Genomic DNA, 142,092 nt, shown 5'->3' on the forward strand with positions numbered 1-142,092 from the left:
AGCTTGTCTGTAAGAAACTTGAGAGGGGACAGTGCAGTGCCTTGCGGAATAATGAGCTGCTATCTATGAAATTTTCAGACAGGAGGGATGTGTACATGCTATCGACCATCCATGATGAGAGTACTTCCCCTGTGGCTGTTTGGGGTCAGGTTGCGGAAGTGCGCAAACCTGCATGCATTTTGGACTACAATAGGCACATGGGTGGTGTTGATAGAGTAGATCAGAGGTTGGAACCTTACACTGCTCTTCGTAAGTCTTATGTGTGGTATAAAAAATTGGCCCTACATTTATTTCATTTGGCAACTTTTAATGCCTTTATTGTATACAAGGAATGTTCACCTGAGTCAAGGATGACATTTGTAAAATTTCCGGAGTCCATGATAGAAATCCTTATTGTGGTGGAACCGGCAAGAGTTCCTAGAGTAGAAGTGGTGGAGGATGTGGCTAGATTGAAAGATCGGCACTTTCCAGATCACATTCCTCCCACTCCCAAAAAAGACTTGCCCACAAAGAAATGTAGAGTATGTGCCCGGAGAGTAATCCGGAGGGAGAGCCGGATGTACTGCCTCGAATGCCCTTCAAAGCCTGGGCTGTGTGTGCCCAGCTGTTATAGAAGTTACCATATCCAAAAAAACTTCTGGGAAATACTGTGAGCGTAAGCTGTCTGTTTTCTATTTTCATATGTTTCACGGTTGGCATCTCTGTCATGTATTTAGTTAGAGCTTTTGTGTTTGTAGTTTTGTGCTTCTTTTATAAATAGTAGTTTCTTTGTTGTTTATAAACAAAAAAAAGTGATGGCTGTGTGCATGGGGTGGCGCTTGGCTGGCAGTGTGCGTGGGGTGGCGCTTGGCTGGCGGTGTGCATGGGGTGGCGCTTGGCTGGCGGTGTGCGGGGGTGGCGCTTGGAAGGCGGTGTGCGTGGGGTGGCTCTTGGAAGGCGGTGTGCGTGGGGCTTGGAAGGTGGTGTGCGTGGGGTGGGGCTTGGCTGGTGTTGTGCTTGGGGTGGCGCTTGGAAGGCGGTGTGCGTGGGGTGGGGCTTGGCTGGCGGTGTGCTTGGGGTGGCGCTTGGCTGGCGGTGCCAGCCAAACGCCAGTCCACACTCCCATCAGCTGGTGTGATTCTTGTATCAGGCATGTGGGCGTATGTAAGTGATGGGCCCTTGAGTGGCGCGGTCTGTCGATGCGAGTGTTGTAATGTGCTGGGCCCGTGGCTGGCGGTGTGAATGGTCTTGTGCGTGTCATGTATGAAAGGTGTGTGAATGTACTGTAAAGCGGTTGGTGCCTTGTCGCGGCTTTACAGCTCACGAGCTGTGAGTCATTGGTTCAGTTTTTTGCCTTTCAGTTATTAACAGTGCATTTCATTTTTGTGAAATCTCTTGTTAATAAAATTTGATCCACTGAACCATCACTCACCCTTGTGCCAAATCCAACCAGTATGTGTGGTAAAAATGACAAAACCTGCTCCGCTATAATCAGGCGTCGCAGCACACCTGTGACACGCTAGGTGCCTCGGTGGGACCCCGATGATGAAGCATGCCACCAACTTGGTTGGTGGGTGAGGGGTCTTTTTCACATAACCTAAGTGTGTTTCTTTTCACAATTTTAGTGTTTGGCACATCACGGACGTATGTGCACACATCAAAATTATATATTACAAAAATACCTGTGTTTGGGGGGGGAGGGCCCACTTATGTTTTTGGTCCTGGGTGCGGCCTTCATCTAGGGAAACCTACAAAACCCAGACATTTTTTAAAACTAGACACCCCAAGGAGTCCAGGGAGGTCTGGCTTGCGTGGCTCCCCCAACATTTTCTTACCCAGACTCCTCTGTAAACCTCAAAATTTGCATAAAAAAGCATATTTTCCTGACTTTTCTTAGTAGGATCAACACTCCAGCACAAAACTCCTACTACCCAGTTTTCCCCTCAGTCTCCCAAGTAAAATGACACCTCACTTATGTGGGTCCCCAAAGCAGAGTCCGTCTAAAGATGTATAAAAGAATATGTCCTTATAAACTCGCTGTGCTATCCCCTCTGTCTCTACAAGTTTTGGGCCTTATTCTGTTGCAGGCACGTGGGCCACCCACACAAGTGAGGTATCATTTTTATCGGGAGACTTGGGGGAACGCTGGGTGGAAGGAAATGTGTGGCTCCTCTCAGATTCGAGAACTTTCTGTCACCGAAATGAAAGGAAAAGGTGTTTTTTTAGCCAAATTTTGAGGTTTGCAAAGGATTCTGGGTAACAGAACCTGGTCAGAGCCCCACAAGTCACCCCATCTTAGATTCCCCTAGGTCTCTAGTTTTCACAAAGGCACAGGTTTGGTAGGTTTCCCTAGGTGCCGGCTGAGCTACAGGCCAAAATCCACATGTAGGCACTGTTTTCTTTCAAAAGATGGGATGTGTCCACGTTGCACTTTGGGGCATTTCCTGTCGCGGGCGCTAGGCCTACTCACACAAGTGAGGTATCATTTTTATCGGGAGACTTGGGGGAACGCTGGGTGGAAGGAAATTTGTGGCTCCTCTCAGATTCCAGAACTTTCTGCCACAGAATTGTGAGGAAAATGTGTTTTTATAGCCAAATAATGAGGTTTGCAAAGGATTCTGGGTAACAGAACCTGGTCAGAGCCCCACAAGTCACCCCATCTTGGATTCCCCTAGGTCTCTAGTTTTCAGAAATGCACAGGTTTGGTAGGTTTCCCTAGGTGCCGGCTGAGCTAGAGGCCAAAGGCCAAAATCTACAGGTAGGCACTTTGCAAAAAACACCTCTGTTTTCTTTAAAAAAATTGGATGTGTCCACGTTGCGCTTTGGGGCATTTCCTGTCGCGGGCGCTAGGCCTACCCACACAAGTGAGGTATCATTTTTATCGGGAGACTTGGGGGAACACTGGGTAGAAGGGAATTTGTGGCTCCTCTCAGATTCCAGAACTTTCTGCCACAGAAATGTGAGGAACATGTGTTTTTTTAAGCCAAATTTTGAGGTTTGCAAAGGATTCTGGGTAACAGAACCTGGTCAGTGCCCCACAAGTCACCCCATCTTGGATTCCCCTAGGTCTCTAGGTTTCAAAAATGCACAGGTTTGGTAGGTTTCCCTAGGTGCCGGCTGAGCTAGAGGACAAAATCTACAGGTAGGCACTTTGCAAAAAACACATCTGTTTTCTTTCAAAAAATTGGATGTGTCCACGTTGCGCTTTGGGGCATTTCCTGTCGCGGGCGCTAGGCCTACCCACACAAGTGAGGTATCATTTTTATCGGTAGACTTGGGGGAACGCTGGGTGGAAGGAAATTTGTGGCTCCTCTCAGATTCCAGAACTTTCTGCCACAGAAATGTGAGGAACATGTGTTATTTTAGCCACATTTTGAGATCTGCAAAGGATTCTGGGTAACAGAACCTGGTCAGAGCCCCACAAGTCACCCCATCTTGGATTCCCATAGGTCTCTAGTTTTCAAAAATGCACAGGTTTTGTAGGTTTCCCTAGGTGCGGGCTGAGCTAGAGGCCAAAATCTACAGGCAGGCACTTTGCAAAAAACACCTCTGTTTTCTTTCAAAAAATTGGATGTGTCCACGTTGCGCTTTGGGGCATTTCCTGTCGCGGGCGCCAGGCCTACCCACACAAGTGAGGTATCATTTTTATCGGAAGACTTGGGGGAACGCTGGGTGGAAGGAAATTTGTGGCTCCTCTCAGATTCCAGAACTTTCTGCCACAGAAATGTGAGGAACATGTGTTTTTTTAGCCAAATTTTGAGGTTTGCAAAGGATTCTGGGTAACAGAACCTGGTCAGAGCCCCACAAGTCACCCCATCTTGGATTCCCCTAGGTCTCTAGTTTTCAAAAATGCACAGGTTTGGTAGGTTTCCTTAGGTGCCGGCTGAGCTAGAGGCCAAAATCTACAGGTAGGCACTTTGCAAAAAACACCTCTGTTTTCTTTCAAAAAATTGGATGTGTCCACGTTGCGCTTTGGGGCATTTCCTGTCGCGGGCGCCAGGCCTACCCACACAAGTGAGGTATCATTTTTATCGGAAGACTTGGGGGAACGCTGGGTGGAAGGAAATTTGTGGCTCCTCTCAGATTCCAGAACTTTCTGCCACAGAAATGTGAGGAACATGTGTTTTTTTAGCCAAATTTTGAGGTTTGCAAAGGATTCTGGGTAACAGAACCTGGTCAGAGCCCCACAAGTCACCCCATCTTGGATTCCCATAGGTCTCTAGTTTTCAAAAATGCACAGGTTTGGTAGGTTTCCTTAGGTGCCGGCTGAGCTAGAGGCCAAAATCTACAGGTAGGCACTTTGCAAAAAACACCTCTGTTTTCTTTCAAAAAATTGGATGTGTCCACGTTGCGCTTTGAGGCATTTCCTGTCGCGGGCGTTAGGCTTACCCACACAAGTGAGGTATCATTTTTATCGGGAGACTTGGGGGAACGCTGGGTGGAAGGAAATTTGTGGCTCCTCTCAGATTCCAGAACTTTCTGCCACAGAAATGTGAGGAACATGTGTTTTTTTAGCCAAATTTTGAGGTTTGCAAAGGATTCTGGGTAACAGAACCTGGTCAGAGCCCCACAAGTCACCCATCTTGGTTTCCCCTAGGTCTCTAGGTTTAAAAAATGCACAGGTTTGGTAGGTTTCCCTAGGTGCCGGCTGAGCTACAGGCCAAAATCCACAGGTAGGCACTGTTTTCTTTCAAAAAATGGGATGTGTCCACGTTGCGCTTTGGGGCATTTCCTGTCGCGGGCGCTAGGCCTACTCACACAATTGAGGAATCATTTTTATCGGGAGACTTGGGGGAACGCTGGGTGGAAGGAAATTTGTGGCTCCTCTCAGATTCCAGAACTTTCTGCCACAGAAATGTGAGGAAAATGTGTTTTTTTAGCCAAATAATGAGGTTTGCAAAGGATTCTTGGTAACAGAACCTGGTCAGAGCCCCACAAGTCACCCCATCTTGGATTCCCCTAGGTCTCTAGTTTTCAAAAACTGCACAGGTTTGGTAGGTTTCCCTAGGTGCCGGCTGAGCTAGAGGCCAAAATCTACAGGTAGGCACTTTGCAAAAAACACCTCTGTTTTCTTTCAAAAAATTGGATGTGTCCACGTTGCGCTTTGGGGCATTTCCTGTCGCGGGCGCTAGGCCTACCCACACAAGTGAGGTATCATTTTTATCGGGAGACTTGGGGGAACGCTGGGTGGAAGGGAATTTGTGGCTTCTTTAAGATTCCAGAACTTTCTGCCACAGAAATGTGAGGAACATGTGTTTTTTTAAGCCAAATTTTGAGGTTTGCAAAGGATTCTGGGTAACAGAACCTGGTCAGAGCCCCACAAGTCACCCCATCTTGGATTCCCCTAGGTCTCTAGTTTTCAAAAATGCACAGGTTTGGTAGGTTTCCCTAGGTGCCGGCTGAGCTAGAGGCCAAAATCTACAGGCAGGCACTTTGCAAAAAACACCTCTGTTTTCTTTCAAAAAATTGGATGTGTCCACGTTGCGCTTTGGGGCATTTCCTGTCGCGGGCGCCAGGCCTACCCACACAAGTGAGGTATCATTTTTATCGGAAGACTTGGGGGAACGCTGGGTGGAAGGAAATTTGTGGCTCCTCTCAGATTCCAGAACTTTCTGCCACAGAAATGTGAGGAACATGTGTTTTTTTAGCCAAATTTTGAGGTTTGCAAAGGATTCTGGGTAACAGAACCTGGTCAGAGCCCCACAAGTCACCCCATCTTAGATTCCCCTAGGTCTCTAGTTTTCAAAAATGCACAGGTTTGGTAGGTTTCCTTAGGTGCCGGCTGAGCTAGAGGCCAAAATCTACAGGTAGGCACTTTGCAAAAAACACCTCTGTTTTCTTTCAAAAAATTGGATGTGTCCACGTTGCGCTTTGGGGCATTTCCTGTCGCGGGCGCCAGGCCTACCCACACAAGTGAGGTATCATTTTTATCGGAAGACTTGGGGGAACGCTGGGTGGAAGGAAATTTGTGGCTCCTCTCAGATTCCAGAACTTTCTGCCACAGAAATGTGAGGAACATGTGTTTTTTTAGCCAAATTTTGAGGTTTGCAAAGGATTCTGGGTAACAGAACCTGGTCAGAGCCCCACAAGTCACCCCATCTTGGATTCCCATAGGTCTCTAGTTTTCAAAAATGCACAGGTTTGGTAGGTTTCCTTAGGTGCCGGCTGAGCTAGAGGCCAAAATCTACAGGTAGGCACTTTGCAAAAAACACCTCTGTTTTCTTTCAAAAAATTGGATGTGTCCACGTTGCGCTTTGAGGCATTTCCTGTCGCGGGCGTTAGGCTTACCCACACAAGTGAGGTATCATTTTTATCGGGAGACTTGGGGGAACGCTGGGTGGAAGGAAATTTGTGGCTCCTCTCAGATTCCAGAACTTTCTGCCACAGAAATGTGAGGAACATGTGTTTTTTTAGCCAAATTTTGAGGTTTGCAAAGGATTCTGGGTAACAGAACCTGGTCAGAGCCCCACAAGTCACCCATCTTGGATTCCCCTAGGTCTCTAGGTTTAAAAAATGCACAGGTTTGGTAGGTTTCCCTAGGTGCCGGCTGAGCTACAGGCCAAAATCCACAGGTAGGCACTGTTTTCTTTCAAAAAATGGGATGTGTCCACGTTGCGCTTTGGGGCATTTCCTGTCGCGGGCGCTAGGCCTACTCACACAATTGAGGAATCATTTTTATCGGGAGACTTGGGGGAACGCTGGGTGGAAGGAAATTTGTGGCTCCTCTCAGATTCCAGAACTTTCTGCCACAGAAATGTGAGGAAAATGTGTTTTTTTAGCCAAATAATGAGGTTTGCAAAGGATTCTTGGTAACAGAACCTGGTCAGAGCCCCACAAGTCACCCCATCTTGGATTCCCCTAGGTCTCTAGTTTTCAAAAACTGCACAGGTTTGGTAGGTTTCCCTAGGTGCCGGCTGAGCTAGAGGCCAAAATCTACAGGTAGGCACTTTGCAAAAAACACCTCTGTTTTCTTTCAAAAAATTGGATGTGTCCACGTTGCGCTTTGGGGCATTTCCTGTCGCGGGCGCTAGGCCTACCCACACAAGTGAGGTATCATTTTTATCGGGAGACTTGGGGGAACGCTGGGTGGAAGGGAATTTGTGGCTTCTTTAAGATTCCAGAACTTTCTGCCACAGAAATGTGAGGAACATGTGTTTTTTTAAGCCAAATTTTGAGGTTTGCAAAGGATTCTGGGTAACAGAACCTGGTCAGAGCCCCACAAGTCACCCCATCTTGGATTCCCCTAGGTCTCTAGTTTTCAAAAATGCACAGGTTTGGTAGGTTTCCCTAGGTGCCGGCTGAGCTAGAGGCCAAAATCTACAGGTAGGCACTTTGCAAAAAACACCTCTGTTTTCTTTCAAAAAATTGGATGTGTCCACGTTGCGCTTTGAGGCATTTCCTGTCGCGGGCGTTAGGCTTACCCACACAAGTGAGGTATCATTTTTATCGGGAGACTTGGGGGAACGCTGGGTGGAAGGAAATTTGTGGCTCCTCTCAGATTCCAGAACTTTCTGCCACAGAAATGTGAGGAACATGTGTTTTTTTAGCCAAATTTTGAGGTTTGCAAAGGATTCTGGGTAACAGAACCTGGTCAGAGCCCCACAAGTCACCCATCTTGGATTCCCCTAGGTCTCTAGGTTTAAAAAATGCACAGGTTTGGTAGGTTTCCCTAGGTGCCGGCTGAGCTACAGGCCAAAATCCACAGGTAGGCACTGTTTTCTTTCAAAAAATGGGATGTGTCCACGTTGCGCTTTGTGGCATTTCCTGTCGCGGGCGCTAGGCCTACTCACACAATTGAGGAATCATTTTTATCGGGAGACTTGGGGGAACGCTGGGTGGAAGGAAATTTGTGGCTCCTCTCAGATTCCAGAACTTTCTGCCACAGAAATGTGAGGAAAATGTGTTTTTTTAGCCAAATAATGAGGTTTGCAAAGGATTCTTGGTAACAGAACCTGGTCAGAGCCCCACAAGTCACCCCATCTTGGATTCCCCTAGGTCTCTAGTTTTCAAAAACTGCACAGGTTTGGTAGGTTTCCCTAGGTGCCGGCTGAGCTAGAGGCCAAAATCTACAGGTAGGCACTTTGCAAAAAACACCTCTGTTTTCTTTAAAAAAATTGGATGTGTCCACGTTGCGCTTTGGGGCATTTCCTGTCGCGGGCGCTAGGCCTACCCACACAAGTGAGGTATCATTTTTATCGGGAGACTTGGGGGAACGCTGGGTGGAAGGGAATTTGTGGCTTCTTTAAGATTCCAGAACTTTCTGCCACAGAAATGTGAGGAACATGTGTTTTTTTAAGCCAAATTTTGAGGTTTGCAAAGGATTCTGGGTAACAGAACCTGGTCAGAGCCCCACAAGGCACCCCATCTTGGATTCCCCTAGGTCTCTAGTTTTAAAAAATGCACAGGTTTGGTAGGTTTCCCTAGGTGCCGGCTGAGCTAGAGGCCAAAATCTACAGGTAGGCACTTTGCAAAAAACACCTCTGTTTTCTTTAAAAAAATTGGATGTGTCCACGTTGCGCTTTGGGGCATTGCCTGTCGCGGGCGCTAGGCCTACCCACACAAGTGGGGTATCATTTTTATCGGAAGACTTGGGGGAACGCTGGGTGGAAGGAAATTTGTGGCTCCTCTCGGATTCCAGAACTTTCTGCCACAGAAATGTGAGGAACATGTGTTTTTTTAGCCAAATTTTGAGGTTTGCAAAGGATTCTGGGAAACAGAACCTGGTCAGAGCCCCACAACTCACCCCATCTTAGATTCCCCTATGTCTCTAGTTTTCAAAAATGCACAGGTTTGGTAGGTTTCCCTAGGTGCCGGCTGAGCTAGAGGCCAAAATCTACAGGTAGGCACTTTGCATAAAACACCTCTGTTTTCTTTCAAAAAATTCGATGTGTCCACGTTGCGCTTTGGGGCATTTCCTGTCGCGGGCGCTAGGCCTATCCACACAAGTGAGGTATCATTTTTATCGGGAGACTTGGGGGAACGCTGGGTGGAAGGGAATTTGTGGCTTCTCTCAGATTTCAGAACTTTCTGCCACAGAAATGTGAGGAACATGTGTTTTTTTAAGCCAAATTTTGAGGTTTGCAAAGGATTCTGGGTAACAGAACCTGGTCAGAGCCCCACAAGTCACCCCATCTTGGACTCCCCTAGGTCTCTAGTTTTCAAAAATGCACAGGTTTGGTAGGTTTCCCTAGGTGCCGGCTGAGCTAGAGGCCAAAATCTACAGGTAGGCACTTTGCAAAAAACACCTCTGTTTTCTTTCAAAAAATTGGATGTGTCCACGTTGCGCTTTGGGGCATTGCCTGTCGCGGGCGCTAGGCCTACCCACACAAGTGAGGTATCATTTTTATTGGAAGACTTGGGGGAACGCTGGGTGGAAGGAAATTTGTGGCTCCTCTCAGATTCAAGAAATTTCTGCCACAGAAATGTGAGGAACATGTGTTTTTTTACGCCAAAATTTGAGGTTTGCAAAGGATTCTGGGTAACAGAACCTGGTCAGAGCCCCACAAGTCACCCCATCTTGGATTCCCCTAGGTCTCTAGTTTTCAAAAATGCACAGGTTTGGTAGGTTTCCCTAGGTGCCGGCTGAGCTAGAGGCCAAAATCTACAGGTAGGCACTTTGCAAAAAACACCTCTGTTTTCTTTCAAAAAATTGGATGTATCCACGTTGCGCTTTGGGGCATTGCCTGTCGCGGGCGCTAGGCCTACCCACACAAGTGAGGTATCATTTTTATCGGAAGACTTGGGGGAACGCTGGGTGGAAGGAAATTTGTGGCTCCTCTCAGATTCCAGAACTTTCTGCCACGGAAATGTGAGGAAGATGTGTTTTTTTAGCCACATTTTGAGGTTTGCAAAGGATTCTGGGTAACAGAACCTGGTCAGAGCCCCACAAGTCACCCCATCTTGGATTCCCCTAGGTCTCTAGTTTTCAAAAATGCACAGGTTTGGTAGGTTTCCCTAGGTGCCGGCTGAGCTAGAGGCCAAAATCTACAGGTATGCACTTTGCAAAAAACACCTCTGTTTTCTTTCAAAAAATTGGATGTGTCCACGTTGCGTTTTGGGGCATCTCCTGTCGCGGGCGCTAGGCCTACCCACACAAGTGAGGTATCATTTTTATCGGAAGACTTGGGGGAAAGCAGGGTGGAAGGAAATTTGTGGCTCCTCTCAGATTCCAGAACTTTCTGCCACAGAAATGTGAGGAACATGTGTTTTTTTAGCCAAATTTTGAGGTTTGCAAAGGATTCTGGGTAACAGAACCTGGTCAGAGCCCCACAAGTCACCCCATCTTAGATTCCCCTAGGTCTCTAGTTTTCAAAAATGCACAGGTTTGGTAGGTTTCCCTAGGTGCCGGCTGAGCTAGAGGCCAAAATCTACAGGTAGGCACTTTGCAAAAAACACCTCTGTTTTCTTTCAAAAAATTAGATGTGTCCACGTTGCGCTTTGGGGCATTTCCTGTCGCGGGCGCTAGGCCTACCCACACAAGTGAGGTATCATTTTTATCGGGAGACTTGGGGGAACGCTGGGTGGAAGGGAATTTGTGGCTTCTCTCAGATTCCAGAACTTTCTGCCACAGAAATGTGAGGAACATGTGTTTTTTTAAGCCAAAATTTGAGGTTTGCAAAGGATTCTGGGTAACAGAACCTGGTCAGAGCCCCAAAAGTCCCCCCATCTTGGATTCCCCTAGGTCTCTAGTTTTCAAAAATGCACAGGTTTGGTAGGTTTCCCTAGGTGCCGGCTGAGCTAGAGGCCAAAATCTACAGGTAGGCACTTTGCAAAAAACACCTCTGTTTTCTTTCAAAAAATTGGATGTGTCCACGTTGCGCTTTGGGGCATTGCCTGTCGCGGGCGCTAGGCCTACCCACACAAGTGAGGTATCATTTTTATCGGGAGACTTGGGGGAACGCTGGGTGGAAGGAAATTTGTGGCTCCTCTCAGATTCCAGAACTTTCTGCCACAGAAATGTGAGGAACATGTGTTTTTTTAGCCAAATTTTGAGGTTTGCAAAGGATTCTGGGTAACAGAACCTGGTCAGAGCCCCACAAGTAACCCCATCTTGGATTCCCCTAGGTCTCTAGGTTTCAAAAATGCACAGGTATGGTAGGTTTCCCTAGGTGCCGGCTGAGCTATAGGCCAAAATCTACAGGTAGGCACTTTGCAAAAAACACCTCTGTTTTCTTTCAAAAAATTGGATGGGTCCACGTTGCGCTTTGGGGCATTTCCTGTCGCGGGCGCTAGGCCTACCCACACAAGTGAGGTATCATTTTTATCGGAAGACTTGGGGAACGCTGGGTGGAAGGAAATTTGTGGCTCCTCTCAGATTCCAGAGCTTCCTGCCACAGAAATTTGAGGAACATGTGTTTTTTTAGCCAAATTTTGAGGTTTGCAAAGGATTCTGGGTAACAGAACCTGGTCAGAGCCCCACAAGTCACCCCATCTTAGATTCCCCTAGGTCTCTAGTTTTCAAAAATGCACAGGTTTGGTAGGTTTCCCTAGGTGCCGGCTGAGCTACAGGCCAAAATCCACAGGTAGGCACTGTTTTCTTTCAAAAGATGGGATGTGTCCACGTTGCGCTTTGGGGCATTTCCTGTCGCAGGCGTTAGGCCTACCCACACAAGTGAGGTATCATTTTTATCGGGAGACTTGGGGGAATGCTGGGTGGAAGGAAATGTGTGGCTCCTCTCAGATTCCAGAACTTTCTGCCACAGGAATGTGAGGAACATGTGTTTTTTTAGCCACATTTTGAGGTTTGCAAAGGATTCTGGGTAACAGAACCTGGTCAGAGCCCCACAAGTCACCCCATCTTGGATTCCCCTAGGTCTCTAGTTTTCAAAAATGCACAGGTTTGGTAGGTTTCCCTAGGTGCCGGCTGAGCTAGAGGCCAAAATCTACAGGTAGGCACTTTGCAAAAAACACCTCTGTTTTCTTTCAAAAAATTGGATGTGTCCACGTTGCGCTTTGGGGCATCTCCTGTCGCGGGCGCTAGGCCTAACCACACAAGTGAGGTATCATTTTTATCGGAAGACTTGGGGGAAAGCAGGGTGGAAGGAAATTTGTGGCTCCTCTCAGATTCCAGAACTTTCTGCCACAGAAATGTGAGGAACATGTGTTATTTTAGCCACATTTTGAGATTTGCAAAGGATTCTGGGTAACAGAACCTGGTCAGAGCCCCACAAGTCACCCCATCTTGGATTCCCCTAGGTCTCTAGTTTTCAAAAATGCACAGGTTTGGTAGGTTTCCCTAGGTGCGGGCTGAGCTAGAGGCCAAAATCTACAGGTAGGCACTTTGCAAAAAACACCTCTGTTTTCTTTCAAAAAATTGGATGTGTCCACGTTGCGCTTTGGGGCATTTCCTGTCGCGGGCGCCAGGCCTACCCACACAAGTGAGGTATCATTTTTATCGGAAGACTTGGGGGAACGCTGGGTGGAAGGAAATTTGTGGCTCCTCTCAGATTCCAGAACTTTCTGCCACAGAAATGTGAGGAACATGTGTTTTTTTAGCCAAATTTTGAGGTTTGCAAAGGATTCTGGGTAACAGAACCTGGTCACAGCCCCACAAGTCACCCCATCTTTGATTCCCCTAGGTCTCTAGTTTTAAAAAATGCACAGGTTTGGTAGGTTTCCTTAGGTGCCGGCTGAGCTAGAGGCCAAAATCTACAGGTAGGCACTTTGCAAAAAACACCTCTGTTTTCTTTCAAAAAATTGGATGTGTCCACGTTGCGCTTTGAGGCATTTCCTGTCGCGGGCGTTAGGCTTACCCACACAAGTGAGGTATCATTTTTATCGGGAGACTTGAGGGAACGCTGGGTGGAAGGAAATTTGTGGCTCCTCTCAGATTCCAGAACTTTCTGCCACAGAAATGTGAGGAACATGTGTTTTTTTAGCCAAATTTTGAGGTTTGCAAAGGATTCTGGGTAACAGAACCTGGTCAGAGCCCCACAAGTCACCCATCTTGGATTCCCCTAGGTCTCTAGGTTTAAAAAATGCACAGGTTTGGTAGGTTTCCCTAGGTGCCGGCTGAGCTACAGGCCAAAATCCACAGGTAGGCACTGTTTTCTTTCAAAAAATGCGATGTGTCCACGTTGCGCTTTGGGGCATTTCCTGTCGCGGGCGCTAGGCCTACTCACACAATTGAGGAATCATTTTTATCGGGAGACTTGGGGGAACGCTGGGTGGAAGGAAATTTGTGGCTCCTCTCAGATTCCAGAACTTTCTGCCACAGAAATGTGAGGAAAATGTGTTTTTTTAGCCAAATAATGAGGTTTGCAAAGGATTCTGGGTAACAGAACCTGGTCAGAGCCCCACAAGTCACCCCATCTTGGATTCCCCTAGGTCTCTAGTTTTCAAAAACTGCACAGGTTTGGTAGGTTTCCCTAGGTGCCGGCTGAGCTAGAGGCCAAAATCTACAGGTAGGCACTTTGCAAAAAACACCTCTGTTTTCTTTCAAAAAATTGGATGTGTCCACGTTGCGCTTTGGGGCATTTCCTGTCGCGGGCGCTAGGCCTACCCACACAAGTGAGGTATCATTTTTATTGGGAGACTTGGGGGAACGCTGGGTGGAAGGGAATTTGTGGCTTCTTCAAGATTCCCGAACTTTCTGCCACAGAAATGTGAGGAACATGTGTTTTTTTAAGCCAAATTTTGAGGTTTGCAAAGGATTCTGGGTAACAGAACCTGATCAGAGCCCCACAAGTCACCCCATCTTGGATTCCCCTAGGTCTCTAGTTTTAAAAAATGCACAGGTTTGGTAGGTTTCCCTAGGTGCCGGCTGAGCTAGAGGCCAAAATCTACAGGTAGGCACTTTGCAAAAAACACCTCTGTTTTCTTTAAAAAAATTGGATGTGTCCACGTTGCGCTTTGGGGCATTGCCTGTCGCGGGCGCTAGGCCTACCCACACAAGTGGGGTGTCATTTTTATCGGAAGACTTGGGGGAACGCTGGGTGGAAGGAAATTTGTGGCTCCTCTCGGATTCCAGAACTTTCTGCCACAGAAATGTGAGGAACATGTGTTTTTTTACGCCAAAATTTGAGGTTTGCAAAGGATTCTGGGTAACAGAACCTGGTCAGAGCCCCACAAGTCACCCCATCTTGGATTCCCCTAGGTCTCTAGTTTTCAAAAATGCACAGGTTTGGTAGGTTTCCCTAGGTGCCGGCTGAGCTAGAGGCCAAAATCTACAGGTAGGCACTTTGCAAAAAACACCTCTGTTTTCTTTCAAAAAATTGGATGTATCCACGTTGCGCTTTGGGGCATTGCCTGTCGCGGGCGCTAGGCCTACCCACACAAGTGAGGTATCATTTTTATCGGAAGACTTGGGGGAACGCTGGGTGGAAGGAAATTTGTGGCTCCTCTCAGATTCCAGAACTTTCTGCCACGGAAATGTGAGGAAGATGTGTTTTTTTAGCCACATTTTGAGGTTTGCAAAGGATTCTGGGTAACAGAACCTGGTCAGAGCCCCACAAGTCACCCCATCTTGGATTCCCCTAGGTCTCTAGTTTTCAAAAATGCACAGGTTTGGTAGGTTTCCCTAGGTGCCGGCTGAGCTAGAGGCCAAAATCTACAGGTATGCACTTTGCAAAAAACACCTCTGTTTTCTTTCAAAAAATTGGATGTGTCCACGTTGCGTTTTGGGGCATCTCCTGTCGCGGGCGCTAGGCCTACCCACACAAGTGAGGTATCATTTTTATCGGAAGACTTGGGGGAAAGCAGGGTGGAAGGAAATTTGTGGCTCCTCTCAGATTCCAGAACTTTCTGCCACAGAAATGTGAGGAACATGTGTTTTTTTAGCCAAATTTTGAGGTTTGCAAAGGATTCTGGGTAACAGAACCTGGTCAGAGCCCCACAAGTCACCCCATCTTAGATTCCCCTAGGTCTCTAGTTTTCAAAAATGCACAGGTTTGGTAGGTTTCCCTAGGTGCCGGCTGAGCTAGAGGCCAAAATCTACAGGTAGGCACTTTGCAAAAAACACCTCTGTTTTCTTTCAAAAAATTAGATGTGTCCACGTTGCGCTTTGGGGCATTTCCTGTCGCGGGCGCTAGGCCTACCCACACAAGTGAGGTATCATTTTTATCGGGAGACTTGGGGGAACGCTGGGTGGAAGGGAATTTGTGGCTTCTCTCAGATTCCAGAACTTTCTGCCACAGAAATGTGAGGAACATGTGTTTTTTTAAGCCAAAATTTGAGGTTTGCAAAGGATTCTGGGTAACAGAACCTGGTCAGAGCCCCAAAAGTCCCCCCATCTTGGATTCCCCTAGGTCTCTAGTTTTCAAAAATGCACAGGTTTGGTAGGTTTCCCTAGGTGCCGGCTGAGCTAGAGGCCAAAATCTACAGGTAGGCACTTTGCAAAAAACACCTCTGTTTTCTTTAAAAAAATTGGATGTGTCCACGTTGCGCTTTGGGGCATTGCCTGTCGCGGGCGCTAGGCCTACCCACACAAGTGAGGTATCATTTTTATCGGGAGACTTGGGGGAACGCTGGGTGGAAGGAAATTTGTGGCTCCTCTCAGATTCCAGAACTTTCTGCCACAGAAATGTGAGGAACATGTGTTTTTTTAGCCAAATTTTGAGGTTTGCAAAGGATTCTGGGTAACAGAACCTGGTCAGAGCCCCACAAGTAACCCCATCTTGGATTCCCCTAGGTCTCTAGGTTTCAAAAATGCACAGGTATGGTAGGTTTCCCTAGGTGCCGGCTGAGCTATAGGCCAAAATCTACAGGTAGGCACTTTGCAAAAAACACCTCTGTTTTCTTTCAAAAAATTGGATGGGTCCACGTTGCGCTTTGGGGCATTTCCTGTCGCGGGCGCTAGGCCTACCCACACAAGTGAGGTATCATTTTTATCGGAAGACTTGGGGGAACGCTGGGTGGAAGGAAATTTGTGGCTCCTCTCAGATTCCAGAACTTTCTGCCACAGAAATGTGAGGAACATGTGTTTTTTTAGCCAAATTTTGAGGTTTGCAAAGGATTCTGGGTAACAGAACCTGGTCAGAGCCCCACAAGTCACCCATCTTGGATTCCCCTAGGTCTCTAGGTTTAAAAAATGCACAGGTTTGGTAGGTTTCCCTAGGTGCCGGCTGAGCTACAGGCCAAAATCCACAGGTAGGCACTGTTTTCTTTCAAAAAATGCGATGTGTCCACGTTGCGCTTTGGGGCATTTCCTGTCGCGGGCGCTAGGCCTACTCACACAATTGAGGAATCATTTTTATCGGGAGACTTGGGGGAACGCTGGGTGGAAGGAAATTTGTGGCTCCTCTCAGATTCCAGAACTTTCTGCCACAGAAATGTGAGGAAAATGTGTTTTTTTAGCCAAATAATGAGGTTTGCAAAGGATTCTGGGTAACAGAACCTGGTCAGAGCCCCACAAGTCACCCCATCTTGGATTCCCCTAGGTCTCTAGTTTTCAAAAACTGCACAGGTTTGGTAGGTTTCCCTAGGTGCCGGCTGAGCTAGAGGCCAAAATCTACAGGTAGGCACTTTGCAAAAAACACCTCTGTTTTCTTTCAAAAAATTGGATGTGTCCACGTTGCGCTTTGGGGCATTTCCTGTCGCGGGCGCTAGGCCTACCCACACAAGTGAGGTATCATTTTTATTGGGAGACTTGGGGGAACGCTGGGTGGAAGGGAATTTGTGGCTTCTTTAAGATTCCCGAACTTTCTGCCACAGAAATGTGAGGAACATGTGTTTTTTTAAGCCAAATTTTGAGGTTTGCAAAGGATTCTGGGTAACAGAACCTGATCAGAGCCCCACAAGTCACCCCATCTTGGATTCCCCTAGGTCTCTAGTTTTCAAAAATGCACAGGTTTGGTAGGTTTCCCTAGGTGCCGGCTGAGCTAGAGGCCAAAATCTACAGGTAGGCACTTTGCAAAAAACACCTCTGTTTTCTTTAAAAAAATTGGATGTGTCCACGTTGCGCTTTGGGGCATTGCCTGTCGCGGGCGCTAGGCCTACCCACACAAGTGGGGTGTCATTTTTATCGGAAGACTTGGGGGAACGCTGGGTGGAAGGAAATTTGTGGCTCCTCTCGGATTCCAGAACTTTCTGCCACAGAAATGTGAGGAACATGTGTTTTTTTAGCCAAATTTTGAGGTTTGCAAAGGATTCTGGGAAACAGAACCTGGTCAGAGCCCCACAACTCACCCCATCTTAGATTCCCCTAGGTCTCTAGTTTTCAAAAATGCACAGGTTTGGTAGGTTTCCCTAGGTGCCGGCTGAGCTAGAGGCCAAAATCTACAGGTAGGCACTTTGCATAAAACACCTCTGTTTTCTTTCAAAAAATTAGATGTGTCCACGTTGCGCTTTGGGGCATTTCCTGTCGCGGGCGCTAGGCCTACCCACACAAGTGAGGTATCATTTTTATCGGGAGACTTGGGGGAACGCTGGGTGGAAGGGAATTTGTGGCTTCTCTCAGATTTCAGAACTTTCTGCCACAGAAATGTGAGGAACATGTGTTTTTTTAAGCCAAATTTTGAGGTTTGCAAAGGATTCTGGGTAACAGAACCTGGTCAGAGCCCCACAAGTCACCCCATCTTGGACTCCCCTAGGTCTCTAGTTTTAAAAAATGCACAGGTTTGGTAGGTTTCCCTAGGTGCCGGCTGAGCTAGAGGCCAAAATCTACAGGTAGGCACTTTGCAAAAAACACCTCTGTTTTCTTTCAAAAAATTGGATGTGTCCACGTTGCGCTTTGGGGCATTGCCTGTCGCGGGCGCTAGGCCTACCCACACAAGTGAGGTATCATTTTTATCGGAAGACTTGGGGGAACGCTGGGTGGAAGGAAATTTGTGGCTCCTCTCAGATTCCAGAAGTTTCTGCCACAGAAATGTGAGGAACATGTGTTTTTTTACGCCAAAATTTGAGGTTTGCAAAGGATTCTGGGTAACAGAACCTGGTCAGAGCCCCACAAGTCACCCCATCTTGGATTCCCCTAGGTCTCTAGTTTTCAAAAATGCACAGGTTTGGTAGGTTTCCCTAGGTGCCGGCTGAGCTAGAGGCCAAAATCTACAGGTAGGCACTTTGCAAAAAACACCTCTGTTTTCTTTCAAAAAATTGGATGTGTCCACGTTGCGCTTTGGGGCATTGCCTGTCGCGGGCGCTAGGCCTACCCACACAAGTGAGGTATCATTTTTATCGGAAGACTTGGGGGAACGCTGGGTGGAAGGAAATTTGTGGCTCCTCTCAGATTCCAGAACTTTCTGCCACGGAAATGTGAGGAACATGTGTTTTTTTAGCCACATTTTGAGGTTTGCAAAGGATTCTGGGTAACAGAACCTGGTCAGAGCCCCACAAGTCACCCCATCTTGGATTCCCCTAGGTCTCTAGTTTTCAAAAATGCACAGGTTTGGTAGGTTTCCCTAGGTGCCGGCTGAGCTAGAGGCCAAAATCTACAGGTAGGCACTTTGCAAAAAACACCTCTGTTTTCTTTCAAAAAATTGGATGTGTCCACGTTGCGTTTTGGGGCATCTCCTGTCGCGGGCGCTAGGCCTACCCACACAAGTGAGGTATCATTTTTATCGGAAGACTTGGGGGAAAGCAGGGTGGAAGGAAATTTGTGGCTCCTCTCAGATTCCAGAACTTTCTGCCACAGAAATGTGAGGAACATGTGTTTTTTTAGCCAAATTTTGAGGTTTGCAAAGGATTCTGGGTAACAGAACCTGGTCAGAGCCCCACAAGTCACCCCATCTTAGATTCCCCTAGGTCTCTAGTTTTCAAAAATGCACAGGTTTGGTAGGTTTCCCTAGGTGCCGGCTGAGCTAGAGGCCAAAATCTACAGGTAGGCACTTTGCAAAAAACACCTCTGTTTTCTTTAAAAAAATTGGATGTGTCCACGTTGCGCTTTGGGGCATTTCCTGTCGCGGGCGCTAGGCCTACCCACACAAGTGAGGTATCATTTTTATCGGGAGACGTGGGGGAACGCTGGGTGGAAGGGAATTTGTGGCTTCTCTCAGATTCCAGAACTTTCTGCCACAGAAATGTGAGGAACATGTGTTTTTTTAAGCCAAAATTTGAGGTTTGCAAAGGATTCTGGGTAACAGAACCTGGTCAGAGCCCCAAAAGTCACCCCATCTTGGATTCCCCTAGGTCTCTAGTTTTCAAAAATGCACAGGTTTGGTAGGTTTCCCTAGGTGCCGGCTGAGCTAGAGGCCAAAATCTACAGGTAGGCACTTTGCAAAAAACACCTCTGTTTTCTTTCAAAAAATTGGATGTGTCCACGTTGCGCTTTGGGGCATTTCCTGTCGCGGGCGTTAGGCCTACCCACACAAGTGAGGTATCATTTTTATCGGAAGACTTGGGGGAACGCTGGGTGGAAGGAAATTTGTGGCTCCTCTCAGATTCCAGAACTTCCTGCCACAGAAATTTGAGGAACATGTGTTTTTTTAGCCAAATTTTGAGGTTTGCAAAGGATTCTGGGTAACAGAACCTGGTCAGAGCCCCACAAGTCACCCCATCTTAGATTCCCCTAGGTCTCTAGTTTTCAAAAATGCACAGGTTTGGTAGGTTTCCCTAGGTGCCGGCTGAGCTACAGGCCAATATCCACAGGTAGGCACTGTTTTCTTTCAAAAGATGGGATGTGTCCACGTTGCGCTTTGGGGCATTTCCTGTCGCAGGCTTTTGGCCTACCCACACAAGTGAGGTATCATTTTTATCGGGAGACTTGGGGGAACGCTGGGTGGAAGGAAATTTGTGGCTCCTCTCAGATTCCAGAACTTTCTGCCACAGAAATATGAGGAACATGTGTTTTTTTAGCCACATTTTGAGGTTTGCAAAGGATTCTGGGTAACAGAACCTGGTCCAAGCCCCACAAGTCACCCAATCTTGGATTCCCCTAGGTCTCTAGTTTTCAAAAATGCACAGGTTTGGTAGGTTTCCCTAGGTGCCGGCTGAGCTAGAGGCCAAAATCTACAGGTAGGCACTTTGCAAAAAACACCTCTGTTTTCTTTCAAAAAATTGGATGTGTCCACGTTGCGCTTTGGGGCATCTCCTGTCGCGGGCGCTAGGCCTAACCACACAAGTGAGGTATCATTTTTATCGGAAGACTTGGGGGAAAGCAGGGTGGAAGGAAATTTGTGGCTCCTCTCAGATTCCAGAACTTTCTGCCACAGAAATGTGAGGAACATGTGTTTTTTTAGCCAAATTTTGAGGTTTGCAAAGGATTCTGGGTAACAGAACCTGGTCAGAGCCCCACAAGTCACCCCATCTTAGATTCCCCTAGGTCTCTAGTTTTCAAAAATGCACAGGTTTGGTAGGTTTCCCTAGGTGCCGGCTGAGCTAAAGGCCAAAATCTACAGGTAGGCACTTTGCAAAAAACACCTCTGTTTTCTTTCAAAAAATTGGATGTGCCCACGTTGCGCTTTGGGGCATTTCCTGTCGCGGGCGCTAGGCCTACCCACACAAGTGAGGTATCATTTTTATCGGGAGACTTGGGGGAACGCTGGGTGGAAGGGAATTTGTGGCTTCTCTCAGATTCCAGAAGTTTCTGCCACAGAAATGTGAGGAACATGTGTTTTTTTAAGCCAAAATTTGAGGTTTGCAAAGGATTCTGGGTAACAGAACCTGGTCAGAGCCCCAAAAGTCACCCCATCTTGGATTCTCCTAGGTCTTTAGTTTTCAAAAATGCACAGGTTTGGTAGGTTTCCCTAGGTGCCGGCTGAGCTACAGGCCAAAATCCACAGGTAGGCACTGTTTTCTTTCAAAAGATGGGATGTGTCCACGTTGCGCTTTGGGGCATTTCCTGTCGCAGGCTTTAGGCCTACCCACACAAGTGAGGTATCATTTTTATCGGGAGACTTGGGGGAACGCTGGGTGGAAGGAAATTTGTGGCTCCTCTCAGATTCCAGAACTTTCTGCCACAGAAATATGAGGAACATGTGTTTTTTTAGCCACATTTTGAGGTTTGCAAAGGATTCTGGGTAACAGAACCTGGTCAGAGCCCCACAAGTCACCCCATCTTGGATTCCCCTAGGTCTCTAGTTTTAAAAAATGCACAGGTTTGGTAGGTTTCCCTAGGTGCCGGCTGAGCTAGAGGCCAAAATCTACAGGTAGGCACTTTGCAAAAAACACCCCTGTTTTCTTTCAAAAAATTGGATGTGTCCACGTTGCGCTTTGGGGCATCTCCTGTCGCGGGCGCTAGGCCTACCCACACAAGTGAGGTACCATTTTTATCGGAAGACGTGGGGGAAAGCTGGGTGGAAGGAAATTTGTGGCTCCTCTCAGATTCCAGAACTTTCTGCCACAGAAATGTGAGGAACATGTGTTTTTTTAGCCAAATTTTGAGGTTTGCAAAGGATTCTGGGTAACAGAACCTGGTCAGAGTCCCACAAGTCACCCCATCTTGGATTCCCCTAGGTCTCTAGTTTTCAAAAATGCACAGCTTTGGTAGATTTCCCTAGGTGCCGGTTGAGCTAGTGGCCAAAATCTACAGGTAAGCACTTTGCAAAAAACACTTCTGTTTTCTTTCAAAAAATTGGATGTGTCCACGTTGTGCTTTGGGGCATTTCCTGTCGCGGGCGCTAGGCCTACCCACACAAGTGAGGTATCATTTTTATCGGGAGACTTGGGGGAACGCTGGGTGGAAGGAAATTTGTGGCTTCTCTCAGATTCCAGAACTTTCTGCCACAGAAATGTGAGGAACATGTGTTTTTTTAAGCCAAATTTTGAGGTTTGCAAAGGATTCTGGGTAACAGAACCTGGTCAGAGCCCCACAAGTCACCCCATCTTGGATTCCCCTAGGGCTCTAGTTTTCAAAAATGCACAGGTTTGGTAGGTTTCCCCTGGTGCCGGCAGAGCTAGAGGCCAAAATCTACAGGTAGGCACATTGCAAAAAACACCTCTGTTTTCTTTAAAAAAAATTGGATGTGTCCACGTTGCGCTTTGGGGCATTGCCTGTCGCGGGCGCTAGGCCTACCCGCACAAGTGAGGTATCATTTTTATCGGAAGACTTGGGGGAACGCTGGGTGGAAGGAAATTTGTGTCTCCTCTCAGATTCCAGAACTTTCTGCCACAGAAATGTGTGGAACATGTGTTTTTTTAGCCACATTTTTAGGTTTGCAAAGGATTCTGGGTAACAGAACCTGGTCCAAGCCCCACAAGTCACCCCATCTTGGATTCCCCTAGGTCTCTAGTTTTAAAAAATGCACAGGTTTGGTAGGTTTCCCTAGGTGCCGGCTGAGCTAGAGGCCAAAATCTACAGGTAGGCACTTTGCAAAAAACACCTCTGTTTTCTTTCAAAAAATTGGATGTGTCCACGTTGCGCTTTGGGGCATTTCCTGTCGCGGGCGCTAGGCCTACCCACACAAGTGAGGTATCATTTTTATCGGGAGACTTGGGGGAACGCTGGGTGGAAGGAAATTTGTAGCTCCTCTCAGATTCCAGAACTTTCTGCCACAGAAATGTGAGGAACATGTGTTTTTTTAGCCAAATTTTGAGGTTTGCAAAGGATTCTGGGTAATAGAACCTGGTCAGAGCCCCACAAGTAACCCCATCTTGGATTCCCCTAGGTCTCTAGGTTTAAAAAATGCACAGGTTTGGTAGGTTTCCCTAGGTGCCGGCTGAGCTAGAGGCCAAAATCTACAGGTAGGCACTTTGCAAAAAACACCTCTGTTTTCTTTCAAAAAATTGGATGTGTCCACGTTGCGCTTTGGGGCATTTCCTGTCGCGGGCGGTTGGCCTACCCACACAAGTGAGGTATCATTTTTATCGGAAGACTTGGGGGAACGCTGGGTGGAAGGAAATTTGTGGCTCCTCTCAGATTCCAGAACTTCCTGCCACAGAAATGTGAGGAACATGTGTTTTTTTAGCCAAATTTTGAGGTTTGCAAAGGATTCTGGGTAACAGAACCTGGTCAGAGCCCCACAAGTCACCCCATCTTAGATTCCCCTAGGTCTCTAGTTTTCAAAAATGCACAGGTTTGGTAGGTTTCCCTAGGTGCCGGCTGAGCTACAGGCCAAAATCCACAGGTAGGCACTGTTTTCTTTCAAAAGATGGGATGTGTCCACGTTGCGCTTTGGGGCATTTCCTGTCGCAGGCGTTAGGCCTACCCACACAAGTGAGGTATCATTTTTATCGGGAGACTTGGGGGAACGCTGGGTGGAAGGAAATGTGTGGCTCCTCTCAGATTCCAGAACTTTCTGCCACAGAAATGTGAGGAACATGTGTTTTTTTAGCCACATTTTGAGGTTTGCAAAGGATTCTGGGTAACAGAACCTGGTCAGAGCCCCACAAGTCACCCCATCTTGGATTCCCCTAGGTCTCTAGTTTTCAAAAATGCACAGGTTTGGTAGGTTTCCCTAGGTGCCGGCTGAGCTAGAGGCCAAAATCTACAGGTAGGCACTTTGCAAAAAACACCTCTGTTTTCTTTCAAAAAATTGGATGTGTCCACGTTGCGCTTTGGGGCATCTCCTGTCGCGGGCGCTAGGCCTACCCACACAAGTGAGGTATCATTTTTATCGGAAGACTTGGGGGAAAGCAGGGTGGAAGGAAATTTGTGGCTCCTCTCAGATTCCAGAACTTTCTGCCACAGAAATGTGAGGAACATGTGTTTTTTTAGCCAAATTTTGAGTTTGCAAAGGATTCTGGGTAACAGAACCTGGTCAGAGCCCCACAAGTCACCCCATCTTAGATTCCCCTAGGTCTCTAGTTTTCAAAAATGCACAGGTTTGGTAGGTTTCCCTAGGTGCCGGCTGAGCTAGAGGCCAAAATCTACAGGTAGGCACTTTGCAAAAAACACCTCTGTTTTCTTTCAAAAAATTGGATGTGTCCACGTTGCGCTTTGGGGCATTTCCTGTCGCGGGCGCTAGGCCTACCCACACAAGTGAGGTATCATTTTTATCGGGACACCTGGGGGAACGCTGGGTGGAAGGGAATTTGTGGCTTCTCTCAGATTCCAGAAGTTTCTGCCACAGAAATGTGAGGAACATGTGTTTTTTTAAGCCAAAATTTGAGGTTTGCAAAGGATTCTGGGTAACAGAACCTGATCAGAGCCCCAAAAGTCACCCCATCTTGGATTCCCCTAGGTCTCTAGTTTTCAAAAATGCACAGGTTTGGTAGGTTTCCCTAGGTGCCGGCTGAGCTACAGGCCAAAATCCACAGGTAGGCACTGTTTTCTTTTTTAAAAGATGGGATGTGTCCACGTTGTGCTTTGGGGCATTTCCTGTCGCAGGCTTTAGGCCTACCCACACAAGTGAGGTATCATTTTTATCGGGAGACTTGGGGGAACGCTGGGTGGAAGGAAATTTGTGGCTCCTCTCAGATTCCAGAACTTTCTGCCACAGAAATATGAGGAACATGTGTTTTTTTAGCCACATTTTGAGGTTTGCAAAGGATTCTGGGTAACAGAACCTGGTCAGAGCCCCACAAGTCACCCCATCTTGGATTCCCCTAGGTCTCTAGTTTTAAAAAATGCACAGGTTTGGTAGGTTTCCCTAGGTGCCGGCTGAGCTAGAGGCCAAAATCTACAGGTAGGCACTTTGCAAAAAACACCCCTGTTTTCTTTCAAAAAATTGGATGTGTCCACGTTGCGCTTTGGGGCATCTCCTGTCGCGGGCGCTAGGCCAACCCACACAAGTGAGGTACCATTTTTATCGGAAGACGTGGGGGAAAGCTGGGTGGAAGGAAATTTGTGGCTCCTCTCAGATTCCAGAACTTTCTGCCACAGAAATGTGAGGAACATGTGTTTTTTTAGCCAAATTTTGAGGTTTGCAAAGGATTCTGGGTAACAGAACCTGGTCAGAGTCCCACAAGTCACCCCATCTTGGATTCCCCTAGGTCTCTAGTTTTCACAAATGCACAGCTTTGGTAGATTTCCCTAGGTGCCGGTTGAGCTAGTGGCCAAAATCTACAGGTAAGCACTTTGCAAAAAACACTTCTGTTTTCTTTCAAAAAATTGGATGTGTCCACGTTGTGCTTTGGGGCATTTCCTGTCGCGGGCGCTAGGCCTACCCACACAAGTGAGGTATCATTTTTATCGGGAGACTTGGGGGAACGCTGGGTGGAAGGAAATTTGTGGCTTCTCTCAGATTCCAGAACTTTCTGCCACAGAAATTTGAGGAACATGTGTTTTTTTAAGCCAAATTTTGAGGTTTGCAAAGGATTCTGGGTAACAGAACCTGGTCAGAGCCCCACAAGTCACCCCATCTTGGATTCCCCTAGGGCTCTAGTTTTCAAAAATGCACAGGTTTGGTAGGTTTCCCCAGGTGCCGGCAGAGCTAGAGGCCAAAATCTACAGGTAGGCACATTGCAAAAAACACCTCTGTTTTCTTTAAAAAAATTGGATGTGTCCACGTTGCGCTTTGGGGCATTGCCTGTCGCGGGCGCTAGGCCTACCCGCACAAGTGAGGTATCATTTTTATCGGAAGACTTGGGGGAACGCTGGGTGGAACGAAATTTGTGTCTCCTCTCAGATTCCAGAACTTTCTGCCACAGAAATGTGTGGAACATGTGTTTTTTTAGCCACATTTTTAGGTTTGCAAAGGATTCTGGGTAACAGAACCTGGTCCAAGCCCCACAAGTCACCCCATCTTGGATTCCCCTAGGTCTCTAGTTTTAAAAAATGCACAGGTTTGGTAGGTTTCCCTAGGTGCCGGCTGAGCTAGAGGCCAAAATCTACAGGTAGGCACTTTGCAAAAAACACCTCTGTTTTCTTTCAAAAAATTGGATGTGTCCACGTTGCGCTTTGGGGCATTTCCTGTCGCGGGCGCTAGGCCTACCCACACAAGTGAGGTATCATTTTTATCGGGAGACTTGGGGGAACGCTGGGTGGAAGGAAATTTGTAGCTCCTCTCAGATTCCAGAACTTTCTGCCACAGAAATGTGAGGAACATGTGTTTTTTTAGCCAAATTTTGAGGTTTGCAAAGGATTCTGGGTAATAGAACCTGGTCAGAGCCCCACAAGTAACCCCATCTTGGATTCCCCTAGGTCTCTAGGTTTAAAAAATGCACAGGTTTCGTAGGCTTCCCTAGGTGCCGGCTGAGCTAGAGGCCAAAATCTACAGGTAGGCACTTTGCAAAAAACACCTCTGTTTTCTTTCAAAAAATTGGATGTGTCCACGTTGCGCTTTGGGGCATTTCCTGTCGCGGGCGGTTGGCCTACCCACACAAGTGAGGTATCATTTTTATCGGAAGACTTGGGGGAACGCTGGGTGGAAGGAAATTTGTGGCTCCTCTCAGATTCCAGAACTTCCTGCCACAGAAATGTGAGGAACATGTGTTTTTTTAGCCAAATTTTGAGGTTTGCAAAGGATTCTGGGTAACAGAACCTGGTCAGAGCCCCACAAGTCACCCCATCTTAGATTCCCCTAGGTCTCTAGTTTTCAAAAATGCACAGGTTTGGTAGGTTTCCCTAGGTGCCGGCTGAGCTACAGGCCAAAATCCACAGGTAGGCACTGTTTTCTTTCAAAAGATGGGATGTGTCCACGTTGCGCTTTGGGGCATTTCCTGTCGCAGGCGTTAGGCCTACCCACACAAGTGAGGTATCATTTTTATCGGGAGACTTGGGGGAACGCTGGGTGGAAGGAAATGTGTGGCTCCTCTCAGATTCCAGAACTTTCTGCCACAGAAATGTGAGGAACATGTGTTTTTTTAGCCACATTTTGAGGTTTGCAAAGGATTCTGGGTAACAGAACCTGGTCAGAGCCCCACAAGTCACCCCATCTTGGATTCCCCTAGGTCTCTAGTTTTCAAAAATGCACAGGTTTGGTAGGTTTCCCTAGGTGCCGGCTGAGCTAGAGGCCAAAATCTACAGGTAGGCACTTTGCAAAAAACACCTCTGTTTTCTTTCAAAAAATTGGATGTGTCCACGTTGCGCTTTGGGGCATCTCCTGTCGCGGGCGCTAGGCCTACCCACACAAGTGAGGTATCATTTTTATCGGAAGACTTGGGGGAAAGCAGGGTGGAAGGAAATTTGTGGCTCCTCTCAGATTCCAGAACTTTCTGCCACAGAAATGTGAGGAACATGTGTTTTTTTAGCCAAATTTTGAGTTTGCAAAGGATTCTGGGTAACAGAACCTGGTCAGAGCCCCACAAGTCACCCCATCTTAGATTCCCCTAGGTCTCTAGTTTTCAAAAATGCACAGGTTTGGTAGGTTTCCCTAGGTGCCGGCTGAGCTAGAGGCCAAAATCTACAGGTAGGCACTTTGCAAAAAACACCTCTGTTTTCTTTCAAAAAATTGGATGTGTCCACGTTGCGCTTTGGGGCATTTCCTGTCGCGGGCGCTAGGCCTACCCACACAAGTGAGGTATCATTTTTATCGGGACACCTGGGGGAACGCTGGGTGGAAGGGAATTTGTGGCTTCTCTCAGATTCCAGAAGTTTCTGCCACAGAAATGTGAGGAACATGTGTTTTTTTTAAGCCAAAATTTGAGGTTTGCAAAGGATTCTGGGTAACAGAACCTGATCAGAGCCCCAAAAGTCACCCCATCTTGGATTCCCCTAGGTCTCTAGTTTTCAAAAATGCACAGGTTTGGTAGGTTTCCCTAGGTGCCGGCTGAGCTACAGGCCAAAATCCACAGGTAGGCACTGTTTTCTTTTTTAAAAGATGGGATGTGTCCACGTTGCGCTTTGGGGCATTTCCTGTCGCAGGCTTTAGGCCTACCCACACAAGTGAGGTATCATTTTTATCGGGAGACTTGGGGGAACGCTGGGTGAAAGGAAATTTGTGGCTCCTCTCAGATTCCAGAACTTCCTGCCACAGAAATGTGAGGAACATGTGTTTTTTTAGCTAAATTTTGAGGTTTGCAAAGGATTCTGGGTAACAGAACCTGGTCAGAGCCCCACAAGTCACCCCATCTTAGATTCCCCTAGGTCTCTAGTTTTCAAAAATGCACAGGTTTGGTAGGTTTCCCTAGGTGCCGGCTGAGCTACAGGCCAAAATCCACAGGTAGGCACTGTTTTCTTTCCAAAGATGGGATGTGTCCACGTTGCGCTTTGGGGCATTTCCTGTCGCAGGCGTTAGGCCTACCCACACAAGTGAGGTATCATTTTTATCGGGAGACTTGGGGGAACGCTGGGTGGAAGGAAATGTGTGGCTCCTCTCAGATTCCAGAACTTTCTGCCACAGAAATGTGAGGAACATGTGTTTTTTTAGCCACATTTTGAGGTTTGCATAGGATTCTGGGTAACAGAACCTGGTCAGAGCCCCACAAGTCACCCCATCTTGGATTCCCCTAGGTCTCTAGTTTTCAAAAACTGCACAGGTTTGGTAGGTTTCCCTAGGTGCCGGCTGAGCTAGAGGCCAAAATCTACAGGTAGGCACTTTGCAAAAAACACCTCTGTTTTCTTTCAAAAAATTGGATGTGTCCACGTTGCGCTTTGGGGCATTTCCTGTCGCGGGCGCTAGGCCTACCCACTCAAGTGAGGTATCATTTTTATCGGGAGACTTGGGGGAACGCTGGGTGGAAGGGAATTTGTGGCTTCTTTAAGATTCCAGAACTTTCTGCCACAGAAATGTGAGGAACATGTGTTTATTTAAGCCAAATTTTGAGGTTTGCAAAGGATTCTGGGTAACAGAACCTGGTCAGAGCCCCACAAGTCACCCCATCTTGGATTCCCATAGGTCTCTAGTTTTCAAAAATGCACAGGTTTGGTAGGTTTCCCTAGGTGCCGGCTGAGCTAGAGGCCAAAATCTACAGGTAGGCACTTTGCAAAAAACACCTCTGTTTTCTTTCAAAAAATTGGATGTGTCCACGTTGCGCTTTGGGGCATCTCCTGTCGCGGGCGCTAGGCCTACCCACACAAGTGAGGTATCATTTTTATCGGAAGACTTGGGGGAAAGCAGGGTGGAAGGAAATTTGTGGCTCCTCTCAGATTCCAGAACTTTCTGCCACAGAAATGTGAGGAACATGTGTTTTTTTAGCCAAATTTTGAGTTTGCAAAGGATTCTGGGTAACAGAACCTGGTCAGAGCCCCACAAGTCACCCCATCTTAGATTCCCCTAGGTCTCTAGTTTTCAAAAATGCACAGGTTTGGTAGGTTTCCCTAGGTGCCGGCTGAGCTAGAGGCCAAAATCTACAGGTAGGCACTTTGCAAAAAACACCTCTGTTTTCTTTCAAAAAATTGGATGTGTCCACGTTGCGCTTTGGGGCATTTCCTGTCGCGGGCGCTAGGCCTACCCACACAAGTGAGGTATCATTTTTATCGGGACACCTGGGGGAACGCTGGGTGGAAGGGAATTTGTGGCTTCTCTCAGATTCCAGAAGTTTCTGCCACAGAAATGTGAGGAACATGTCTTTTTTTAAGCCATAATTTGAGGTTTGCAAAGGATTCTGGGTAACAGAACCTGATCAGAGCCCCAAAAGTCACCCCATCTTGGATTCCCCTAGGTCTCTAGTTTTCAAAAATGCACAGGTTTGGTAGGTTTCCCTAGGTGCCGGCTGAGCTACAGGCCAAAATCTACAGGTAGGCACTTTGCAAAAAACACCTCTGTTTTCTTTCAAAAAATTGGATGTGTCCACGTTGCGCTTTGGGGCATTTCCTGTCGCGGGCGCTAGGCCTACCCACACAAGTGAGGTATCATTTTTATCGGGAGACTTGGGGGAACGCTGGGTGGAAGGAAATTTGTAGCTCCTCTCAGATTCCAGAACTTTCTGCCACAGAAATGTGAGGAACATGTGTTTTTTTAGCCAAATTTTGAGGTTTGCAAAGGATTCTGGGTAATAGAACCTGGTCAGAGCCCCACAAGTAACCCCATCTTGGATTCCCCTAGGTCTCTAGGTTTAAAAAATGCACAGGTTTGGTAGGTTTCCCTAGGTGCCGGCTGAGCTAGAGGCCAAAATCTACAGGTAGGCACTTTGCAAAAAACACCTCTGTTTTCTTTCAAAAAATTGGATGTGTCCACGTTGCGCTTTGGGGCATTTCCTGTCGCGGGCGGTTGGCCTACCCACACAAGTGAGGTATCATTTTTATCGGAAGACTTGGGGGAACGCTGGGTGGAAGGAAATTTGTGGCTCCTCTCAGATTCCAGAACTTCCTGCCACAGAAATGTGAGGAACATGTGTTTTTTTAGCCAAATTTTGAGGTTTGCAAAGGATTCTGGGTAACAGAACCTGGTCAGAGCCCCACAAGTCACCCCATCTTAGATTCCCCTAGGTCTCTAGTTTTCAAAAATGCACAGGTTTGGTAGGTTTCCCTAGGTGCCGGCTGAGCTACAGGCCAAAATCCACAGGTAGGCACTGTTTTCTTTCAAAAGATGGGATGTGTCCACGTTGCGCTTTGGGGCATTTCCTGTCGCAGGCGTTAGGCCTACCCACACAAGTGAGGTATCATTTTTATCGGGAGACTTGGGGGAACGCTGGGTGGAAGGAAATGTGTGGCTCCTCTCAGATTCCAGAACTTTCTGCCACAGAAATGTGAGGAACATGTGTTTTTTTAGCCACATTTTGAGGTTTGCAAAGGATTCTGGGTAACAGAACCTGGTCAGAGCCCCACAAGTCACCCCATCTTGGATTCCCCTAGGTCTCTAGTTTTCAAAAATGCACAGGTTTGGTAGGTTTCCCTAGGTGCCGGCTGAGCTAGAGGCCAAAATCTACAGGTAGGCACTTTGCAAAAAACACCTCTGTTTTCTTTCAAAAAATTGGATGTGTCCACGTTGCGCTTTGGGGCATCTCCTGTCGCGGGCGCTAGGCCTACCCACACAAGTGAGGTATCATTTTTATCGGAAGACTTGGGGGAAAGCAGGGTGGAAGGAAATTTGTGGCTCCTCTCAGATTCCAGAACTTTCTGCCACAGAAATGTGAGGAACATGTGTTTTTTTAGCCAAATTTTGAGTTTGCAAAGGATTCTGGGTAACAGAACCTGGTCAGAGCCCCACAAGTCACCCCATCTTAGATTCCCCTAGGTCTCTAGTTTTCAAAAATGCACAGGTTTGGTAGGTTTCCCTAGGTGCCGGCTGAGCTAGAGGCCAAAATCTACAGGTAGGCACTTTGCAAAAAACACCTCTGTTTTCTTTCAAAAAATTGGATGTGTCCACGTTGCGCTTTGGGGCATTTCCTGTCGCGGGCGCTAGGCCTACCCACACAAGTGAGGTATCATTTTTATCGGGACACCTGGGGGAACGCTGGGTGGAAGGGAATTTGTGGCTTCTCTCAGATTCCAGAAGTTTCTGCCACAGAAATGTGAGGAACATGTCTTTTTTTAAGCCAAAATTTGAGGTTTGCAAAGGATTCTGGGTAACAGAACCTGATCAGAGCCCCAAAAGTCACCCCATCTTGGATTCCCCTAGGTCTCTAGTTTTCAAAAATGCACAGGTTTGGTAGGTTTCCCTAGGTGCCGGCTGAGCTACAGGCCAAAATCCACAGGTAGGCACTGTTTTCTTTTTTAAAAGATGGGATGTGTCCACGTTGTGCTTTGGGGCATTTCCTGTCGCAGGCTTTAGGCCTACCCACACAAGTGAGGTATCATTTTTATCGGGAGACTTGGGGGAACGCTGGGTGGAAGGAAATTTGTGGCTCCTCTCAGATTCCAGAACTTTCTGCCACAGAAATATGAGGAACATGTGTTTTTTTAGCCACATTTTGAGGTTTGCAAAGGATTCTGGGTAACAGAACCTGGTCAGAGCCCCACAAGTCACCCCATCTTGGATTCCCCTAGGTCTCTAGTTTTAAAAAATGCACAGGTTTGGTAGGTTTCCCTAGGTGCCGGCTGAGCTAGAGGCCAAAATCTACAGGTAGGCACTTTGCAAAAAACACCCCTGTTTTCTTTCAAAAAATTGGATGTGTCCACGTTGCGCTTTGGGGCATCTCCTGTCGTGGGCGCTAGGCCAACCCACACAAGTGAGGTACCATTTTTATCGGAAGACGTGGGGGAAAGCTGGGTGGAAGGAAATTTGTGGCTCCTCTCAGATTCCAGAACTTTCTGCCACAGAAATGTGAGGAACATGTGTTTTTTTAGCCAAATTTTGAGGTTTGCAAAGGATTCTGGGTAACAGAACCTGGTCAGAGTCCCACAAGTCACCCCATCTTGGATTCCCCTAGGTCTCTAGTTTTCACAAATGCACAGCTTTGGTAGATTTCCCTAGGTGCCGGTTGAGCTAGTGGCCAAAATCTACAGGTAAGCACTTTGCAAAAAACACTTCTGTTTTCTTTCAAAAAATTGGATGTGTCCACGTTGTGCTTTGGGGCATTTCCTGTCGCGGGCGCTAGGCCTACCCACACAAGTGAGGTATCATTTTTATCGGGAGACTTGGGGGAACGCTGGGTGGAAGGAAATTTGTGGCTTCTCTCAGATTCCAGAACTTTCTGCCACAGAAATTTGAGGAACATGTGTTTTTTTAAGCCAAATTTTGAGGTTTGCAAAGGATTCTGGGTAACAGAACCTGGTCAGAGCCCCACAAGTCACCCCATCTTGGATTCCCCTAGGGCTCTAGTTTTCAAAAATGCACAGGTTTGGTAGGTTTCCCCAGGTGCCGGCAGAGCTAGAGGCCAAAATCTACAGGTAGGCACATTGCAAAAAACACCTCTGTTTTCTTTAAAAAAATTGGATGTGTCCACGTTGCGCTTTGGGGCATTGCCTGTCGCGGGCGCTAGGCCTACCCGCACAAGTGAGGTATCATTTTTATCGGAAGACTTGGGGGAACGCTGGGTGGAACGAAATTTGTGTCTCCTCTCAGATTCCAGAACTTTCTGCCACAGAAATGTGTGGAACATGTGTTTTTTTAGCCACATTTTTAGGTTTGCAAAGGATTCTGGGTAACAGAACCTGGTCCAAGCCCCACAAGTCACCCCATCTTGGATTCCCCTAGGTCTCTAGTTTTAAAAAATGCACAGGTTTGGTAGGTTTCCCTAGGTGCCGGCTGAGCTAGAGGCCAAAATCTACAGGTAGGCACTTTGCAAAAAACACCTCTGTTTTCTTTCAAAAAATTGGATGTGTCCACGTTGCGCTTTGGGGCATTTCCTGTCGCGGGCGCTAGGCCTACCCACACAAGTGAGGTATCATTTTTATCGGGAGACTTGGGGGAACGCTGGGTGGAAGGAAATTTGTAGCTCCTCTCAGATTCCAGAACTTTCTGCCACAGAAATGTGAGGAACATGTGTTTTTTTAGCCAAATTTTGAGGTTTGCAAAGGATTCTGGGTAATAGAACCTGGTCAGAGCCCCACAAGTAACCCCATCTTGGATTCCCCTAGGTCTCTAGGTTTAAAAAATGCACAGGTTTCGTAGGCTTCCCTAGGTGCCGGCTGAGCTAGAGGCCAAAATCTACAGGTAGGCACTTTGCAAAAAACACCTCTGTTTTCTTTCAAAAAATTGGATGTGTCCACGTTGCGCTTTGGGGCATTTCCTGTCGCGGGCGGTTGGCCTACCCACACAAGTGAGGTATCATTTTTATCGGAAGACTTGGGGGAACGCTGGGTGGAAGGAAATTTGTGGCTCCTCTCAGATTCCAGAACTTCCTGCCACAGAAATGTGAGGAACATGTGTTTTTTTAGCCAAATTTTGAGGTTTGCAAAGGATTCTGGGTAACAGAACCTGGTCAGAGCCCCACAAGTCACCCCATCTTAGATTCCCCTAGGTCTCTAGTTTTCAAAAATGCACAGGTTTGGTAGGTTTCCCTAGGTGCCGGCTGAGCTACAGGCCAAAATCCACAGGTAGGCACTGTTTTCTTTCAAAAGATGGGATGTGTCCACGTTGCGCTTTGGGGCATTTCCTGTCGCAGGCGTTAGGCCTACCCACACAAGTGAGGTATCATTTTTATCGGGAGACTTGGGGGAACGCTGGGTGGAAGGAAATGTGTGGCTCCTCTCAGATTCCAGAACTTTCTGCCACAGAAATGTGAGGAACATGTGTTTTTTTAGCCACATTTTGAGGTTTGCAAAGGATTCTGGGTAACAGAACCTGGTCAGAGCCCCACAAGTCACCCCATCTTGGATTCCCCTAGGTCTCTAGTTTTCAAAAATGCACAGGTTTGGTAGGTTTCCCTAGGTGCCGGCTGAGCTAGAGGCCAAAATCTACAGGTAGGCACTTTGCAAAAAACACCTCTGTTTTCTTTCAAAAAATTGGATGTGTCCACGTTGCGCTTTGGGGCATCTCCTGTCGCGGGCGCTAGGCCTACCCACACAAGTGAGGTATCATTTTTATCGGAAGACTTGGGGGAAAGCAGGGTGGAAGGAAATTTGTGGCTCCTCTCAGATTCCAGAACTTTCTGCCACAGAAATGTGAGGAACATGTGTTTTTTTAGCCAAATTTTGAGTTTGCAAAGGATTCTGGGTAACAGAACCTGGTCAGAGCCCCACAAGTCACCCCATCTTAGATTCCCCTAGGTCTCTAGTTTTCAAAAATGCACAGGTTTGGTAGGTTTCCCTAGGTGCCGGCTGAGCTAGAGGCCAAAATCTACAGGTAGGCACTTTGCAAAAAACACCTCTGTTTTCTTTCAAAAAATTGGATGTGTCCACGTTGCGCTTTGGGGCATTTCCTGTCGCGGGCGCTAGGCCTACCCACACAAGTGAGGTATCATTTTTATCGGGACACCTGGGGGAACGCTGGGTGGAAGGGAATTTGTGGCTTCTCTCAGATTCCAGAAGTTTCTGCCACAGAAATGTGAGGAACATGTGTTTTTTTAAGCCAAAATTTGAGGTTTGCAAAGGATTCTGGGTAACAGAACCTGATCAGAGCCCCAAAAGTCACCCCATCTTGGATTCCCCTAGGTCTCTAGTTTTCAAAAATGCACAGGTTTGGTAGGTTTCCCTAGGTGCCGGCTGAGCTACAGGCCAAAATCCACAGGTAGGCACTGTTTTCTTTTTTAAAAGATGGGATGTGTCCACGTTGCGCTTTGGGGCATTTCCTGTCGCAGGCTTTAGGCCTACCCACACAAGTGAGGTATCATTTTTATCGGGAGACTTGGGGGAACGCTGGGTGAAAGGAAATTTGTGGCTCCTCTCAGATTCCAGAACTTCCTGCCACAGAAATGTGAGGAACATGTGTTTTTTTAGCTAAATTTTGAGGTTTGCAAAGGATTCTGGGTAACAGAACCTGGTCAGAGCCCCACAAGTCACCCCATCTTAGATTCCCCTAGGTCTCTAGTTTTCAAAAATGCACAGGTTTGGTAGGTTTCCCTAGGTGCCGGCTGAGCTACAGGCCAAAATCCACAGGTAGGCACTGTTTTCTTTCCAAAGATGGGATGTGTCCACGTTGCGCTTTGGGGCATTTCCTGTCGCAGGCGTTAGGCCTACCCACACAAGTGAGGTATCATTTTTATCGGGAGACTTGGGGGAACGCTGGGTGGAAGGAAATGTGTGGCTCCTCTCAGATTCCAGAACTTTCTGCCACAGAAATGTGAGGAACATGTGTTTTTTTAGCCACATTTTGAGGTTTGCATAGGATTCTGGGTAACAGAACCTGGTCAGAGCCCCACAAGTCACCCCATCTTGGATTCCCCTAGGTCTCTAGTTTTCAAAAACTGCACAGGTTTGGTAGGTTTCCCTAGGTGCCGGCTGAGCTAGAGGCCAAAATCTACAGGTAGGCACTTTGCAAAAAACACCTCTGTTTTCTTTCAAAAAATTGGATGTGTCCACGTTGCGCTTTGGGGCATTTCCTGTCGCGGGCGCTAGGCCTACCCACACAAGTGAGGTATCATTTTTATCGGGAGACTTGGGGGAACGCTGGGTGGAAGGAAATTTGTAGCTCCTCTCAGATTCCAGAACTTTCTGCCACAGAAATGTGAGGAACATGTGTTTTTTTAGCCAAATTTTGAGGTTTGCAAAGGATTCTGGGTAATAGAACCTGGTCAGAGCCCCACAAGTAACCCCATCTTGGATTCCCCTAGGTCTCTAGGTTTAAAAAATGCACAGGTTTCGTAGGCTTCCCTAGGTGCCGGCTGAGCTAGAGGCCAAAATCTACAGGTAGGCACTTTGCAAAAAACACCTCTGTTTTCTTTCAAAAAATTGGATGTGTCCACGTTGCGCTTTGGGGCATTTCCTGTCGCGGGCGGTTGGCCTACCCACACAAGTGAGGTATCATTTTTATCGGAAGACTTGGGGGAACGCTGGGTGGAAGGAAATTTGTGGCTCCTCTCAGATTCCAGAACTTCCTGCCACAGAAATGTGAGGAACATGTGTTTTTTTAGCCAAATTTTGAAGTTTGCAAAGGATTCTGGGTAACAGAACCTGGTCAGAGCCCCACAAGTCACCCCATCTTAGATTCCCCTAGGTCTCTAGTTTTCAAAAATGCACAGGTTTGGTAGGTTTCCCTAGGTGCCGGCTGAGCTACAGGCCAAAATCCACAGGTAGGCACTGTTTTCTTTCAAAAGATGGGATGTGTCCACGTTGCGCTTTGGGGCATTTCCTGTCGCAGGCGTTAGGCCTACCCACACAAGTGAGGTATCATTTTTATCGGGAGACTTGGGGGAACGCTGGGTGGAAGGAAATGTGTGGCTCCTCTCAGATTCCAGAACTTTCTGCCACAGAAATGTGAGGAACATGTGTTTTTTTAGCCACATTTTGAGGTTTGCAAAGGATTCTGGGTAACAGAACCTGGTCAGAGCCCCACAAGTCACCCCATCTTGGATTCCCCTAGGTCTCTAGTTTTCAAAAATGCACAGGTTTGGTAGGTTTCCCTAGGTGCCGGCTGAGCTAGAGGCCAAAATCTACAGGTAGGCACTTTGCAAAAAACACCTCTGTTTTCTTTCAAAAAATTGGATGTGTCCACGTTGCGCTTTGGGGCATCTCCTGTCGCGGGCGCTAGGCCTACCCACACAAGTGAGGTATCATTTTTATCGGAAGACTTGGGGGAAAGCAGGGTGGAAGGAAATTTGTGGCTCCTCTCAGATTCCAGAACTTTCTGCCACAGAAATGTGAGGAACATGTGTTTTTTTAGCCAAATTTTGAGTTTGCAAAGGATTCTGGGTAACAGAACCTGGTCAGAGCCCCACAAGTCACCCCATCTTAGATTCCCCTAGGTCTCTAGTTTTCAAAAATGCACAGGTTTGGTAGGTTTCCCTAGGTGCCGGCTGAGCTAGAGGCCAAAATCTACAGGTAGGCACTTTGCAAAAAACACCTCTGTTTTCTTTCAAAAAATTGGATGTGTCCACGTTGCGCTTTGGGGCATTTCCTGTCGCGGGCGCTAGGCCTACCCACACAAGTGAGGTATCATTTTTATCGGGACACCTGGGGGAACGCTGGGTGGAAGGGAATTTGTGGCTTCTCTCAGATTCCAGAAGTTTCTGCCACAGAAATGTGAGGAACATGTGTTTTTTTAAGCCAAAATTTGAGGTTTGCAAAGGATTCTGGGTAACAGAACCTGATCAGAGCCCCAAAAGTCACCCCATCTTGGATTCCCCTAGGTCTCTAGTTTTCAAAAATGCACAGGTTTGGTAGGTTTCCCTAGGTGCCGGCTGAGCTACAGGCCAAAATCCACAGGTAGGCACTGTTTTCTTTTTTAAAAGATGGGATGTGTCCACGTTGCGCTTTGGGGCATTTCCTGTCGCAGGCTTTAGGCCTACCCACACAAGTGAGGTATCATTTTTATCGGGAGACTTGGGGGAACGCTGGGTGAAAGGAAATTTGTGGCTCCTCTCAGATTCCAGAACTTCCTGCCACAGAAATGTGAGGAACATGTGTTTTTTTAGCTAAATTTTGAGGTTTGCAAAGGATTCTGGGTAACAGAACCTGGTCAGAGCCCCACAAGTCACCCCATCTTAGATTCCCCTAGGTCTCTAGTTTTCAAAAATGCACAGGTTTGGTAGGTTTCCCTAGGTGCCGGCTGAGCTACAGGCCAAAATCCACAGGTAGGCACTGTTTTCTTTCCAAAGATGGGATGTGTCCACGTTGCGCTTTGGGGCATTTCCTGTCGCAGGCGTTAGGCCTACCCACACAAGTGAGGTATCATTTTTATCGGGAGACTTGGGGGAACGCTGGGTGGAAGGAAATGTGTGGCTCCTCTCAGATTCCAGAACTTTCTGCCACAGAAATGTGAGGAACATGTGTTTTTTTAGCCACATTTTGAGGTTTGCATAGGATTCTGGGTAACAGAACCTGGTCAGAGCCCCACAAGTCACCCCATCTTGGATTCCCCTAGGTCTCTAGTTTTCAAAAACTGCACAGGTTTGGTAGGTTTCCCTAGGTGCCGGCTGAGCTAGAGGCCAAAATCTACAGGTAGGCACTTTGCAAAAAACACCTCTGTTTTCTTTCAAAAAATTGGATGTGTCCACGTTGCGCTTTGGGGCATTTCCTGTCGCGGGCGCTAGGCCTACCCACTCAAGTGAGGTATCATTTTTATCGGGAGACTTGGGGGAACGCTGGGTGGAAGGGAATTTGTGGCTTCTTTAAGATTCCAGAACTTTCTGCCACAGAAATGTGAGGAACATGTGTTTATTTAAGCCAAATTTTGAGGTTTGCAAAGGATTCTGGGTAACAGAACCTGGTCAGAGCCCCACAAGTCACCCCATCTTGGATTCCCATAGGTCTCTAGTTTTCAAAAATGCACAGGTTTGGTAGGTTTCCCTAGGTGCCGGCTGAGCTAGAGGCCAAAATCTACAGGTAGGCACTTTGCAAAAAACACCTCTGTTTTCTTTCAAAAAATTGGATGTGTCCACGTTGCGCTTTGGGGCATCTCCTGTCGCGGGCGCTAGGCCTACCCACACAAGTGAGGTATCATTTTTATCGGAAGACTTGGGGGAAAGCAGGGTGGAAGGAAATTTGTGGCTCCTCTCAGATTCCAGAACTTTCTGCCACAGAAATGTGAGGAACATGTGTTTTTTTAGCCAAATTTTGAGTTTGCAAAGGATTCTGGGTAACAGAACCTGGTCAGAGCCCCACAAGTCACCCCATCTTAGATTCCCCTAGGTCTCTAGTTTTCAAAAATGCACAGGTTTGGTAGGTTTCCCTAGGTGCCGGCTGAGCTAGAGGCCAAAATCTACAGGTAGGCACTTTGCAAAAAACACCTCTGTTTTCTTTCAAAAAATTGGATGTGTCCACGTTGCGCTTTGGGGCATTTCCTGTCGCGGGCGCTAGGCCTACCCACACAAGTGAGGTATCATTTTTATCGGGACACCTGGGGGAACGCTGGGTGGAAGGGAATTTGTGGCTTCTCTCAGATTCCAGAAGTTTCTGCCACAGAAATGTGAGGAACATGTCTTTTTTTAAGCCATAATTTGAGGTTTGCAAAGGATTCTGGGTAACAGAACCTGATCAGAGCCCCAAAAGTCACCCCATCTTGGATTCCCCTAGGTCTCTAGTTTTCAAAAATGCACAGGTTTGGTAGGTTTCCCTAGGTGCCGGCTGAGCTACAGGCCAAAATCCACAGGTAGGCACTGTTTTCTTTTTTAAAAGATGGGATGTGTCCACGTTGTGCTTTGGGGCATTTCCTGTCGCAGGCTTTAGGCCTACCTACACAAGTGAGGTATCATTTTTATCGGGAGACTTGGGGGAACGCTGGGTGGAAGGAAATTTGTGGCTCCTCTCAGATTCCAGAACTTTCTGCCACAGAAATATGAGGAACATGTGTTTTTTTAGCCACATTTTGAGGTTTGCAAAGGATTCTGGGTAACAGAACCTGGTCAGAGCCCCACAAGTCACCCCATCTTGGATTCCCCTAGGTCTCTAGTTTTAAAAAATGCACAGGTTTGGTAGGTTTCCCTAGGTGCCGGCTGAGCTAGAGGCCAAAATCTACAGGTAGGCACTTTGCAAAAAACACCCCTGTTTTCTTTCAAAAAATTGGATGTGTCCACGTTGCGCTTTGGGGCATCTCCTGTCGCGGGCGCTAGGCCAACCCACACAAGTGAGGTACCATTTTTATCGGAAGACGTGGGGGAAAGCTGGGTGGAAGGAAATTTGTGGCTCCTCTCAGATTCCAGAACTTTCTGCCACAGAAATGTGAGGAACATGTGTTTTTTTAGCCAAATTTTGAGGTTTGCAAAGGATTCTGGGTAACAGAACCTGGTCAGAGTCCCACAAGTCACCCCATCTTGGATTCCCCTAGGTCTCTAGTTTTCAAAAATGCACAGCTTTGGTAGATTTCCCTAGGTGCCGGTTGAGCTAGTGGCCAAAATCTACAGGTAAGCACTTTGCAAAAAACACTTCTGTTTTCTTTCAAAAAATTGGATGTGTCCACGTTGTGCTTTGGGGCATTTCCTGTCGCGGGCGCTAGGCCTACCCACACAAGTGAGGTATCATTTTTATCGGGAGACTTGGGGGAACGCTGGGTGGAAGGAAATTTGTGGCTTCTCTCAGATTCCAGAACTTTCTGCCACAGAAATGTGAGGAACATGTGTTTTTTTAAGCCAAATTTTGAGGTTTGCAAAGGATTCTGGGTAACAGAACCTGGTCAGAGCCCCACAAGTCACCCCATCTTGGATTCCCCTAGGGCTCTAGTTTTCAAAAATGCACAGGTTTGGTAGGTTTCCCCAGGTGCCGGCAGAGCTAGAGGCCAAAATCTACAGGTAGGCACATTGCAAAAAACACCTCTGTTTTCTTTCAAAAAATTGGATGTGTCCACGTTGCGCTTTGGGGCATCTCCTGTCGCGGGCGCTAGGCCTACCCACACAAGTGAGGTATCATTTTTATCGGAAGACTTGGGGGAAAGCAGGGTGGAAGGAAATTTGTGGCTCCTCTCAGATTCCAGAACTTTCTGCCACAGAAATGTGAGGAACATGTGTTTTTTTAGCCAAATTTTGAGTTTGCAAAGGATTCTGGGTAACAGAACCTGGTCAGAGCCCCACAAGTCACCCCATCTTAGATTCCCCTAGGTCTCTAGTTTTCAAAAATGCACAGGTTTGGTAGGTTTCCCTAGGTGCCGGCTGAGCTAGAGGCCAAAATCTACAGGTAGGCACTTTGCAAAAAACACCTCTGTTTTCTTTCAAAAAATTGGATGTGTCCACGTTGCGCTTTGGGGCATTTCCTGTCGCGGGCGCTAGGCCTACCCACACAAGTGAGGTATCATTTTTATCGGGACACCTGGGGGAACGCTGGGTGGAAGGGAATTTGTGGCTTCTCTCAGATTCCAGAAGTTTCTGCCACAGAAATGTGAGGAACATGTGTTTTTTTAAGCCAAAATTTGAGGTTTGCAAAGGATTCTGGGTAACAGAACCTGATCAGAGCCCCAAAAGTCACCCCATCTTGGATTCCCCTAGGTCTCTAGTTTTCAAAAATGCACAGGTTTGGTAGGTTTCCCTAGGTGCCGGCTGAGCTACAGGCCAAAATCCACAGGTAGGCACTGTTTTCTTTTTTAAAAGATGGGATGTGTCCACGTTGCGCTTTGGGGCATTTCCTGTCGCAGGCTTTAGGCCTACCCACACAAGTGAGGTATCATTTTTATCGGGAGACTTGGGGGAACGCTGGGTGAAAGGAAATTTGTGGCTCCTCTCAGATTCCAGAACTTCCTGCCACAGAAATGTGAGGAACATGTGTTTTTTTAGCTAAATTTTGAGGTTTGCAAAGGATTCTGGGTAACAGAACCTGGTCAGAGCCCCACAAGTCACCCCATCTTAGATTCCCCTAGGTCTCTAGTTTTCAAAAATGCACAGGTTTGGTAGGTTTCCCTAGGTGCCGGCTGAGCTACAGGCCAAAATCCACAGGTAGGCACTGTTTTCTTTCCAAAGATGGGATGTGTCCACGTTGCGCTTTGGGGCATTTCCTGTCGCAGGCGTTAGGCCTACCCACACAAGTGAGGTATCATTTTTATCGGGAGACTTGGGGGAACGCTGGGTGGAAGGAAATGTGTGGCTCCTCTCAGATTCCAGAACTTTCTGCCACAGAAATGTGAGGAACATGTGTTTTTTTAGCCACATTTTGAGGTTTGCATAGGATTCTGGGTAACAGAACCTGGTCAGAGCCCCACAAGTCACCCCATCTTGGATTCCCCTAGGTCTCTAGTTTTCAAAAACTGCACAGGTTTGGTAGGTTTCCCTAGGTGCCGGCTGAGCTAGAGGCCAAAATCTACAGGTAGGCACTTTGCAAAAAACACCTCTGTTTTCTTTCAAAAAATTGGATGTGTCCACGTTGCGCTTTGGGGCATTTCCTGTCGCGGGCGCTAGGCCTACCCACACAAGTGAGGTATCATTTTTATCGGGAGACTTGGGGGAACGCTGGGTGGAAGGGAATTTGTGGCTTCTTTAAGATTCCAGAACTTTCTGCCACAGAAATGTGAGGAACATGTGTTTTTTTAAGCCAAATTTTGAGGTTTGCAAAGGATTCTGGGTAACAGAACCTGGTCAGAGCCCCACAAGTCACCCCATCTTGGATTCCCATAGGTCTCTAGTTTTCAAAAATGCACAGGTTTGGTAGGTTTCCCTAGGTGCCGGCTGAGCTAGAGGCCAAAATCTACAGGTAGGCACTTTGCAAAAAACACCTCTGTTTTCTTTCAAAAAATTGGATGTGTCCACGTTGCGCTTTGGGGCATCTCCTGTCGCGGGCGCTAGGCCTACCCACACAAGTGAGGTATCATTTTTATCGGAAGACTTGGGGGAAAGCAGGGTGGAAGGAAATTTGTGGCTCCTCTCAGATTCCAGAACTTTCTGCCACAGAAATGTGAGGAACATGTGTTTTTTTAGCCAAATTTTGAGTTTGCAAAGGATTCTGGGTAACAGAACCTGGTCAGAGCCCCACAAGTCACCCCATCTTAGATTCCCCTAGGTCTCTAGTTTTCAAAAATGCACAGGTTTGGTAGGTTTCCCTAGGTGCCGGCTGAGCTAGAGGCCAAAATCTACAGGTAGGCACTTTGCAAAAAACACCTCTGTTTTCTTTCAAAAAATTGGATGTGTCCACGTTGCGCTTTGGGGCATTTCCTGTCGCGGGCGCTAGGCCTACCCACACAAGTGAGGTATCATTTTTATCGGGACACCTGGGGGAACGCTGGGTGGAAGGGAATTTGTGGCTTCTCTCAGATTCCAGAAGTTTCTGCCACAGAAATGTGAGGAACATGTCTTTTTTTAAGCCAAAATTTGAGGTTTGCAAAGGATTCTGGGTAACAGAACCTGATCAGAGCCCCAAAAGTCACCCCATCTTGGATTCCCCTAGGTCTCTAGTTTTCAAAAATGCCCAGGTTTGGTAGGTTTCCCTAGGTGCCGGCTGAGCTACAGGCCAAAATCCACAGGTAGGCACTTTGCAAAAAACACCTCTGTTTTCTTTCAAAAAATTGGATGTGTCCACGTTGCGCTTTGAGGCATTTCCTGTCGCGGGCGTTAGGCTTACCCACACAAGTGAGGTATCATTTTTATCGGGAGACTTGGGGGAACGCTGGGTGGAAGGAAATTTGTGGCTCCTCTCAGATTCCAGAACTTTCTGCCACAGAAATGTGAGGAACATGTGTTTTTTTAGCCAAATTTTGAGGTTTGCAAAGGATTCTGGGTAACAGAACCTGGTCAGAGCCCCACAAGTCACCCATCTTGGATTCCCCTAGGTCTCTAGGTTTAAAAAATGCACAGGTTTGGTAGGTTTCCCTAGGTGCCGGCTGAGCTACAGGCCAAAATCCACAGGTAGGCACTGTTTTCTTTCAAAAAATGGGATGTGTCCACGTTGCGCTTTGGGGCATTTCCTGTCGCGGGCGCTAGGCCTACTCACACAATTGAGGAATCATTTTTATCGGGAGACTTGGGGGAACGCTGGGTGGAAGGAAATTTGTGGCTCCTCTCAGATTCCAGAACTTTCTGCCACAGAAATGTGAGGAAAATGTGTTTTTTTAGCCAAATAATGAGGTTTGCAAAGGATTCTTGGTAACAGAACCTGGTCAGAGCCCCACAAGTCACCCCATCTTGGATTCCCCTAGGTCTCTAGTTTTCAAAAACTGCACAGGTTTGGTAGGTTTCCCTAGGTGCCGGCTGAGCTAGAGGCCAAAATCTACAGGTAGGCACTTTGCAAAAAACACCTCTGTTTTCTTTAAAAAAATTGGATGTGTCCACGTTGCGCTTTGGGGCATTTCCTGTCGCGGGCGCTAGGCCTACCCACACAAGTGAGGTATCATTTTTATCGGGAGACTTGGGGGAACGCTGGGTGGAAGGGAATTTGTGGCTTCTTTAAGATTCCAGAACTTTCTGCCACAGAAATGTGAGGAACATGTGTTTTTTTAAGCCAAATTTTGAGGTTTGCAAAGGATTCTGGGTAACAGAACCTGGTCAGAGCCCCACAAGTCACCCCATCTTGGATTCCCCTAGGTCTCTAGTTTTCAAAAATGCACAGGTTTGGTAGGTTTCCCTAGGTGCCGGCTGAGCTAGAGGCCAAAATCTACAGGTAGGCACTTTGCAAAAAACACCTCTGTTTTCTTTAAAAAAATTGGATGTGTCCACGTTGCGCTTTGGGGCATTGCCTGTCGCGGGCGCTAGGCCTACCCACACAAGTGGGGTATCATTTTTATCGGAAGACTTGGGGGAACGCTGGGTGGAAGGAAATTTGTGGCTCCTCTCGGATTCCAGAACTTTCTGCCACAGAAATGTGAGGAACATGTGTTTTTTTAGCCAAATTTTGAGGTTTGCAAAGGATTCTGGGAAACAGAACCTGGTCAGAGCCCCACAACTCACCCCATCTTAGATTCCCCTATGTCTCTAGTTTTCAAAAATGCACAGGTTTGGTAGGTTTCCCTAGGTGCCGGCTGAGCTAGAGGCCAAAATCTACAGGTAGGCACTTTGCATAAAACACCTCTATTTTCTTTCAAAAAATTAGATGTGTCCACGTTGCGCTTTGGGGCATTTCCTGTCGCGGGCGCTAGGCCTATCCACACAAGTGAGGTATCATTTTTATCGGGAGACTTGGGGGAACGCTGGGTGGAAGGGAATTTGTGGCTTCTCTCAGATTTCAGAACTTTCTGCCACAGAAATGTGAGGAACATGTGTTTTTTTAAGCCAAATTTTGAGGTTTGCAAAGGATTCTGGGTAACAGAACCTGGTCAGAGCCCCACAAGTCACCCCATCTTGGACTCCCCTAGGTCTCTAGTTTTCAAAAATGCACAGGTTTGGTAGGTTTCCCTAGGTGCCGGCTGAGCTAGAGGCCAAAATCTACAGGTAGGCACTTTGCAAAAAACACCTCTGTTTTCTTTCAAAAAATTGGATGTGTCCACGTTGCGCTTTGGGGCATTGCCTGTCGCGGGCGCTAGGCCTACCCACACAAGTGAGGTATCATTTTTATCGGAAGACTTGGGGGAACGCTGGGTGGAAGGAAATTTGTGGCTCCTCTCAGATTCCAGAACTTTCTGCCACAGAAATGTGAGGAACATGTGTTTTTTTACGCCAAAATTTGAGGTTTGCAAAGGATTCTGGGTAACAGAACCTGGTCAGAGCCCCACAAGTCACCCCATCTTGGATTCCCCTAGGTCTCTAGTTTTCAAAAATGCACAGGTTTGGTAGGTTTCCCTAGGTGCCGGCTGAGCTAGAGGCCAAAATCTACAGGTATGCACTTTGCAAAAAACACCTCTGTTTTCTTTCAAAAAATTGGATGTGTCCACGTTGCGTTTTGGGGCATCTCCTGTCGCGGGCGCTAGGCCTACCCACACAAGTGAGGTATCATTTTTATCGGGAGACTTGGGGGAACGCTGGGTGGAAGGGAATTTGTGGCTTCTCTCAGATTTCAGAACTTTCTGCCACAGAAATGTGAGGAACATGTGTTTTTTTAAGCCAAATTTTGAGGTTTGCAAAGGATTCTGGGTAACAGAACCTGGTCAGAGCCCCACAAGTCACCCCATCTTGGACTCCCCTAGGTCTCTAGTTTTCAAAAATGCACAGGTTTGGTAGGTTTCCCTAGGTGCCGGCTGAGCTAGAGGCCAAAATCTACAGGTAGGCACTTTGCAAAAAACACCTCTGTTTTCTTTCAAAAAATTGGATGTATCCACGTTGCGCTTTGGGGCATTGCCTGTCGCGGGCGCTAGGCCTACCCACACAAGTGAGGTATCATTTTTATCGGAAGACTTGGGGGAACGCTGGGTGGAAGGAAATTTGTGGCTCCTCTCAGATTCCAGAACTTTCTGCCACGGAAATGTGAGGAAGATGTGTTTTTTTAGCCACATTTTGAGGTTTGCAAAGGATTCTGGGTAACAGAACCTGGTCAGAGCCCCACAAGTCACCCCATCTTGGATTCCCCTAGGTCTCTAGTTTTCAAAAATGCACAGGTTTGGTAGGTTTCCCTAGGTGCCGGCTGAGCTAGAGGCCAAAATCTACAGGTATGCACTTTGCAAAAAACACCTCTGTTTTCTTTCAAAAAATTGGATGTGTCCACGTTGCGTTTTGGGGCATCTCCTGTCGCGGGCGCTAGGCCTACCCACACAAGTGAGGTATCATTTTTATCGGAAGACTTGGGGGAAAGCAGGGTGGAAGGAAATTTGTGGCTCCTCTCAGATTCCAGAACTTTCTGCCACAGAAATGTGAGGAACATGTGTTTTTTTAGCCAAATTTTGAGGTTTGCAAAGGATTCTGGGTAACAGAACCTGGTCAGAGCCCCACAAGTCACCCCATCTTAGATTCCCCTAGGTCTCTAGTTTTCAAAAATGCACAGGTTTGGTAGGTTTCCCTAGGTGCCGGCTGAGCTAGAGGCCAAAATCTACAGGTAGGCACTTTGCAAAAAACACCTCTGTTTTCTTTCAAAAAATTAGATGTGTCCACGTTGCGCTTTGGGGCATTTCCTGTCGCGGGCGCTAGGCCTACCCACACAAGTGAGGTATCATTTTTATCGGGAGACTTGGGGGAACGCTGGGTGGAAGGGAATTTGTGGCTTCTCTCAGATTCCAGAACTTTCTGCCACAGAAATTTGAGGAACATGTGTTTTTTTAAGCCAAAATTTGAGGTTTGCAAAGGATTCTGGGTAACAGAACCTGGTCAGAGCCCCAAAAGTCACCCCATCTTGGATTCCCCTAGGTCTCTAGTTTTCAAAAATGCACAGGTTTGGTAGGTTTCCCTAGGTGCCGGCTGAGCTAGAGGCCAAAATCTACAGGTAGGCACTTTGCAAAAAACACCTCTGTTTTCTTTCAAAAAATTGGATGTGTCCACGTTGCGCTTTGGGGCATTGCCTGTCGCGGGCGCTAGGCCTACCCACACAAGTGAGGTATCATTTTTATCGGGAGACTTGGGGGAACGCTGGGTGGAAGGAAATTTGTGGCTCCTCTCAGATTCCAGAACTTTCTGCCACAGAAATGTGAGGAACATGTGTTTTTTTAGCCAAATTTTGAGGTTTGCAAAGGATTCTGGGTAACAGAACCTGGTCAGAGCCCCACAAGTAACCCCATCTTGGATTCCCCTAGGTCTCTAGGTTTCAAAAATGCACAGGTATGGTAGGTTTCCCTAGGTGCCGGCTGAGCTATAGGCCAAAATCTACAGGTAGGCACTTTGCAAAAAACACCTCTGTTTTCTTTCAAAAAATTGGATGGGTCCACGTTGCGCTTTGGGGCATTTCCTGTCGCGGGCGCTAGGCCTACCCACACAAGTGAGGTATCATTTTTATCGGAAGACTTGGGGAACGCTGGGTGGAAGGAAATTTGTGGCTCCTCTCAGATTCCAGAGCTTCCTGCCACAGAAATTTGAGGAACATGTGTTTTCTTAGCCAAATTTTGAGGTTTGCAAAGGATTCTGGGTAACAGAACCTGGTCAGAGCCCCACAAGTCACCCCATCTTAGATTCCCCTAGGTCTCTAGTTTTCAAAAATGCACAGGTTTGGTAGGTTTCCCTAGGTGCCGGCTGAGCTACAGGCCAAAATCCACAGGTAGGCACTGTTTTCTTTCAAAAGATGGGATGTGTCCACGTTGCGCTTTGGGGCATTTCCTGTCGCAGGCGTTAGGCCTACCCACACAAGTGAGGTATCATTTTTATCGGGAGACTTGGGGGAATGCTGGGTGGAAGGAAATGTGTGGCTCCTCTCAGATTCCAGAACTTTCTGCCACAGGAATGTGAGGAACATGTGTTTTTTTAGCCACATTTTGAGGTTTGCAAAGGATTCTGGGTAACAGAACCTGGTCAGAGCCCCACAAGTCACCCCATCTTGGATTCCCCTAGGTCTCTAGTTTTCAAAAATGCACAGGTTTGGTAGGTTTCCCTAGGTGCCGGCTGAGCTAGAGGCCAAAATCTACAGGTAGGCACTTTGCAAAAAACACCTCTGTTTTCTTTCAAAAAATTGGATGTGTCCACGTTGCGCTTTGGGGCATCTCCTGTCGCGGGCGCTAGGCCTAACCACACAAGTGAGGTATCATTTTTATCGGAAGACTTGGGGGAAAGCAGGGTGGAAGGAAATTTGTGGCTCCTCTCAGATTCCAGAACTTTCTGCCACAGAAATGTGAGGAACATGTGTTATTTTAGCCACATTTTGAGATTTGCAAAGGATTCTGGGTAACAGAACCTGGTCAGAGCCCCACAAGTCACCCCATCTTGGATTCCCCTAGGTCTCTAGTTTTCAAAAATGCACAGGTTTGGTAGGTTTCCCTAGGTGCGGGCTGAGCTAGAGGCCAAAATCTACAGGTAGGCACTTTGCAAAAAACACCTCTGTTTTCTTTCAAAAAATTGGATGTGTCCACGTTGCGCTTTGGGGCATTTCCTGTCGCGGGCGCCAGGCCTACCCACACAAGTGAGGTATCATTTTTATCGGAAGACTTGGGGGAACGCTGGGTGGAAGGAAATTTGTGGCTCCTCTCAGATTCCAGAACTTTCTGCCACAGAAATGTGAGGAACATGTGTTTTTTTAGCCAAATTTTGAGGTTTGCAAAGGATTCTGGGTAACAGAACCTGGTCACAGCCCCACAAGTCACCCCATCTTTGATTCCCCTAGGTCTCTAGTTTTCAAAAATGCACAGGTTTGGTAGGTTTCCTTAGGTGCCGGCTGAGCTAGAGGCCAAAATCTACAGGTAGGCACTTTGCAAAAAACACCTCTGTTTTCTTTCAAAAAATTGGATGTGTCCACGTTGCGCTTTGAGGCATTTCCTGTCGCGGGCGTTAGGCTTACCCACACAAGTGAGGTATCATTTTTATCGGGAGACTTGAGGGAACGCTGGGTGGAAGGAAATTTGTGGCTCCTCTCAGATTCCAGAACTTTCTGCCACAGAAATGTGAGGAACATGTGTTTTTTTAGCCAAATTTTGAGGTTTGCAAAGGATTCTGGGTAACAGAACCTGGTCACAGCCCCACAAGTCACCCCATCTTTGATTCCCCTAGGTCTCTAGTTTTCAAAAATGCACAGGTTTGGTAGGTTTCCTTAGGTGCCGGCTGAGCTAGAGGCCAAAATCTACAGGTAGGCACTTTGCAAAAAACACCTCTGTTTTCTTTCAAAAAATTGGATGTGTCCACGTTGCGCTTTGGGGCATTTCCTGTCGCGGGCGCTAGGCCTACCCACACAAGTGAGGTATCATTTTTATTGGGAGACTTGGGGGAACGCTGGGTGGAAGGGAATTTGTGGCTTCTTTAAGATTCCCGAACTTTCTGCCACAGAAATGTGAGGAACATGTGTTTTTTTAAGCCAAATTTTGAGGTTTGCAAAGGATTCTGGGTAACAGAACCTGATCAGAGCCCCACAAGTCACCCCATCTTGGATTCCCCTAGGTCTCTAGTTTTCAAAAATGCACAGGTTTGGTAGGTTTCCCTAGGTGCCGGCTGAGCTAGAGGCCAAAATCTACAGGTAGGCACTTTGCAAAAAACACCTCTGTTTTCTTTAAAAAAATTGGATGTGTCCACGTTGCGCTTTGGGGCATTGCCTGTCGCGGGCGCTAGGCCTACCCACACAAGTGGGGTGTCATTTTTATCGGAAGACTTGGGGGAACGCTGGGTGGAAGGAAATTTGTGGCTCCTCTCGGATTCCAGAACTTTCTGCCACAGAAATGTGAGGAACATGTGTTTTTTTAGCCAAATTTTGAGGTTTGCAAAGGATTCTGGGAAACAGAACCTGGTCAGAGCCCCACAACTCACCCCATCTTAGATTCCCCTAGGTCTCTAGTTTTCAAAAATGCACAGGTTTGGTAGGTTTCCCTAGGTGCCGGCTGAGCTAGAGGCCAAAATCTACAGGTAGGCACTTTGCATAAAACACCTCTGTTTTCTTTCAAAAAATTAGATGTGTCCACGTTGCGCTTTGGGGCATTTCCTGTCGCGGGCGCTAGGCCTACCCACACAAGTGAGGTATCATTTTTATCGGGAGACTTGGGGGAACGCTGGGTGGAAGGGAATTTGTGGCTTCTCTCAGATTTCAGAACTTTCTGCCACAGAAATGTGAGGAACATGTGTTTTTTTAAGCCAAATTTTGAGGTTTGCAAAGGATTCTGGGTAACAGAACCTGGTCAGAGCCCCACAAGTCACCCCATCTTGGACTCCCCTAGGTCTCTAGTTTTAAAAAATGCACAGGTTTGGTAGGTTTCCCTAGGTGCCGGCTGAGCTAGAGGCCAAAATCTACAGGTAGGCACTTTGCAAAAAACACCTCTGTTTTCTTTCAAAAAATTGGATGTGTCCACGTTGCGCTTTGGGGCATTGCCTGTCGCGGGCGCTAGGCCTACCCACACAAGTGAGGTATCATTTTTATCGGAAGACTTGGGGGAACGGTGGGTGGAAGGAAATTTGTGGCTCCTCTCAGATTCCAGAAGTTTCTGCCACAGAAATGTGAGGAACATGTGTTTTTTTACGCCAAAATTTGAGGTTTGCAAAGGATTCTGGGTAACAGAACCTGGTCAGAGCCCCACAAGTCACCCCATCTTGGATTCCCCTAGGTCTCTAGTTTTCAAAAATGCACAGGTTTGGTAGGTTTCCCTAGGTGCCGGCTGAGCTAGAGGCCAAAATCTACAGGTAGGCACTTTGCAAAAAACACCTCTGTTTTCTTTCAAAAAATTGGATGTGTCCACGTTGCGCTTTGGGGCATTGCCTGTCGCGGGCGCTAGGCCTACCCACACAAGTGAGGTATCATTTTTATCGGAAGACTTGGGGGAACGCTGGGTGGAAGGAAATTTGTGGCTCCTCTCAGATTCCAGAACTTTCTGCCACGGAAATGTGAGGAAGATGTGTTTTTTTAGCCACATTTTGAGGTTTGCAAAGGATTCTGGGTAACAGAACCTGGTCAGAGCCCCACAAGTCACCCCATCTTGGATTCCCCTAGGTCTCTAGTTTTCAAAAATGCACAGGTTTGGTAGGTTTCCCTAGGTGCCGGCTGAGCTAGAGGCCAAAATCTACAGGTAGGCACTTTGCAAAAAACACCTCTGTTTTCTTTCAAAAAATTGGATGTGTCCACGTTGCGTTTTGGGGCATCTCCTGTCGCGGGCGCTAGGCCTACCCACACAAGTGAGGTATCATTTTTATCGGAAGACTTGGGGGAAAGCAGGGTGGAAGGAAATTTGTGGCTCCTCTCAGATTCCAGAACTTTCTGCCACAGAAATGTGAGGAACATGTGTTTTTTTAGCCAAATTTTGAGGTTTGCAAAGGATTCTGGGTAACAGAACCTGGTCAGAGCCCCACAAGTCACCCCATCTTAGATTCCCCTAGGTCTCTAGTTTTCAAAAATGCACAGGTTTGGTAGGTTTCCCTAGGTGCCGGCTGAGCTAGAGGCCAAAATCTACAGGTAGGCACTTTGCAAAAAACACCTCTGTTTTCTTTCAAAAAATTGGATGTGTCCACGTTGCGCTTTGGGGCATTTCCTGTCGCGGGCGCTAGGCCTACCCACACAAGTGAGGTATCATTTTTATCGGGAGACGTGGGGGAACGCTGGGTGGAAGGGAATTTGTGGCTTCTCTCAGATTCCAGAACTTTCTGCCACAGAAATGTGAGGAACATGTGTTTTTTTAAGCCAAAATTTGAGGTTTGCAAAGGATTCTGGGTAACAGAACCTGGTCAGAGCCCCAAAAGTCACCCCATCTTGGATTCCCCTAGGTCTCTAGTTTTCAAAAATGCACAGGTTTGGTAGGTTTCCCTAGGTGCCGGCTGAGCTAGAGGCCAAAATCTACAGGTAGGCACTTTGCAAAAAACACCTCTGTTTTCTTTCAAAAAATTGGATGTGACCACGTTGCGCTTTGGGGCATTGCCTGTCGCGGGCGCTAGGCCTACCCACACAAGTGAGGTATCATTTTTATCGGGAGACTTGGGGGAACGCTGGGTGGAAGGAAATTTGTGGCTCCTCTCAGATTCCAGAACTTTCTGCCACAGAAATGTGAGGAACATGTGTTTTTTTAGCCAAATTTTGAGGTTTGCAAAGGATTCTGGGTAACAGAACCTGGTCAGAGCCCCACAAGTAACCCCATCTTGGATTCCCCTAGGTCTCTAGGTTTCAAAAATGCACAGGTATGGTAGGTTTCCCTAGGTGCCGGCTGAGCTATAGGCCACAATCTACAGGTAGGCACTTTGCAAAAAACACCTCTGTTTTCTTTCAAAAAATTGGATGTGTCCACGTTGCGCTTTGGGGCATTTCCTGTCGCGGGCGTTAGGCCTACCCACACAAGTGAGGTATCATTTTTATCGGAAGACTTGGGGGAACGCTGGGTGGAAGGAAATTTGTGGCTCCTCTCAGATTCCAGAACTTCCTGCCACAGAAATTTGAGGAACATGTGTTTTTTTAGCCAAATTTTGAGGTTTGCAAAGGATTCTGGGTAACAGAACCTGGTCAGAGCCCCACAAGTCACCCCATCTTAGATTCCCCTAGGTCTCTAGTTTTCAAAAATGCACAGGTTTGGTAGGTTTCCCTAGGTGCCGGCTGAGCTACAGGCCAATATCCACAGGTAGGCACTGTTTTCTTTCAAAAGATGGGATGTGTCCACGTTGCGCTTTGGGGCATTTCCTGTCGCAGGCTTTAGGCCTACCCACACAAGTGAGGTATCATTTTTATCGGGAGACTTGGGGGAACGCTGGGTGGAAGGAAATTTGTGGCTCCTCTCAGATTCCAGAACTTTCTGCCACAGAAATATGAGGAACATGTGTTTTTTTAGCCACATTTTGAGGTTTGCAAAGGATTCTGGGTAACAGAACCTGGTCCAAGCCCCACAAGTCACCCCATCTTGGATTCCCCTAGGTCTCTAGTTTTCAAAAATGCACAGGTTTGGTAGGTTTCCCTAGGTGCCGGCTGAGCTAGAGGCCAAAATCTACAGGTAGGCACTTTGCAAAAAACACCTCTGTTTTCTTTCAAAAAATTGGATGTGTCCACGTTGCGCTTTGGGGCATCTCCTGTCGCGGGCGCTAGGCCTAACCACACAAGTGAGGTATCATTTTTATCGGAAGACTTGGGGGAAAGCAGGGTGGAAGGAAATTTGTGGCTCCTCTCAGATTCCAGAACTTTCTGCCACAGAAATGTGAGGAACATGTGTTTTTTTAGCCAAATTTTGAGGTTTGCAAAGGATTCTGGGTAACAGAACCTGGTCAGAGCCCCACAAGTCACCCCATCTTAGATTCCCCTAGGTCTCTAGTTTTCAAAAATGCACAGGTTTGGTAGGTTTCCCTAGGTGCCGGCTGAGCTAAAGGCCAAAATCTACAGGTAGGCACTTTGCAAAAAACACCTCTGTTTTCTTTCAAAAAATTGGATGTGCCCACGTTGCGCTTTGGGGCATTTCCTGTCGCGGGCGCTAGGCCTACCCACACAAGTGAGGTATCATTTTTATCGGGAGACTTGGGGGAACGCTGGGTGGAAGGGAATTTGTGGCTTCTCTCAGATTCCAGAAGTTTCTGCCACAGAAATGTGAGGAACATGTGTTTTTTTAAGCCAAAATTTGAGGTTTGCAAAGGATTCTGGGTAACAGAACCTGGTCAGAGCCCCAAAAGTCACCCCATCTTGGATTCTCCTAGGTCTTTAGTTTTCAAAAATGCACAGGTTTGGTAGGTTTCCCTAGGTGCCGGCTGAGCTACAGGCCAAAATCCACAGGTAGGCACTGTTTTCTTTCAAAAGATGGGATGTGTCCACGTTGCGCTTTGGGGCATTTCCTGTCGCAGGCTTTAGGCCTACCCACACAAGTGAGGTATCATTTTTATCGGGAGACTTGGGGGAACGCTGGGTGGAAGGAAATTTGTGGCTCCTCTCAGATTCCAGAACTTTCTGCCACAGAAATATGAGGAACATGTGTTTTTTTAGCCACATTTTGAGGTTTGCAAAGGATTCTGGGTAACAGAACCTGGTCAGAGCCCCACAAGTCACCCCATCTTGGATTCCCCTAGGTCTCTAGTTTTAAAAAATGCACAGGTTTGGTAGGTTTCCCTAGGTGCCGGCTGAGCTAGAGGCCAAAATCTACAGGTAGGCACTTTGCAAAAAACACCCCTGTTTTCTTTCCAAAAATTGGATGTGTCCACGTTGCGCTTTGGGGCATCTCCTGTCGCGGGCGCTAGGCCTACACACACAAGTGAGGTACCATTTTTATCGGAAGACGTGGGGGAAAGCTGGGTGGAAGGAAATTTGTGGCTCCTCTCAGATTCCAGAACTTTCTGCCACAGAAATGTGAGGAACATGTGTTTTTTTAGCCAAATTTTGAGGTTTGCAAAGGATTCTGGGTAACAGAACCTGGTCAGAGTCCCACAAGTCACCCCATCTTGGATTCCCCTAGGTCTCTAGTTTTCAAAAATGCACAGCTTTGGTAGATTTCCCTAGGTGCCGGTTGAGCTAGTGGCCAAAATCTACAGGTAAGCACTTTGCAAAAAACACTTCTGTTTTCTTTCAAAAAATTGGATGTGTCCACGTTGTGCTTTGGGGCATTTCCTGTCGCGGGCGCTAGGCCTACCCACACAAGTGAGGTATCATTTTTATCGGGAGACTTGGGGGAACGCTGGGTGGAAGGAAATTTGTGGCTTCTCTCAGATTCCAGAACTTTCTGCCACAGAAATGTGAGGAACATGTGTTTTTTTAAGCCAAATTTTGAGGTTTGCAAAGGATTCTGGGTAACAGAACCTGGTCAGAGCCCCACAAGTCACCCCATCTTGGATTCCCCTAGGGCTCTAGTTTTCAAAAATGCACAGGTTTGGTAGGTTTCCCCAGGTGCCGGCAGAGCTAGAGGCCAAAATCTACAGGTAGGCACATTGCAAAAAACACCTCTGTTTTCTTTAAAAAAATTGGATGTGTCCACGTTGCGCTTTGGGGCATTGCCTGTCGCGGGCGCTAGGCCTACCCGCACAAGTGAGGTATCATTTTTATCGGAAGACTTGGGGGAACGCTGGGTGGAAGGAAATTTGTGTCTCCTCTCAGATTCCAGAACTTTCTGCCACAGAAATGTGTGGAACATGTGTTTTTTTAGCCACATTTTTAGGTTTGCAAAGGATTCTGGGTAACAGAACCTGGTCCAAGCCCCACAAGTCACCCCATCTTGGATTCCCCTAGGTCTCTAGTTTTAAAAAATGCACAGGTTTGGTAGGTTTCCCTAGGTGCCGGCTGAGCTAGAGGCCAAAATCTACAGGTAGGCACTTTGCAAAAAACACCTCTGTTTTCTTTCAAAAAATTGGATGTGTCCACGTTGCGCTTTGGGGCATTTCCTGTCGCGGGCGCTAGGCCTACCCACACAAGTGAGGTATCATTTTTATCGGGAGACTTGGGGGAACGCTGGGTGGAAGGAAATTTGTAGCTCCTCTCAGATTCCAGAACTTTCTGCCACAGAAATGTGAGGAACATGTGTTTTTTTAGCCAAATTTTGAGGTTTGCAAAGGATTCTGGGTAATAGAACCTGGTCAGAGCCCCACAAGTAACCCCATCTTGGATTCCCCTAGGTCTCTAGGTTTAAAAAATGCACAGGTTTGGTAGGTTTCCCTAGGTGCCGGCTGAGCTAGAGGCCAAAATCTACAGGTAGGCACTTTGCAAAAAACACCTCTGTTTTCTTTCAAAAAATTGGATGTGTCCACGTTGCGCTTTGGGGCATTTCCTGTCGCGGGCGGTTGGCCTACCCACACAAGTGAGGTATCATTTTTATCGGAAGACTTGGGGGAACGCTGGGTGGAAGGAAATTTGTGGCTCCTCTCAGATTCCAGAACTTCCTGCCACAGAAATGTGAGGAACATGTGTTTTTTTAGCCAAATTTTGAGGTTTGCAAAGGATTCTGGGTAACAGAACCTGGTCAGAGCCCCACAAGTCACCCCATCTTAGATTCCCCTAGGTCTCTAGTTTTCAAAAATGCACAGGTTTGGTAGGTTTCCCTAGGTGCCGGCTGAGCTACAGGCCAAAATCCACAGGTAGGCACTGTTTTCTTTCAAAAGATGGGATGTGTCCACGTTGCGCTTTGGGGCATTTCCTGTCGCAGGCGTTAGGCCTACCCACACAAGTGAGGTATCATTTTTATCGGGAGACTTGGGGGAACGCTGGGTGGAAGGAAATGTGTGGCTCCTCTCAGATTCCAGAACTTTCTGCCACAGAAATGTGAGGAACATTTGTTTTTTTAGCCACATTTTGAGGTTTGCAAAGGATTCTGGGTAACAGAACCTGGTCAGAGCCCCACAAGTCACCCCATCTTGGATTCCCCTAGGTCTCTAGTTTTCAAAAATGCACAGGTTTGGTAGGTTTCCCTAGGTGCCGGCTGAGCTAGAGGCCAAAATCTACAGGTAGGCACTTTGCAAAAAACACCTCTGTTTTCTTTCAAAAAATTGGATGTGTCCACGTTGCGCTTTGGGGCATCTCCTGTCGCGGGCGCTAGGCCTACCCACACAAGTGAGGTATCATTTTTATCGGAAGACTTGGGGGAAAGCAGGGTGGAAGGAAATTTGTGGCTCCTCTCAGATTCCAGAACTTTCTGCCACAGAAATGTGAGGAACATGTGTTTTTTTAGCCAAATTTTGAGTTTGCAAAGGATTCTGGGTAACAGAACCTGGTCAGAGCCCCACAAGTCACCCCATCTTAGATTCCCCTAGGTCTCTAGTTTTCAAAAATGCACAGGTTTGGTAGGTTTCCCTAGGTGCCGGCTGAGCTAGAGGCCAAAATCTACAGGTAGGCACTTTGCAAAAAACACCTCTGTTTTCTTTCAAAAAATTGGATGTGTCCACGTTGCGCTTTGGGGCATTTCCTGTCGCGGGCGCTAGGCCTACCCACACAAGTGAGGTATCATTTTTATCGGGACACCTGGGGGAACGCTGGGTGGAAGGGAATTTGTGGCTTCTCTCAGATTCCAGAAGTTTCTGCCACAGAAATGTGAGGAACATGTCTTTTTTTAAGCCAAAATTTGAGGTTTGCAAAGGATTCTGGGTAACAGAACCTGATCAGAGCCCCAAAAGTCACCCCATCTTGGATTCCCCTAGGTCTCTAGTTTTCAAAAATGCACAGGTTTGGTAGGTTTCCCTAGGTGCCGGCTGAGCTACAGGCCAAAATCCACAGGTAGGCACTGTTTTCTTTTTTAAAAGATGGGATGTGTCCACGTTGTGCTTTGGGGCATTTCCTGTCGCAGGCTTTAGGCCTACCCACACAAGTGAGGTATCATTTTTATCGGGAGACTTGGGGGAACGCTGGGTGGAAGGAAATTTGTGGCTCCTCTCAGATTCCAGAACTTTCTGCCACAGAAATATGAGGAACATGTGTTTTTTTAGCCACATTTTGAGGTTTGCAAAGGATTCTGGGTAACAGAACCTGGTCAGAGCCCCACAAGTCACCCCATCTTGGATTCCCCTAGGTCTCTAGTTTTAAAAAATGCACAGGTTTGGTAGGTTTCCCTAGGTGCCGGCTGAGCTAGAGGCCAAAATCTACAGGTAGGCACTTTGCAAAAAACACCCCTGTTTTCTTTCAAAAAATTGGATGTGTCCACGTTGCGCTTTGGGGCATCTCCTGTCGCGGGCGCTAGGCCAACCCACACAAGTGAGGTACCATTTTTATCGGAAGACGTGGGGGAAAGCTGGGTGGAAGGAAATTTGTGGCTCCTCTCAGATTCCAGAACTTTCTGCCACAGAAATGTGAGGAACATGTGTTTTTTTAGCCAAATTTTGAGGTTTGCAAAGGATTCTGGGTAACAGAACCTGGTCAGAGTCCCACAAGTCACCCCATCTTGGATTCCCCTAGGTCTCTAGTTTTCAAAAATGCACAGCTTTGGTAGATTTCCCTAGGTGCCGGTTGAGCTAGTGGCCAAAATCTACAGGTAAGCACTTTGCAAAAAACACTTCTGTTTTCTTTCAAAAAATTGGATGTGTCCACGTTGTGCTTTGGGGCATTTCCTGTCGCGGGCGCTAGGCCTACCCACACAAGTGAGGTATCATTTTTATCGGGAGACTTGGGGGAACGCTGGGTGGAAGGAAATTTGTGGCTTCTCTCAGATTCCAGAACTTTCTGCCACAGAAATGTGAGGAACATGTGTTTTTTTAAGCCAAATTTTGAGGTTTGCAAAGGATTCTGGGTAACAGAACCTGGTCAGAGCCCCACAAGTCACCCCATCTTGGATTCCCCTAGGGCTCTAGTTTTCAAAAATGCACAGGTTTGGTAGGTTTCCCCAGGTGCCGGCAGAGCTAGAGGCCAAAATCTACAGGTAGGCACATTGCAAAAAACACCTCTGTTTTCTTTAAAAAAATTGGATGTGTCCACGTTGCGCTTTGGGGCATTGCCTGTCGCGGGCGCTAGGCCTACCCGCACAAGTGAGGTATCATTTTTATCGGAAGACTTGGGGGAACGCTGGGTGGAAGGAAATTTGTGTCTCCTCTCAGATTCCAGAACTTTCTGCCACAGAAATGTGTGGAACATGTGTTTTTTTAGCCACATTTTTAGGTTTGCAAAGGATTCTGGGTAACAGAACCTGGTCCAAGCCCCACAAGTCACCCCATCTTGGATTCCCCTAGGTCTCTAGTTTTAAAAAATGCACAGGTTTGGTAGGTTTCCCTAGGTGCCGGCTGAGCTAGAGGCCAAAATCTACAGGTAGGCACTTTGCAAAAAACACCTCTGTTTTCTTTCAAAAAATTGGATGTGTCCACGTTGCGCTTTGGGGCATTTCCTGTCGCGGGCGCTAGGCCTACCCACACAAGTGAGGTATCATTTTTATCGGGAGACTTGGGGGAACGCTGGGTGGAAGGAAATTTGTAGCTCCTCTCAGATTCCAGAACTTTCTGCCACAGAAATGTGAGGAACATGTGTTTTTTTAGCCAAATTTTGAGGTTTGCAAAGGATTCTGGGTAATAGAACCTGGTCAGAGCCCCACAAGTAACCCCATCTTGGATTCCCCTAGGTCTCTAGGTTTAAAAAATGCACAGGTTTCGTAGGCTTCCCTAGGTGCCGGCTGAGCTAGAGGCCATAATCTACAGGTAGGCACTTTGCAAAAAACACCTCTGTTTTCTTTCAAAAAATTGGATGTGTCCACGTTGCGCTTTGGGGCATTTCCTGTCGCGGGCGGTTGGCCTACCCACACAAGTGAGGTATCATTTTTATCGGAAGACTTGGGGGAACGCTGGGTGGAAGGAAATTTGTGGCTCCTCTCAGATTCCAGAACTTCCTGCCACAGAAATGTGAGGAACATTTGTTTTTTTAGCCAAATTTTGAGGTTTGCAAAGGATTCTGGGTAACAGAACCTGGTCAGAGCCCCACAAGTCACCCCATCTTAGATTCCCCTAGGTCTCTAGTTTTCAAAAATGCACAGGTTTGGTAGGTTTCCCTAGGTGCCGGCTGAGCTACAGGCCAAAATCCACAGGTAGGCACTGTTTTCTTTCAAAAGATGGGATGTGTCCACGTTGCGCTTTGGGGCATTTCCTGTCGCAGGCGTTAGGCCTACCCACACAAGGGAGGTATCATTTTTATCGGGAGACTTGGGGGAACGCTGGGTGGAAGGAAATGTGTGGCTCCTCTCAGATTCCAGAACTTTCTGCCACAGAAATGTGAGGAACATGTGTTTTTTTAGCCACATTTTGAGGTTTGCAAAGGATTCTGGGTAACAGAACCTGGTCAGAGCCCCACAAGTCACCCCATCTTGGATTCCCCTAGGTCTCTAGTTTTCAAAAATGCACAGGTTTGGTAGGTTTCCCTAGGTGCCGGCTGAGCTACAGGCCAAAATCCACAGGTAGGCACTGTTTTCTTTCAAAAGATGGGATGTGTCCACGTTGCGCTTTGGGGCATTTCCTGTCGCAGGCGTTAGGCCTACCCACACAAGGGAGGTATCATTTTTATCGGGAGACTTGGGGGAACGCTGGGTGGAAGGAAATGTGTGGCTCCTCTCAGATTCCAGAACTTTCTGCCACAGAAATGTGAGGAACATGTGTTTTTTTAGCCACATTTTGAGGTTTGCAAAGGATTCTGGGTAACAGAACCTGGTCAGAGCCCCACAAGTCACCCCATCTTGGATTCCCCTAGGTCTCTAGTTTTCAAAAATGCACAGGTTTGGTAGGTTTCCCTAGGTGCCGGCTGAGCTAGAGGCCAAAATCTACAGGTAGGCACTTTGCAAAAAACACCTCTGTTTTCTTTCAAAAAATTGGATGTGTCCACGTTGCGCTTTGGGGCATCTCCTGTCGCGGGCGCTAGGCCTACCCACACAAGTGAGGTATCATTTTTATCGGAAGACTTGGGGGAAAGCAGGGTGGAAGGAAATTTGTGGCTCCTCTCAGATTCCAGAACTTTCTGCCACAGAAATGTGAGGAACATGTGTTTTTTTAGCCAAATTTTGAGTTTGCAAAGGATTCTGGGTAACAGAACCTGGTCAGAGCCCCACAAGTCACCCCATCTTAGATTCCCCTAGGTCTCTAGTTTTCAAAAATGCACAGGTTTGGTAGGTTTCCCTAGGTGCCGGCTGAGCTAGAGGCCAAAATCTACAGGTAGGCACTTTGCAAAAAACACCTCTGTTTTCTTTCAAAAAATTGGATGTGTCCACGTTGCGCTTTGGGGCATTTCCTGTCGCGGGCGCTAGGCCTACCCACACAAGTGAGGTATCATTTTTATCGGGACACCTGGGGGAACGCTGGGTGGAAGGGAATTTGTGGCTTCTCTCAGATTCCAGAAGTTTCTGCCACAGAAATGTGAGGAACATGTGTTTTTTTAAGCCAAAATTAGAGGTTTGCAAAGGATTCTGGGTAACAGAACCTGATCAGAGCCCCAAAAGTCACCCCATCTTGGATTCCCCTAGGTCTCTAGTTTTCAAAAATGCACAGGTTTGGTAGGTTTCCCTAGGTGCCGGCTGAGCTACAGGCCAAAATCCACAGATAGGCACTGTTTTCTTTTTTAAAAGATGGGATGTGTCCACGTTGCGCTTTGGGGCATTTCCTGTCGCAGGCTTTAGGCCTACCCACACAAGTGAGGTATCATTTTTATCGGGAGACTTGGGGGAACGCTGGGTGAAAGGAAATTTGTGGCTCCTCTCAGATTCCAGAACTTCCTGCCACAGAAATGTGAGGAACATGTGTTTTTTTAGCTAAATTTTGAGGTTTGCAAAGGATTCTGGGTAACAGAACCTGGTCAGAGCCCCACAAGTCACCCCATCTTAGATTCCCCTAGGTCTCTAGTTTTCAAAAATGCACAGGTTTGGTAGGTTTCCCTAGGTGCCGGCTGAGCTACAGGCCAAAATCCACAGGTAGGCACTGTTTTCTTTCCAAAGATGGGATGTGTCCACGTTGCGCTTTGGGGCATTTCCTGTCGCAGGCGTTAGGCCTACCCACACAAGTGAGGTATCATTTTTATCGGGAGACTTGGGGGAACGCTGGGTGGAAGGAAATGTGTGGCTCCTCTCAGATTCCAGAACTTTCTGCCACAGAAATGTGAGGAACATGTGTTTTTTTAGCCACATTTTGAGGTTTGCATAGGATTCTGGGTAACAGAACCTGGTCAGAGCCCCACAAGTCACCCCATCTTGGATTCCCCTAGGTCTCTAGTTTTCAAAAATGCACAGGTTTGGTAGGTTTCCCTAGGTGCCGGCTGAGCTAGAGGCCAAAATCTACAGGTAGGCACTTTGCAAAAAACACCTCTGTTTTCTTTCAAAAAATTGGATGTGTCCACGTTGCGCTTTGGGGCATCTCCTGTCTTGGGCGCTAGGCCTACCCACACAAGTGAGGTATCATTTTTATCGGGACACTTGGGGGAACGCTGGGTGGAAGGGAATTTGTGGCTTCTCTCAGATTCCAGAAGTTTCTGCCACAGAAATGTGAGGAACATGTGTTTTTTAAGCCAAAATTTGAGGTTTGCAAAGGATTCTGGGTAACAGAACCTGGTCAGAGCCCCAAAAGTCACCCCATCTTGGATTCCCCTAGGTCTCTAGTTTTCAAAAATGCACAGGTTTGGTAGGTTTCCCTAGGTGCCGGCTGAGCTAGAGGCCAAAATCTACAGGTAGGCACTTTGCAAAAAACACCCCTGTTTTCTTTCAAAAAATTGGATGTGTCCACGTTGCGCTTTGGGGCATCTCCTGTCGCGGGCGCTAGGCCTACCCACACAAGTGAGGTACCATTTTTATCGGAAGACGTGGGGGAAAGCTGGGTGGAAGGAAATTTGTGGCTCCTCTCAGATTCCAGAACTTTCTGCCACAGAAATGTGAGGAACATGTGTTTTTTTAGCCAAATTTTGAGGTTTGCAAAGGATTCTGGGTAACAGAACCTGGTCAGAGTCCCACAAGTCACCCCATCTTGGATTCCCCTAGGTCTCTAGTTTTCAAAAATGCACAGCTTTGGTAGATTTCCCTAGGTGCCGGTTGAGCTAGTGGCCAAAATCTACAGGTAAGCACTTTGCAAAAAACACTTCTGTTTTCTTTCAAAAAATTGGATGTGTCCACGTTGCGCTTTGGGGCATTGCCTGTCGCGGGCGCTAGGCCTACCCGCACAAGTGAGGTATCATTTTTATCGGAAGACTTGGGGGAACGCTGGGTGGAAGGAAATTTGTGTCTCCTCTCAGATTCCAGAACTTTCTGCCACAGAAATGTGTGGAACATGTGTTTTTTTAGCCACATTTTTAGGTTTGCAAAGGATTCTGGGTAACAGAACCTGGTCCAAGCCCCACAAGTCACCCCATCTTGGATTCCCCTAGGTCTCTAGTTTTAAAAAATGCACAGGTTTGGTAGGTTTCCCTAGGTGCCGGCTGAGCTAGAGGCCAAAATCTACAGGTAGGCACTTTGCAAAAAACACCTCTGTTTTCTTTAAAAAAATTGGATGTGTCCACGTTGCGCTTTGGGGCATTTCCTGTCGCGGGCGCTAGGCCTACCCACACAAGTGAGGTATCATTTTTATCGGGAGACTTGGGGGAACGCTGGGTGGAAGGAAATGTGTGGCTCTTCTCAGATTCCAGAACTTTCTGCCACAGAAATGTGAGGAACATGTGTTTTTTTAGCCACATTTTGAGGTTTGCAAAGGATTCTGGGTAACAGAACCTGGTCAGAGCCCCACAAGTCACCCCATCTTGGATTCCCCTAGGTCTCTAGTTTTCAAAAATGCACAGGTTTGGTAGGTTTCCCTAGGTGCCGGCTGAGCTAGAGGCCAAAATCTACAGGTAGGCACTTTGCAAAAAACACCTCTGTTTTCTTTCAAAAAATTGGATGTGTCCACGTTGCGCTTGGGGCATTTCCTGTCGCGGGCGCTAGGCCTACCCACACAAGTGAGGTATCATTTTTATCGGGACACCTGGGGGAACGCTGGGTGGAAGGGAATTTGTGGCTTCTCTCAGATTCCAGAAGTTTCTGCCACAGAAATGTGAGGAACATGTGTTTTTTTAAGCCAAAATTTGAGGTTTGCAAAGGATTCTGGGTAACAGAACCTGGTCAGAGCCCCAAAAGTCACCCCATCTTGGATTCCCCTAGGTCTCTAGTTTTCAAAAATGCACAGGTTTGGTAGGTTTCCCTAGGTGCCGGCTGAGCTACAGGCCAAAATCCACAGGTAGGCACTGTTTTCTTTCAAAAGATGGGATGTGTCCACGTTGCGCTTTGGGGCATTTCCTGTCGCAGGCTTTAGGCCTACCCACACAAGTGAGGTATCATTTTTATCGGGAGACTTGGGGAACGCTGGGTGAAAGGAAATTTGTGGCTCCTCTCAGATTCCAGAACTTCCTGCCACAGAAATGTGAGGAACATGTGTTTTTTTAGCCAAATTTTGAGGTTTGCAAAGGATTCTGGGTAACAGAACCTGGTCAGAGCCCCACAAGTCACCCCATCTTAGATTCCCCTAGGTCTCTAGTTTTCAAAAATGCACAGGTTTGGTAGGTTTCCCTAGGTGCCGGCTGAGCTACAGGCCAAAATCCACAGGTAGGCACTGTTTTCTTTCCAAAGATGGGATGTGTCCACGTTGCGCTTTGGGGCATTTCCTGTCGCAGGCGTTAGGCCTACCCACACAAGTGAGGTATCATTTTTATCGGGAGACTTGGGGGAACGCTGGGTGGAAGGAAATGTGTCGCTCCTCTCAGATTCCAGAACTTTCTGCCACAGAAATGTGAGGAACATGTGTTTTTTTAGCCACATTTTGAGGTTTGCATAGGATTCTGGGTAACAGAACCTGGTCAGAGCCCCACAAGTCACCCCATCTTGGATTCCCCTAGGTCTCTAGTTTTCAAAAATGCACAGGTTTGGTAGGTTTCCCTAGGTGCCGGCTGAGCTAGAGGCCAAAATCTACAGGTAGGCACTTTGCAAAAAACACCTCTGTTTTCTTTCAAAAAATTGGATGTGTCCACGTTGCGCTTTGGGGCATTGCCTGTCGCGGGCGCTAGGCCTACCCACACAAGTGAGGTATCATTTTTATCGGAAGACTTGGGGGAACGCTGGATGGAAGGAAATTTGTGGCTCCTCTCAGATTCCAGAACTTTCTGCCACGGAAATGTGAGGAAGATGTGTTTTTTTAGCCACATTTTGAGGTTTGCAAAGGATTCTGGGTAACAGAACCTGGTCAGAGCCCCACAAGTCACCCCATCTTGGATTCCCCTAGGTCTCTAGTTTTCAAAAATGCACAGGTTTGGTAGGTTTCCCTAGGTGCCGGCTGAGCTAGAGGCCAAAATCTACAGGTAGGCACTTTGCAAAAAACACCTCTGTTTTCTTTCAAAAAATTGGATGTGTCCACGTTGCGCTTTGGGGCATTTCCTGTCGCGGGCGCTAGGCCTACCCACACAAGTGAGGTATCATTTTTATCGGGAGACTTGGGGGAACGCTGGGTGGAAGGGAATTTGTGGCTTCTCTCAGATTCCAGAACTTTCTGCCACAGAAATGTGAGGAACATGTGTTTTTTTAAGCCAAAATTTGAGGTTTGCAAAGGATTCTGGGTAACAGAACCTGGTCAGAGCCCCAAAAGTCACCCCATCTTGGATTCCCCTAGGTCTCTAGTTTTCAAAAATGCACAGGTTTGGTAGGTTTCCCTAGGTGCCGGCTAAGCTAGAGGCCAAAATCTACAGGTAGGCACTTTGCAAAAAACACCTCTGTTTTCTTTCAAAAAATTGGATGTGACCACGTTGCGCTTTGGGGCATTGCCTGTCGCGGGCGCTAGGCCTACCCACACAAGTGAGGTATCATTTTTATCGGGAGACTTGGGGGAACGCTGGGTGGAAGGAAATTTGTGGCTCCTCTCAGATTCCAGAACTTTCTGCCACAGAAATGTGAGGAACATGTGTTTTTTTAGCCAAATTTTGAGGTTTGCAAAGGATTCTGGGTAACAGAACCTGGTCAGAGCCCCACAAGTAACCCCATCTTGGATTCCCCTAGGTCTCTAGGTTTAAAAAATGCACAGGTATGGTAGGTTTCCCTAGGTGCCGGCTGAGCTATAGGCCAAAATCTACAGGTAGGCACTTTGCAAAAAACACCTCTGTTTTCTTTCAAAAAATTGGATGTGTCCACGTTGCGCTTTGGGGCATTTCCTGTCGCGGGCGCTAGGCCTACCCACACAAGTGAGGTATCATTTTTATCGGAAGACTTGGGGGAACGCTGGGTGGAAGGAAATTTGTGGCTCCTCTCAGATTCCAGAACTTCCTGCCACAGAAATTTGAGGAACATGTGTTTTTTTAGCCACATTTTGAGGTTTGCAAAGGATTCTGGGTAACAGAACCTGGTCAGAGCCCCACAAGTCACCCCATCTTAGATTCCCCTAGGTCTCTAGTTTTCAAAAATGCACAGGTTTGGTAGGTTTCCCTAGGTGCCGGCTGAGCTACAGGCCAATATCCACAGGTAGGCACTGTTTTCTTTCAAAAGATGGGATGTGTCCACGTTGCGCTTTGGGGCATTTCCTGTCGCAGGCGTTAGGCCTACCCACACAAGTGAGGTTTCATTTTTATCGGGAGACTTGGGGGAACGCTGGGTGGAAGGAAATGTGTGGCTCCTCTCAGATTCCAGAACTTTCTGCCACAGAAATGTGAGGAACATGTGTTTTTTTAGCCACATTTTGAGGTTTGCAAAGGATTCTGGGTAACAGAACCTGGTCAGAGCCCCACAAGTCACCCCATCTTGGATTCCCCTAGGTCTCTAGTTTTCAAAAATGCACAGGTTTGGTAGGTTTCCCTAGGTGCCGGCTGAGCTAGAGGCCAAAATCTACAGGTAGGCACTTTGCAAAAAACACCTCTGTTTTCTTTCAAAAAATTGGATGTGTCCACGTTGCGCTTTGGGGCATCTCCTGTCGCGGGCGCTAGGCCTAACCACACAAGTGAGGTATCATTTTTATCGGAAGACTTGAGGGAAAGCAGGGTGGAAGGAAATTTGTGGCTCCTCTCAGATTCCAGAACTTTCTGCCACAGAAATGTGAGGAACATGTGTTTTTTTAGCCAAATTTTGAGGTTTGCAAAGGATTCTGGGTAACAGAACCTGGTCAGAGCCCCACAAGTCACCCCATCTTAGATTCCCCTAGGTCTCTAGTTTTAAAAAATGCACAGGTTTGGTAGGTTTCCCTAGGTGCCGGCTGAGCTAAAGGCCAAAATCTACAGGTAGGCACTTTGCAAAAAACACCTGTGTTTTCTTTCAAAAAATTGGATGTGCCCACGTTGCGCTTTGGGGCATTTCCTGTCGCGGGCGCTAGGCCTACCCACACAAGTGAGGTATCATTTTTATCGGGAGACTTGGGGGAACGCTGGGTGGAAGGGAATTTGTGGCTTCTCTCAGATTCCAGAAGTTTCTGCCACAGAAATGTGAGGAACATGTGTTTTTTTAAGCCAAAATTTGAGGTTTGCAAAGGATTCTGGGTAACAGAACCTGGTCAGAGCCCCAAAAGTCACCCCATCTTGGATTCTCCTAGGTCTTTAGTTTTCAAAAATGCACAGGTTTGGTAGGTTTCCCTAGGTGCCGGCTGAGCTACAGGCCAAAATCCACAGGTAGGCACTGTTTTCTTTCAAAAGATGGGATGTGTCCACGTTGCGCTTTGGGGCATTTCCTGTCGCAGGCTTTAGGCCTACCCACACAAGTGAGGTATCATTTTTATCGGGAGACTTGGGGGAACGCTGGGTGGAAGGAAATTTGTGGCTCCTCTCAGATTCCAGAACTTTCTGCCACAGAAATATGAGGAACATGTGTTTTTTTAGCCACATTTTGAGGTTTGCAAAGGATTCTGGGTAACAGAACCTGGTCAGAGCCCCACAAGTCACCCCATCTTGGATTCCCCTAGGTCTCTAGTTTTAAAAAATGCACAGGTTTGGTAGGTTTCCCTAGGTGCCGGCTGAGCTAGAGGCCAAAATCTACAGGTAGGCACTTTGCAAAAAACACCCCTGTTTTCTTTCAAAAAATTGGATGTGTCCACGTTGCGCTTTGGGGCATCTCCTGTCGCGGGCGCTAGGCCTACCCACACAAGTGAGGTACCATTTTTATCGGAAGACGTGGGGGAAAGCTGGGTGGAAGGAAATTTGTGGCTTCTCTCAGATTCCAGAACTTTCTGCCACAGAAATGTGAGGAACATGTGTTTTTTTAGCCAAATTTTGAGGTTTGCAAAGGATTCTGGGTAACAGAACCTGGTCAGAGTCCCACAAGTCACCCCATCTTGGATTCCCCTAGGTCTCTAGTTTTCAAAAATGCACAGCTTTGGTAGATTTCCCTAGGTGCCGGTTGAGCTAGTGGCCAAAATCTACAGGTAAGCACTTTGCAAAAAACACTTCTGTTTTCTTTCAAAAAATTGGATGTGTCCACGTTGTGCTTTGGGGCATTTCCTGTCGCGGGCGCTAGGCCTACCCACACAAGTGAGGTATCATTTTTATCGGGAGACTTGGGGGAACGCTGGGTGGAAGGAAATTTGTGGCTTCTCTCAGATTCCAGAACTTTCTGCCACAGAAATGTGAGGAACATGTGTTTTTTTAAGCCAAATTTTGAGGTTTGCAAAGGATTCTGGGTAACAGAACCTGGTCAGAGCCCCACAAGTCACCCCATCTTGGATTCCCCTAGGGCTCTAGTTTTCAAAAATGCACAGGTTTGGTAGGTTTCCCCAGGTGCCGGCAGAGCTAGAGGCCAAAATCTACAGGTAGGCACATTGCAAAAAACACCTCTGTTTTCTTTAAAAAAATTGGATGTGTCCACGTTGCGCTTTGGGGCATTGCCTGTCGCGGGCGCTAGGCCTACCCGCACAAGTGAGGTATCATTTTTATCGGAAGACTTGGGGGAACGCTGGGTGGAAGGAAATTTGTGTCTCCTCTCAGATTCCAGAACTTTCTGCCACAGAAATGTGTGGAACATGTGTTTTTTTAGCCACATTTTTAGGTTTGCAAAGGATTCTGGGTAACAGAACCTGGTCCAAGCCCCACAAGTCACCCCATCTTGGATTCCCCTAGGTCTCTAGTTTTAAAAAATGCACAGGTTTGGTAGGTTTCCCTAGGTGCCGGCTGAGCTAGAGGCCAAAATCTACAGGTAGGCACTTTGCAAAAAACACCTCTGTTTTCTTTCAAAAAATTGGATGTGTCCACGTTGCGCTTTGGGGCATTTCCTGTCGCGGGCGCTAGGCCTACCCACACAAGTGAGGTATCATTTTTATCGGGAGACTTGGGGGAACGCTGGGTGGAAGGAAATTTGTAGCTCCTCTCAGATTCCAGAACTTTCTGCCACAGAAATGTGAGGAACATGTGTTTTTTTAGCCAAATTTTGAGGTTTGCAAAGGATTCTGGGTAATAGAACCTGGTCAGAGCCCCACAAGTAACCCCATCTTGGATTCCCCTAGGTCTCTAGGTTTAAAACATGCACAGGTTTGGTAGGTTTCCCTAGGTGCCGGCTGAGCTAGAGGCCAAAATCTACAGGTAGGCACTTTGCAAAAAACACCTCTGTTTTCTTTCAAAAAATTGGATGTGTCCACGTTGCGCTTTGGGGCATTTCCTGTCGCGGGCGGTTGGCCTACCCACACAAGTGAGGTATCATTTTTATCGGAAGACTTGGGGGAACGCTGGGTGGAAGGAAATTTGTGGCTCCTCTCAGATTCCAGAACTTCCTGCCACAGAAATGTGAGGAACATGTGTTTTTTTAGCCAAATTTTGAGGTTTGCAAAGGATTCTGGGTAACAGAACCTGGTCAGAGCCCCACAAGTCACCCCATCTTAGATTACCCTAGGTCTCTAGTTTTCAAAAATGCACAGGTTTGGTAGGTTTCCCTAGGTGCCGGCTGAGCTACAGGCCAAAATCCACAGGTAGGCACTGTTTTCTTTCAAAAGATGGGATGTGTCCACGTTGCGCTTTGGGGCATTTCCTGTCGCAGGCGTTAGGCCTACCCACACAAGTGAGGTATCATTTTTATCGGGAGACTTGGGGGAACGCTGGGTGGAAGGAAATGTGTGGCTCCTCTCAGATTCCAGAACTTTCTGCCACAGAAATGTGAGGAACATGTGTTTTTTTAGCCACATTTTGAGGTTTGCAAAGGATTCTGGGTAACAGAACCTGGTCAGAGCCCCACAAGTCACCCCATCTTGGATTCCCCTAGGTCTCTAGTTTTCAAAAATGCACAGGTTTGGTAGGTTTCCCTAGGTGCCGGCTGAGCTAGAGGCCAAAATCTACAGGTAGGCACTTTGCATAAAACACCTCTGTTTTCTTTCAAAAAATTAGATGTGTCCACGTTGCGCTTTGGGGCATTTCCTGTCGCGGGCGCTAGGCCTATCCACACAAGTGAGGTATCATTTTTATCGGGAGACTTGGGGGAACGCTGGGTGGAAGGGAATTTGTGGCTTCTCTCAGATTTCAGAACTTTCTGCCACAGAAATGTGAGGAACATGTGTTTTTTTAAGCCAAATTTTGAGGTTTGCAAAGGATTCTGGGTAACAGAACCTGGTCAGAGCCCCACAAGTCACCCCATCTTGGACTCCCCTAGGTCTCTAGTTTTCAAAAATGCACAGGTTTGGTAGGTTTCCCTAGGTGCCGGCTGAGCTAGAGGCCAAAATCTACAGGTAGGCACTTTGCAAAAAACACCTCTGTTTTCTTTCAAAAAATTGGATGTGTCCACGTTGCGCTTTGGGGCATTGCCTGTCGCGGGCGCTAGGCCTACCCACACAAGTGAGGTATCATTTTTATCGGAAGACTTGGGGGAACGCTGGGTGGAAGGAAATTTGTGGCTCCTCTCAGATTCAAGAAATTTCTGCCACAGAAATGTGAGGAACATGTGTTTTTTTACGCCAAAATTTGAGGTTTGCAAAGGATTCTGGGTAACAGAACCTGGTCAGAGCCCCACAAGTCACCCCATCTTGGATTCCCCTAGGTCTCTAGTTTTCAAAAATGCACAGGTTTGGTAGGTTTCCCTAGGTGCCGGCTGAGCTAGAGGCCAAAATCTACAGGTATGCACTTTGCAAAAAACACCTCTGTTTTCTTTCAAAAAATTGGATGTGTCCACGTTGCGTTTTGGGGCATCTCCTGTCGCGGGCGCTAGGCCTACCCACACAAGTGAGGTATCATTTTTATCGGGAGACTTGGGGGAACGCTGGGTGGAAGGGAATTTGTGGCTTCTCTCAGATTTCAGAACTTTCTGCCACAGAAATGTGAGGAACATGTGTTTTTTTAAGCCAAATTTTGAGGTTTGCAAAGGATTCTGGGTAACAGAACCTGGTCAGAGCCCCACAAGTCACCCCATCTTGGACTCCCCTAGGTCTCTAGTTTTCAAAAATGCACAGGTTTGGTAGGTTTCCCTAGGTGCCGGCTGAGCTAGAGGCCAAAATCTACAGGTAGGCACTTTGCAAAAAACACCTCTGTTTTCTTTCAAAAAATTGGATGTATCCACGTTGCGCTTTGGGGCATTGCCTGTCGCGGGCGCTAGGCCTACCCACACAAGTGAGGTATCATTTTTATCGGAAGACTTGGGGGAACGCTGGGTGGAAGGAAATTTGTGGCTCCTCTCAGATTCCAGAACTTTCTGCCACGGAAATGTGAGGAAGATGTGTTTTTTTAGCCACATTTTGAGGTTTGCAAAGGATTCTGGGTAACAGAACCTGGTCAGAGCCCCACAAGTCACCCCATCTTGGATTCCCCTAGGTCTCTAGTTTTCAAAAATGCACAGGTTTGGTAGGTTTCCCTAGGTGCCGGCTGAGCTAGAGGCCAAAATCTACAGGTATGCACTTTGCAAAAAACACCTCTGTTTTCTTTCAAAAAATTGGATGTGTCCACGTTGCGTTTTGGGGCATCTCCTGTCGCGGGCGCTAGGCCTACCCACACAAGTGAGGTATCATTTTTATCGGAAGACTTGGGGGAAAGCAGGGTGGAAGGAAATTTGTGGCTCCTCTCAGATTCCAGAACTTTCTGCCACAGAAATGTGAGGAACATGTGTTTTTTTAGCCAAATTTTGAGGTTTGCAAAGGATTCTGGGTAACAGAACCTGGTCAGAGCCCCACAAGTCACCCCATCTTAGATTCCCCTAGGTCTCTAGTTTTGAAAAATGCACAGGTTTGGTAGGTTTCCCTAGGTGCCGGCTGAGCTAGAGGCCAAAATCTACAGGTAGGCACTTTGCAAAAAACACCTCTGTTTTCTTTCAAAAAATTAGATGTGTCCACGTTGCGCTTTGGGGCATTTCCTGTCGCGGGCGCTAGGCCTACCCACACAAGTGAGGTATCATTTTTATCGGGAGACTTGGGGGAACGCTGGGTGGAAGGGAATTTGTGGCTTCTCTCAGATTCCAGAACTTTCTGCCACAGAAATGTGAGGAACATGTGTTTTTTTAAGCCAAAATTTGAGGTTTGCAAAGGATTCTGGGTAACAGAACCTGGTCAGAGCCCCAAAAGTCACCCCATCTTGGATTCCCCTAGGTCTCTAGTTTTCAAAAATGCACAGGTTTGGTAGGTTTCCCTAGGTGCCGGCTGAGCTAGAGGCCAAAATCTACAGGTAGGCACTTTGCAAAAAACACCTCTGTTTTCTTTCAAAAAATTGGATGTGTCCACGTTGCGCTTTGGGGCATTGCCTGTCGCGGGCGCTAGGCCTACCCACACAAGTGAGGTATCATTTTTATCGGGAGACTTGGGGGAACGCTGGGTGGAAGGAAATTTGTGGCTCCTCTCAGATTCCAGAACTTTCTGCCACAGAAATGTGAGGAACATGTGTTTTTTTAGCCAAATTTTGAGGTTTGCAAAGGATTCTGGGTAACAGAACCTGGTCAGAGCCCCACAAGTAACCCCATCTTGGATTCCCCTAGGTCTCTAGGTTTCAAAAATGCACAGGTATGGTAGGTTTCCCTAGGTGCCGGCTGAGCTATAGGCCAAAATCTACAGGTAGGCACTTTGCAAAAAACACCTCTGTTTTCTTTCAAAAAATTGGATGGGTCCACGTTGCGCTTTGGGGCATTTCCTGTCGCGGGCGCTAGGCCTACCCACACAAGTGAGGTATCATTTTTATCGGAAGACTTGGGGAACGCTGGGTGGAAGGAAATTTGTGGCTCCTCTCAGATTCCAGAGCTTCCTGCCACAGAAATTTGAGGAACATGTGTTTTTTTAGCCAAATTTTGAGGTTTGCAAAGGATTCTGGGTAACAGAACCTGGTCAGAGCCCCACAAGTCACCCCATCTTAGATTCCCCTAGGTCTCTAGTTTTCAAAAATGCACAGGTTTGGTAGGTTTCCCTAGGTGCCGGCTGAGCTACAGGCCAAAATCCACAGGTAGGCACTGTTTTCTTTCAAAAGATGGGATGTGTCCACGTTGCGCTTTGGGGCATTTCCTGTCGCAGGCGTTAGGCCTACCCACACAAGTGAGGTATCATTTTTATCGGGAGACTTGGGGGAATGCTGGGTGGAAGGAAATGTGTGGCTCCTCTCAGATTCCAGAACTTTCTGCCACAGGAATGTGAGGAACATGTGTTTTTTTAGCCACATTTTGAGGTTTGCAAAGGATTCTGGGTAACAGAACCTGGTCAGAGCCCCACAAGTCACCCCATCTTGGATTCCCCTAGGTCTCTAGTTTTCAAAAATGCACAGGTTTGGTAGGTTTCCCCAGGTGCCGGCTGAGCTAGAGGCCAAAATCTACAGGTAGGCACTTTGTAAAAAACACCTCTGTTTTCTTTCAAAAAATTGGATGTGTCCACGTTGCGCTTTGGGGCATCTCCTGTCGCGGGCGCTAGGCCTAACCACACAAGTGAGGTATCATTTTTATCGGAAGACTTGGGGGAAAGCAGGGTGGAAGGAAATTTGTGGCTCCTCTCAGATTCCAGAACTTTCTGCCACAGAAATGTGAGGAACATGTGTTATTTTAGCCACATTTTGAGATTTGCAAAGGATTCTGGGTAACAGAACCTGGTCAGAGCCCCACAAGTCACCCCATCTTGGATTCCCCTAGGTCTCTAGTTTTCAAAAATGCACAGGTTTGGTAGGTTTCCCTAGGTGCGGGCTGAGCTAGAGGCCAAAATCTACAGGTAGGCACTTTGCAAAAAACACCTCTGTTTTCTTTCAAAAAATTGGATGTGTCCACGTTGCGCTTTGGGGCATTTCCTGTCGCGGGCGCCAGGCCTACCCACACAAGTGAGGTATCATTTTTATCGGAAGACTTGGGGGAACGCTGGGTGGAAGGAAATTTGTGGCTCCTCTCAGATTCCAGAACTTTCTGCCACAGAAATGTGAGGAACATGTGTTTTTTTAGCCAAATTTTGAGGTTTGCAAAGGATTCTGGGTAACAGAACCTGGTCACAGCCCCACAAGTCACCCCATCTTTGATTCCCCTAGGTCTCTAGTTTTCAAAAATGCACAGGTTTGGTAGGTTTCCTTAGGTGCCGGCTGAGCTAGAGGCCAAAATCTACAGGTAGGCACTTTGCAAAAAACACCTCTGTTTTCTTTCAAAAAATTGGATGTGTCCACGTTGCGCTTTGAGGCATTTCCTGTCGCGGGCGTTAGGCTTACCCACACAAGTGAGGTATCATTTTTATCGGGAGACTTGAGGGAACGCTGGGTGGAAGGAAATTTGTGGCTCCTCTCAGATTCCAGAACTTTCTGCCACAGAAATGTGAGGAACATGTGTTTTTTTAGCCAAATTTTGAGGTTTGCAAAGGATTCTGGGTAACAGAACCTGGTCAGAGCCCCACAAGTCACCCATCTTGGATTCCCCTAGGTCTCTAGGTTTAAAAAATGCACAGGTTTGGTAGGTTTCCCTAGGTGCCGGCTGAGCTACAGGCCAAAATCCACAGGTAGGCACTGTTTTCTTTCAAAAAATGCGATGTGTCCACGTTGCGCTTTGGGGCATTTCCTGTCGCGGGCGCTAGGCCTACTCACACAATTGAGGAATCATTTTTATCGGGAGACTTGGGGGAACGCTGGGTGGAAGGAAATTTGTGGCTCCTCTCAGATTCCAGAACTTTCTGCCACAGAAATGTGAGGAAAATGTGTTTTTTTAGCCAAATAATGAGGTTTGCAAAGGATTCTGGGTAACAGAACCTGGTCAGAGCCCCACAAGTCACCCCATCTTGGATTCCCCTAGGTCTCTAGTTTTCAAAAACTGCACAGGTTTGGTAGGTTTCCCTAGGTGCCGGCTGAGCTAGAGGCCAAAATCTACAGGTAGGCACTTTGCAAAAAACACCTCTGTTTTCTTTCAAAAAATTGGATGTGTCCACGTTGCGCTTTGGGGCATTTCCTGTCGCGGGCGCTAGGCCTACCCACACAAGTGAGGTATCATTTTTATTGGGAGACTTGGGGGAACGCTGGGTGGAAGGGAATTTGTGGCTTCTTTAAGATTCCCGAACTTTCTGCCACAGAAATGTGAGGAACATGTGTTTTTTTAAGCCAAATTTTGAGGTTTGCAAAGGATTCTGGGTAACAGAACCTGATCAGAGCCCCACAAGTCACCCCATCTTGGATTCCCCTAGGTCTCTAGTTTTCAAAAATGCACAGGTTTGGTAGGTTTCCCTAGGTGCCGGCTGAGCTAGAGGCCAAAATCTACAGGTAGGCACTTTGCAAAAAACACCTCTGTTTTCTTTAAAAAAATTGGATGTGTCCACGTTGCGCTTTGGGGCATTGCCTGTCGCGGGCGCTAGGCCTACCCACACAAGTGGGGTGTCATTTTTATCGGAAGACTTGGGGGAACGCTGGGTGGAAGGAAATTTGTGGCTCCTCTCGGATTCCAGAACTTTCTGCCACAGAAATGTGAGGAACATGTGTTTTTTTAGCCAAATTTTGAGGTTTGCAAAGGATTCTGGGAAACAGAACCTGGTCAGAGCCCCACAACTCACCCCATCTTAGATTCCCCTAGGTCTCTAGTTTTCAAAAATGCACAGGTTTGGTAGGTTTCCCTAGGTGCCGGCTGAGCTAGAGGCCAAAATCTACAGGTAGGCACTTTGCATAAAACACCTCTGTTTTCTTTCAAAAAATTAGATGTGTCCACGTTGCGCTTTGGGGCATTTCCTGTCGCGGGCGCTAGGCCTACCCACACAAGTGAGGTATCATTTTTATCGGGAGACTTGGGGGAACGCTGGGTGGAAGGGAATTTGTGGCTTCTCTCAGATTTCAGAACTTTCTGCCACAGAAATGTGAGGAACATGTGTTTTTTTAAGCCAAATTTTGAGGTTTGCAAAGGATTCTGGGTAACAGAACCTGGTCAGAGCCCCACAAGTCACCCCATCTTGGACTCCCCTAGGTCTCTAGTTTTAAAAAATGCACAGGTTTGGTAGGTTTCCCTAGGTGCCGGCTGAGCTAGAGGCCAAAATCTACAGGTAGGCACTTTGCAAAAAACACCTCTGTTTTCTTTCAAAAAATTGGATGTGTCCACGTTGCGCTTTGGGGCATTGCCTGTCGCGGGCGCTAGGCCTACCCACACAAGTGAGGTATCATTTTTATCGGAAGACTTGGGGGAACGGTGGGTGGAAGGAAATTTGTGGCTCCTCTCAGATTCCAGAAGTTTCTGCCACAGAAATGTGAGGAACATGTGTTTTTTTACGCCAAAATTTGAGGTTTGCAAAGGATTCTGGGTAACAGAACCTGGTCAGAGCCCCACAAGTCACCCCATCTTGGATTCCCCTAGGTCTCTAGTTTTCAAAAATGCACAGGTTTGGTAGGTTTCCCTAGGTGCCGGCTGAGCTAGAGGCCAAAATCTACAGGTAGGCACTTTGCAAAAAACACCTCTGTTTTCTTTCAAAAAATTGGATGTGTCCACGTTGCGCTTTGGGGCATTGCCTGTCGCGGGCGCTAGGCCTACCCACACAAGTGAGGTATCATTTTTATCGGAAGACTTGGGGGAACGCTGGGTGGAAGGAAATTTGTGGCTCCTCTCAGATTCCAGAACTTTCTGCCACGGAAATGTGAGGAAGATGTGTTTTTTTAGCCACATTTTGAGGTTTGCAAAGGATTCTGGGTAACAGAACCTGGTCAGAGCCCCACAAGTCACCCCATCTTGGATTCCCCTAGGTCTCTAGTTTTCAAAAATGCACAGGTTTGGTAGGTTTCCCTAGGTGCCGGCTGAGCTAGAGGCCAAAATCTACAGGTAGGCACTTTGCAAAAAACACCTCTGTTTTCTTTCAAAAAATTGGATGTGTCCACGTTGCGTTTTGGGGCATCTCCTGTCGCGGGCGCTAGGCCTACCCACACAAGTGAGGTATCATTTTTATCGGAAGACTTGGGGGAAAGCAGGGTGGAAGGAAATTTGTGGCTCCTCTCAGATTCCAGAACTTTCTGCCACAGAAATGTGAGGAACATGTGTTTTTTTAGCCAAATTTTGAGGTTTGCAAAGGATTCTGGGTAACAGAACCTGGTCAGAGCCCCACAAGTCACCCCATCTTAGATTCCCCTAGGTCTCTAGTTTTCAAAAATGCACAGGTTTGGTAGGTTTCCCTAGGTGCCGGCTGAGCTAGAGGCCAAAATCTACAGGTAGGCACTTTGCAAAAAACACCTCTGTTTTCTTTCAAAAAATTGGATGTGTCCACGTTGCGCTTTGGGGCATTTCCTGTCGCGGGCGCTAGGCCTACCCACACAAGTGAGGTATCATTTTTATCGGGAGACGTGGGGGAACGCTGGGTGGAAGGGAATTTGTGGCTTCTCTCAGATTCCAGAACTTTCTGCCACAGAAATGTGAGGAACATGTGTTTTTTTAAGCCAAAATTTGAGGTTTGCAAAGGATTCTGGGTAACAGAACCTGGTCAGAGCCCCAAAAGTCACCCCATCTTGGATTCCCCTAGGTCTCTAGTTTTCAAAAATGCACAGGTTTGGTAGGTTTCCCTAGGTGCCGGCTGAGCTAGAGGCCAAAATCTACAGGTAGGCACTTTGCAAAAAACACCTCTGTTTTCTTTCAAAAAATTGGATGTGACCACGTTGCGCTTTGGGGCATTGCCTGTCGCGGGCGCTAGGCCTACCCACACAAGTGAGGTATCATTTTTATCGGGAGACTTGGGGGAACGCTGGGTGGAAGGAAATTTGTGGCTCCTCTCAGATTCCAGAACTTTCTGCCACAGAAATGTGAGGAACATGTGTTTTTTTAGCCAAATTTTGAGGTTTGCAAAGGATTCTGGGTAACAGAACCTGGTCAGAGCCCCACAAGTAACCCCATCTTGGATTCCCCTAGGTCTCTAGGTTTCAAAAATGCACAGGTATGGTAGGTTTCCCTAGGTGCCGGCTGAGCTATAGGCCAAAATCTACAGGTAGGCACTTTGCAAAAAACACCTCTGTTTTCTTTCAAAAAATTGGATGTGTCCACGTTGCGCTTTGGGGCATTTCCTGTCGCGGGCGTTAGGCCTACCCACGCAAGTGAGGTATCATTTTTATCGGAAGACTTGGGGGAACGCTGGGTGGAAGGAAATTTGTGGCTCCTCTCAGATTCCAGAACTTCCTGCCACAGAAATTTGAGGAACATGTGTTTTTTTAGCCAAATTTTGAGGTTTGCAAAGGATTCTGGGTAACAGAACCTGGTCAGAGCCCCACAAGTCACCCCATCTTAGATTCCCCTAGGTCTCTAGTTTTCAAAAATGCACAGGTTTGGTAGGTTTCCCTAGGTGCCGGCTGAGCTACAGGCCAATATCCACAGGTAGGCACTGTTTTCTTTCAAAAGATGGGATGTGTCCACGTTGCGCTTTGGGGCATTTCCTGTCGCAGGCTTTAGGCCTACCCACACAAGTGAGGTATCATTTTTATCGGGAGACTTGGGGGAAGGCTGGGTGGAAGGAAATTTGTGGCTCCTCTCAGATTCCAGAACTTTCTGCCACAGAAATATGAGGAACATGTGTTTTTTTAGCCACATTTTGAGGTTTGCAAAGGATTCTGGGTAACAGAACCTGGTCCAAGCCCCACAAGTCACCCCATCTTGGATTCCCCTAGGTCTCTAGTTTTCAAAAATGCACAGGTTTGGTAGGTTTCCCTAGGTGCCGGCTGAGCTAGAGGCCAAAATCTACAGGTAGGCACTTTGCAAAAAACACCTCTGTTTTCTTTCAAAAAATTGGATGTGTCCACGTTGCGCTTTGGGGCATCTCCTGTCGCGGGCGCTAGGCCTAACCACACAAGTGAGGTATCATTTTTATCGGAAGACTTGGGGGAAAGCAGGGTGGAAGGAAATTTGTGGCTCCTCTCAGATTCCAGAACTTTCTGCCACAGAAATGTGAGGAACATGTGTTTTTTTAGCCAAATTTTGAGGTTTGCAAAGGATTCTGGGTAACAGAACCTGGTCAGAGCCCCACAAGTCAACCCATCTTAGATTCCCCTAGGTCTCTAGTTTTCAAAAATGCACAGGTTTGGTAGGTTTCCCTAGGTGCCGGCTGAGCTAAAGGCCAAAATCTACAGGTAGGCACTTTGCAAAAAACACCTCTGTTTTCTTTCAAAAAATTGGATGTGCCCACGTTGCGCTTTGGGGCATTTCCTGTCGCGGGCGCTAGGCCTACCCACACAAGTGAGGTATCATTTTTATCGGGAGACTTGGGGGAACGCTGGGTGGAAGGGAATTTGTGGCTTCTCTCAGATTCCAGAAGTTTCTGCCACAGAAATGTGAGGAACATGTGTTTTTTTAAGCCAAAATTTGAGGTTTGCAAAGGATTCTGGGTAACAGAACCTGGTCAGAGCCCCAAAAGTCACCCCATCTTGGATTCTCCTAGGTCTTTAGTTTTCAAAAATGCACAGGTTTGGTAGGTTTCCCTAGGTGCCGGCTGAGCTACAGGCCAAAATCCACAGGTAGGCACTGTTTTCTTTCAAAAGATGGGATGTGTCCACGTTGCGCTTTGGGGCATTTCCTGTCGCAGGCTTTAGGCCTACCCACACAAGTGAGGTATCATTTTTATCGGGAGACTTGGGGGAACGCTGGGTGGAAGGAAATTTGTGGCTCCTCTCAGATTCCAGAACTTTCTGCCACAGAAATATGAGGAACATGTGTTTTTTTAGCCACATTTTGAGGTTTGCAAAGGATTCTGGGTAACAGAACCTGGTCAGAGCCCCACAAGTCACCCCATCTTGGATTCCCCTAGGTCTCTAGTTTTAAAAAATGCACAGGTTTGGTAGGTTTCCCTAGGTGCCGGCTGAGCTAGAGGCCAAAATCTACAGGTAGGCACTTTGCAAAAAACACCCCTGTTTTCTTTCAAAAAATTGGATGTGTCCACGTTGCGCTTTGGGGCATCTCCTGTCGCGGGCGCTAGGCCTACCCACACAAGTGAGGTACCATTTTTATCGGAAGACGTGGGGGAAAGCTGGGTGGAAGGAAATTTGTGGCTCCTCTCAGATTCCAGAACTTTCTGCCACAGAAATGTGAGGAACATGTGTTTTTTTAGCCAAATTTTGAGGTTTGCAAAGGATTCTGGGTAACAGAACCTGGTCAGAGTCCCACAAGTCACCCCATCTTGGATTCCCCTAGGTCTCTAGTTTTCAAAAATGCACAGCTTTGGTAGATTTCCCTAGGTGCCGGTTGAGCTAGTGGCCAAAATCTACAGGTAAGCACTTTGCAAAAAACACTTCTGTTTTCTTTCAAAAAATTGGATGTGTCCACGTTGTGCTTTGGGGCATTTCCTGTCGCGGGCGCTAGGCCTACCCACACAAGTGAGGTATCATTTTTATCGGGAGACTTGGGGGAACGCTGGGTGGAAGGAAATTTGTGGCTTCTCTCAGATTCCAGAACTTTCTGCCACAGGAATGTGAGGAACATGTGTTTTTTTAGCCACATTTTGAGGTTTGCAAAGGATTCTGGGTAACAGAACCTGGTCAGAGCCCCACAAGTCACCCCATCTTGGATTCCCCTAGGTCTCTAGTTTTCAAAAATGCACAGGTTTGGTAGGTTTCCCTAGGTGCCGGCTGAGCTAGAGGCCAAAATCTACAGGTAGGCACTTTGCAAAAAACACCTCTGTTTTCTTTCAAAAAATTGGATGTGTCCACGTTGCGCTTTGGGGCATCTCCTGTCGCGGGCGCTAGGCCTACCCACACAAGTGAGGTATCATTTTTATCGGAAGACTTGGGGGAAAGCAGGGTGGAAGGAAATTTGTGGCTCCTCTCAGATTCCAGAACTTTCTGCCACAGAAATGTGAGGAACATGTGTTTTTTTAGCCAAATTTTGAGTTTGCAAAGGATTCTGGGTAACAGAACCTGGTCAGAGCCCCACAAGTCACCCCATCTTAGATTCCCCTAGGTCTCTAGTTTTCAAAAATGCACAGGTTTGGTAGGTTTCCCTAGGTGCCGGCTGAGCTAGAGGCCAAAATCTACAGGTAGGCACTTTGCAAAAAACACCTCTGTTTTCTTTCAAAAAATTGGATGTGTCCACGTTGCGCTTTGGGGCATTTCCTGTCGCGGGCGCTAGGCCTACCCACACAAGTGAGGTATCATTTTTATCGGGACACCTGGGGGAACGCTGGGTGGAAGGGAATTTGTGGCTTCTCTCAGATTCCAGAAGTTTCTGCCACAGAAATGTGAGGAACATGTCTTTTTTTAAGCCAAAATTTGAGGTTTGCAAAGGATTCTGGGTAACAGAACCTGATCAGAGCCCCAAAAGTCACCCCATCTTGGATTCCCCTAGGTCTCTAGTTTTCAAAAATGCACAGGTTTGGTAGGTTTCCCTAGGTGCCGGCTGAGCTACAGGCCAAAATCCACAGGTAGGCACTGTTTTCTTTTTTAAAAGATGGGATGTGTCCACGTTGTGCTTTGGGGCATTTCCTGTCGCAGGCTTTAGGCCTACCCACACAAGTGAGGTATCATTTTTATCGGGAGACTTGGGGGAACGCTGGGTGGAAGGAAATTTGTGGCTCCTCTCAGATTCCAGAACTTTCTGCCACAGAAATATGAGGAACATGTGTTTTTTTAGCCACATTTTGAGGTTTGCAAAGGATTCTGGGTAACAGAACCTGGTCAGAGCCCCACAAGTCACCCCATCTTGGATTCCCCTAGGTCTCTAGTTTTAAAAAATGCACAGGTTTGGTAGGTTTCCCTAGGTGCCGGCTGAGCTAGAGGCCAAAATCTACAGGTAGGCACTTTGCAAAAAACACCCCTGTTTTCTTTCAAAAAATTGGATGTGTCCACGTTGCGCTTTGGGGCATCTCCTGTCGCGGGCGCTAGGCCAACCCACACAAGTGAGGTACCATTTTTATCGGAAGACGTGGGGGAAAGCTGGGTGGAAGGAAATTTGTGGCTCCTCTCAGATTCCAGAACTTTCTGCCACAGAAATGTGAGGAACATGTGTTTTTTTAGCCAAATTTTGAGGTTTGCAAAGGATTCTGGGTAACAGAACCTGGTCAGAGTCCCACAAGTCACCCCATCTTGGATTCCCCTAGGTCTCTAGTTTTCAAAAATGCACAGCTTTGGTAGATTTCCCTAGGTGCCGGTTGAGCTAGTGGCCAAAATCTACAGGTAAGCACTTTGCAAAAAACACTTCTGTTTTCTTTCAAAAAATTGGATGTGTCCACGTTGTGCTTTGGGGCATTTCCTGTCGCGGGCGCTAGGCCTACCCACACAAGTGAGGTATCATTTTTATCGGGAGACTTGGGGGAACGCTGGGTGGAAGGAAATTTGTGGCTTCTCTCAGATTCCAGAACTTTCTGCCACAGAAATGTGAGGAACATGTGTTTTTTTAAGCCAAATTTTGAGGTTTGCAAAGGATTCTGGGTAACAGAACCTGGTCAGAGCCCCACAAGTCACCCCATCTTGGATTCCCCTAGGGCTCTAGTTTTCAAAAATGCACAGGTTTGGTAGGTTTCCCCAGGTGCCGGCAGAGCTAGAGGCCAAAATCTACAGGTAGGCACATTGCAAAAAACACCTCTGTTTTCTTTAAAAAAATTGGATGTGTCCACGTTGCGCTTTGGGGCATTGCCTGTCGCGGGCGCTAGGCCTACCCGCACAAGTGAGGTATCATTTTTATCGGAAGACTTGGGGGAACGCTGGGTGGAAGGAAATTTGTGTCTCCTCTCAGATTCCAGAACTTTCTGCCACAGAAATGTGTGGAACATGTGTTTTTTTAGCCACATTTTTAGGTTTGCAAAGGATTCTGGGTAACAGAACCTGGTCCAAGCCCCACAAGTCACCCCATCTTGGATTCCCCTAGGTCTCTAGTTTTAAAAAATGCACAGGTTTGGTAGGTTTCCCTAGGTGCCGGCTGAGCTAGAGGCCAAAATCTACAGGTAGGCACTTTGCAAAAAACACCTCTGTTTTCTTTCAAAAAATTGGATGTGTCCACGTTGCGCTTTGGGGCATTTCCTGTCGCGGGCGCTAGGCCTACCCACACAAGTGAGGTATCATTTTTATCGGGAGACTTGGGGGAACGCTGGGTGGAAGGAAATTTGTAGCTCCTCTCAGATTCCAGAACTTTCTGCCACAGAAATGTGAGGAACATGTGTTTTTTTAGCCAAATTTTGAGGTTTGCAAAGGATTCTGGGTAATAGAACCTGGTCAGAGCCCCACAAGTAACCCCATCTTGGATTCCCCTAGGTCTCTAGGTTTAAAAAATGCACAGGTTTCGTAGGCTTCCCTAGGTGCCGGCTGAGCTAGAGGCCATAATCTACAGGTAGGCACTTTGCAAAAAACACCTCTGTTTTCTTTCAAAAAATTGGATGTGTCCACGTTGCGCTTTGGGGCATTTCCTGTCGCGGGCGGTTGGCCTACCCACACAAGTGAGGTATCATTTTTATCGGAAGACTTGGGGGAACGCTGGGTGGAAGGAAATTTGTGGCTCCTCTCAGATTCCAGAACTTCCTGCCACAGAAATGTGAGGAACATGTGTTTTTTTAGTCAAATTTTGAGGTTTGCAAAGGATTCTGGGTAACAGAACCTGGTCAGAGCCCCACAAGTCACCCCATCTTAGATTCCCCTAGGTCTCTAGTTTTAAAAAATGCACAGGTTTGGTAGGTTTCCCTAGGTGCCGGCTGAGCTACAGGCCAAAATCCACAGGTAGGCACTGTTTTCTTTCAAAAGATGGGATGTGTCCACGTTGCGCTTTGGGGCATTTCCTGTCGCAGGCGTTAGGCCTACCCACACAAGTGAGGTATCATTTTTATCGGGAGACTTGGGGGAACGCTGGGTGGAAGGAAATGTGTGGCTCCTCTCAGATTCCAGAACTTTCTGCCACAGAAATGTGAGGAACATGTGTTTTTTTAGCCACATTTTGAGGTTTGCAAAGGATTCTGGGTAACAGAACCTGGTCAGAGCCCCACAAGTCACCCCATCTTGGATTCCCCTAGGTCTCTAGTTTTCAAAAATGCACAGGTTTGGTAGGTTTCCCTAGGTGCCGGCTGAGCTAGAGGCCAAAATCTACAGGTAGGCACTTTGCAAAAAACACCTCTGTTTTCTTTCAAAAAATTGGATGTGTCCACGTTGCGCTTTGGGGCATCTCCTGTCGCGGGCGCTAGGCCTACCCACACAAGTGAGGTATCATTTTTATCGGAAGACTTGGGGGAAAGCAGGGTGGAAGGAAATTTGTGGCTCCTCTCAGATTCCAAAACTTTCTGCCACAGAAATGTGAGGAACATGTGTTTTTTTAGCCAAATTTTGAGTTTGCAAAGGATTCTGGGTAACAGAACCTGGTCAGAGCCCCACAAGTCACCCCATCTTAGATTCCCCTAGGTCTCTAGTTTTCAAAAATGCACAGGTTTGGTAGGTTTCCCTAGGTGCCGGCTGAGCTAGAGGCCAAAATCTACAGGTAGGCACTTTGCAAAAAACACCTCTGTTTTCTTTCAAAAAATTGGATGTGTCCACGTTGCGCTTTGGGGCATTTCCTGTTGCGGGCGCTAGGCCTACCCACACAAGTGAGGTATCATTTTTATCGGGACACCTGGGGGAACGCTGGGTGGAAGGGAATTTGTGGCTTCTCTCAGATTCCAGAAGTTTCTGCCACAGAAATGTGAGGAACATGTGTTTTTTTAAGCCAAAATTTGAGGTTTGCAAAGGATTCTGGGTAACAGAACCTGATCAGAGCCCCAAAAGTCACCCCATCTTGGATTCCCCTAGGTCTCTAGTTTTCAAAAATGCACAGGTTTGGTAGGTTTCCCTAGGTGCCGGCTGAGCTACAGGCCAAAATCCACAGGTAGGCACTGTTTTCTTTTTTAAAAGATGGGATGTGTCCACGTTGCGCTTTGGGGCATTTCCTGTCGCAGGCTTTAGGCCTACCCACACAAGTGAGGTATCATTTTTATCGGGAGACTTGGGGGAACGCTGGGTGAAAGGAAATTTGTGGCTCCTCTCAGATTCCAGAACTTCCTGCCACAGAAATGTGAGGAACATGTGTTTTTTTAGCTAAATTTTGAGGTTTGCAAAGGATTCTGGGTAACAGAACCTGGTCAGAGCCCCACAAGTCACCCCATCTTAGATTCCCCTAGGTCTCTAGTTTTCAAAAATGCACAGGTTTGGTAGGTTTCCCTAGGTGCCGGCTGAGCTACAGGCCAAAATCCACAGGTAGGCACTGTTTTCTTTCCAAAGATGGGATGTGTCCACGTTGCGCTTTGGGGCATTTCCTGTCGCAGGCGTTAGGCCTACCCACACAAGTGAGGTATCATTTTTATCGGGAGACTTGGGGGAACGCTGGGTGGAAGGAAATGTGTGGCTCCTCTCAGATTCCAGAACTTTCTGCCACAGAAATCTGAGGAACATGTGTTTTTTTAGCCACATTTTGAGGTTTGCATAGGATTCTGGGTAACAGAACCTGGTCAGAGCCCCACAAGTCACCCCATCTTGGATTCCCCTAGGTCTCTAGTTTTCAAAAATGCACAGGTTTGGTAGGTTTCCCTAGGTGCCGGCTGAGCTAGAGGCCAAAATCTACAGGTAGGCACTTTGCAAAAAACACCTCTGTTTTCTTTCAAAAAATTGGATGTGTCCACGTTGCGCTTTGGGGCATCTCCTGTCTTGGGCGCTAGGCCTACCCACACAAGTGAGGTATCATTTTTATCGGGACACTTGGGGGAACGCTGGGTGGAAGGGAATTTGTGGCTTCTCTCAGATTCCAGAAGTTTCTGCCACAGAAATGTGAGGAACATGTGTTTTTTAAGCCAAAATTTGAGGTTTGCAAAGGATTCTGGGTAACAGAACCTGGTCAGAGCCCCAAAAGTCACCCCATCTTGGATTCCCCTAGGTCTCTAGTTTTCAAAAATGCACAGGTTTGGTAGGTTTCCCTAGGTGCCGGCTGAGCTAGAGGCCAAAATCTACAGGTAGGCACTTTGCAAAAAACACCCCTGTTTTCTTTCAAAAAATTGGATGTGTCCACGTTGCGCTTTGGGGCATCTCCTGTCGCGGGCGCTAGGCCTACCCACACAAGTGAGGTACCATTTTTATCGGAAGACGTGGGGGAAAGCTGGGTGGAAGGAAATTTGTGGCTCCTCTCAGATTCCAGAACTTTCTGCCACAGAAATGTGAGGAACATGTGTTTTTTTAGCCAAATTTTGAGGTTTGCAAAGGATTCTGGGTAACAGAACCTGGTCAGAGTCCCACAAGTCACCCCATCTTGGATTCCCCTAGGTCTCTAGTTTTCAAAAATGCACAGCTTTGGTAGATTTCCCTAGGTGCCGGTTGAGCTAGTGGCCAAAATCTACAGGTAAGCACTTTGCAAAAAACACTTCTGTTTTCTTTCAAAAAATTGGATGTGTCCACGTTGCGCTTTGGGGCATTGCCTGTCGCGGGCGCTAGGCCTACCCGCACAAGTGAGGTATCATTTTTATCGGAAGACTTGGGGGAACGCTGGGTGGAAGGAAATTTGTGTCTCCTCTCAGATTCCAGAACTTTCTGCCACAGAAATGTGTGGAACATGTGTTTTTTTAGCCACATTTTTAGGTTTGCAAAGGATTCTGGGTAACAGAACCTGGTCCAAGCCCCACAAGTCACCCCATCTTGGATTCCCCTAGGTCTCTAGTTTTAAAAAATGCACAGGTTTGGTAGGTTTCCCTAGGTGCCGGCTGAGCTAGAGGCCAAAATCTACAGGTAGGCACTTTGCAAAAAACACCTCTGTTTTCTTTCAAAAAATTGGATGTGTCCACGTTGCGCTTTGGGGCATTTCCTGTCGCGGGCGCTAGGCCTACCCACACAAGTGAGGTATCATTTTTATCGGGAGACTTGGGGGAACGCTGGGTGGAAGGAAATGTGTGGCTCTTCTCAGATTCCAGAACTTTCTGCCACAGAAATGTGAGGAACATGTGTTTTTTTAGCCACATTTTGAGGTTTGCAAAGGATTCTGGGTAACAGAACCTGGTCAGAGCCCCACAAGTCACCCCATCTTGGATTCCCCTAGGTCTCTAGTTTTCAAAAATGCACAGGTTTGGTAGGTTTCCCTAGGTGCCGGCTGAGCTAGAGGCCAAAATCTACAGGTAGGCACTTTGCAAAAAACACCTCTGTTTTCTTTCAAAAAATTGGATGTGTCCACGTTGCGCTTGGGGCATTTCCTGTCGCGGGCGCTAGGCCTACCCACACAAGTGAGGTATCATTTTTATCGGGACACCTGGGGGAACGCTGGGTGGAAGGGAATTTGTGGCTTCTCTCAGATTCCAGAAGTTTCTGCCACAGAAATGTGAGGAACATGTGTTTTTTTAAGCCAAAATTTGAGGTTTGCAAAGGATTCTGGGTAACAGAACCTGGTCAGAGCCCCAAAAGTCACCCCATCTTGGATTCCCCTAGGTCTCTAGTTTTCAAAAATGCACAGGTTTGGTAGGTTTCCCTAGGTGCCGGCTGAGCTACAGGCCAAAATCCACAGGTAGGCACTGTTTTCTTTCAAAAGATGGGATGTGTCCACGTTGCGCTTTGGGGCATTTCCTGTCGCAGGCTTTAGGCCTACCCACACAAGTGAGGTATCATTTTTATCGGGAGACTTGGGGGAACGCTGGGTGAAAGGAAATTTGTGGCTCCTCTCAGATTCCAGAACTTCCTGCCACAGAAATGTGAGGAACATGTGTTTTTTTAGCCAAATTTTGAGGTTTGCAAAGGATTCTGGGTAACAGAACCTGGTCAGAGCCCCACAAGTCACCCCATCTTAGATTCCCCTAGGTCTCTAGTTTTCAAAAATGCACAGGTTTGGTAGGTTTCCCTAGGTGCCGGCTGAGCTACAGGCCAAAATCCACAGGTAGGCACTGTTTTCTTTCCAAAGATGGGATGTGTCCACGTTGCGCTTTGGGGCATTTCCTGTCGCAGGCGTTAGGCCTACCCACACAAGTGAGGTATCATTTTTATCGGGAGACTTGGGGGAACGCTGGGTGGAAGGAAATGTGTGGCTCCTCTCAGATTCCAGAACTTTCTGCCACAGAAATGTGAGGAACATGTGTTTTTTTAGCCACATTTTGAGGTTTGCATAGGATTCTGGGTAACAGAACCTGGTCAGAGCCCCACAAGTCACCCCATCTTGGATTCCCCTAGGTCTCTAGTTTTCAAAAATGCACAGGTTTGGTAGGTTTCCCTAGGTGCCGGCTGAGCTAGAGGCCAAAATCTACAGGTAGGCACTTTGCAAAAAACACCTCTGTTTTCTTTCAAAAAATTGGATGTGTCCACGTTGCGCTTTGGGGCATTGCCTGTCGCGGGCGCTAGGCCTACCCACACAAGTGAGGTATCATTTTTATCGGAAGACTTGGGGGAACGCTGGATGGAAGGAAATTTGTGGCTCCTCTCAGATTCCAGAACTTTCTGCCACGGAAATGTGAGGAAGATGTGTTTTTTTAGCCACATTTTGAGGTTTGCAAAGGATTCTGGGTAACAGAACCTGGTCAGAGCCCCACAAGTCACCCCATCTTGGATTCCCCTAGGTCTCTAGTTTTCAAAAATGCACAGGTTTGGTAGGTTTCCCTAGGTGCCGGCTGAGCTAGAGGCCAAAATCTACAGGTAGGCACTTTGCAAAAAACACCTCTGTTTTCTTTCAAAAAATTGGATGTGTCCACGTTGCGCTTTGGGGCATTTCCTGTCGCGGGCGCTAGGCCTACCCACACAAGTGAGGTATCATTTTTATCGGGAGACTTGGGGGAACGCTGGGTGGAAGGGAATTTGTGGCTTCTCTCAGATTCCAGAACTTTCTGCCACAGAAATGTGAGGAACATGTGTTTTTTTAAGCCAAAATTTGAGGTTTGCAAAGGATTCTGGGTAACAGAACCTGGTCAGAGCCCCAAAAGTCACCCCATCTTGGATTCCCCTAGGTCTCTAGTTTTCAAAAATGCACAGGTTTGGTAGGTTTCCCTAGGTGCCGGCTAAGCTAGAGGCCAAAATCTACAGGTAGGCACTTTGCAAAAAACACCTCTGTTTTCTTTCAAAAAATTGGATGTGACCACGTTGCGCTTTGGGGCATTGCCTGTCGCGGGCGCTAGGCCTACCCACACAAGTGAGGTATCATTTTTATCGGGAGACTTGGGGGAACGCTGGGTGGAAGGAAATTTGTGGCTCCTCTCAGATTCCAGAACTTTCTGCCACAGAAATGTGAGGAACATGTGTTTTTTTAGCCAAATTTTGAGGTTTGCAAAGGATTCTGGGTAACAGAACCTGGTCAGAGCCCCACAAGTAACCCCATCTTGGATTCCCCTAGGTCTCTAGGTTTCAAAAATGCACAGGTATGGTAGGTTTCCCTAGGTGCCGGCTGAGCTATAGGCCAAAATCTACAGGTAGGCACTTTGCAAAAAACACCTCTGTTTTCTTTCAAAAAATTGGATGTGTCCACGTTGCGCTTTGGGGCATTTCCTGTCGCGGGCGCTAGGCCTACCCACACAAGTGAGGTATCATTTTTATCGGAAGACTTGGGGGAACGCTGGGTGGAAGGAAATTTGTGGCTCCTCTCAGATTCCAGAACTTCCTGCCACAGAAATTTGAGGAACATGTGTTTTTTTAGCCACATTTTGAGGTTTGCAAAGGATTCTGGGTAACAGAACCTGGTCAGAGCCCCACAAGTCACCCCATCTTAGATTCCCCTAGGTCTCTAGTTTTCAAAAATGCACAGGTTTGGTAGGTTTCCCTAGGTGCCGGCTGAGCTACAGGCCAATATCCACAGGTAGGCACTGTTTTCTTTCAAAAGATGGGATGTGTCCACGTTGCGCTTTGAGGCATTTCCTGTCGCAGGCGTTAGGCCTACCCACACAAGTGAGGTTTCATTTTTATCGGGAGACTTGGGGGAACGCTGGGTGGAAGGAAATGTGTGGCTCCTCTCAGATTCCAGAACTTTCTGCCACAGAAATGTGAGGAACATGTGTTTTTTTTGCCACATTTTGAGGTTTGCAAAGGATTCTGGGTAACAGAACCTGGTCAGAGCCCCACAAGTCACCCCATCTTGGATTCCCCTAGGTCTCTAGTTTTCAAAAATGCACAGGTTTGGTAGGTTTCCCTAGGTGCCGGCTGAGCTAGAGGCCAAAATCTACAGGTAGGCACTTTGCAAAAAACACCTCTGTTTTCTTTCAAAAAATTGGATGTGTCCACGTTGCGCTTTGGGGCATCTCCTGTCGCGGGCGCTAGGCCTACCCACACAAGTGAGGTATCATTTTTATCGGAAGACTTGGGGGAAAGCAGGGTGGAAGGAAATTTGTGGCTCCTCTCAGATTCCAAAACTTTCTGCCACAGAAATGTGAGGAACATGTGTTTTTTTAGCCAAATTTTGAGTTTGCAAAGGATTCTGGGTAACAGAACCTGGTCAGAGCCCCACAAGTCACCCCATCTTAGATTCCCCTAGGTCTCTAGTTTTCAAAAATGCACAGGTTTGGTAGGTTTCCCTAGGTGCCGGCTGAGCTAGAGGCCAAAATCTACAGGTAGGCACTTTGCAAAAAACACCTCTGTTTTCTTTCAAAAAATTGGATGTGTCCACGTTGCGCTTTGGGGCATTTCCTGTCGCGGGCGCTAGGCCTACCCACACAAGTGAGGTATCATTTTTATCGGGACACCTGGGGGAACGCTGGGTGGAAGGGAATTTGTGGCTTCTCTCAGATTCCAGAAGTTTCTGCCACAGAAATGTGAGGAACATGTGTTTTTTTAAGCCAAAATTTGAGGTTTGCAAAGGATTCTGGGTAACAGAACCTGATCAGAGCCCCAAAAGTCACCCCATCTTGGATTCCCCTAGGTCTCTAGTTTTCAAAAATGCACAGGTTTGGTAGGTTTCCCTAGGTGCCGGCTGAGCTACAGGCCAAAATCCACAGGTAGGCACTGTTTTCTTTTTTAAAAGATGGGATGTGTCCACGTTGCGCTTTGGGGCATTTCCTGTCGCAGGCTTTAGGCCTACCCACACAAGTGAGGTATCATTTTTATCGGGAGACTTGGGGGAACGCTGGGTGAAAGGAAATTTGTGGCTCCTCTCAGATTCCAGAACTTCCTGCCACAGAAATGTGAGGAACATGTGTTTTTTTAGCTAAATTTTGAGGTTTGCAAAGGATTCTGGGTAACAGAACCTGGTCAGAGCCCCACAAGTCACCCCATCTTAGATTCCCCTAGGTCTCTAGTTTTCAAAAATGCACAGGTTTGGTAGGTTTCCCTAGGTGCCGGCTGAGCTACAGGCCAAAATCCACAGGTAGGCACTGTTTTCTTTCCAAAGATGGGATGTGTCCACGTTGCGCTTTGGGGCATTTCCTGTCGCAGGCGTTAGGCCTACCCACACAAGTGAGGTATCATTTTTATCGGGAGACTTGGGGGAACGCTGGGTGGAAGGAAATGTGTGGCTCCTCTCAGATTCCAGAACTTTCTGCCACAGAAATGTGAGGAACATGTGTTTTTTTAGCCACATTTTGAGGTTTGCATAGGATTCTGGGTAACAGAACCTGGTCAGAGCCCCACAAGTCACCCCATCTTGGATTCCCCTAGGTCTCTAGTTTTCAAAAATGCACAGGTTTGGTAGGTTTCCCTAGGTGCCGGCTGAGCTAGAGGCCAAAATCTACAGGTAGGCACTTTGCAAAAAACACCTCTGTTTTCTTTCAAAAAATTGGATGTGTCCACGTTGCGCTTTGGGGCATCTCCTGTCTTGGGCGCTAGGCCTACCCACACAAGTGAGGTATCATTTTTATCGGGACACTTGGGGGAACGCTGGGTGGAAGGGAATTTGTGGCTTCTCTCAGATTCCAGAAGTTTCTGCCACAGAAATGTGAGGAACATGTGTTTTTTAAGCCAAAATTTGAGGTTTGCAAAGGATTCTGGGTAACAGAACCTGGTCAGAGCCCCAAAAGTCACCCCATCTTGGATTCCCCTAGGTCTCTAGTTTTCAAAAATGCACAGGTTTGGTAGGTTTCCCTAGGTGCCGGCTGAGCTAGAGGCCAAAATCTACAGGTAGGCACTTTGCAAAAAACACCCCTGTTTTCTTTCAAAAAATTGGATGTGTCCACGTTGCGCTTTGGGGCATCTCCTGTCGCGGGCGCTAGGCCTACCCACACAAGTGAGGTACCATTTTTATCGGAAGACGTGGGGGAAAGCTGGGTGGAAGGAAATTTGTGGCTCCTCTCAGATTCCAGAACTTTCTGCCACAGAAATGTGAGGAACATGTGTTTTTTTAGCCAAATTTTGAGGTTTGCAAAGGATTCTGGGTAACAGAACCTGGTCAGAGTCCCACAAGTCACCCCATCTTGGATTCCCCTAGGTCTCTAGTTTTCAAAAATGCACAGCTTTGGTAGATTTCCCTAGGTGCCGGTTGAGCTAGTGGCCAAAATCTACAGGTAAGCACTTTGCAAAAAACACTTCTGTTTTCTTTCAAAAAATTGGATGTGTCCACGTTGCGCTTTGGGGCATTGCCTGTCGCGGGCGCTAGGCCTACCCGCACAAGTGAGGTATCATTTTTATCGGAAGACTTGGGGGAACGCTGGGTGGAAGGAAATTTGTGTCTCCTCTCAGATTCCAGAACTTTCTGCCACAGAAATGTGTGGAACATGTGTTTTTTTAGCCACATTTTTAGGTTTGCAAAGGATTCTGGGTAACAGAACCTGGTCCAAGCCCCACAAGTCACCCCATCTTGGATTCCCCTAGGTCTCTAGTTTTAAAAAATGCACAGGTTTGGTAGGTTTCCCTAGGTGCCGGCTGAGCTAGAGGCCAAAATCTACAGGTAGGCACTTTGCAAAAAACACCTCTGTTTTCTTTCAAAAAATTGGATGTGTCCACGTTGCGCTTTGGGGCATTTCCTGTCGCGGGCGCTAGGCCTACCCACACAAGTGAGGTATCATTTTTATCGGGAGACTTGGGGGAACGCTGGGTGGAAGGAAATGTGTGGCTCTTCTCAGATTCCAGAACTTTCTGCCACAGAAATGTGAGGAACATGTGTTTTTTTAGCCACATTTTGAGGTTTGCAAAGGATTCTGGGTAACAGAACCTGGTCAGAGCCCCACAAGTCACCCCATCTTGGATTCCCCTAGGTCTCTAGTTTTCAAAAATGCACAGGTTTGGTAGGTTTCCCTAGGTGCCGGCTGAGCTAGAGGCCAAAATCTACAGGTAGGCACTTTGCAAAAAACACCTCTGTTTTCTTTCAAAAAATTGGATGTGTCCACGTTGCGCTTGGGGCATTTCCTGTCGCGGGCGCTAGGCCTACCCACACAAGTGAGGTATCATTTTTATCGGGACACCTGGGGGAACGCTGGGTGGAAGGGAATTTGTGGCTTCTCTCAGATTCCAGAAGTTTCTGCCACAGAAATGTGAGGAACATGTGTTTTTTTAAGCCAAAATTTGAGGTTTGCAAAGGATTCTGGGTAACAGAACCTGGTCAGAGCCCCAAAAGTCACCCCATCTTGGATTCCCCTAGGTCTCTAGTTTTCAAAAATGCACAGGTTTGGTAGGTTTCCCTAGGTGCCGGCTGAGCTACAGGCCAAAATCCACAGGTAGGCACTGTTTTCTTTCAAAAGATGGGATGTGTCCACGTTGCGCTTTGGGGCATTTCCTGTCGCAGGCTTTAGGCCTACCCACACAAGTGAGGTATCATTTTTATCGGGAGACTTGGGGGAACGCTGGGTGAAAGGAAATTTGTGGCTCCTCTCAGATTCCAGAACTTCCTGCCACAGAAATGTGAGGAACATGTGTTTTTTTAGCCAAATTTTGAGGTTTGCAAAGGATTCTGGGTAACAGAACCTGGTCAGAGCCCCACAAGTCACCCCATCTTAGATTCCCCTAGGTCTCTAGTTTTCAAAAATGCACAGGTTTGGTAGGTTTCCCTAGGTGCCGGCTGAGCTACAGGCCAAAATCCACAGGTAGGCACTGTTTTCTTTCCAAAGATGGGATGTGTCCACGTTGCGCTTTGGGGCATTTCCTGTCGCAGGCGTTAGGCCTACCCACACAAGTGAGGTATCATTTTTATCGGGAGACTTGGGGGAACGCTGGGTGGAAGGAAATGTGTGGCTCCTCTCAGATTCCAGAACTTTCTGCCACAGAAATGTGAGGAACATGTGTTTTTTTAGCCACATTTTGAGGTTTGCATAGGATTCTGGGTAACAGAACCTGGTCAGAGCCCCACAAGTCACCCCATCTTGGATTCCCCTAGGTCTCTAGTTTTCAAAAATGCACAGGTTTGGTAGGTTTCCCTAGGTGCCGGCTGAGCTAGAGGCCAAAATCTACAGGTAGGCACTTTGCAAAAAACACCTCTGTTTTCTTTCAAAAAATTGGATGTGTCCACGTTGCGCTTTGGGGCATTGCCTGTCGCGGGCGCTAGGCCTACCCACACAAGTGAGGTATCATTTTTATCGGAAGACTTGGGGGAACGCTGGATGGAAGGAAATTTGTGGCTCCTCTCAGATTCCAGAACTTTCTGCCACGGAAATGTGAGGAAGATGTGTTTTTTTAGCCACATTTTGAGGTTTGCAAAGGATTCTGGGTAACAGAACCTGGTCAGAGCCCCACAAGTCACCCCATCTTGGATTCCCCTAGGTCTCTAGTTTTCAAAAATGCACAGGTTTGGTAGGTTTCCCTAGGTGCCGGCTGAGCTAGAGGCCAAAATCTACAGGTAGGCACTTTGCAAAAAACACCTCTGTTTTCTTTCAAAAAATTGGATGTGTCCACGTTGCGCTTTGGGGCATTTCCTGTCGCGGGCGCTAGGCCTACCCACACAAGTGAGGTATCATTTTTATCGGGAGACTTGGGGGAACGCTGGGTGGAAGGGAATTTGTGGCTTCTCTCAGATTCCAGAACTTTCTGCCACAGAAATGTGAGGAACATGTGTTTTTTTAAGCCAAAATTTGAGGTTTGCAAAGGATTCTGGGTAACAGAACCTGGTCAGAGCCCCAAAAGTCACCCCATCTTGGATTCCCCTAGGTCTCTAGTTTTCAAAAATGCACAGGTTTGGTAGGTTTCCCTAGGTGCCGGCTAAGCTAGAGGCCAAAATCTACAGGTAGGCACTTTGCAAAAAACACCTCTGTTTTCTTTCAAAAAATTGGATGTGACCACGTTGCGCTTTGGGGCATTGCCTGTCGCGGGCGCTAGGCCTACCCACACAAGTGAGGTATCATTTTTATCGGGAGACTTGGGGGAACGCTGGGTGGAAGGAAATTTGTGGCTCCTCTCAGATTCCAGAACTTTCTGCCACAGAAATGTGAGGAACATGTGTTTTTTTAGCCAAATTTTGAGGTTTGCAAAGGATTCTGGGTAACAGAACCTGGTCAGAGCCCCACAAGTAACCCCATCTTGGATTCCCCTAGGTCTCTAGGTTTCAAAAATGCACAGGTATGGTAGGTTTCCCTAGGTGCCGGCTGAGCTATAGGCCAAAATCTACAGGTAGGCACTTTGCAAAAAACACCTCTGTTTTCTTTCAAAAAATTGGATGTGTCCACGTTGCGCTTTGGGGCATTTCCTGTCGCGGGCGCTAGGCCTACCCACACAAGTGAGGTATCATTTTTATCGGAAGACTTGGGGGAACGCTGGGTGGAAGGAAATTTGTGGCTCCTCTCAGATTCCAGAACTTCCTGCCACAGAAATTTGAGGAACATGTGTTTTTTTAGCCACATTTTGAGGTTTGCAAAGGATTCTGGGTAACAGAACCTGGTCAGAGCCCCACAAGTCACCCCATCTTAGATTCCCCTAGGTCTCTAGTTTTCAAAAATGCACAGGTTTGGTAGGTTTCCCTAGGTGCCGGCTGAGCTACAGGCCAATATCCACAGGTAGGCACTGTTTTCTTTCAAAAGATGGGATGTGTCCACGTTGCGCTTTGGGGCATTTCCTGTCGCAGGCGTTAGGCCTACCCACACAAGTGAGGTTTCATTTTTATCGGGAGACTTGGGGGAACGCTGGGTGGAAGGAAATGTGTGGCTCCTCTCAGATTCCAGAACTTTCTGCCACAGAAATGTGAGGAACATGTGTTTTTTTTGCCACATTTTGAGGTTTGCAAAGGATTCTGGGTAACAGAACCTGGTCAGAGCCCCACAAGTCACCCCATCTTGGATTCCCCTAGGTCTCTAGTTTTCAAAAATGCACAGGTTTGGTAGGTTTCCCTAGGTGCCGGCTGAGCTAGAGGCCAAAATCTACAGGTAGGCACTTTGCAAAAAACACCTCTGTTTTCTTTCAAAAAATTGGATGTGTCCACGTTGCGCTTTGGGGCATCTCCTGTCGCGGGCGCTAGGCCTAACCACACAAGTGAGGTATCATTTTTATCGGAAGACTTGGGGGAAAGCAGGGTGGAAGGAAATTTGTGGCTCCTCTCAGATTCCAGAACTTTCTGCCACAGAAATGTGAGGAACATGTGTTTTTTTAGCCAAATTTTGAGGTTTGCAAAGGATTCTGGGTAACAGAACCTGGTCAGAGCCCCACAAGTCACCCCATCTTAGATTCCCCTAGGTCTCTAGTTTTAAAAAATGCACAGGTTTGGTAGGTTTCCCTAGGTGCCGGCTGAGCTAAAGGCCAAAATCTACAGGTAGGCACTTTGCAAAAAACACCTGTGTTTTCTTTCAAAAAATTGGATGTGCCCACGTTGCGCTTTGGGGCATTTCCTGTCGCGGGCGCTAGGCCTACCCACACAAGTGAGGTATCATTTTTATCGGGAGACTTGGGGGAACGCTGGGTGGAAGGGAATTTGTGGCTTCTCTCAGATTCCAGAAGTTTCTGCCACAGAAATGTGAGGAACATGTGTTTTTTTAAGCCAAAATTTGAGGTTTGCAAAGGATTCTGGGTAACAGAACCTGGTCAGAGCCCCAAAAGTCACCCCATCTTGGATTCTCCTAGGTCTTTAGTTTTCAAAAATGCACAGGTTTGGTAGGTTTCCCTAGGTGCCGGCTGAGCTACAGGCCAAAATCCACAGGTAGGCACTGTTTTCTTTCAAAAGATGGGATGTGTCCACGTTGCGCTTTGGGGCATTTCCTGTCGCAGGCTTTAGGCCTACCCACACAAGTGAGGTATCATTTTTATCGGGAGACTTGGGGGAACGCTGGGTGGAAGGAAATTTGTGGCTCCTCTCAGATTCCAGAACTTTCTGCCACAGAAATATGAGGAACATGTGTTTTTTTAGCCACATTTTGAGGTTTGCAAAGGATTCTGGGTAACAGAACCTGGTCAGAGCCCCACAAGTCACCCCATCTTGGATTCCCCTAGGTCTCTAGTTTAAAAAAATGCACAGGTTTGGTAGGTTTCCCTAGGTGCCGGCTGAGCTAGAGGCCAAAATCTACAGGTAGGCACTTTGCAAAAAACACCCCTGTTTTCTTTCAAAAAATTGGATGTGTCCACGTTGCGCTTTGGGGCATCTCCTGTCGCGGGCGCTAGGCCTACCCACACAAGTGAGGTACCATTTTTATCGGAAGACGTGGGGGAACGCTGGATGGAAGGAAATTTGTGGCTCCTCTCAGATTCCAGAACTTTCTGCCACGGAAATGTGAGGAAGATGTGTTTTTTTAGCCACATTTTGAGGTTTGCAAAGGATTCTGGGTAACAGAACCTGGTCAGAGTCCCACAAGTCACCCCATCTTGGATTCCCCTAGGTCTCTAGTTTTCAAAAATGCACAGCTTTGGTAGATTTCCCTAGGTGCCGGTTGAGCTAGTGGCCAAAATCTACAGGTAAGCACTTTGCAAAAAACACTTCTGTTTTCTTTCAAAAAATTGGATGTGTCCACGTTGTGCTTTGGGGCATTTCCTGTCGCGGGCGCTAGGCCTACCCACACAAGTGAGGTATCATTTTTATCGGGAGACTTGGGGGAACGCTGGGTGGAAGGAAATTTGTGGCTTCTCTCAGATTCCAGAACTTTCTGCCACAGAAATGTGAGGAACATGTGTTTTTTTAAGCCAAATTTTGAGGTTTGCAAAGGATTCTGGGTAACAGAACCTGGTCAGAGCCCCACAAGTCACCCCATCTTGGATTCCCCTAGGGCTCTAGTTTTCAAAAATGCACAGGTTTGGTAGGTTTCCCCAGGTGCCGGCAGAGCTAGAGGCCAAAATCTACAGGTAGGCACATTGCAAAAAACACCTCTGTTTTCTTTAAAAAAATTGGATGTGTCCACGTTGCTCTTTGGGGCATTGCCTGTCGCGGGCGCTAGGCCTACCCGCACAAGTGAGGTATCATTTTTATCGGAAGACTTGGGGGAACGCTAGGTGGAAGGAAATTTGTGTCTCCTCTCAGATTCCAGAACTTTCTGCCACAGAAATGTGTGGAACATGTGTTTTTTTAGCCACATTTTTAGGTTTGCAAAGGATTCTGGGTAACAGAACCTGGTCCAAGCCCCACAAGTCACCCCATCTTGGATTCCCCTAGGTCTCTAGTTTTAAAAAATGCACAGGTTTGGTAGGTTTCCCTAGGTGCCGGCTGAGCTAGAGGCCAAAATCTACAGGTAGGCACTTTGCAAAAAACACCTCTGTTTTCTTTCAAAAAATTGGATGTGTCCACGTTGCGCTTTGGGGCATTTCCTGTCGCGGGCGCTAGGCCTACCCACACAAGTGAGGTATCATTTTTATCGGGAGACTTGGGGGAACGCTGGGTGGAAGGAAATTTGTAGCTCCTCTCAGATTCCAGAACTTTCTGCCACAGAAATGTGAGGAACATGTGTTTTTTTAGCCAAATTTTGAGGTTTGCAAAGGATTCTGGGTAATAGAACCTGGTCAGAGCCCCACAAGTAACCCCATCTTGGATTCCCCTAGGTCTCTAGGTTTAAAAAATGCACAGGTTTGGTAGGTTTCCCTAGGTGCCGGCTGAGCTAGAGGCCAAAATCTACAGGTAGGCACTTTGCAAAAAACACCTCTGTTTTCTTTCAAAAAATTGGATGTGTCCACGTTGCGCTTTGGGGCATTTCCTGTCGCGGGCGGTTGGCCTACCCACACAAGTGAGGTATCATTTTTATCGGAAGACTTGGGGGAACGCTGGGTGGAAGGAAATTTGTGGCTCCTCTCAGATTCCAGAACTTCCTGCCACAGAAATGTGAGGAACATGTGTTTTTTTAGCCAAATTTTGAGGTTTGCAAAGGATTCTGGGTAACAGAACCTGGTCAGAGCCCCACAAGTCACCCCATCTTAGATTCCCCTAGGTCTCTAGTTTTCAAAAATGCACAGGTTTGGTAGGTTTCCCTAGGTGCCGGCTGAGCTACAGGCCAAAATCCACAGGTAGGCACTGTTTTCTTTCAAAAGATGGGATGTGTCCACGTTGCGCTTTGGGGCATTTCCTGTCGCAGGCGTTAGGCCTACCCACACAAGTGAGGTATCATTTTTATCGGGAGACTTGGGGGAACGCTGGGTGGAAGGAAATGTGTGGCTCCTCTCAGATTCCAGAACTTTCTGCCACAGAAATGTGAGGAACATGTGTTTTTTTAGCCACATTTTGAGGTTTGCAAAGGATTCTGGGTAACAGAACCTGGTCAGAGCCCCACAAGTCACCCCATCTTAGATTCCCCTAGGTCTCTAGTTTTCAAAAATGCACAGGTTTGGTAGGTTTCCCTAGGTGCCGGCTGAGCTAGAGGCCAAAATCTACAGGTAGGCACTTTGCAAAAAACACCTCTGTTTTCTTTCAAAAAATTGGATGTGTCCACGTTGCGCTTTGGGGCATTTCCTGTCGCGGGCGCTAGGCCTACCCACACAAGTGAGGTATCATTTTTATCGGGACACCTGGGGGAACGCTGGGTGGAAGGGAATTTGTGGCTTCTCTCAGATTCCAGAAGTTTCTGCCACAGAAATGTGAGGAACATGTGTTTTTTTAAGCCAAAATTTGAGGTTTGCAAAGGATTCTGGGTAACAGAACCTGATCAGAGCCCCAAAAGTCACCCCATCTTGGATTCCCCTAGGTCTCTAGTTTTCAAAAATGCACAGGTTTGGTAGGTTTCCCTAGGTGCCGGCTGAGCTACAGGCCAAAATCCACAGGTAGGCACTGTTTTCTTTTTTAAAAGATGGGATGTGTCCACGTTGCGCTTTGGGGCATTTCCTGTCGCAGGCTTTAGGCCTACCCACACAAGTGAGGTATCATTTTTATCGGGAGACTTGGGGGAACGCTGGGTGAAAGGAAATTTGTGGCTCCTCTCAGATTCCAGAACTTCCTGCCACAGAAATGTGAGGAACATGTGTTTTTTTAGCCAAATTTTGAGGTTTGCAAAGGATTCTGGGTAACAGAACCTGGTCAGAGCCCCACAAGTCACCCCATCTTAGATTCCCCTAGGTCTCTAGTTTTCAAAAATGCACAGGTTTGGTAGGTTTCCCTAGGTGCCGGCTGAGCTACAGGCCAAAATCCACAGGTAGGCACTGTTTTCTTTCCAAAGATGGGATGTGTCCACGTTGCGCTTTGGGGCATTTCCTGTCGCAGGCGTTAGGCCTACCCACACAAGTGAGGTATCATTTTTATCGGGAGACTTGGGGGAACGCTGGGTGGAAGGAAATGTGTGGCTCCTCTCAGATTCCAGAACTTTCTGCCACAGAAATGTGAGGAACATGTGTTTTTTTAGCCACATTTTGAGGTTTGCATAGGATTCTGGGTAACAGAACCTGGTCAGAGCCCCACAAGTCACCCCATCTTGGATTCCCCTAGGTCTCTAGTTTTCAAAAATGCACAGGTTTGGTAGGTTTCCCTAGGTGCCGGCTGAGCTAGAGGCCAAAATCTACAGGTAGGCACTTTGCAAAAAACACCTCTGTTTTCTTTAAAAAAATTGGATGTGTCCACGTTGCGCTTTGGGGCATCTCCTGTCTTGGGCGCTAGGCCTACCCACACAAGTGAGGTATCATTTTTATCGGGACACTTGGGGGAACGCTGGGTGGAAGGGAATTTGTGGCTTCTCTCAGATTCCAGAAGTTTCTGCCACAGAAATGTGAGGAACATGTGTTTTTTTAAGCCAAAATTTGAGGTTTGCAAAGGATTCTGGGTAACAGAACCTGGTCAGAGCCCCAAAAGTCACCCCATCTTGGATTCCCCTAGGTCTCTAGTTTTCAAAAATGCACAGGTTTGGTAGGTTTCCCTAGGTGCCGGCTGAGCTAGAGGCCAAAATCTACAGGTAGGCACTTTGCAAAAAACACCCCTGTTTTCTTTCAAAAAATTGGATGTGTCCACGTTGCGCTTTGGGGCATCTCCTGTCGCGGGCGCTAGGCCTACCCACACAAGTGAGGTACCATTTTTATCGGAAGACGTGGGGGAAAGCTGGGTGGAAGGAAATTTGTGGCTCCTCTCAGATTCCAGAACTTTCTGCCACAGAAATGTGAGGAACATGTGTTTTTTTAGCCAAATTTTGAGGTTTGCAAAGGATTCTGGGTAACAGAACCTGGTCAGAGTCCCACAAGTCACCCCATCTTGGATTCCCCTAGGTCTCTAGTTTTCAAAAATGCACAGCTTTGGTAGATTTCCCTAGGTGCCGGTTGAGCTAGTGGCCAAAATCTACAGGTAAGCACTTTGCAAAAAACACTTCTGTTTTCTTTCAAAAAATTGGATGTGTCCACGTTGTGCTTTGGGGCATTTCCTGTCGCGGGCGCGAGGCCTACCCACACAAGTGAGGTATCATTTTTATCGGGAGACTTGGGGGAACGCTGGGTGGAAGGAAATTTGTGGCTTCTCTCAGATTCCAGAACTTTCTGCCACAGAAATGTGAGGAACATGTGTTTTTTTAAGCCAAATTTTGAGGTTTGCAATGGATTCTGGGTAACAGAACCTGGTCAGAGCCCCACAAGTCACCCCATCTTGGATTCCCCTAGGGCTCTAGTTTTCAAAAATGCACAGGTTTGGTAGGTTTCCCCAGGTGCCGTCAGAGCTAGAGGCCAAAATCTACAGGTAGGCACATTGCAAAAAACACCTCTGTTTTCTTTAAAAAAATTGGATGTGTCCACGTTGCGCTTTGGGGCATTGCCTGTCGCGGGCGCTAGGCCTACCCGCACAAGTGAGGTATCATTTTTATCGGAAGACTTGGGGGAACGCTGGGTGGAAGGAAATTTGTGTCTCCTCTCAGATTCCAGAACTTTCTGCCACAGAAATGTGTGGAACATGTGTTTTTTTAGCCACATTTTTAGGTTTGCAAAGGATTCTGGGTAACAGAACCTGGTCCAAGCCCCACAAGTCACCCCATCTTGGGTTCCCCTAGGTCTCTAGTTTTAAAAAATGCACAGGTTTGGTAGGTTTCCCTAGGTGCCGGCTGAGCTAGAGGCCAAAATCTACAGGTAGGCACTTTGCAAAAAACACCTCTGTTTTCTTTCAAAAAATTGGATGTGTCCACGTTGCGCTTTGGGGCATTTCCTGTCGCGGGCGCTAGGCCTACCCACACAAGTGAGGTATCATTTTTATCGGGAGACTTGGGGGAACGCTGGGTGGAAGGAAATGTGTGGCTCCTCTCAGATTCCAGAACTTTCTGCCACAGAAATGTGAGGAACATGTGTTTTTTTAGCCACATTTTGAGGTTTGCAAAGGATTCTGGGTAACAGAACCTGGTCAGAGCCCCACAAGTCACCCCATCTTGGATTCCCCTAGGTCTCTAGTTTTCAAAAATGCACAGGTTTGGTAGGTTTCCCTAGGTGCCGGCTGAGCTAGAGGCCAAAATCTACAGGTAGGCACTTTGCAAAAAACACCTCTGTTTTCTTTCAAAAAATTGGATGTGTCCACGTTGCGCTTGGGGCATTTCCTGTCGCGGGCGCTAGGCCTACCCACACAAGTGAGGTATCATTTTTATCGGGACACCTGGGGGAACGCTGGGTGGAAGGGAATATGTGGCTTCTCTCAGATTCCAGAAGTTTCTGCCACAGAAATGTGAGGAACATGTGTTTTTTTAAGCCAAAATTTGAGGTTTGCAAAGGATTCTGGGTAACAGAACCTGGTCAGAGCCCCACAAGTCACCCCATCTTAGATTCCCCTAGGTCTCTAGTTTTCAAAAATGCACAGGTTTGGTAGGTTTCCCTAGGTGCCGGCTGAGCTACAGGCCAAAATCCACAGGTAGGCACTGTTTTCTTTCCAAAGATGGGATGTGTCCACGTTGCGCTTTGGGGCATTTCCTGTCGCAGGCGTTAGGCCTACCCACACAAGTGAGGTATAATTTTTATCGGGAGACTTGGGGGAACGCTGGGTGGAAGGAAATGTGTGGCTCCTCTCAGATTCCAGAACTTTCTGCCACAGAAATGTGAGGAACATGTGTTTTTTTAGCCACATTTTGAGGTTTGCATAGGATTCTGGGTAACAGAACCTGGTCAGAGCCCCACAAGTCACCCCATCTTGGATTCCCCTAGGTCTCTAGTTTTCAAAAATGCACAGGTTTGGTAGGTTTCCCTAGGTGCCGGCTGAGCTAGAGGCCAAAATCTACAGGTAGGCACTTTGCAAAAAACACCTCTGTTTTCTTTCAAAAAATTGGATGTGTCCACGTTGCGCTTTGGGGCATTTCCTGTCGCGGGCGCTAGGCCTACCCACACAAGTGAGGTATCATTTTTATCGGGAGACTTGGGGGAACGCTGGGTGGAAGGAAATGTGTGGCTCCTCTCAGATTCCAGAACTTTCTGCCACAGAAATGTGAGGAACATGTGTTTTTTTAGCCACATTTTGAGGTTTGCAAAGGATTCTGGGTAACAGAACCTGGTCAGAGCCCCACAAGTCACCCCATCTTGGATTCCCCTAGGTCTCTAGTTTTCAAAAATGCACAGGTTTGGTAGGTTTCCCTAGGTGCCGGCTGAGCTAGAGGCCAAAATCTACAGGTAGGCACTTTGCAAAAAACACCTCTGTTTTCTTTCAAAAAATTGGATGTGTCCACGTTGCGCTTGGGGCATTTCCTGTCGCGGGCGCTAGGCCTACCCACACAAGTGAGGTATCATTTTTATCGGGACACCTGGGGGAACGCTGGGTGGAAGGGAATATGTGGCTTCTCTCAGATTCCAGAAGTTTCTGCCACAGAAATGTGAGGAACATGTGTTTTTTTAAGCCAAAATTTGAGGTTTGCAAAGGATTCTGGGTAACAGAACCTGGTCAGAGCCCCACAAGTCACCCCATCTTAGATTCCCCTAGGTCTCTAGTTTTCAAAAATGCACAGGTTTGGTAGGTTTCCCTAGGTGCCGGCTGAGCTACAGGCCAAAATCCACAGGTAGGCACTGTTTTCTTTCCAAAGATGGGATGTGTCCACGTTGCGCTTTGGGGCATTTCCTGTCGCAGGCGTTAGGCCTACCCACACAAGTGAGGTATCATTTTTATCGGGAGACTTGGGGGAACGCTGGGTGGAAGGAAATGTGTGGCTCCTCTCAGATTCCAGAACTTTCTGCCACAGAAATGTGAGGAACATGTGTTTTTTTAGCCACATTTTGAGGTTTGCATAGGATTCTGGGTAACAGAACCTGGTCAGAGCCCCACAAGTCACCCCATCTTGGATTCCCCTAGGTCTCTAGTTTTCAAAAATGCACAGGTTTGGTAGGTTTCCCTTGGTGCCGGCTGAGCTAGAGGCCAAAATCTACAGGTAGGCACTTTGCAAAAAACACCTCTGTTTTCTTTCAAAAAATTGGATGTGTCCACGTTGCGCTTTGGGGCATTGCCTGTCGCGGGCGCTAGGCCTACCCACACAAGTGAGGTATCATTTTTATCGGAAGACTTGGGGGAACGCTGGATGGAAGGAAATTTGTGGCTCCTCTCAGATTCCAGAACTTTCTGCCACGGAAATGTGAGGAAGATGTGTTTTTTTAGCCACATTTTGAGGTTTGCAAAGGATTCTGGGTAACAGAACCTGGTCAGAGCCCCACAAGTCACCCCATCTTGGATTCCCCTAGGTCTCTAGTTTTCAAAAATGCACAGGTTTGGTAGGTTTCCCTAGGTGCCGGCTGAGCTAGAGGCCAAAATCTACATGTAGGCACTTTGCAAAAAACACCTCTGTTTTCTTTCAAAAAATTGGATGTGTCCACGTTGCGCTTTGGGGCATTTCCTGTCGCGGGCGCTAGGCCTACCCACACAAGTGAGGTATCATTTTTATCGGGAGACTTGGGGGAACGCTGGGTGGAAGGGAATTTGTGGCTTCTCTCAGATTCCAGAACTTTCTGCCACAGAAATGTGAGGAACATGTGTTTTTTTAAGCCAAAATTTGAGGTTTGCAAAGGATTCTGGGTAACAGAACCTGGTCAGAGCCCCAAAAGTCACCCCATCTTGGATTCCCCTAGGTCTCTAGTTTTCAAAAATGCACAGGTTTGGTAGGTTTCCCTAGGTGCCGGCTAAGCTAGAGGCCAAAATCTACAGGTAGGCACTTTGCAAAAAACACCTCTGTTTTCTTTCAAAAAATTGGATGTGACCACGTTGCGCTTTGGGGCATTGCCTGTCGCGGGCGCTAGGCCTACCCACACAAGTGAGGTATCATTTTTATCGGGAGACTTGGGGGAACGCTGGGTGGAAGGAAATTTGTGGCTCCTCTCAGATTCCAGAACTTTCTGCCACAGAAATGTGAGGAACATGTGTTTTTTTAGCCAAATTTTGAGGTTTGCAAAGGATTCTGGGTAACAGAACCTGGTCAGAGCCCCACAAGTAACCCCATCTTGGATTCCCCTAGGTCTCTAGGTTTCAAAAATGCACAGGTATGGTAGGTTTCCCTAGGTGCCGGCTGAGCTATAGGCCAAAATCTACAGGTAGGCACTTTGCAAAAAACACCTCTGTTTTCTTTCAAAAAATTGGATGTGTCCACGTTGCGCTTTGGGGCATTTCCTGTCGCGGGCGCTAGGCCTACCCACACAAGTGAGGTATCATTTTTATCGGAAGACTTGGGGGAACGCTGGGTGGAAGGAAATTTGTGGCTCCTCTCAGATTCCAGAACTTCCTGCCACAGAAATTTGAGGAACATGTGTTTTTTTAGCCAAATTTTGAGGTTTGCAAAGGATTCTGGGTAACAGAACCTGATCAGAGCCCCACAAGTCACCCCATCTTAGATTCCCCTAGGTCTCTAGTTTTCAAAAATGCACAGGTTTGGTAGGTTTCCCTAGGTGCCGGCTGAGCTACAGGCCAATATCCACAGGTAGGCACTGTTTTCTTTCAAAAGATGGGATGTGTCCACGTTGCGCTTTGGGGCATTTCCTGTCGCAGGCGTTAGGCCTACCCACACAAGTGAGGTTTCATTTTTATCGGGAGACTTGGGGGAACGCTGGGTGGAAGGAAATGTGTGGCTCCTCTCAGATTCCAGAACTTTCTGCCACAGAAATGTGAGGAACATGTGTTTTTTTAGCCACATTTTGAGGTTTGCAAAGGATTCTGGGTAACAGAACCTGGTCAGAGCCCCACAAGTCACCCCATCTTGGATTCCCCTAGGTCTCTAGTTTTCAAAAATGCACAGGTTTGGTAGGTTTCCCTAGGTGCCGGCTGAGCTAGAGGCCAAAATCTACAGGTAGGCACTTTGCAAAAAACACCTCTGTTTTCTTTCAAAAAATTGGATGTGTCCACGTTGCGCTTGGGGCATTTCCTGTCGCGGGCGCTAGGCCTAACCACACAAGTGAGGTATCATTTTTATCGGAAGACTTGGGGGAAAGCAGGGTGGAAGGAAATTTGTGGCTCCTCTCAGATTCCAGAACTTTCTGCCACAGAAATGTGAGGAACATGTGTTTTTTTAGCCAAATTTTGAGGTTTGCAAAGGATTCTGGGTAACAGAACCTGGTCAGAGCCCCACAAGTCACCCCATCTTAGATTCCCCTAGGTCTCTAGTTTTCAAAAATGCACAGGTTTGGTAGGTTTCCCTAGGTGCCGGCTGAGCTAAAGGCCAAAATCTACAGGTAGGCACTTTGCAAAAAACACCTCTGTTTTCTTTCAAAAAATTGGATGTGCCCACGTTGCGCTTTGGGGCATTTCCTGTCGCGGGCGCTAGGCCTACCCACACAAGTGAGGTATCATTTTTATCGGGAGACTTGGGGGAACGCTAGGTGGAAGGGAATTTGTGGCTTCTCTCAGATTCCAGAAGTTTCTGCCACAGAAATGTGAGGAACATGTGTTTTTTTAAGCCAAAATTTGAGGTTTGCAAAGGATTCTGGGTAACAGAACCTGGTCAGAGCCCCAAAAGTCACCCCATCTTGGATTCTCCTAGGTCTTTAGTTTTCAAAAATGCACAGGTTTGGTAGGTTTCCCTAGGTGCCGGCTGAGCTACAGGCCAAAATCCACAGGTAGGCACTGTTTTCTTTCAAAAGATGGGATATGTCCACGTTGCGCTTTGGGGCATTTCCTGTCGCAGGCTTTAGGCCTACCCACACAAGTGAGGTATCATTTTTATCGGGAGACTTGGGGGAACGCTGGGTGGAAGGAAATTTGTGGCTCCTCTCAGATTCCAGAACTTTCTGCCACAGAAATATGAGGAACATGTGTTTTTTTAGCCACATTTTGAGGTTTGCAAAGGATTCTGGGTAACAGAACCTGGTCAGAGCCCCACAAGTCACCCCATCTTGGATTCCCCTAGGTCTCTAGTTTTAAAAAATGCACAGGTTTGGTAGGTTTCCCTAGGTGCCGGCTGAGCTAGAGGCCAAAATCTACAGGTAGGCACTTTGCAAAAAACACCCCTGTTTTCTTTCAAAAAATTGGATGTGTCCACGTTGCGCTTTGGGGCATCTCCTGTCGCGGGCGCTAGGCCTACCCACACAAGTGAGGTACCATTTTTATCGGAAGACGTGGGGGAAAGCTGGGTGGAAGGAAATTTGTGGCTCCTCTCAGATTCCAGAACTTTCTGCCACAGAAATGTGAGGAACATGTGTTTTTTTAGCCAAATTTTGAGGTTTGCAAAGGATTCTGGGTAACAGAACCTGGTCAGAGTCCCACAAGTCACCCCATCTTGGATTCCCCTAGGTCTCTAGTTTTCAAAAATGCACAGCTTTGGTAGATTTCCCTAGGTGCCGGTTGAGCTAGTGGCCAAAATCTACAGGTAAGCACTTTGCAAAAAACACTTCTGTTTTCTTTCAAAAAATTGGATGTGTCCACGTTGTTCTTTGGGGCATTTCCTGTTGCGGGCGCTAGGCCTACCCACACAAGTGAGGTATCATTTTTATCGGGAGACTTGGGGGAACGCTGGGTGGAAGGAAATTTGTGGCTTCTCTCAGATTCCAGAACTTTCTGCCACAGAAATGTGAGGAACATGTGTTTTTTTAAGCCACATTTTGAGGTTTGCAAAGGATTCTGGGTAACAGAACCTGGTCAGAGCCCCACAAGTCACCCCATCTTGGATTCCCGTAGGGCTCTAGTTTTCAAAAATGCACAGGTTTGGTAGGTTTCCCCAGGTGCCGGCAGAGCTAGAGGCCAAAATCTACAGGTAGGCACATTGCAAAAAACACCTCTGTTTTCTTTAAAAAAATTGGATGTGTCCACGTTGCGCTTTGGGGCATTGCCTGTCGCGGGCGCTAGGCCTACCCGCACAAGTGAGGTATCATTTTTATCGGAAGACTTGGGGGAACGCTGGGTGGAAGGAAATTTGTGTCTCCTCTCAGATTCCAGAACTTTCTGCCACAGAAATGTGTGGAACATGTGTTTTTTTAGCCACATTTTTAGGTTTGCAAAGGATTCTGGGTAACAGAACCTGGTCCAAGCCCCACAAGTCACCCCATCTTGGATTCCCCTAGGTCTCTAGTTTTAAAAAATGCACAGGTTTGGTAGGTTTCCCTAGGTGCCGGCTGAGCTAGAGGCCAAAATCTACAGGTAGGCACTTTGCAAAAAACACCTCTGTTTTCTTTCAAAAAATTGGATGTGTCCACGTTGCGCTTTGGGGCATTTCCTGTCGCGGGCGCTAGGCCTACCCACACAAGTGAGGTATCATTTTTATCGGGAGACTTGGGGGAACGCTGGGTGGAAGGAAATTTGTAGCTCCTCTCAGATTCCAGAACTTTCTGCCACAGAAATGTGAGGAACATGTGTTTTTTTAGCCAAATTTTGAGGTTTGCAAAGGATTCTGGGTAATAGAACCTGGTCAGAGCCCCACAAGTAACCCCATCTTGGATTCCCCTAGGTCTCTAGGTTTAAAAAATGCACAGGTTTGGTAGGTTTCCCTAGGTGCCGGCTGAGCTAGAGGCCAAAATCTACAGGTAGGCACTATGCAAAAAACACCTCTCTTTTCTTTTTAAAAAATTGGATGTGTCCACGTTGCGCTTTGGGGCATTTCCTGTCGCGGGCGGTTGGCCTACCCACACAAGTGAGGTATCATTTTTATCGGAAGACTTGGGGGAACGCTGGGTGGAAGGAAATTTGTGGCTCCTCTCAGATTCCAGAACTTCCTGCCACAGAAATGTGAGGAACATGTGTTTTTTTAGCCAAATTTTGAGGTTTGCAAAGGATTCTGGGTAACAGAACCTGGTCAGAGCCCCACAAGTCACCCCATCTTAGATTCCCCTAGGTCTCTAGTTTTCAAAAATGCACAGGTTTGGTAGGTTTCCCTAGGTGCCGGCTGAGCTACAGGCCAAAATCCACAGGTAGGCACTGTTTTCTTTCAAAAGATGGGATGTGTCCACGTTGCGCTTTGGGGCATTTCCTGTCGCAGGCGTTAGGCCTACCCACACAAGTGAGGTATCATTTTTATCGGGAGACTTGGGGGAACGCTGGGTGGAAGGAAATGTGTGGCTCCTCTCAGATTCCAGAACTTTCTGCCACAGAAATGTGAGGAACATGTGTTTTTTTAGCCACATTTTGAGGTTTGCAAAGGATTCTGGGTAACAGAACCTGGTCAGAGCCCCACAAGTCACCCCATCTTGGATTCCCCTAGGTCTCTAGTTTTCAAAAATGCACAGGTTTGGTAGGTTTCCCTAGGTGCCGGCTGAGCTAGAGGCCAAAATCTACAGGTAGGCACTTTGCAAAAAACACCTCTGTTTTCTTTCAAAAAATTGGATGTGTCCACGTTGCTCTTTGGGGCATCTCCTGTCGCGGGCGCTAGGCCTACCCACACAAGTGAGGTATCATTTTTATCGGAAGACTTGGGGGAAAGCAGGGTGGAAGGAAATTTGTGGCTCCTCTCAGATTCCAGAACTTTCTGCCACAGAAATGTGAGGAACATGTGTTTTTTTAGCCAAATTTTGAGTTTGCAAAGGATTCTGGGTAACAGAACCTGGTCAGAGCCCCACAAGTCACCCCATCTTAGATTCCCCTAGGTCTCTAGTTTTCAAAAATGCACAGGTTTGGTAGGTTTCCCTAGGTGCCGGCTGAGCTAGAGGCCAAAATCTACAGGTAGGCACTTTGCAAAAAACACCTCTGTTTTCTTTCAAAAAATTGGATGTGTCCACGTTGCGCTTTGGGGCATTTCCTGTCGCGGGCGCTAGGCCTACCCACACAAGTGAGGTATCATTTTTATCTGAAGACTTGGGGGAAAGCTGGGTGGAAGGAAATTTGTGGCTCCTCTCAGATTCCAGAACTTCCTGCCACAGAAATGTGAGGAACATGTGTTTTTTTAGCCAAATTTTGAGGTTTGCAAAGGATTCTGGGTAACAGAACCTGGTCAGAGCCCCACAAGTCACCCCATCTTAGATTCCCCTAGGTCTCTAGTTTTCAAAAATGCACAGGTTTGGTAGGTTTCCCTAGGTGCCGGCTGAGCTACAGGCCAAAATCCACAGGTAGGCACTGTTTTCTTTCAAAAGATGGGATGTGTCCACGTTGCGCTTTGGGGCATTTCCTGTCGCAGGCGTTAGGCCTACCCACACAAGTGAGGTATCATTTTTATCGGGAGACTTGGGGGAACGCTGGGTGGAAGGAAATGTGTGGCTCCTCTCAGATTCCAGAACTTTCTGCCACAGAAATGTGAGGAACATGTGTTTTTTTAGCCACATTTTGAGGTTTGCAAAGGATTCTGGGTAACAGAACCTGGTCAGAGCCCCACAAGTCACCCCATCTTGGATTCCCCTAGGTCTCTAGTTTTCAAAAATGCACAGGTTTGGTAGGTTTCCCTAGGTGCCGGCTGAGCTAGAGGCCAAAATCTACAGGTAGGCACTTTGCAAAAAACACCTCTGTTTTCTTTCAAAAAATTGGATGTGTCCACGTTGCTCTTTGGGGCATCTCCTGTCGCGGGCGCTAGGCCTACCCACACAAGTGAGGTATCATTTTTATCGGAAGACTTGGGGGAAAGCAGGGTGGAAGGAAATTTGTGGCTCCTCTCAGATTCCAGAACTTTCTGCCACAGAAATGTGAGGAACATGTGTTTTTTTAGCCAAATTTTGAGTTTGCAAAGGATTCTGGGTAACAGAACCTGGTCAGAGCCCCACAAGTCACCCCATCTTAGATTCCCCTAGGTCTCTAGTTTTCAAAAATGCACAGGTTTGGTAGGTTTCCCTAGGTGCCGGCTGAGCTAGAGGCCAAAATCTACAGGTAGGCACTTTGCAAAAAACACCTCTGTTTTCTTTCAAAAAATTGGATGTGTCCACGTTGCGCTTTGGGGCATTTCCTGTCGCGGGCGCTAGGCCTACCCACACAAGTGAGGTATCATTTTTATCGGGACACCTGCGGGAACGCTGGGTGGAAGGGAATTTGTGGCTTCTCTCAGATTCCAGAAGTTTCTGCCACAGAAATGTGAGGAACATGTGTTTTTTTAAGCCAAAATTTGAGGTTTGCAAAGGATTCTGGGTAACAGAACCTGATCAGAGCCCCAAAAGTCACCCCATCTTGGATTCCCCTAGGTCTCTAGTTTTCAAAAATGCACAGGTTTGGTAGGTTTCCCTAGGTGCCGGCTGAGCTACAGGCCAAAATCCACAGGTAGGCACTGTTTTCTTTTTTAAAAGATGGGATGTGTCCACGTTGCGCTTTGGGGCATTTCCTGTCGCAGGCTTTAGGCCTACCCACACAAGTGAGGTATCATTTTTATCGGGAGACTTGGGGGAACGCTGGGTGAAAGGAAATTTGTGGCTCCTCTCAGATTCCAGAACTTCCTGCCACAGAAATGTGAGGAACATGTGTTTTTTTAGCCAAATTTTGAGGTTTGCAAAGGATTCTGGGTAACAGAACCTGGTCAGAGCCCCACAAGTCACCCCATCTTAGATTCCCCTAGGTCTCTAGTTTTCAAAAATGCACAGGTTTGGTAGGTTTCCCTAGGTGCCGGCTGAGCTACAGGCCAAAATCCACAGGTAGGCACTGTTTTCTTTCCAAAGATGGGATGTGTCCACGTTGCGCTTTGGGGCATTTCCTGTCGCAGGCGTTAGGCCTACCCACACAAGTGAGGTATCATTTTTATCGGGAGACTTGGGGGAACGCTGGGTGGAAGGAAATGTGTGGCTCCTCTCAGATTCCAGAACTTTCTGCCACAGAAATGTGAGGAACATGTGTTTTTTTAGCCACATTTTGAGGTTTGCATAGGATCCTGGGTAACAGAACCTGGTCAGAGCCCCACAAGTCACCCCATCTTGGATTCCCCTAGGTCTCTAGTTTTCAAAAATGCACAGGTTTGGTAGGTTTCCCTAGGTGCCGGCTGAGCTAGAGGCCAAAATCTACAGGTAGGCACTTTGCAAAAAACACCTCTGTTTTCTTTCAAAAAATTGGATGTGTCCACGTTGCGCTTTGGGGCATCTCCTGTCTTGGGCGCTAGGCCTACCCACACAAGTGAGGTATCATTTTTATCGGGACACTTGGGGGAACGCTGGGTGGAAGGGAATTTGTGGCTTCTCTCAGATTCCAGAAGTTTCTGCCACAGAAATGTGAGGAACATGTGTTTTTTTAAGCCAAAATTTGAGGTTTGCAAAGGATTCTGGGTAACAGAACCTGGTCAGAGCCCCAAAAGTCACCCCATCTTGGATTCCCCTAGGTCTCTAGTTTTCAAAAATGCACAGGTTTGGTAGGTTTCCCTAGGTGCCGGCTGAGCTACAGGCCAAAATCCACAGGTAGGCACTGTTTTCTTTCAAAAGATGGGATGTGTCCACGTTGCGCTTTGGGGAATTTCCTGTCGCAGGCTTTAGGCCTACCCACACAAGTGAGGTATCATTTTTATCGGGAGACTTTGGTGAACGCTGGGTGGAAGGAAATTTGTGGCTCCTCTCAGATTCCAGAACTTTCTGCCACAGAAATATGAGGAACATGTGTTTTTTTAGCCACATTTTGAGGTTTGCAAAGGATTCTGGGTAACAGAACCTGGTCAGAGCCCCACAAGTCACCCCATCTTGGATTCCCCTAGGTCTCTAGCTTTCAAAAATGCACAGCTTTGGTAGGTTTCCCTAGGTGCCGGTTGAGCTAGTGGCCAAAATCTACAGGTAAGCACTTTGCAAAAAACACTTCTGTTTTCTTTCAAAAAATTGGATGTGTCCACGTTGCGCTTTGGGGCATTTCCTGTCGCGGGCGCTAGGCCTACCCACACAAGTGAGGTATCATTTTTATCTGAAGACTTGGGGGAAAGCTGGGTGGAAGGAAATTTGTGGCTCCTCTCAGATTCCAGAACTTCCTGCCACAGAAATGTGAGGAACATGTGTTTTTTTAGCCAAATTTTGAGGTTTGCAAAGGATTCTGGGTAACAGAACCTGGTCAGAGCCCCACAAGTCACCCCATCTTAGATTCCCCTAGGTCTCTAGTTTTCAAAAATGCACAGGTTTGGTAGGTTTCCCTAGGTGCCGGCTGAGCTACAGGCCAAAATCCACAGGTAGGCACTGTTTTCTTTCAAAAGATGGGATGTGTCCACGTTGCGCTTTGGGGCATTTCCTGTCGCAGGCGTTAGGCCTACCCACACAAGTGAGGTATCATTTTTATCGGGAGACTTGGGGGAACGCTGGGTGGAAGGAAATGTGTGGCTCCTCTCAGATTCCAGAACTTTCTGCCACAGAAATGTGAGGAACATGTGTTTTTTTAGCCACATTTTGAGGTTTGCAAAGGATTCTGGGTAACAGAACCTGGTCAGAGCCCCACAAGTCACCCCATCTTGGATTCCCCTAGGTCTCTAGTTTTCAAAAATGCACAGGTTTGGTAGGTTTCCCTAGGTGCCGGCTGAGCTAGAGGCCAAAATCTACAGGTAGGCACTTTGCAAAAAACACCTCTGTTTTCTTTCAAAAAATTGGATGTGTCCACGTTGCTCTTTGGGGCATCTCCTGTCGCGGGCGCTAGGCCTACCCACACAAGTGAGGTATCATTTTTATCGGAAGACTTGGGGGAAAGCAGGGTGGAAGGAAATTTGTGGCTCCTCTCAGATTCCAGAACTTTCTGCCACAGAAATGTGAGGAACATGTGTTTTTTTAGCCAAATTTTGAGTTTGCAAAGGATTCTGGGTAACAGAACCTGGTCAGAGCCCCACAAGTCACCCCATCTTAGATTCCCCTAGGTCTCTAGTTTTCAAAAATGCACAGGTTTGGTAGGTTTCCCTAGGTGCCGGCTGAGCTAGAGGCCAAAATCTACAGGTAGGCACTTTGCAAAAAACACCTCTGTTTTCTTTCAAAAAATTGGATGTGTCCACGTTGCGCTTTGGGGCATTTCCTGTCGCGGGCGCTAGGCCTACCCACACAAGTGAGGTATCATTTTTATCGGGACACCTGCGGGAACGCTGGGTGGAAGGGAATTTGTGGCTTCTCTCAGATTCCAGAAGTTTCTGCCACAGAAATGTGAGGAACATGTGTTTTTTTAAGCCAAAATTTGAGGTTTGCAAAGGATTCTGGGTAACAGAACCTGATCAGAGCCCCAAAAGTCACCCCATCTTGGATTCCCCTAGGTCTCTAGTTTTCAAAAATGCACAGGTTTGGTAGGTTTCCCTAGGTGCCGGCTGAGCTACAGGCCAAAATCCACAGGTAGGCACTGTTTTCTTTTTTAAAAGATGGGATGTGTCCACGTTGCGCTTTGGGGCATTTCCTGTCGCAGGCTTTAGGCCTACCCACACAAGTGAGGTATCATTTTTATCGGGAGACTTGGGGGAACGCTGGGTGAAAGGAAATTTGTGGCTCCTCTCAGATTCCAGAACTTCCTGCCACAGAAATGTGAGGAACATGTGTTTTTTTAGCCAAATTTTGAGGTTTGCAAAGGATTCTGGGTAACAGAACCTGGTCAGAGCCCCACAAGTCACCCCATCTTAGATTCCCCTAGGTCTCTAGTTTTCAAAAATGCACAGGTTTGGTAGGTTTCCCTAGGTGCCGGCTGAGCTACAGGCCAAAATCCACAGGTAGGCACTGTTTTCTTTCCAAAGATGGGATGTGTCCACGTTGCGCTTTGGGGCATTTCCTGTCGCAGGCGTTAGGCCTACCCACACAAGTGAGGTATAATTTTTATCGGGAGACTTGGGGGAACGCTGGGTGGAAGGAAATGTGTGGCTCCTCTCAGATTCCAGAACTTTCTGCCACAGAAATGTGAGGAACATGTGTTTTTTTAGCCACATTTTGAGGTTTGCATAGGATTCTGGGTAACAGAACCTGGTCAGAGCCCCACAAGTCACCCCATCTTGGATTCCCCTAGGTCTCTAGTTTTCAAAAATGCACAGGTTTGGTAGGTTTCCCTAGGTGCCGGCTGAGCTAGAGGCCAAAATCTACAGGTAGGCACTTTGCAAAAAACACCTCTGTTTTCTTTCAAAAAATTGGATGTGTCCACGTTGCGCTTTGGGGCATCTCCTGTCTTGGGCGCTAGGCCTACCCACACAAGTGAGGTATCATTTTTATCGGGACACTTGGGGGAACGCTGGGTGGAAGGGAATTTGTGGCTTCTCTCAGATTCCAGAAGTTTCTGCCACAGAAATGTGAGGAACATGTGTTTTTTTAAGCCAAAATTTGAGGTTTGCAAAGGATTCTGGGTAACAGAACCTGGTCAGAGCCCCAAAAGTCACCCCATCTTGGATTCCCCTAGGTCTCTAGTTTTCAAAAATGCACAGGTTTGGTAGGTTTCCCTAGGTGCCGGCTGAGCTACAGGCCAAAATCCACAGGTAGGCACTGTTTTCTTTCAAAAGATGGGATGTGTCCACGTTGCGCTTTGGGGAATTTCCTGTCGCAGGCTTTAGGCCTACCCACACAAGTGAGGTATCATTTTTATCGGGAGACTTTGGTGAACGCTGGGTGGAAGGAAATTTGTGGCTCCTCTCAGATTCCAGAACTTTCTGCCACAGAAATATGAGGAACATGTGTTTTTTTAGCCACATTTTGAGGTTTGCAAAGGATTCTGGGTAACAGAACCTGGTCAGAGCCCCACAAGTCACCCCATCTTGGATTCCCCTAGGTCTCTAGCTTTCAAAAATGCACAGCTTTGGTAGGTTTCCCTAGGTGCCGGTTGAGCTAGTGGCCAAAATCTACAGGTAAGCACTTTGCAAAAAACACTTCTGTTTTCTTTCAAAAAATTGGATGTGTCCACGTTGCGCTTTGGGGCATTTCCTGTCGCGGGCGCTAGGCCTACCCACACAAGTGAGGTATCATTTTTATCTGAAGACTTGGGGGAAAGCTGGGTGGAAGGAAATTTGTGGCTCCTCTCAGATTCCAGAACTTCCTGCCACAGAAATGTGAGGAACATGTGTTTTTTTAGCCAAATTTTGAGGTTTGCAAAGGATTCTGGGTAACAGAACCTGGTCAGAGCCCCACAAGTCACCCCATCTTAGATTCCCCTAGGTCTCTAGTTTTCAAAAATGCACAGGTTTGGTAGGTTTCCCTAGGTGCCGGCTGAGCTACAGGCCAAAATCCACAGGTAGGCACTGTTTTCTTTCAAAAGATGGGATGTGTCCACGTTGCGCTTTGGGGCATTTCCTGTCGCAGGCGTTAGGCCTACCCACACAAGTGAGGTACATTTTTAATGGGAGACTTGGGGGAACGCTGGGTGGAAGGAAATGTGTGGCTCCTCTCAGATTCCAGAACTTTCTGCCACAGAAATGTGAGGAACATGTGTTTTTTTAGCCACATTTTGAGGTTTGCAAAGGATTCTGGGTAACAGAACCTGGTCAGAGCCCCACAAGTCACCCCATCTTGGATTCCCCTAGGTCTCTAGTTTTCAAAAATGCACAGGTTTGGTAGGTTTCCCTAGGTGCCGGCTGAGCTAGAGGCCAAAATCTACAGGTAGGCACTTTGCAAAAAACACCTCTGTTTTCTTTCAAAGAATTGGATGTGTCCACGTTGCGCTTTGGGGCATCTCCTGTCGCGGGCGCTAGGCCTACCCACACAAGTGAGGTATCATTTTTATCGGAAGACTTGGGGGAAAGCAGGGTGGAAGGAAATTTGTGGCTCCTCTCAGATTCCAGAACTTTCTGCCACAGAAATGTGAGGAACATGTGTTTTTTTAAGCCAAAATTTGAGGTTTGCAAAGGATTCTGGGTAACAGAACCTGGTCAGAGCCCCAAAAGTCACCCCATCTTGGATTCCCCTAGGTCTCTAGTTTTCAAAAATGCACAGGTTTGGTAGGTTTCCCTAGGTGCCGGCTGAGCTACAGGCCAAAATCCACAGGTAGGCACTGTTTTCTTTCAAAAGATGGGATGTGTCCACGTTGCGCTTTGGGGCATTTCCTGTCGCAGGCTTTAGGCCTACCCACACAAGTGAGGTATCATTTTTATCGGGAGACTTGGGGGAACGCTGGGTGGAAGGAAATTTGTGGCTCCTCTCAGATTCCAGAACTTCCTGCCACAGAAATGTGAGGAACATGTGTTTTTTTAGCCAAATTTTGAGGTTTGCAAAGGATTCTGGGTAACAGAACCTGGTCAGAGCCCCACAAGTCACCCCATCTTAGATTCCCCTAGGTCTCTAGTTTTCAAAAATGCACAGGTTTGGTAGGTTTCCCTAGGTGCCGGCTGAGCTACAGGCCAAAATCCACAGGTAGGCACTGTTTTCTTTCAAAAGATGGGATGTGTCCACGTTGCGCTTTGGGGCATTTCCTGTCGCAGGCGTTAGGCCTACCCACACAAGTGAGGTATCATTTTTATCGGGAGACTTGGGGGAACGCTGGGTGGAAGGAAATGTGTGGCTCCTCTCAGATTCCAGAACTTTCTGCCACAGAAATGTGAGGAACATGTGTTTTTTTAGCTACATTTTGAGGTTTGCAAAGGATTCTGGGTAACAGAACCTGGTCAGAGCCCCACAAGTCACCCCATCTTGGATTCCCCTAGGTCTCTAGTTTTCAAAAATGCACAGGTTTGGTAGGTTTCCCTAGGTGCCGGCTGAGCTAGAGGCCAAAATCTACAGGTAGGCACTTTGCAAAAAACACCTCTGTTTTCTTTCAAAAAATTGGATGTGTCCACGTTGCGCTTTGGGGCATCTCCTGTCGCGGGCGCTAGGCCTACCCACACAAGTGAGGTATCATTTTTATCGGAAGACTTGGGGGAAAGCAGGGTGGAAGGAAATTTTTGGCTCCTCTCAGATTCCAGAACTTTCTGCCACAGAAATGTGAGGAACATGTGTTTTTTTAGCCAAATTTTGAGTTTGCAAAGGATTCTGGGTAACAGAACCTGGTCAGAGCCCCACAAGTCACCCCATCTTAGATTCCCCTAGGTCTCTAGTTTTCAAAAATGCACAGGTTTGGTAGGTTTCCCTAGGTGCCGGCTGAGCTAGAGGCCAAAATCTACAGGTAGGCACTTTGCAAAAAACACCTCTGTTTTCTTTCAAAAAATTGGATGTGTCCACGTTGCGCTTTGGGGCATTTCCTGTCGCGGGCGCTAGGCCTACCCACACAAGTGAGGTATCATTTTTATCGGGACACCTGGGGGAACGCTGGGTGGAAGGGAATTTGTGGCTTCTCTCAGATTCCAGAAGTTTCTGCCACAGAAATGTGAGGAACATGTGTTTTTTTAAGCCAGAATTTGAGGTTTGCAAAGGATTCTGGGTAACAGAACCTGATCAGAGCCCCAAAAGTCACCCCATCTTGGATTCCCCTAGGTCTCTAGTTTTCAAAAATGCACAGGTTTGGTAGGTTTCCCTAGGTGCCGGCTGAGCTACAGGCCAAAATCCACAGGTAGGCACTGTTTTCTTTTTTAAAAGATGGGATGTGTCCACGTTGCGCTTTGGGGCATTTCCTGTCGCAGGCTTTAGGCCTACCCACACAAGTGAGGTATCATTTTTATCGGGAGACTTGGGGGAACGCTGGGTGAAAGGAAATTTGTGGCTCCTCTCAGATTCCAGAACTTCCTGCCACAGAAATGTGAGGAACATGTGTTTTTTTAGCCAAATTTTGAGGTTTGCAAAGGATTCTGGGTAACAGAACCTGGTCAGAGCCCCACAAGTCACCCCATCTTAGATTCCCCTAGGTCTCTAGTTTTCAAAAATGCACAGGTTTGGTAGGTTTCTCTAGGTGCCGGCTGAGCTACAGGCCAAAATCCACAGGTAGGCACTGTTTTCTTTCCAAAGATGGGATGTGTCCACGTTGCGCTTTGGGGCATTTCCTGTCGCAGGCGTTAGGCCTACCCACACAAGTGAGGTATCATTTTTATCGGGAGACTTGGGGGAACGCTGGGTGGAAGGAAATGTGTGGCTCCTCTCAGATTCCAGAACTTTCTGCCACAGAAATGTGAGGAACATGTGTTTTTTTAGCCACATTTTGAGGTTTGCATAGGATTCTGGGTAACAGAACCTGGTCAGAGCCCCACAAGTCACCCCATCTTGGATTCCCCTAGGTCTCTAGTTTTCAAAAATGCACAGGTTTGGTAGGTTTCCCTAGGTGCCGGCTGAGCTAGAGGCCAAAATCTACAGGTAGGCACTTTGCAAAAAACACCTCTGTTTTCTTTAAAAAAATTGGATGTGTCCACGTTGCGCTTTGGGGCATCTCCTGTCTTGGGCGCTAGGCCTACCCACACAAGTGAGGTATCATTTTTATCGGGACACTTGGGGGAACGCTGGGTGGAAGGGAATTTGTGGCTTCTCTCAGATTCCAGAAGTTTCTGCCACAGAAATGTGAGGAACATGTGTTTTTTTAAGCCAAAATTTGAGGTTTGCAAAGGATTCTGGGTAACAGAACCTGGTCAGAGCCCCAAAAGTCACCCCATCTTGGATTCCCCTAGGTCTCTAGTTTTCAAAAATGCACAGGTTTGGTAGGTTTCCCTAGGTGCCGGCTGAGCTAGAGGCCAAAATCTACAGGTAGGCACTTTGCAAAAAACACCCCTGTTTTCTTTCAAAAAATTGGATGTGTCCACGTTGCGCTTTGGGGCATCTCCTGTCGCGGGCGCTAGGCCTACCCACACAAGTGAGGTACCATTTTTATCGGAAGACGTGGGGGAAAGCTGGGTGGAAGGAAATTTGTGGCTCCTCTCAGATTCCAGAACTTTCTGCCACAGAAATGTGAGGAACATGTGTTTTTTTAGCCAAATTTTGAGGTTTGCAAAGGATTCTGGGTAACAGAACCTGGTCAGAGTCCCACAAGTCACCCCATCTTGGATTCCCCTAGGTCTCTAGTTTTCAAAAATGCACAGCTTTGGTAGATTTCCCTAGGTGCCGGTTGAGCTAGTGGCCAAAATCTACAGGTAAGCACTTTGCAAAAAACACTTCTGTTTTCTTTCAAAAAATTGGATGTGTCCACGTTGTGCTTTGGGGCATTTCCTGTCGCGGGCGCGAGGCCTACCCACACAAGTGAGGTATCATTTTTATCGGGAGACTTGGGGGAACGCTGGGTGGAAGGAAATTTGTGGCTTCTCTCAGATTCCAGAACTTTCTGCCACAGAAATGTGAGGAACATGTGTTTTTTTAAGCCAAATTTTGAGGTTTGCAATGGATTCTGGGTAACAGAACCTGGTCAGAGCCCCACAAGTCACCCCATCTTGGATTCCCCTAGGGCTCTAGTTTTCAAAAATGCACAGGTTTGGTAGGTTTCCCCAGGTGCCGTCAGAGCTAGAGGCCAAAATCTACAGGTAGGCACATTGCAAAAAACACCTCTGTTTTCTTTAAAAAAATTGGATGTGTCCACGTTGCGCTTTGGGGCATTGCCTGTCGCGGGCGCTAGGCCTACCCGCACAAGTGAGGTATCATTTTTATCGGAAGACTTGGGGGAACGCTGGGTGGAAGGAAATTTGTGTCTCCTCTCAGATTCCAGAACTTTCTGCCACAGAAATGTGTGGAACATGTGTTTTTTTAGCCACATTTTTAGGTTTGCAAAGGATTCTGGGTAACAGAACCTGGTCCAAGCCCCACAAGTCACCCCATCTTGGATTCCCCTAGGTCTCTAGTTTTAAAAAATGCACAGGTTTGGTAGGTTTCCCTAGGTGCCGGCTGAGCTAGAGGCCAAAATCTACAGGTAGGCACTTTGCAAAAAACACCTCTGTTTTCTTTCAAAAAATTGGATGTGTCCACGTTGCGCTTTGGGGCATTTCCTGTCGCGGGCGCTAGGCCTACCCACACAAGTGAGGTATCATTTTTATCGGGAGACTTGGGGGAACGCTGGGTGGAAGGAAATGTGTGGCTCCTCTCAGATTCCAGAACTTTCTGCCACAGAAATGTGAGGAACATGTGTTTTTTTAGCCACATTTTGAGGTTTGCAAAGGATTCTGGGTAACAGAACCTGGTCAGAGCCCCACAAGTCACCCCATCTTGGATTCCCCTAGGTCTCTAGTTTTCAAAAATGCACAGGTTTGGTAGGTTTCCCTAGGTGCCGGCTGAGCTAGAGGCCAAAATCTACAGGTAGGCACTTTGCAAAAAACACCTCTGTTTTCTTTCAAAAAATTGGATGTGTCCACGTTGCGCTTGGGGCATTTCCTGTCGCGGGCGCTAGGCCTACCCACACAAGTGAGGTATCATTTTTATCGGGACACCTGGGGGAACGCTGGGTGGAAGGGAATATGTGGCTTCTCTCAGATTCCAGAAGTTTCTGCCACAGAAATGTGAGGAACATGTGTTTTTTTAAGCCAAAATTTGAGGTTTGCAAAGGATTCTGGGTAACAGAACCTGGTCAGAGCCCCACAAGTCACCCCATCTTAGATTCCCCTAGGTCTCTAGTTTTCAAAAATGCACAGGTTTGGTAGGTTTCCCTAGGTGCCGGCTGAGCTACAGGCCAAAATCCACAGGTAGGCACTGTTTTCTTTCCAAAGATGGGATGTGTCCACGTTGCGCTTTGGGGCATTTCCTGTCGCAGGCGTTAGGCCTACCCACACAAGTGAGGTATAATTTTTATCGGGAGACTTGGGGGAACGCTGGGTGGAAGGAAATGTGTGGCTCCTCTCAGATTCCAGAACTTTCTGCCACAGAAATGTGAGGAACATGTGTTTTTTTAGCCACATTTTGAGGTTTGCATAGGATTCTGGGTAACAGAACCTGGTCAGAGCCCCACAAGTCACCCCATCTTGGATTCCCCTAGGTCTCTAGTTTTCAAAAATGCACAGGTTTGGTAGGTTTCCCTAGGTGCCGGCTGAGCTAGAGGCCAAAATCTACAGGTAGGCACTTTGCAAAAAACACCTCTGTTTTCTTTCAAAAAATTGGATGTGTCCACGTTGCGCTTTGGGGCATTTCCTGTCGCGGGCGCTAGGCCCACCCACACAAGTGAGGTATCATTTTTATCGGGAGACTTGGGGGAACGCTGGGTGGAAGGAAATGTGTGGCTCCTCTCAGATTCCAGAACTTTCTGCCACAGAAATGTGAGGAACATGTGTTTTTTTAGCCACATTTTGAGGTTTGCAAAGGATTCTGGGTAACAGAACCTGGTCAGAGCCCCACAAGTCACCCCATCTTGGATTCCCCTAGGTCTCTAGTTTTCAAAAATGCACAGGTTTGGTAGGTTTCCCTAGGTGCCGGCTGAGCTAGAGGCCAAAATCTACAGGTAGGCACTTTGCAAAAAACACCTCTGTTTTCTTTCAAAAAATTGGATGTGTCCACGTTGCGCTTGGGGCATTTCCTGTCGCGGGCGCTAGGCCTACCCACACAAGTGAGGTATCATTTTTATCGGGACACCTGGGGGAACGCTGGGTGGAAGGGAATATGTGGCTTCTCTCAGATTCCAGAAGTTTCTGCCACAGAAATGTGAGGAACATGTGTTTTTTTAAGCCAAAATTTGAGGTTTGCAAAGGATTCTGGGTAACAGAACCTGGTCAGAGCCCCACAAGTCACCCCATCTTAGATTCCCCTAGGTCTCTAGTTTTCAAAAATGCACAGGTTTGGTAGGTTTCCCTAGGTGCCGGCTGAGCTACAGGCCAAAATCCACAGGTAGGCACTGTTTTCTTTCCAAAGATGGGATGTGTCCACGTTGCGCTTTGGGGCATTTCCTGTCGCAGGCGTTAGGCCTACCCACACAAGTGAGGTATCATTTTTATCGGGAGACTTGGGGGAACGCTGGGTGGAAGGAAATGTGTGGCTCCTCTCAGATTCCAGAACTTTCTGCCACAGAAATGTGAGGAACATGTGTTTTTTTAGCCACATTTTGAGGTTTGCATAGGATTCTGGGTAACAGAACCTGGTCAGAGCCCCACAAGTCACCCCATCTTGGATTCCCCTAGGTCTCTAGTTTTCAAAAATGCACAGGTTTGGTAGGTTTCCCTAGGTGCCGGCTGAGCTAGAGGCCAAAATCTACAGGTAGGCACTTTGCAAAAAACACCTCTGTTTTCTTTCAAAAAATTGGATGTGTCCACGTTGCGCTTTGGGGCATTGCCTGTCGCGGGCGCTAGGCCTACCCACACAAGTGAGGTATCATTTTTATCGGAAGACTTGGGGGAACGCTGGATGGAAGGAAATTTGTGGCTCCTCTCAGATTCCAGAACTTTCTGCCACGGAAATGTGAGGAAGATGTGTTTTTTTAGCCACATTTTGAGGTTTGCAAAGGATTCTGGGTAACAGAACCTGGTCAGAGCCCCACAAGTCACCCCATCTTGGATTCCCCTAGGTCTCTAGTTTTCAAAAATGCACAGGTTTGGTAGGTTTCCCTAGGTGCCGGCTGAGCTAGAGGCCAAAATCTACAGGTAGGCACTTTGCAAAAAACACCTCTGTTTTCTTTCAAAAAATTGGATGTGTCCACGTTGCGCTTTGGGGCATTTCCTGTCGCGGGCGCTAGGCCTACCCACACAAGTGAGGTATCATTTTTATCGGGAGACTTGGGGGAACGCTGGGTGGAAGGGAATTTGTGGCTTCTCTCAGATTCCAGAACTTTCTGCCACAGAAATGTGAGGAACATGTGTTTTTTTAAGCCAAAATTTGAGGTTTGCAAAGGATTCTGGGTAACAGAACCTGGTCAGAGCCCCAAAAGTCACCCCATCTTGGATTCCCCTAGGTCTCTAGTTTTCAAAAATGCACAGGTTTGGTAGGTTTCCCTAGGTGCCGGCTAAGCTAGAGGCCAAAATCTACAGGTAGGCACTTTGCAAAAAACACCTCTGTTTTCTTTCAAAAAATTGGATGTGACCACGTTGCGCTTTGGGGCATTGCCTGTCGCGGGCGCTAGGCCTACCCACACAAGTGAGGTATCATTTTTATCGGGAGACTTGGGGGAACGCTGGGTGGAAGGAAATTTGTGGCTCCTCTCAGATTCCAGAACTTTCTGCCACAGAAATGTGAGGAACATGTGTTTTTTTAGCCAAATTTTGAGGTTTGCAAAGGATTCTGGGTAACAGAACCTGGTCAGAGCCCCAGAAGTAACCCCATCTTGGATTCCCCTAGGTCTCTAGGTTTCAAAAATGCACAGGTATGGTAGGTTTCCCTAGGTGCCGGCTGAGCTATAGGCCAAAATCTACAGGTAGGCACTTTGCAAAAAACACCTCTGTTTTCTTTCAAAAAATTGGATGTGTCCACGTTGCGCTTTGGGGCATTTCCTGTCGCGGGCGCTAGGCCTACCCACACAAGTGAGGTATCATTTTTATCGGAAGACTTGGGGGAACGCTGGGTGGAAGGAAATTTGTGGCTCCTCTCAGATTCCAGAACTTCCTGCCACAGAAATTTGAGGAACATGTGTTTTTTTAGCCAAATTTTGAGGTTTGCAAAGGATTCTGGGTAACAGAACCTGGTCAGAGCCCCACAAGTCACCCCATCTTAGATTCCCCTAGGTCTCTAGTTTTCAAAAATGCACAGGTTTGGTAGGTTTCCCTAGGTGCCGGCTGAGCTACAGGCCAATATCCACAGGTAGGCACTGTTTTCTTTCAAAAGATGGGATGTGTCCACGTTGCGCTTTGGGGCATTTCCTATCGCAGGCGTTAGGCCTACCCACACAAGTGAGGTTTCATTTTTATCGGGAGACTTGGGGGAACGCTGGGTGGAAGGAAATGTGTGGCTCCTCTCAGATTCCAGAACTTTCTGCCACAGAAATGTGAGGAACATGTGTTTTTTTAGCCACATTTTGAGGTTTGCAAAGGATTCTGGGTAACAGAACCTGGTCAGAGCCCCACAAGTCACCCCATCTTGGATTCCCCTAGGTCTCTAGTTTTCAAAAATGCACAGGTTTGGTAGGTTTCCCTAGGTGCCGGCTGAGCTAGAGGCCAAAATCTACAGGTAGGCACTTTGCAAAAAACACCTCTGTTTTCTTTCAAAAAATTGGATGTGTCCACGTTGCGCTTGGGGCATTTCCTGTCGCGGGCGCTAGGCCTAACCACACAAGTGAGGTATCATTTTTATCGGAAGACTTGGGGGAAAGCAGGGTGGAAGGAAATTTGTGGCTCCTCTCAGATTCCAGAAGTTTCTGCCACAGAAATGTGAGGAACATGTGTTTTTTTAAGCCAAAATTTGAGGTTTGCAAAGGATTCTGGGTAACAGAACCTGGTCAGAGCCCCAAAAGTCACCCCATCTTGGATTCTCCTAGGTCTTTAGTTTTCAAAAATGCACAGGTTTGGTAGGTTTCCCTAGGTGCCGGCTGAGCTACAGGCCAAAATCCACAGGTAGGCACTGTTTTCTTTCAAAAGATGGGATGTGTCCACGTTGCGCTTTGGGGCATTTCCTGTCGCAGGCTTTAGGCCTACCCACACAAGTGAGGTATCATTTTTATCGGGAGACTTGGGGGAACGCTGGGTGGAAGGTAATTTGTGGCTCCTCTCAGATTCCAGAACTTTCTGCCACAGAAATATGAGGAACATGTGTTTTTTTAGCCACATTTTGAGGTTTGCAAAGGATTCTGGGTAACAGAACCTGGTCAGAGCCCCACAAGTCACCCCATCTTGGATTCCCCTAGGTCTCTAGTTTTAAAAAATGCACAGGTTTGGTAGGTTTCCCTAGGTGCCGGCTGAGCTAGAGGCCAAAATCTACAGGTAGGCACTTTGCAAAAAACACCCCTGTTTTCTTTCAAAAAATTGGATGTGTCCACGTTGCGCTTTGGGGCATCTCCTGTCGCGGGCGCTAGGCCTACCCACACAAGTGAGGTACCATTTTTATCGGAAGACGTGGGGGAAAGCTGGGTGGAAGGAAATTTGTGGCTCCTCTCAGATTCCAGAACTTTCTGCCACAGAAATGTGAGGAACATGTGTTTTTTTAGCCAAATTTTGAGGTTTGCAAAGGATTCTGGGTAACAGAACCTGGTCAGAGTCCCACAAGTCACCCCATCTTGGATTCCCCTAGGTCTCTAGTTTTCAAAAATGCACAGCTTTGGTAGATTTCCCTAGGTGCCGGTTGAGCTAGTGGCCAAAATCTACAGGTAAGCACTTTGCAAAAAACACTTCTGTTTTCTTTCAAAAAATTGGATGTGTCCACGTTGTGCTTTGGGGCATTTCCTGTTGCGGGCGCTAGGCCTACCCACACAAGTGAGGTATCATTTTTATCGGGAGACTTGGGGGAACGCTGGGTGGAAGGAAATTTGTGGCTTCTCTCAGATTCCAGAACTTTCTGCCACAGAAATGTGAGGAACATGTGTTTTTTTAAGCCAAATTTTGAGGTTTGCAAAGGATTCTGGGTAACAGAACCTGGTCAGAGCCCCACAAGTCACCCCATCTTGGATTCCCGTAGGGCTCTAGTTTTCAAAAATGCACAGGTTTGGTAGGTTTCCCCAGGTGCCGGCAGAGCTAGAGGCCAAAATCTACAGGTAGGCACATTGCAAAAAACACCTCTGTTTTCTTTCAAAAAATTGGATGTGTCCACGTTGCGCTTTGGGGCATTGCCTGTCGCGGGCGCTAGGCCTACCCGCACAAGTGAGGTATCATTTTTATCGGAAGACTTGGGGGAACGCTGGGTGGAAGGAAATTTGTGTCTCCTCTCAGATTCCAGAACTTTCTGCCACAGAAATGTGTGGAACATGTGTTTTTTTAGCCACATTTTTAGGTTTGCAAAGGATTCTGGGTAACAGAACCTGGTCCAAGCCCCACAAGTCACCCCATCTTGGATTCCCCTAGGTCTCTAGTTTTAAAAAATGCACAGGTTTGGTAGGTTTCCCTAGGTGCCGGCTGAGCTAGAGGCCAAAATCTACAGGTAGGCACTTTGCAAAAAACACCTCTGTTTTCTTTCAAAAAATTGGATGTGTCCACGTTGCGCTTTGGGGCATTTCCTGTCGCGGGCGCTAGGCCTACCCACACAAGTGAGGTATCATTTTTATCGGGAGACTTGGGGGAACGCTGGGTGGAAGGAAATTTGTAGCTCCTCTCAGATTCCAGAACTTTCTGCCACAGAAATGTGAGGAACATGTGTTTTTTTAGCCAAATTTTGAGGTTTGCAAAGGATTCTGGGTAATAGAACCTGGTCAGAGCCCCACAAGTAACCCCATCTTGGATTCCCCTAGGTCTCTAGGTTTAAAAAATGCACAGGTTTGGTAGGTTTCCCTAGGTGCCGGCTGAGCTAGAGGCCAAAATCTACAGGTAGGCACTATGCAAAAAACACCTCTCTTTTCTTTTTAAAAAATTGGATGTGTCCACGTTGCGCTTTGGGGCATTTCCTGTCGCGGGCGGTTGGCCTACCCACACAAGTGAGGTATCATTTTTATCGGAAGACTTTGGGGAACGCTGGGTGGAAGGAAATTTGTGGCTCCTCTCAGATTCCAGAACTTCCTGCCACAGAAATGTGAGGAACATGTGTTTTTTTAGCCAAATTTTGAGGTTTGCAAAGGATTCTGGGTAACAGAACCTGGGCAGAGCCCCACAAGTCACCCCATCTTAGATTCCCCTAGGTCTCTAGTTTTCAAAAATGCACAGGTTTGGTAGGTTTCCCTAGGTGCCGGCTGAGCTACAGGCCAAAATCCACAGGTAGGCACTGTTTTCTTTCAAAAGATGGGATGTGTCCACGTTGCGCTTTGGGGCATTTCCTGTCGCAGGCGTTAGGCCTACCCACACAAGTGAGGTATCATTTTTATCGGGAGACTTGGGGGAACGCTGGGTGGAAGGAAATGTGTGGCTCCTCTCAGATTCCAGAACTTTCTGCCACAGAAATGTGAGGAACATGTGTTTTTTTAGCCACATTTTGAGGTTTGCAAAGGATTCTGGGTAACAGAACCTGGTCAGAGCCCCACAAGTCACCCCATCTTGGATTCCCCTAGGTCTCTAGTTTTCAAAAATGCACAGGTTTGGTAGGTTTCCCTAGGTGCCGGCTGAGCTAGAGGCCAAAATCTACAGGTAGGCACTTTGCAAAAAACACCTCTGTTTTCTTTCAAAAAATTGGATGTGTCCACGTTGCTCTTTGGGGCATCTCCTGTCGCGGGCGCTAGGCCTACCCACACAAGTGAGGTATCATTTTTATCGGAAGACTTGGGGGAAAGCAGGGTGGAAGGAAATTTGTGGCTCCTCTCAGATTCCAGAACTTTCTGCCACAGAAATGTGAGGAACATGTGTTTTTTTAGCCAAATTTTGAGTTTGCAAAGGATTCTGGGTAACAGAACCTGGTCAGAGCCCCACAAGTCACCCCATCTTAGATTCCCCTAGGTCTCTAGTTTTCAAAAATGCACAGGTTTGGTAGGTTTCCCTAGGTGCCGGCTGAGCTAGAGGCCAAAATCTACAGGTAGGCACTTTGCAAAAAACACCTCTGTTTTCTTTCAAAAAATTGGATGTGTCCACGTTGCGCTTTGGGGCATTTCCTGTCGCGGGCGCTAGGCCTACCCACACAAGTGAGGTATCATTTTTATCGGGACACCTGCGGGAACGCTGGGTGGAAGGGAATTTGTGGCTTCTCTCAGATTCCAGAAGTTTCTGCCACAGAAATGTGAGGAACATGTGTTTTTTTAAGCCAAAATTTGAGGTTTGCAAAGGATTCTGGGTAACAGAACCTGATCAGAGCCCCAAAAGTCACCCCATCTTGGATTCCCCTAGGTCTCTAGTTTTCAAAAATGCACAGGTTTGGTAGGTTTCCCTAGGTGCCGGCTGAGCTACAGGCCAAAATCCACAGGTAGGCACTGTTTTCTTTTTTAAAAGATGGGATGTGTCCACGTTGCGCTTTGGGGCATTTCCTGTCGCAGGCTTTAGGCCTACCCACACAAGTGAGGTATCATTTTTATCGGGAGACTTGGGGGAACGCTGGGTGAAAGGAAATTTGTGGCTCCTCTCAGATTCCAGAACTTCCTGCCACAGAAATGTGAGGAACATGTGTTTTTTTAGCCAAATTTTGAGGTTTGCAAAGGATTCTGGGTAACAGAACCTGGTCAGAGCCCCACAAGTCACCCCATCTTAGATTCCCCTAGGTCTCTAGTTTTCAAAAATGCACAGGTTTGGTAGGTTTCCCTAGGTGCCGGCTGAGCTACAGGCCAAAATCCACAGGTAGGCACTGTTTTCTTTCCAAAGATGGGATGTGTCCACGTTGCGCTTTGGGGCATTTCCTGTCGCAGGCGTTAGGCCTACCCACACAAGTGAGGTATCATTTTTATCGGGAGACTTGGGGGAACGCTGGGTGGAAGGAAATGTGTGGCTCCTCTCAGATTCCAGAACTTTCTGCCACAGAAATGTGAGGAACATGTGTTTTTTTAGCCACATTTTGAGGTTTGCATAGGATTCTGGGTAACAGAACCTGGTCAGAGCCCCACAAGTCACCCCATCTTGGATTCCCCTAGGTCTCTAGTTTTCAAAAATGCACAGGTTTGGTAGGTTTCCCTAGGTGCCGGCTGAGCTAGAGGCCAAAATCTACAGGTAGGCACTTTGCAAAAAACACCTCTGTTTTCTTTCAAAAAATTGGATGTGTCCACGTTGCGCTTTGGGGCATCTCCTGTCTTGGGCGCTAGGCCTACCCACACAAGTGAGGTATCATTTTTATCGGGACACTTGGGGGAACGCTGGGTGGAAGGGAATTTGTGGCTTCTCTCAGATTCCAGAAGTTTCTGCCACAGAAATGTGAGGAACATGTGTTTTTTTAAGCCAAAATTTGAGGTTTGCAAAGGATTCTGGGTAACAGAACCTGGTCAGAGCCCCAAAAGTCACCCCATCTTGGATTCCCCTAGGTCTCTAGTTTTCAAAAATGCACAGGTTTGGTAGGTTTCCCTAGGTGCCGGCTGAGCTACAGGCCAAAATCCACAGGTAGGCACTGTTTTCTTTCAAAAGATGGGATGTGTCCACGTTGCGCTTTGGGGAATTTCCTGTCGCAGGCTTTAGGCCTACCCACACAAGTGAGGTATCATTTTTATCGGGAGACTTTGGTGAACGCTAGGTGGAAGGAAATTTGTGGCTCCTCTCAGATTCCAGAACTTTCTGCCACAGAAATATGAGGAACATGTGTTTTTTTAGCCACATTTTGAGGTTTGCAAAGGATTCTGGGTAACAGAACCTGGTCAGAGCCCCACAAGTCACCCCATCTTGGATTCCCCTAGGTCTCTAGCTTTCAAAAATGCACAGCTTTGGTAGGTTTCCCTAGGTGCCGGTTGAGCTAGTGGCCAAAATCTACAGGTAAGCACTTTGCAAAAAACACTTCTGTTTTCTTTCAAAAAATTGGATGTGTCCACGTTGCGCTTTGGGGCATTTCCTGTCGCGGGCGCTAGGCCTACCCACACAAGTGAGGTATCATTTTTATCTGAAGACTTGGGGGAAAGCTGGGTGGAAGGAAATTTGTGGCTCCTCTCAGATTCCAGAACTTCCTGCCACAGAAATGTGAGGAACATGTGTTTTTTTAGCCAAATTTTGAGGTTTGCAAAGGATTCTGGGTAACAGAACCTGGTCAGAGCCCCACAAGTCACCCCATCTTAGATTCCCCTAGGTCTCTAGTTTTCAAAAATGCACAGGTTTGGTAGGTTTCCCTAGGTGCCGGCTGAGCTACAGGCCAAAATCCACAGGTAGGCACTGTTTTCTTTCAAAAGATGGGATGTGTCCACGTTGCGCTTTGGGGCATTTCCTGTCGCAGGCGTTAGGCCTACCCACACAAGTGAGGTACATTTTTAATGGGAGACTTGGGGGAACGCTGGGTGGAAGGAAATGTGTGGCTCCTCTCAGATTCCAGAACTTTCTGCCACAGAAATGTGAGGAACATGTGTTTTTTTAGCCACATTTTGAGGTTTGCAAAGGATTCTGGGTAACAGAACCTGGTCAGAGCCCCACAAGTCACCCCATCTTGGATTCCCCTAGGTCTCTAGTTTTCAAAAATGCACAGGTTTGGTAGGTTTCCCTAGGTGCCGGCTGAGCTAGAGGCCAAAATCTACAGGTAGGCACTTTGCAAAAAACACCTCTGTTTTCTTTCAAAGAATTGGATGTGTCCACGTTGCGCTTTGGGGCATCTCCTGTCGCGGGCGCTAGGCCTACCCACACAAGTGAGGTATCATTTTTATCGGAAGACTTGGGGGAAAGCAGGGTGGAAGGAAATTTGTGTCTCCTCTCAGATTCCAGAACTTTCTGCCACAGAAATGTGAGGAACATGTGTTTTTTTAAGCCAAAATTTGAGGTTTGCAAAGGATTCTGGGTAACAGAACCTGGTCAGAGCCCCAAAAGTCACCCCATCTTGGATTCCCCTAGGTCTCTAGTTTTCAAAAATGCACAGGTTTGGTAGGTTTCCCTAGGTGCCGGCTGAGCTACAGGCCAAAATCCACAGGTAGGCACTGTTTTCTTTCAAAAGATGGGATGTGTCCACGTTGCGCTTTGGGGCATTTCCTGTCGCAGGCTTTAGGCCTACCCACACAAGTGAGGTATCATTTTTATCGGGAGACTTGGGGGAACGCTGGGTGGAAGGAAATTTGTGGCTCCTCTCAGATTCCAGAACTTCCTGCCACAGAAATGTGAGGAACATGTGTTTTTTTAGCCAAATTTTGAGGTTTGCAAAGGATTCTGGGTAACAGAACCTGGTCAGAGCCCCACAAGTCACCCCATCTTAGATTCCCCTAGGTCTCTAGTTTTCAAAAATGCACAGGTTTGGTAGGTTTCCCTAGGTGCCGGCTGAGCTACAGGCCAAAATCCACAGGTAGGCACTGTTTTCTTTCAAAAGATGGGATGTGTCCACGTTGCGCTTTGGGGCATTTCCTGTCGCAGGCTTTAGGCCTACCCACACAAGTGAGGTATCATTTTTATCGGGAGACTTGGGGGAACGCTGGGTGGAAGGAAATGTGTGGCTCCTCTCAGATTCCAGAACTTTCTGCCACAGAAATGTGAGGAACATGTGTTTTTTTAGCCACATTTTGAGGTTTGCAAAGGATTCTGGGTAACAGAACCTGGTCAGAGCCCCACAAGTCACCCCATCTTGGATTCCCCTAGGTCTCTAGTTTTCAAAAATGCACAGGTTTGGTAGGTTTCCCTAGGTGCCGGCTGAGCTAGAGGCCAAAATCTACAGGTAGGCACTTTGCAAAAAACACCTCTGTTTTCTTTCAAAAAATTGGATGTGTCCACGTTGCGCTTTGGGGCATCTCCTGTCGCGGGCGCTAGGCCTACCCACACAAGTGAGGTATCATTTTTATCGGAAGACTTGGGGGAAAGCAGGGTGGAAGGAAATTTGTGGCTCCTCTCAGATTCCAGAACTTTCTGCCACAGAAATGTGAGGAACATGTGTTTTTTTAGCCAAATTTTGAGTTTGCAAAGGATTCTGGGTAACAGAACCTGGTCAGAGCCCCACAAGTCACCCCATCTTAGATTCCCCTAGGTCTCTAGTTTTCAAAAATGCACAGGTTTGGTAGGTTTCCCTAGGTGCCGGCTGAGCTAGAGGCCAAAATCTACAGGTAGGCACTTTGCAAAAAACACCTCTGTTTTCTTTCAAAAAATTGGATGTGTCCACGTTGCGCTTTGGGGCATTTCCTGTCGCGGGCGCTAGGCCTACCCACACAAGTGAGGTATCATTTTTATCGGGACACCTGCGGGAACGCTGGGTGGAAGGGAATTTGTGGCTTCTCTCAGATTCCAGAAGTTTCTGCCACAGAAATGTGAGGAACATGTGTTTTTTTAAGCCAAAATTTGAGGTTTGCAAAGGATTCTGGGTAACAGAACCTGATCAGAGCCCCAAAAGTCACCCCATCTTGGATTCCCCTAGGTCTCTAGTTTTCAAAAATGCACAGGTTTGGTAGGTTTCCCTAGGTGCCGGCTGAGCTACAGGCCAAAATCCACAGGTAGGCACTGTTTTCTTTTTTAAAAGATGGGATGTGTCCACGTTGCGCTTTGGGGCATTTCCTGTCGCAGGCTTTAGGCCTACCCACACAAGTGAGGTATCATTTTTATCGGGAGACTTGGGGGAACGCTGGGTGAAAGGAAATTTGTGGCTCCTCTCAGATTCCAGAACTTCCTGCCACAGAAATGTGAGGAACATGTGTTTTTTTAGCCAAATTTTGAGGTTTGCAAAGGATTCTGGGTAACAGAACCTGGTCAGAGCCCCACAAGTCACCCCATCTTAGATTCCCCTAGGTCTCTAGTTTTCAAAAATGCACAGGTTTGGTAGGTTTCCCTAGGTGCCGGCTGAGCTACAGGCCAAAATCCACAGGTAGGCACTGTTTTCTTTCCAAAGATGGGATGTGTCCACGTTGCGCTTTGGGGCATTTCCTGTCGCAGGCGTTAGGCCTACCCACACAAGTGAGGTATCATTTTTATCGGGAGACTTGGGGGAACGCTGGGTGGAAGGAAATGTGTGGCTCCTCTCAGATTCCAGAACTTTCTGCCACAGAAATGTGAGGAACATGTGTTTTTTTAGCCACATGTTGAGGTTTGCATAGGATTCTGGGTAACAGAACCTGGTCAGAGCCCCACAAGTCACCCCATCTTGGATTCCCCTAGGTCTCTAGTTTTCAAAAATGCACAGGTTTGGTAGGTTTCCCTAGGTGCCGGCTGAGCTAGAGGCCAAAATCTACAGGTAGGCACTTTGCAAAAAACACCTCTGTTTTCTTTCAAAAAATTGGATGTGTCCACGTTGCGCTTTGGGGCATCTCCTGTCTTGGGCGCTAGGCCTACCCACACAAGTGAGGTATCATTTTTATCGGGACACTTGGGGGAACGCTGGGTGGAAGGGAATTTGTGGCTTCTCTCAGATTCCAGAAGTTTCTGCCACAGAAATGTGAGGAACATGGGTTTTTTTAAGCCAAAATTTGAGGTTTGCAAAGGATTCTGGGTAACAGAACCTGGTCAGAGCCCCAAAAGTCACCCCATCTTGGATTCCCCTAGGTCTCTAGTTTTCAAAAATGCACAGGTTTGGTAGGTTTCCCTAGGTGCCGGCTGAGCTACAGGCCAAAATCCACAGGTAGGCACTGTTTTCTTTCAAAAGATGGGATGTGTCCACGTTGCGCTTTGGGGAATTTCCTGTCGCAGGCTTTAGGCCTACCCACACAAGTGAGGTATCATTTTTATCGGGAGACTTTGGTGAACGCTGGGTGGAAGGAAATTTGTGGCTCCTCTCAGATTCCAGAACTTTCTGCCACAGAAATATGAGGAACATGTGTTTTTTTAGCCACATTTTGAGGTTTGCAAAGGATTCTGGGTAACAGAACCTGGTCAGAGCCCCACAAGTCACCCCATCTTGGATTCCCCTAGGTCTCTAGTTTTAAAAAATGCACAGGTTTGGTAGGTTTCCCTAGGTGCCGGCTGAGCTAGAGGCCAAAATCTACAGGTAGGCACTTTGCAAAAAACACCTCTGTTTTCTTTCAAAAAATTGGATGTGTCCACGTTGCGCTTTGGGGCATCTCCTGTCGCGGGCGCTAGGCCTACCGACACAAGTGAGGTATCATTTTTATCGGAAGACTTGGGGGAAAGCTGGGTGGAAGGAAATTTGTGGCTCCTCTCAGATTCCAGAACTTTCTGCCACAGAAATGTGAGGAACATGTGTTTTTTTAGCCAAATTTTGAGGTTTGCAAAGGATTCTGGGTAACAGAACCTGGTCAGAGTCCCACAAGTCACCCCATCTTGGATTCCCCTAGGTCTCTAGCTTTCAAAAATGCACAGCTTTGGTAGGTTTCCCTAGGTGCCGGTTGAGCTAGTGGCCAAAATCTACAGGTAAGCACTTTGCAAAAAACACTTCTGTTTTCTTTCAAAAAATTGGATGTGTCCACGTTGCGCTTTGGGGCATTTCCTGTCGCGGGCGCTAGGCCTACCCACACAAGTGAGGTATCATTTTTATCTGAAGACTTGGGGGAAAGCTGGGTGGAAGGAAATTTGTGGCTCCTCTCAGATTCCAGAACTTCCTGCCACAGAAATGTGAGGAACATGTGTTTTTTTAGCCAAATTTTGAGGTTTGCAAAGGATTCTGGGTAACAGAACCTGGTCAGAGCCCCACAAGTCACCCCATCTTAGATTCCCCTAGGTCTCTAGTTTTCAAAAATGCACAGGTTTGGTAGGTTTCCCTAGGTGCCGGCTGAGCTACAGGCCAAAATCCACAGGTAGGCACTGTTTTCTTTCAAAAGATGGGATGTGTCCACGTTGCGCTTTGGGGCATTTCCTGTCGCAGGCGTTAGGCCTACCCACACAAGTGAGGTATCATTTTTATCGGGAGACTTGGGGGAACGCTGGGTGGAAGGAAATGTGTGGCTCCTCTCAGATTCCAGAACTTTCTGCCACAGAAATGTGAGGAACATGTGTTTTTTTAGCCACATTTTGAGGTTTGCAAAGGATTCTGGGTAACAGAACCTGGTCAGAGCCCCACAAGTCACCCCATCTTGGATTCCCCTAGGTCTCTAGTTTTCAAAAATGCACAGGTTTGGTAGGTTTCCATAGGTGCCGGCTGAGCTAGAGGCCAAAATCTACAGGTAGGCACTTTGCAAAAAACACCTCTGTTTTCTTTCAAAGAATTGGATGTGTCCACGTTGCGCTTTGGGGCATCTCCTGTCGCGGGCGCTAGGCCTACCCACACAAGTGAGGTATAATTTTTATCGGAAGACTTGGGGGAAAGCAGGATGGAAGGAAATTTGTGGCTCCTCTCAGATTCCAGAACTTTCTGCCACAGAAATGTGAGGAACATGTGTTTTTTTAGCCAAATTTTGAGGTTTGCAAAGGATTCTGGGTAACAGAACCTGGTCAGAGCCCCACAAGTCACCCCATCTTGGATTCCCCTAGGTCTCTAGTTTTAAAAAATGCACAGGTTTGGTAGGTTTCCCTAGGTGCCGGCTGAGCTAGAGGCCAAAATCTACAGGTAGGCACTTTGCAAAAAACACCTCTGTTTTCTTTCAAAAAATTGGATGTGTCCACGTTGCGCTTTGGGGCATTTCCTGTCGCGGGCGCTAGGCCTACCCACACAAGTGAGGTATCATTTTTATCGGGAGACTTGGGGGAACGCTGGGTGGAAGGGAATTTGTGGCTTCTCTCAGATTCCAGAAGTTTCTGCCACAGAAATGTGAGGAACATGTGTTTTTTTAAGCCAAAATTTGAGGTTTGCAAAGGATTCTGGGTAACAGAACCTGGTCAGAGCCCCAAAAGTCACCCCATCTTGGATTCCCCTAGGTCTCTAGTTTTCAAAAATGCACAGGTTTGGTAGGTTTCCCTAGGTGCCGGCTGAGCTACAGGCCAAAATCCACAGGTAGGCACTGTTTTCTTTCAAAAGATGGGATGTGTCCACGTTGCGCTTTGGGGCATTTCCTGTCGCAGGCTTTAGGCCTACCCACACAAGTGAGGTGTCATTTTTATCGAGAGACTTGGGGGAACGCTGGGTGGAAGGAAATTTGTGGCTCCTCTCAGATTCCAGAACTTTCTGCCACAGAAATGTGAGGAACATGTGTTTTTTTAGCCAAATTTTGAGGTTTGCAAAGGATTCTGGGTAACAGAACCTGGTCAGAGCCCCACAAGTAACCCCATCTTGGATTCCCCTAGGTCTCTAGGTTTCAAAAATGCACAGGTTTGATAGGTTTCCCTAGGTGCCGGCTGAGCTAGAGGCCAAAATCTACAGGTAGGCACTTTGCAAAAAACACCTCTGTTTTCTTTCAAAGAATTGGATGTGTCCACGTTGCGCTTTGGGGCATCTCCTGTCGCGGGCGCTAGGCCTACCCACACAAGTGAGGTATCATTTTTATCGGAAGACTTGGGGGAAAGCAGGGTGGAAGGAAATTTGTGGCTCCTCTCAGATTCCAGAACTTTCTGCCACAGAAATGTGAGGAACATGTGTTTTTTTAGCCAAATTTTGAGGTTTGCAAAGGATTCTGGGTAACAGAACCTGGTCAGAGCCCCACAAGTCACCCCATCTTAGATTCCCCTAGGTCTCTAGTTTTCAAAAATGCACAGGTTTGGTAGGTTTCCCTAGGTGCCGGCTGAGCTAGAGGCCAAAATCTACAGGTAGGCACTTTGCAAAAAACACCTCTGTTTTCTTTAAAAAAATTGGATGTGTCCACGTTGCGCTTTGGAGCATTTCCTGTCGCGGGCGCTAGGCCTACCCACACAAGTGAGGTATCATTTTTATCGGGAGACTTGGGGGAACGCTGGGTGGAAGGGAATTTGTGGCTACTCTCAGATTCCAGAAGTTTCTGCCACAGAAATGTGAGGAACATGTGTTTTTTTAAGCCAAAATTTGAGGTTTGCAAAGGATTCTGGGTAACAGAACCTGGTCAGAGCCCCAAAAGTCACCCCATCTTGGATTCCCCTAGGTCTCTAGTTTTCAAAAATGCACAGGTTTGGTAGGTTTCCCTAGGTGCCGGCTGAGCTAGAGGCCAAAATCTACAGGTAGGCACTTTGCAAAAAACACCTCTGTTTTCTTTCAAAAAATTGGATGTGTCCACGTTGCGCTTTGGGGCATCACCTGTCGCGGGCGCTAGGCCTACCGACACAAGTGAGGTATCATTTTTATCGGAAGACTTGGGGGAAAGCTGGGTGGAAGGAAATTTGTGGCTCCTCTCAGATTCCAGAACTTTCTGCCACAGAAATGTGAGGAACATGTGTTTTTTTAGCCAAATTTTGAGGTTTGCAAAGGATTCTGGGTAACAGAACCTGGTCAGAGTCCCACAAGTCACCCCATCTTGGATTCCCCTAGGTCTCTAGTTTTCAAAAATGCACAGCTTTGGTAGGTTTCCCTAGGTGCCGGTTGAGCTAGTGGCCAAAATCTACAGGTAAGCACTTTGCAAAAAACACTTCTGTTTTCTTTCAAAAAATTGGATGTGTCCACGTTGCGCTTTGGGGCATTTCCTGTCGCGGGCGCTAGGCCTACCCACACAAGTGAGGTATCATTTTTATCGGAAGACTTGGGGGAAAGCTGGGTGGAAGGAAATTTGTGGCTCCTCTCAGATTCCAGAACTTCCTGCCACAGAAATGTGAGGAACAAGTGTTTTTTTAGCCAAATTTTGAGGTTTGCAAAGGATTCTGGGTAACAGAACCTGGTCAGAGCCCCACAAGTCACCCCATCTTAGATTCCCCTAGGTCTCTAGTTTTCAAAAATGCACAGGTTTGGTAGGTTTCCCTAGGTGCCGGCTGAGCTACAGGCCAAAATCCACAGGTAGGCACTGTTTTCTTTCAAAAGATGGGATGTGTCCACGTTGCGCTTTGGGGCATTTCCTGTCGCAGGCGTTAGGCCTACCCACACAAGTGAGGTATCATTTTTATCGGGAGACTTGGGGGAACGCTGGGTGGAAGGAAATGTGTGGCTCCTCTCAGATTCCAGAACTTTCTGCCACAGAAATGTGAGGAACATGTGTTTTTTTAGCCACATTTTGAGGTTTGCAAAGGATTCTGGGTAACAGAACCTGGTCAGAGCCCCACAAGTCACCCCATCTTGGATTCCCCTAGGTCTCTAGTTTTAAAAAATGCACAGGTTTGGTAGGTTTCCCTAGGTGCCGGCTGAGCTAGAGGCCAAAATCTACAGGTAGGCACTTTGCTAAAAACACCCCTGTTTTCTTTCAAAAAATTGGATGTGTCCACGTTGCACTTTGGGGCATCTCCTGTCGCGGGCGCTAGGCCTACCCACACAAGTGAGGTATCATTTTTATCGGAAGACTTGGGGGAAAGCTGGGTGGAAGGAAATTTGTGGCTCCTCTCAGATTCCAGAACTTTCTGCCACAGAAATGTGAGGAACATGTGTTTTTTTAGCCAAATTTTGAGGTTTGCAAAGGATTCTGGGTAACAGAACCTGGTCAGAGTCCCACAAGTCACCCCATCTTGGATTCCCCTAGGTCTCTAGTTTTCAAAAATGCACAGCTTTGGTAGGTTTCCCTAGATGCCGGTTGAGCTAGTGGCCAAAATCTACAGGTAAGCACTTTGCAAAAAACACTTCTGTTTTCTTTCAAAAAATTGGATATGTCCACGTTGCGCTTTGGGGCATTTCCTGTCGCGGGCGCTAGGCCTACCCACACAAGTGAGGTATCATTTTTATCGGAAGACTTGGGGGAACGCTGGGTGGAAGGAAATTTGTGGCTTCTCTCAGATTCCATAACTTTCTGCCACAGAAATGTGAGGAACATGTATTTTTTTAAGCCAAATTTTGAGGTTTGCAAAGGATTCTGGGTAACAGAACCTGGTCACAGCCCCACAAGTCACCCCATCTTGGATTCCCCTAGGGCTCTAGTTTTCAAAAATGCACAGGTTTGGTAGGTTTCCCCAGGTGCCGGCTGAGCTACAGGCCAAAATCCACAGGTAGGCACTGTTTTCTTTCAAAAGATGGGATGTGTCCACGTTGCGCTTTGGGGCATTTCCTGTCGCAGGCGTTAGGCCTACCCACACAAGTGAGGTATCATTTTTATCGGGAGACTTGGGGGAACACTGGGTTAAGGAAATTTGTGGCTCCTCTCAGATTCCAGAACTTTCTGCCACAGAAATGTGAGGAACATGTGTTTTTTTAGCCACATTTTGAGGTTTGCAAAGGATTCTGGGTAACAGAACCTGGTCAGAGCCCCACAAGTCACCCCATCTTGGATTCCCCTAGGTCTCTAGTTTTGAAAAATGCACAGGTTTGGTAGGTTTCCCTAGGTGCCGGCTGAGCTAGAGGCCAAAATCTACAGGTAGGCACTTTGCAAAAAAAACCCCTGTTTTCTTTCAAAAAATTGGATGTGTCCACGTTGCGCTTTGGGGCATCTCCTGTCGCGGGCGCTAGGCCTACCCACACAAGTGAGGTATCATTTTTATCGGGAGACTTGGGGGAACGCTGGGTGGAAGGGAATTTGTGGCTTCTCTCAGATTTCAGAACTTTCTGCCACAGAAATGTGAGGAACATGTGTTTTTTTAAGCCAAATTTTGAGGTTTGCAAAGGATTCTGGGTAACAGAACCTGGTCAGAGCCCCACAAGTCACCCCATCTTGGATTCCCCTAGGTCTCTAGTTTTCAAAAATGCACAGGTTTGGTAGGTTTCCCTAGGTGCCGGCTGAGCTAGAGGCCAAAATCTACAGGTAGGCACTTTGCAAAAAAAAAACCTGTTTTCTTTAAAAAAATTGGATGTGTCCACATTGCGCTTTGGGGCATCTCCTGTCGCGGGCGCTAGGCCTACCCACACAAGTGAGGTATCATTTTTATCGGGAGACTTGGGGGAACGCTGGGTGGAAGGGAATTTGTGGCTTCTCTCAGATTTCAGAACTTTCTGCCACAGAAATGTGAGGAGCATGTGTTTTTTTACGCCAAAATTTGAGGTTTGCAAAGGATTCTGGGTAACAGAACCTGGTCAGAGCCCCACAAGTCACCCCATCTTGGATTCCCCTAGGTCTCTAGTTTTCAAAAATGCACAGGTTTGGTAGGTTTCCCTAGGTGCCGGCTGAGCTAGAGGCCAAAATCTACAGGTAGGCACTTTGCAAAAAACACCTCTGTTTTCTTTCAAAAAATTGTATGTGTCCACGTTGCGCTTTGGGGCATTGCCTGTCGCGGGCGCTAGGCCTACCCACACAAGTGAGGTATCATTTTTATCGGAAGACTTGGGGGAACGCTGGGTGGAAGGAAATTTGTGGCTTCTCTCAGATTCCAGAACTTTCTGCCACGGAAATGTGAGGAACATGTGTTTTTTTAGCCACATTTTGAGGTTTGCAAAGGATTCTGGGTAACAGAACCTGGTCAGAGCCCCACAAGTCACCCCATCTTGGATTCCCCTAGGTCTCTAGTTTTCAAAAATGCACAGGTTTGGTAGGTTTCCCTAGGTGCCGGCTGAGCTAGAGGCCAAAATCTACAGGTAGGCACTTTGCAAAAAACACCTCTGTTTTCTTTCAAAAAATTGGATGTGTCCACGTTGCGTTTTGGGGCATCTCCTATCGCGGGCGCTAGGCCTACCCACACAAGTGAGGTATCCTTTTTATCGGAAGACTTGGGGGAAAGCAGGGTGGAAGGAAATTTGTGGCTCCTCTCAGATTCCAGAACTTTCTGCCACAGAAATGTGAGGAACATGTTTTTTTTTAGCCAAATTTTGAGGTTTGCAAAGGATTCTGGGTAACAGAACCTGGTCAGAGCCCCAAAAGTCACCCCATCTTGGATTCCCCTAGGTCTCTAGTTTTCAAAAATGCACAGGTTTGGTAGGTTTCCCTAGGTGCCAGCTGAGCTAGAGGCCAAAATCTACAGGTAGGCACTTTGCAAAAAACACCTCTGTTTTCTTTCAAAAAATTGGATGTGTCCACGTTGTGCTTTGGGGCATTTCCTGTCGCGGGCGCTAGGCCTACCCACACAAGTGAGGTATCATTTTTATCGGGAGACTTCGGGGAACGCTGGGTGGAAGGGAATTTGTGGCTTCTCTCAGATTCCAGAAGTTTCTGCCACAGAAATGTGAGGAACATGTGTTTTTTTAAGCCAAAATTTGAGGTTTGCAAAGGATTCTGGGTAACAGAACCTGGTCAGAGCCCCAAAAGTCACCCCATCTTGGATTCCCCTAGGTCTCTAGTTTTAAAAAATGCACAGGTTTGGTAGGTTCCCCTAGGTGCCGGCTGAGCTAGAGGCCAAAATCTACAGGAAGGCACTTTGCAAAAAACACCTCTGTTTTCTTTCAAAAAATTGGATGTGTCCACGTTGCGCTTTGGGGCATTGCCTGTCGCGGGCGCTAGGCCTACCCACACAAGTGAGGTATCATTTTTATCGGGAGACTTGGGGGAACGCTGGGTGGAAGGAAATTTGTGGCTCCTCTCAGATTCCAGAACTTTCTGCCACAGAAATGTGAGGAACATGTGTTTTTTTAGCCAAATTTTTAGGTTTGCAAAGGATTCTGGGTAACAGAACCTGGTCAGAGCCCCGCAAGTAACCCCATCTTGGATTCCCCTAGGTCTCTAGGTTTCAAAAATGCACAGGTTTGGTAGGTTTCCCTAGGTGCCGGCTGAGCTAGAGGCCAAAATCTACAGGTAGGCACTTTGCAAAAAACACCTCTGTTTTCTTTAAAAAAATTGGATGTGTCCACGTTGCGCTTTGGGGCATTTCCTGTCGCGGGCGCTAGGCCTACCCAAACAAGTGAGGTATCATTTTTATCGGAAGACTTGGGGGAACGCTGGGTGGAAGGAAATTTGTGGCTCCTCTCAGATTCCAGAACTTCCTGCCACAGAAATTTGAGGAACATGTGTTTTTTTAGCCAAATTTTGAGGTTTGCAAAGGATTCTGGGTAACAGAACCTGGTCAGAGCCCCACAAGTCACCCCATCTTAGATTC

Source organism: Pleurodeles waltl, chromosome 2_1 (genome assembly GCF_031143425.1).
Source record: "Pleurodeles waltl isolate 20211129_DDA chromosome 2_1, aPleWal1.hap1.20221129, whole genome shotgun sequence".
Classification (NCBI taxonomy): domain Eukaryota; kingdom Metazoa; phylum Chordata; class Amphibia; order Caudata; family Salamandridae; genus Pleurodeles; species Pleurodeles waltl.